Below are 144,179 nucleotides of genomic sequence, written 5' to 3'. Positions count from 1 at the left end.
TGGCCCAGGCCTATCCCGAGGGAAGCAAGTCCAGAGGAGGTGGAAAATAAGAAGTCTGTGTTCTGTGGATTGAGCACCGTAGCCTCCACCGACCCTAACATAGACGATTGCACGTCCATAGAGAGTGCACAACAAAGAACATTCCTGCGGTACCACCCGGAGTGCAAGTCCCCCGCTGATATGTCAGCAGCTAACTACGAGGAAGCAGAATTGCTTCTACTGCAGCGAGCCCAGAGAGACTCGTTCCCCGATGAATTGGCCTGTCTACAGGGAGGAAAGCCCGTCCCATCCGACAGCAGATTAATTCATCTGGCCCCCGAGAGCGACGCTCATACCCTCATCAGAGTGGGTGGTCGCCTACGCAGAGCCCCCAATCTACCGGATGACATTAAATACCCGATCGTATTGAACAGCCGACACAAGGTCACAGAGCTGATTATAAAGAAATACGATGAGGATGTACATCACGCAGGAGCAGAAAGAGTCTTCGCGGAAATCAGACGTCGTTACTGGATCCTACAAGGAAGAGAGGCGGTACGACGCTTCCAGCGAACATGTCTAGACTGCCGCAAGTGGCGCGCGCAGCCCAGCATACCAAGGATGGCTGACCTTCCTCCATGTCGCCTCCGAATCGGTGACAAGCCATTCCACTCAACGGGTATGGACTGCTTTGGCCCGCTGCACATAAAGAAAGGAAGAGGAACCGAGAAGCGGTGGGGTATTGTATTCAAATGCATGACCACCAGAGCGATACACATCGAGCTTCTCCCGACCATGAGCACAGACTCATTCCTTATGGCCTTCCGTAGATTCACATCACGGAAAGGAAGACCGTCTACACTATTGTCCGATCATGGGACAAACTTCAAAGGCGGCGAAAGAGAGCTGAGAGAGAGCTTCCAAGCTATGGGCCCAGAACTTAAGACCCACCTCGCTCCAGCACAGGTTGATTTCCAATTCAACCCCCCAAACGCACCCCACTTCGGTGGCACTTGGGAACGAGAAGTGCGCTCCATAAAGACAGCCCTGTACGCAGTACTTGGGGCCCAGACTGTGGCGGAAGAAGTCCTAATGACAGTCCTCACGGAGATTGAGGGAGTACTTAACTCGAAGCCCCTCGGATATGTCTCCAGTGATGTGGCGGATATCGACCCAGTTACCCCCAACACACTCCTGATGGGGCGGCTAGATCCTGCATTACCCCAGACAATGTACCGGCCTGAAGAAGCGAACGGCCGACGAATGTGGAGGTACAGCCAAGTATTAGCCGACAAGTTTTGGAGCAGTTTCCTACTGCACTACCTACCGTCTCTACAGACCCGCCAGAAGTGGGTAAAGGAGAGAGACAATTTGACAGAAGGAACAGTCGTCATGATTATTGATCAATCACTGCCCAGAGCTATGTGGCCGGCCGGCCGCGTAAGCAAAGTGATCACCGGTGCCGACGGCAAGGTCCGAGCAGCTGAAGTGCTCGTCCAGGGTCGCACTTACACCCGTCCCGTGGCGAGGCTCATAGAACTGCCCCGACTCCCAGACACAATCGATGATGACCATGACCCTATAACCCTATGACTTTGTGAAGTTGACTGACCCCTACAGCAAACCCTTATGTGTAAATAGACAACGCGATTAATCTGTCTCTGTTTAACTGATTAGGTCTGGGACCAATCAGGGGGTGGCTGTTGTGAAGGGCCAGATTAAACCGAATATATATATTTATTTATATATATATATTTAATTGTATTTGTATATTCTCTAATATTCCCTGATATCCCTTGTATATTCCTTGTACAATATGCATTGAATATCCATTCTAGCCTACTGAACATCCCATAATAGTCTCCATTCTACTATTGGTCGAGACCTTGGTGCCAGGCTGCCATACCCCTCAGACCCAGTTCAAACGTACCGCTCAACATGTACGAACAAGTCCTAGTTCCGCGTAGGAATCTGGCTACCGCACCACTAATGGGACTATTTGTTCATAGTGCGTATATATACTGCGCTACTAAAGTAGGACTTTCTTTTCAGTCCAGTTTCTTACCCTCCAATAGAGTCACAGACGTAAAGCCTCCCTGCGACGCCACGTGTGGGAGTAAGGCCAAGTTCGCCTACCATCGGTATTGAGACATCGTGTATATTAATATTTGAATAGTCATATTTGGCACTATATCGTCGAGTTGGACGTAGTCTATTAAGCTAATAATAGTCTGTTAATATATAGTGCTTCGTACGGTGAAAATACTACCGTAGTCAGTACCCCATCGTTTCAGGCAGAGAACTGGCTGCTTATCCAGGGTGGTTGACCCCACGTGAAGCTGCACCCGAGGAGCCCCAGAGCCGACGAGCGAGTGGACCTGTATACCGGATTATTCTACCGACGACAGCCCGCCTTCCCAGGCACGGATTATGCTTTGTATACGTTGATTATTCCATGGATAAAGACCCCCGACACTGCCGTGTGTTGGAACCCCCCCCCCTGGAGAGGACGCAAGGTGAGGAGACGCTCTGCAAGACGAGGTCGCTTCACGTCTCTCCTCCGTGGACCGGAGGACGCCGGCCCACAAAGAGTCCATCTGCTTTCATCTGTGGTCCAAGGATCGCCGGCGCATTGAACGGCACTACAGTGGGTTCACCTGGGATACCCTTGGCCGGATGAGGCAGCCGGATTCTACCCCCCCCCCCCTTCCTACTCTTGTCGGCTTACAAGCGACCGGATTAACCCCCCCTAGTGTATCCAGCCTATAATCATTAAAGTATCATTGCTGTTATTTCCTTAACTATTCCAGGTCGTATATGTACCGCCTGCGCCTTCAGAGATTGGACATTCTCTATTGATATACCGACGAATACTCTTGCCATAAAAGTGCATACTAATTCCCATTCATAAATGTGATTGATTTGATTAAGTGCTTGCTCTACACACCATCGCTGTGTAGAAATAAAGACCTATTTCTAATTCGTACATTTGTGTTGGATCCGTTTCATCTACGTGACAGTGTTCATCATAATATATTTATGCAGAGTACTGGGTGGCCGAATATTAAGTACAAAGGTAGTGGTAGTAAGTATCATATCTAGTAATACAGTCAGGGAATTGTACCCCTCAGTTACAGAGTCCATTCTCTTCGGTTCAAATAACAAACTCAGCAAGACCGACGGCTTCTCGGTTACAGTGGGTGACAATATTGTCACAAGGAAAGATGAAATTACCTACCTGGGTTCCATCCTAGAGGCTAATCTTTCCTGTGACAAAATGGCATCCAATGTAACAAAAAAAGTCGACCAACGAACTCGATTCTTGTACCGGATCTCCTCTCTGGTAAACAAGAATACCCTGAAGACTCTGGCAGGAGTACTCATTCAAGGGTACTACGACTATGCTTGCACCTCATGGTACCAAAGCACCTCAAAGGCACTAAAAAACAAATTACAAACATCTCAAAACAAGCTAGTCAGACTACTGCTTGACCTGACTCCTAGAACCCACCTCACCCCTGCCCACTTTGACAACTTAGGATGGCTTAGAGTAGACGACAGAGTACAGCAACTTGCAATGGGCCTGGTCTACAAGATACACTACGCGACCAAGGTACCCATGTACATGTCAAAATACTTCCCAAAGGTCAGTGAATACCACGATCACAACACCAGAGGGAGCTCCACAAATCATGTTAAACCCAGATTCGGCTCAAACAAGGGACTAAACACGTTTTGCAATTATGCCACATCAATGTGGAACGCCCTACCCAAAGCTGTAAAGGAATGTGAATCACTACCCACTTTCAAAAACACTCTCAAAGAACACCTACGGGAGACTGCAATTCGAAACTGGCCCCTACAAATGTCCTAACCCAGTTGTACAGTAAATGACCAAGTATGGCTTTGTCAGTATTCCAATGTACAGTGTACAGTGCCCCCCCCTACCCAAACCCCCCCACCTCCAATGTACAGCTCCCACCCACCCAACCCCACCCCACCCACCCAACCTCCTCCAATGTACAGTTTCTACGTCAAATGTATATACACTCTTTTTCTGGACACTTTTTGTATCACAAACAGTACTGTATCTGCAAATCTGATATGTCATAAATGTATAGATGTAGCAGTACTGTCTATCTGTATGTCATATATGTTATGATGAATTGAAAATGGGGGACCCTGATGTAAACAAGATGAAAGTCTTTCTCTGGTCTGCATCCCATACTGTACCCATTCTGCAATCTGTTAATAAACTTTTCAATCAATCAGTCAATCAATGCTCGCAGACTTTCGCAGGGGAGAATTTAGATAATTGGCCAATGGGAGGTTTATACCAGCATAAAACAAAGTGGGGCTCGCAACTCACTTGATGCTTCAAGGTGTTTTACTAAATTTTTTATAATACATTTAAAAACACACATTGTTATTTGTCTCAAGGGTTTATTATTATTGGTACGCTTTCAAGTCACATTATTGGTCAAATATTTTACCCTATGTTACCTGTACCTTTCACAGTAGTTGAAATATATAATTTTATGTTTCTTTGACCAGATCGGCCATTACCTCGTAAAACATTACGCCTGATGTTGCTGGGAAGAAGCGGAGTTGGGAAAACCTGTGCTGTCCACACCATCCTCACACACAAACCCTCTCTTGACCTATCAGAGGGTCTGAGGGGGAGCGTGAAATGGACTGGGGAAAGGAACTTCCAGTATGATTTTTACAACATCAGCATTGTGGACACTCCTGACTGGCTGAGCCCGGTGATGTCAGATGATGATGTCATAGCAGACATAGTGCGCTGCTGCTCTCTGTCTGACCCCGGCCCCCACGCCTTCCTCCTGGTTGTGCCTCTGACCGAGCCCTGCCAGGAAGACCACCGCTGGATAAAAGCCATCCAGGAGATCTTTGGGATGGGGGCCCTTAATTATATCATGATCCTCTTCACCCATATCGACAGGGTCAGCGATAGCGTAGAGCAGCTCATAGACAAAGACAACGAGGTCCTGAGAGACTTGGTAGTGACTTGTGGGAACAGGTACCAGAAGTTCAACAACAAAATCACAAACAGTGACGCACAAGTGAAAAGTATGCTACACAAGATTCAAAATATGGTGAGAGGAAATGGATCCATGTTCTATTGCGGACACAGTAGAGCAGGTAAGTTTTTGACCAAGATGGAGGAGGAAACCCAAGAGAAGAGAAGAGAAGCAGTGGAGACAATGAGAAGGGGACGAGGAGAGCGATGCATAAGTAGAGGTGGGCATTGTTTTCTACAGAAAGAGGATGCAGAATTGTCCTTGAATCAGTCCTATAACTTGGAATATACCTTCAAACAAATATCAGTAGTAATACTGTAACCAGGGCTTGAAATTACCACCAGCCAAATGCTAGGAAATGTTATCTGTGGCTAGTCTAAAGTAAATCTATTGTATTAGCCACTTTGTCAGGTAGCCAAACTGTGTTCAGTCAATCTTCTCACCTAAAAACTCCTTTTGGTGAAGTTCTGAATACACTACTAGCCACTGTGTGGTTGGCAAGTTATTTGTCATGCCCTGACTGTATCTATGCACCTTTGCACAGATTGGTTCTGTGAGTCGTGTGTTATTTGCTATAACATCATGAGTAGGGGTGTAAATATTTGACCCCACAACAATTCGATTCGATTACGATTCTGCAGGCAACGATTCAATGCATCATGAAATCTCTTCATTTGACCACGATTCGATGCGATTAGATACATTTTCAATCAGTTAATTCCCCAAACTAATTTAAATACACATGTGGCTGGGGGAACTGATTCACTCAGCATGAATGGACTATAGGTCAATAATAGGGGTGTACATATTTGACCCCACTTCAATTCGATTACGATTATTCAGGCAACGATTCAATGCATCATGAAATCTCTTGACCACGATTCAATTAGATGCGATTCGACCTTAGGATCGATGCAATGCATTGTTACACCCCTAATCATGAGTAAGAGTTGCTTAGCAACGCAGAGCTGAATTAAAACTTCATAAGACATGATCTCAGTGTTCTATTCACAAAATTAAATCACATTATGCATACAAATTTAAACAATATTACACTACGGTTGTGTTTTATAGTAAATAACATGATAATTTATGATGCACTCGACTGGCTCTTGTCTAGACTACGACCACGCATGTCATTTTATTTACTAGAACACACTCCCTCTTGTGTTCCCTCTTGATGGGAAAATCAGTTGCCTGCTCTGCTATATAGGCCTATACTGTATGTTCTCTCACATGGTCATCTGCTCATTTCAGTTGTTACCTGTACACATAACCTTTCCCAGGGGAGATGATGACATCTTGTCTTGTCTTGTGCAGGGTTGTTCTACGAAATGATGTTGGAGAGAGGGATAGGTCAACCTGGCCGAGAAACCGTAAAGAGAGAGGATACAGACCGAACCGATAGGAGCGAAGAGGCAAACCACTGCGAGAGAACCAATGTCAAAGAAGAAGCGGTGGAGGTGGAGCGGGCTCCGGACGAGGAGGTGGCGTGGGCTCCAGACGAGGAGGTGGAGCGAGCTCCGGACGAGGAGGTGGAGCGAGCTCCGGAGGTGGAGCGGGCTCCGGACGAGGAGGTGGAGCGAGCTCCGGAGGTGGAGCGGGCTCCGGACGAGGAGGTGGAGCGGACTCCGGAGGTGGCGTGGGCTCCAGACGAGGAGGTGGAGCGGGCTCCGGAGGTGGAGCGGGCTCCGGACGAGGATGTGGAGCGGGCTCCGGACGAGGAGGTGGAGCGGGCTCCGGACGAGGAGGTGGAGCGGGCTCCGGAGGTGGCGTGGGCTCCGGACGAGGAGGTGGAGCGGGCTCCGGACGAGGAGGTGGAGCGGGCTCCGGAGGTGGCGTGGGCTCCGGACGAGGAGGTGGAGCGGGCTCCGGACGAGGAGGTGGAGCGGGCTCCGGACGAGGAGGTGGAGCGGGCTCCGGACGAGGAGGTGGAGGACGACATGGAGAAAGGACACGTTGCACCGGAGGAGGAGGTGCAGAACAGGAGAGACGCTCGAGAGATGAGTAGGAAGAAAGAGAAGAAGAAATCTCTGGCAGAGGGAGTGGTAGCAGAAGAGGAGGAGAGGAGGTCCTCTCTACAAGGAGCAGATATCATGAGGAGGGAAATGGAAAAAAAAGTTACAGAAGAGGTGGGGGTGAAACGACAGAAAAAGAGGAAGAGGGAGAAGGTACAGAGAACTGCTTGTTTAAACATGGAGGAACAACCGGGCCCGTCCTGGTTCACCCCAGGCCAGAGAAAGAAGGTCCAGAAGCCGACACACGGTGAGTGCCCTGCAGGCTTCAATCTCAATGGAGGCTTAATATGATGGTGGGGTACTATTAAAGGTGGGGTACTATTAAAGGTGGGGTACTATTAAAGGTGGGGTAGGCAACTTCAGAGAAATAAGACATGTCCAGGAGAAATCAAAGCTGTGCTGCTCTTTTCATGCCCGACACTGTGTGTTATGCACATGCAACAAAGGTTTTACACAGGATTAAAACAATTACCGGTATATATAAATATACAGGGCTTGACATTAACACCCGCCAGAATTCGGCAGTGGCGTGTAACTCCATCACTCTTACCAGCCACGTTGTCGGTAGACCGCGCAGCGTCACCGTTTTAGAGTCGTAGTGAAGAGTCTCTCTCTCTCTCTCTCTCTCTCTCTCGGAACGCAGTGCTTGCTTACTTGTGTTGCGAGTAATGAGTCTCTTTCTCTCTCTCTCGGAACACAGTGCGCACTTACTTGCGTCGCGCGTAATGAGAGTATCTCTCTCGGAACGCAGAGCGTGCTTACTTTCACTCTTTCACTCTCTCAGAACGCAGTGTGCGCTTACTTGCGTCCCACGTAATGAGAGTCTCTCTCTCGGAACGCAGTGCACGCTTACTTGCATCCCGCGTAATGAGAGTATCTCTCTCTCGGAACGCAGTGCACGCTTACTTGCGTCCCGCGTAATGAGAGTCTCTCTCTCTCGGAACGCAGTGCACGCTTACTTGCGTCACACGTAATGAGAGTCTCTTTCTCAATTTATCTCGGAACACAGTGCGCGCTTAATTGCATCGTGCGTAATGGGAGTCTCTCTCTATGTCTCAAGTAGCCAAACTTTACACTATAAAAACAAACTGGATATTTGGATAGAGTGTGTGTGAGACTTTTGGCTGGTGAAAATGCTGAGTGGCTAGTGACTTTGGAAAACCACTAGCCACCGTGGCTGGTGAGCCAAAAAGTGAATGTCAAGCCCTCTATGTATGTATATATATATATATTAGTGCTGTCAATCGATTAAAATATTTAACTCGATTAATCGCATGATTGTCCATAGTTAACTCGTGATTAATCGCAAATTAATCTGCTTTTTTTTTCTACCTTAAACGGATCTCAAGTTCCAAGTTTTAATACTCTTATCAACATGCGAGTCAACAAATGCTTGCTTTATGCAGCCATTTAACACAAAAGGATGCATTGCAAATTTGCATCAAATTCAAAACAGAGTGATGCACAAAATAACTTAAAAGAAAATAATAATTTAAAACAATGAATAAAGTGCATGAAATAATAGGGGAAAGAAAACGTTAGGAACTTGTTACATTCACCCACACAAGGGCTGAGTAATCACACCCCCCCCCCTCTCTCTCACACACACACTCTCCCAGCTCTCTTTCTCTCTTGCCCCTTCCTCATCTCTCTCACCCCCCTCTCTCTCTCTATATCTCACACACTTTTTTTTTAAGTAAAAAAAGAAACTATATATATTTTTTTTTCTTAAACGTTAATCACGAGTTAAAAAAATTGTGGCGTTAATAGAATCGGGCAATAACGCGTTAATACCGCGTTAACTTTGACAGCCTTAATCAGCCTTAATTTCCCAGACTCTGTGGGGTGATTTGAGCCCGTTATGTGCTCCATCTTAACTCATTCTGCGCCATTCACACATATATATATACACGTGTTTGCTCGCCAACCGTTGAACGCCAATCACGTATATATATATCACGTTTTCCTTTTTTTAGATTTTAATAATCTATGCAGTCTCACGGACCTCTATGTTACAGTTGAAAGCCATACTGAGACCCAGAGAGTGCAATACCCGCCAGATCCTGCTAGGTGGCAGTATCGCTCACTATTTGAAACCCTGTTCCAGACTGTGTATCACATCTAATGTCGTCCGGGCGGAGAATTTTGGCCCAGGCAAGTCTAGCGGTTCATCCGAGCACATTGGAACGCGTCCAGGACACTTGATGCATGTGTTGTGCCAGATTATGTCGGGGACCCGATGGACATCAATACTGGAAATCACAATCAGACAATTGGAATATTCTTTTTGGAATAACCCCGATTAAAGGTAAGAACTATCTGACGTCAATTCCACCGTGATCCTACAATGATTTCATATCGATCCAGCCGATCAACGTATGTAGTATTCAAAACGAATGCCGTTGCTGACGAAAATAGTATAAAAAAACAACCCCCCCCCCCCCCCCCCCCCTTTGATGCATTCATGATGAAACATAATACCTATTGTATACCTTTTATTTGGAAATAGTAACGTGCCCAGGCGAGCAACGCGAACGCCTTTAGCAAAATTCACATATCGCTCCATAATGCAGTTTCCAGGAATTAGCCAGGATCACTCCGAAACTATTCAATATTCACCACCGGATAACACGCAAACGTATACATGAAAACATTTATTATTTTTTACATGTTGGATGAGGGATAGTTACTGTCAAATGAGCCATAGTATTGTCTCCATAGCTATACTGCCCTGTCAAGGCTAACCGCAGTAACTTCCAAACAGTGAAACTGAGAAAAATGGATTTGACGTTTTTTGACTTGCCATCCAAAATGTGTTATAGGTAGATAGATGATAGTACCCAGATTTAACATGTATTAGTAATCATGAACATGAGTCAACATGAAGTAATCTTTAGGCATACAAAAATATGACGTAATTATTTTAATTAACCCCAAAAAAGCAGATACTGCACTCTGCTGCACGATTTCCTTAAATAAGTATACAGGTAATGTACAGGCAAAGTGCAGTAACTTCAAATACAATGTTGTTTTCCATCCAGCTTTCATAACTTAACCTAGCCATTTTATTTGGATCATCATTCCAATATATTCAGGTGTTAAATTTCATTTTCAAAATGGCTAGGTTAAGTTATGAAAGCTGGAGGGATGGCAAGTCAAAAAACGTTAAAGCCATTTTTCTCAGTTTGGAAGTTACTGCAGTCTGCCTGGGTTTTGAGTGTGATTTTGTAGTTACTGCAGTTTTTAAAACCCCATATCTCCAAAACTGAGCGACATTAACATCTGAAACTTGGTCACAAGATAAAACATTTATTGACAAGTTCAATTTCGAGTTACTGCGGTTAGCCTTGACAGGGCAGTATAATATAGAATATAGATATAGCCCTGCAAACACCGCAACACACAGTGAAAATCCCTATCTTTTAAAGCGTGGCCCATTGAACAAGGATGGTTAAAATGGCTGGTGCTGAAAGTGAAAGATATTGCACAAATTATATACTAGCTCAAACATGCCCATAGGGTGTGCAATTTGCTCCTGATATCTGGTTGGCTCGCGGAGCAGTTAATTTCAGCTTTCTTAATTTGTATTTTCATGACACAATTGCATCCTTTGTTTTTGTCACTATCTTATGTCATTGCATTTGTTTGTCATGTGATCCCAAAATAAATTAGTTTGAGCAGACTTGTCCATGGTATTGAATCTTTCAGCTGAAGTTAGGCACTGTACCAGTGAAAATATTTTCTTATTTAGGAATATCTAAAAATTGTAAATAAAAAAAATCGTCATAATTTAGCAATGAGATTGCATAGGTCTATAAATCAACAACGCGATTTTTTTCTGATTAATCGTGCAGCCCTAGTGTGGGTTATATTCTCTTTATTGTCATTATTACCTAACCCACCAGATCACCAGAGACGCTGGCCATGACACCTCTTATAAATGCACTCTCTGACAACGTAAATAACTTCACTTTAACTGCGTGTGGCAATTAGCACCGATCTTTGTGAATTGGAGTGTTTTTGCAATGAGGCTCATTTGCATAGAAAGGGGCACATTTTCAACGCAGTTAGCACGGTCGTACACCCTTTGCGAGTGCTTTGTGAATAGCAAGGTTTGTTTTGGGGCTATTTGCACAGGCATAGGTAGCATCAGAAAAAGCCATGCAACCCCTTTGTGAATTCGCCCCTGTGTGTACTTTGTGATGAGGAATGTGATGGTGGTGTTAGTTTTATATTGTGTTTCTCCTTGAAAAGTACACAGCCTTCCACAGCCTGTGTAACCGCCTGGGTCCAAAGTTGCAATCCAGCTTTATAGATAAACAAATACCAATGTTTATTATGTCTCTCTGCCTGAGAAGACAAACCAGGGTTTAAGAGTTCCCAAACCTTTTATAATAAAACACAAGATACTTGTGCCCTAATGATAGGGATAAACGCTCAATGAAGATAGGCAGCGAGAGCCAGCATATCACCAGGGTTATCAAGTGAGCACCTCCCTTCACTGGTGTTTCGTCAAGAGACGATAGCATTAATATAAATGTAAAAAATTACAATAACCCCAAATGTATCCCGTTTATAGCCGATAGGTTCCCCATATCTGATTCCTACACAGCTGAAGTCAAACTCTTAACATTTGTCCCCATTGCTCAGGTTCTCCTCTGAAGAAGGGAGAGAATACAGATATCTGGACCTGGGACATCTATAAGGCCGAGGTGCCTGTCAGCTGTGGAGACAAGACCGGGACACTCGACATAGAAAAGCTGTCTAAAGGTGAGGAAAGGACAAGGGCGGATAATGTAACAATTTAAGAAGTAGAGCGGTCGTCGGTTACCGGTTTGATTCCAGCTCCTCTTGACTTCATAGCTATAGTTCATAGCTATAGTGGAATAGACTGTATTAATATTCCATATTTATATCGTCTTGCTACGCGCTCCTGGCCCCCTGTTCAGCGCACACACACGTGCGTAATGAATAAACAGTAGGCTTATATTATTCTAATGACTTGTGATGTGATTCTAATGACTCCCACACGTTACACCTCGCCAATGAGAGTCCGCGCTGGCAGGTGAAAAGATGTGACAGGCTGCCTCCTCGTGTACCGAAGGGGACACGTGATGCAAGGCTTCTATCCTCCCTACAACCGGCCAGTGGGGGGCATATGCGAGCAACATTCAAGACAGGGGAGGGGAGAATTGGCACAATGGAATTGGGATGGGAGAAAAATAGAAAAAGAGGAGAAAAAGTGGATCTCAGCACAATCTATGCTAGGGGTGAGGGAAAAAAATCGATATATGGCGATATATATTTTGCTTGCCGATATTATATTGATTCAGTGACGCCAAGTGTCGATATCTGAGGTAAACGGATTTTTTTTACAGGTTATATATATATTTCTTTTGCAGATGGTAACATCGTTTTCCGTTTTCCGACATAATTAATAGTTAACACTTTGATCGCCATGGGTTAAATTCATAATTTACCATCCCTCGCCATCTCTATTTGTCTATGGAGAAGTTCCCCTTCTTTGCAGGGCTATAACTTTTTAAATTCTATTGCTAAATTGCCATTATTATGGCCCATTCAATGTCCTATATGTATTGTTCAGGGTGTAGCAACGTTAAACTTTTTCATTCACATATTCATACTAAAATATGGTCTAAAGTATAAGTATGTTTTTATCGTTTTCTGCAGCTTTCTTCAGAACGTGATTTATAGCCCTAAATGCATTATATTGATGATCAAATACAGTTTGGTAGGAATCTGTGCGAGATAAAAAATTTCAACTGGACGTGGTTCTAGAAGTTTCTACATATCATCTGATGATGACCGGATGGGCGGGGGATCGTTTATAATTCCGTGGGCAGCGTTAGATGATTCATCCAGAGTGGGTCATATGTTCATCATAGCAGTTTATATGGAACACGTTAGAATATAACGCTGAATCTTACCGTGGCTTCCTCGCGCCGCTGGCAGATGAGCGTGGAACAGAATTTTTTCTATTATGGGATGGAGAAATGCCCGATCCATTTCCAGGTTGTATAATAGTATATACGTCCAAATCATGTTGTTTTTTCGAGTTATTTGCACCGATCGATGTTCACTGTGTCAAGACGGAGTCTCTCTAACGATAGCGAGTGCCCGGACCACATATGGATGAGCACTACCGGTTCAAAGGCTCATTTCCGGTTGGCGATCTGCCGATCGGCCACCAGATGGCGCTCTTGAACCGCTAGAGAGTTGAGTGGAGCTTTGCAGTGTGTCTCAGGGCTCCGTAGGGGAAATATGATTTTGCTCACAGATTTTTGAAATATTGACATCAAAGACGAGTTACGGCGTCTTCGGCAGAATGAGCATGGCTAGGAATGACGTCTTAACTCGTCCCCGGCGATCATAGTGTTAATAATAATAATAATAATAATAATAACTGGACTAATAATCACGTTGCAGTCAGTGTTAACTCATTCAGAGCTACGCCCATATGACCAAATTAGGGCTAGCGTGCCAGCCAGCGTTTCCGTTAGCCGATAATTACCGGTATTTTACCGGCAAAATCTGTTTAAGTCCGACATATTTTATCTCTCCGGTCTTAATGTCCGGTGAAAATAATTCCCTGAGTCTAAGCACAATTTGATTATTTGAATTGTATTAAAATAGGCAAAAATTAAATAGCCTATGCGATGAACGAAACGATCATTACATTTGTTTCCTCGTTGCTTCTAATAATGACAACGACGTTGTCGGCGAGAGCTTAGTGCTGGGTGTGCGGACTTTTCTGAAGCTGTAGAGCCGCAGTACCAGCAGTACAATGCAATATTCCAGCAGTACTCCAATTCAGCCATTTTCAGCCAATGTTGGGTGGGGGGCGCTGTTGTGCGGTTCCCAGAAAAGAGCCAATAACAGCTGAACAGCTGCCCTGCAGCGCCATACTCTTTGCAAATAAGTCGTTGCGAGGTGGAGAGAGTCGTCACGCAAACCACGATAATGTTGCCGTCTCTCTGCTTTCTCAGTTCTTCGCTTGATATAATTAATACAAATGTCCAATATAACGGAATTCGTTAGCTCATAAAAATGTGATTATAACAGACTGCTGTTTAGTGTCGGACCGACTGTCCACAGACACGGTCTATTTTATTTCAAGTCAGCAGCAGCATGGAGTATCGAGGGACTTATTTTATTTGGAATATATTAATGACTGTATACGCAAAAGTAGCCTAGTTTTAAGTAATAATATTATAAATCTACATGCCTTGAGGATGACATTCTTTATATAGCCTGCCTATCAATTGTTTTAAAGCTAAATAAACTATGACCGGAATTAATCTCATTTGTCCGGTAGATTGAAATCTTGCAGGTCACGGAGACCGGCAACAATTTTTTCTAACGGAAACCCTGGTGCCAGCACTGAAGTCAATGGTAGGACGGGGACATTTGCGAACGCTTAAACTATATCTTAAATTATGGCTATGGGTCTAATACACCCGTCGCTTATCAATGACTTGCTTGCAGTCAACAAGTACGAAACGAATAGTTTTATCGGTACATTTCCGTTTTATACCGTTTTGAATACGAGTATAGTTGTGGAGATTTCTAGTAATTCCAGAGAAATCCGCGATAATAGCCCTTTAGTGGAATACACAAAACACGTTGACATTTTTCGGCTGATTTATGAATCGTTTTCAAATAAATGCTAGATTATCGATAATATGTGTACTTATGCACGCTAGAGAAGCAGGCTGAAAAATCGCTTATTCGTGACTTGCTCAGCGCTAATGTCACACACACACACACACACACGCTCCGATGGCGGTGATAGGAACATCTGATTAACCCAAGATTCGTAACATAAATTCCTTACCTCACATCAGATGTTCTGCAAAAAGATTAATCCAATTCCTGATCGCCATTCCAAATATCGATTGCGTTTATTGATCCAACGTTATAGTCCAGAACACATAATCAACGCTGCTCTGAGTGTCCTCAGTCAATGTGGTAACACGATACTGCTTGCCCGAGAAGGGAAACCCGGACCGGAGTTATTTTTTCGGTGCACATTCCCAGCCAATCCAATCCAATGATGTGCAATACCATCCGGGACACGATAGGCGGCGGTATTTGCCCTTTTGCGAGCTCAGACCCATTCCCAATGATAACGTCAGGCTGGATGGATGAAAAATGTATGGATATCGCTAATATAAGAAATAACGATTAAAACCCGAGTATACTCGTGATTGGCATGGAACGCATGGCGAGTTAACCCGACTATCCTTGTGGTTGGCACTGAATGGGTTAAAGAAGCACTATGCAATTTGTTGTACATTGTTTCATGTACAATACTAAATAATCTGATAAGCTTTCATGTTAATTCTGTGAATAAATACATCATTCCTGCTTTTTGCCTTTTTGGCTTGTGCTGAGAAATACTCTTTCACAATGTTATAGATGAGAGGGGAATGGGGGTTAAGGCTCCAATATTCTGAACCTTCCCTTTAAACTTGTCATGTTCCAGGAAAGAAATGTATTATGGCTGATGACCAATGGTTCACTCCTGGTGGCTTTGAGAAATATGGAGGGAAAGAGAACTGCAAGAACTGGAAGACATCTATAAAATATCAGGGCACCGTTCTAGGAAGACTGATTAAGGTATGATGACTTTAAAAGATTATTAAAATGTATTATGATATTGAATATTATTATGAAAACTGGATCAGCGTTTACTTAACCCATAGATGCACAACCTGTTTTAACATGGATAAAAAATGACCTACATAATGCAAACGTGTAATTGCCATACTATACTGTAGGGCTGTCCCCGACTGAGGATTTGTATAGTCGACTTTGATTGGCCTAAATTTGCCGATAGGTTTTTCTTTTTTTATCATTCCATTTGGGCTGTGGGGGTGCTTAATGTCTGAAGGAGTCGACTGAAGGCTTCTTGTCCTCTGCGAAAGCATGCAATTGGTCCACTGATGGATACATCTTGATATTTGTCTAGACTCTAGTGTGTTCATTAGATGGGTGAAATCCTCTTTCAGTACCTCTGTGCCCGTTTCTTAGGCAGTTAGCCTCTCTGGCATGTCAGGGCTGTACGCTAAGCTTTTTCACTAGGGGCACACTTGCCCCTAAATTAGAAATTTAGGGGCAAAAAATATGTTTTAGGGGCAAATTTTTAAATAACAATTGTACCATTATAGTGCAAAAAAATATGTTCCTCCTGCCTCATTACTGTGGTCCTTTTATTTAACATTTAAGTGCTTTTGTTGTCAGGTTTGTATCTTTTATAATGAACCAACTAGGGCTGGGCGATATGGCCTAAATATGATATCACGATATTTTCTGACCTTTCGGGGATACACGATACACATCACGATGTTTTTCTTTTTTACCCCAAACAATTCATTATGAGGCTTACCAAGACAGTATGAGTTTGCAAGCTAACATTAAAGACAAAATAAAATACCCATGCATTTAGCATTTTTATATTATATATTAGATTTAGATTATTGGATTATTAGATTATATATTGCATATATTTAGCAATGAGATATTATATGATTTAGATATGAAATATGATGAATTGAAAATGGGGGACCCTGATGTAAACAAGACAAAAGTCTTTCTCTGGTCTGCATCCCCTTAACAATTGTATGTATTGAGCTGTACTGTACCCATTCTGCAATATGTTAATAAAGTTTTAAATCAATCAATCAATAGCATTTTAGCATTTTTATGAAACTACTGTATATTTGTATGTCTCTAAATGTTTTGATGAATTGAAAATAGAGGACCCTTATGTAAAAAAGCCGAAAGTCTTTCTCTGGTCTTCATCCTCCTGTACTGTATTGTACCCATTATGCAATCTGTAAAGTTCTCATTCATTCATTCTGACGGAAAACAGAATAATTTTGATTGACAGTAGAGTCTGCCAATTACGTCACAACGCTTGCACCCGCCCTGCTGTTCTTAGCACCAATCGGCAAGCGCATTAGTTTTTGACTTTCTGAATGCCCTGTGTGTTGACAACAACAAAGCTACTAACATTAGCTCCCCGCGGCCCACGAGTAGGAGACCAGTGCTCTGCAGGATGACTAAATGAGGCATAATGATTTTACCTCAACGAATGTTATAATAAAAGCCTTTCCATACATCTGTCTGATTGAAAACTTTATTAACAGACCGCGGAATGGGCATATCTCAGCACGGGCTGAGATATGAACGAGTAACGTGTGGACCAGATTGACGCGACACAAGGTTTACACAACAGCCCCCACCCCTTGTTTTATTGTATTTGTACCTGTACTACCTGCTGTCAGCTGTTTATCTCTCTCTGTGAGCTTGATTAGCTCACGTTAGCTAGCGTTAGCTCCGCGGCTAACCCTGAACTAAATCAATGACTAGGTTCTAAAGCATTTCGAGTAGTTTTCACTGCACATAGAAGCAGCCAAACAGCGGGAGAATTTCGGGAGCATATGGCCAAAACCCAGTTAGGAACCATCGATTCCCATCCCTACTACTAACTTTACTTTTCTTCATAGCTAAATCAGACAGTCAGCCAGTCTATCAGAGTGAGTGCTCAGTTGATTTTCCCCGCTGATCATACCTGAGTGCTCAGCGTCATCACACGCCTTGGATCATTTAGGAGTGAAATGCGAATGCAAGGCTTGAAATCCCTACTCGCAAGCCCGCCCCCAAATATTATTTACCAATCGCAACGGCCAATTAAAGGGGCAATTTGCGACGAGATCATCGCAGCGTACAGCCCTGCATGTGCACCATTAGCATTAGCCACGATTCTAGGCCTCTTTGCTTTTGGAAAGAATTATAAATAAAAAAATATATATAATAATTATATCATTTTTTTTGCATTCAACTAAGTCAAGAGGTTGGCAGTCGACTACGGCTCCTTTCGATCGATTATTCGACTAATCGGGGTCAGCCCTACTATACTGTATATGTATAGGTATATAGGTTTGTAAAGCACAGTAGGGTAGCTGTGTGCACATTCAACCTGTTTTACTCCAGGTGCAGGATAAAGGTATGTGTGAAGACTGAAGGAAAAGAATACCCGTACACTGAATTACACAAGATGCAATGTTTCAACCCAAGTTTAAGTTCAAGCTTTATTGTCAATACTACCATACAGGACATATAGAACTCTGGTTCAAGCTCCAGCTCCGTTCTGAACCCTCTGAACCCTCTGAACCTTGGTGCTCTCTGGCGAACCACCCCGCGTTTACACCCATTTAAGCAGAACCAACATTCCACCGTCTCCGTCATCAACAGGGCGTTACTCAGGCGGAGGTAAAAATAATGCGTGGAGAGCGAGTCTCAACGCGCGAGCGCACACACAAAAGCACACGCACACACACGCACTGTATACGTTTGAAATGAATCGTTCCAGCAAAGTAGGCTTCTATTATTCTAATTACTGTTTTAATGGGTATCACAGTAGTAAGTCCTACTGTAGAACATGACATATTAGCATGACATCTGATTTATTAATTCTGTGTGTGCGCTCGCGCGTTGAGGCTCGCTAAGCCTTTCTCCACGCATTTCTGGAGCATTTCTTTATCCGCTCTGGTTGGATGGTGTATTGTACTTGTGCTGTATCATAACAATACATTTAAATCTAATCTTGTTTTGAGAGCAGTCGCAAATCGCTTCCTGTTGAGTGCAATGCCGACTCGCTACTTTCCCCCGTTTACTCGTCTTGACAGCCTAGAATATGACACGCCCACTGTTGACGTCACGGTTTGCAAGGAAAAACCAACTATTTTCCGGTGCCAGCTGAGCACCGATTTGTCACGTTCTGAACTAATTAATCCCGGTCTGAATGCGCCAGCCGGTGCAAGATTACGTTCGGGAACTCGCTCCAGCACTGAGCCTGGCTGGTCTAAAAGGGGTAATAGAGAACCACAGTTTGGGTCTCTCAGACCTCCAGTGTACACAAAAAACAATTAAGATATATTCCATACAATCTAAGGCAATTGTCCAAAAGTGCTTAGTGCAGACTGTGATTTAGCAGCATTTAATTTTTTATTGCAAAGTGCGTAGTGCATTACAGTCCTGACTTTTGGGGGGCAGGGGGGAGAGAGTTCAGCATCCTGACAGCCTGATGGACAAAAAAAAAATTGCTTTTCATTTATCTATTTATTTAACTGTATTAAACAATATAAAACGAATTGGCCATAATTGACTGAGCAAACTAATGCTTACTGCTGTAACCTACTAATAACACTTAAGTAAATCTGAAGATTATTATATAGCAGATGCCTTGGAGGATAAGTCGTGGACAACTGTAGCGTGTGCTTGTTTATACATAACCCCTTTCATGACTGTGATGCTTGAATACAGGGGCAGGGCTTGCATCACAGTCATGAAAGGGGCTAGTTTATAAAGCTGGTGGTATGACTTGCTGGCTGAAATACGGACAGGGAACTAGGTAGCGGGGCTATATTACTTTTAATATGTGCTTAAACCCAGTGTTCTCGACAACGGAGTATGGTCGCAGATCTGCTGCTATAAAAACACATATGGCGCTTGTTATTGCGTTGGCCCGGTCTGAATTAATAGCGAGATGCTTCTTGAATGCAACGGGGAGCTGGGTTTGCACTAGCATCTGTTTCTTCCTTGTACCAGTGATATTCACATTCGGGTGATGCCGTTTCAAATGCGTGATAAAGTTTGCAATAAAGTTGAACAATGACATGGCTCTGGCTTGTCAGTTAGTATTGACTCGCCATACTAAAGCTAATATGCTATGCTGAATTACAGCTATCGTTCAGTGTAGCTGCACGCTGCGTGGAATGAACAAACAACATCCGGTTAGTTGTGTACGTTATATTAGGGCCGGGGGGATTTAAGTTCTGCAAAAAAAGGTTCCATACCGTTGCAATCGCTTGGTGCACGTAAGTGAGGGCCCTTTCTCACTCACGTTTGGGGATCGAATCACTGCTCCCGGGAACGGGGGAGAGTGTTCTCACTCACCCCTTTTGGGATGCGAAACGGCGCTGATTCGTTTTACCCCCCGCTGAACGGGATCAGTTGGATTAGGTGGTCTCGGAATCGGGCCGTGCGGGTGCGGGGGGCGTGACACACACAACGTCGTTACTGTCATGCTTGCTTGAATTTTGGGCAGATAACACCACACAACAACTGGAGAATACCCACAAAAACGATATTTATGGAAAATTTGAGAGTTCAGACCTCAACCAAAAACAAGTGGATGGAGACATGAAGCCACGTTACAAACGCACAGCACTTCCCTGGCTCGCATTAGGCCTGGCAATTTTTGTTTGCCATGCTATTTTCTATACATTAGTTTCTTGTTTGAATGCATTTATTTCTATTAGACCAGTGGTGCCCAACCAGTCGGCCGTAGTCGACCAGTAGATCAATGACATGTAATATAATTGCCACGAACGATGGGATAATGTTAGCTGCTGGACAGGCTAAGCTAACTAGCGTTAGCTGTTAGCTTAACGTTAACCCTGCAAAACGCTCAAAAGCGGACTCTACAACAGAGTTCCATTCGTGAGAAAAGAGGCAGAACACACAGTGAATGTATCCGTTTTGTTTATTGCACGTTCCTTGCTGAAAAGAAAAAGTGCTACAGGCTATACTAGACTAGGCTAAGCTAACTAGCGTTAACCGTTAGCTTAGCGTTAGCCCTGGGAAACGCTCAAAAGCGAACTCTACAACACCATCCATTCGTGATAAAATGGGGTGGGTTATATTGACATGGCTTGACAACAGAGGTTCAAATATAACTTCATATTTATTGCTTATTTATTCATTTTATATCAGCATCCAGTCACCAGCGCCATGTTAACACTTCCTGTGTTTACATTTTCGAACGTGACATCATCGCCTACGGCAAGCGTAAACGCTCAAAAGGCAAACCGTAAACAGAACCCGGAACGAAACAAGACTGCAGTGTGTACGCAAACTAGAGGGGGGAGAGGGGGGGGGGGGGGGGGAGTTCGCATCAGATCTCGGAACGGGCCAGAACGGAACGGAATAGAAACGAATAGGGTGAGTGAGAAAGGGCCCTGAGAAAGGGCCCAAAGACTCCGGTAAGAGCCTTGTCTAACAACAGCACTATTACAGACAGTCACTGTTCCCCCGACCTAGAGTTCATGTCAGTGAAATGTTGACCCTTTTTTCTGCCGAGAGAGCTAATGGTAGTGTTTACATACCACCAGATGCTAATGTTAGCATAGCTCTCTCCCTACTGCTAAACACAATAAACAAATAACAGCGTGCCCACCCCGATGCCGCTCACATTAGTGCTGGGAATTTTAATAAAGCCAACCTGAAGACTGTACTGCCGAAATTTTACCAATATGTAAAATGTCCAACTAGAGGGGGAAACACTCTTGACCATGTATATTCCAACATTAAACATGCATACAGGCCATCCCCCTCCCCCACCTAGGCCAGTCAGACCACCTCTCCTTGCTGCTCACCCTACACCCCCCTCAGAGCCTGAGGATGCACTCCCCCAGCTACAGGACTGCTTTGCACACACTGCCTGGGATGTTTTAAAAAACCAGGACCTGTCCACACACACAGTCGGTACTATCCTACATAAAGTATTGTATCGGCAATGTCACTGTGGAAAAAAGCATCCAGGTCTTCCCAAACCAGAAACCCTGGATGACAAGCCGGGTCTGGATGCTCCTCAAGGCCCACGACACCGCCTTCAGGTCAGGTGACAGTGCTCTGTACAGTGCTGCTCGAGCTGACCTGAAGAGAGGAATCAAGGAAGCTAAGATGGACTACAAAGAGAGGTTTGAAGACCACCTGTCAAGCAACTACCTGTGCCAGATGTGGCAGGGCATACATAACATCACCAATTACAGAGGCTGTGACGCAACAACCGGGGACTGGGATGTGTCGTTGGCAGAGGAGCTGAGCGGCTTCTTTGCTCGCTTCGAGACACCACAACCAGTCACAGCCGCCCCCCCTCGCCCCCCACCAGCCCCCAGCACTCCCACACTCACTCTGTCTAGACCACAGACAGCCTCAACGACTATCGCCCAGTAGCACTCACACCTGTCATCATGAAGTGCTTCGAGAGGCTGGTCCTACACCACACCAAGGCCTGCCTCCCCCTACCTTAGACCCACACCAGTTTGCCTACCGGGCAAACCGATCCACAGACGATGCCATAGCTATAGCTCTCCACACGCTGAGCCACCTGGAACACCTGGGGAGCTATGTCAGAATGCTCTTCAACTACAGCTCAGCTTTCAATACAATTATCCCAGACATCCTGGTCACCCAACTGCTGGATTTAGGCCTCCTCACACCCACCTGCTCCTGGATTAAGGACTTTCTGACCAACCGACCCCAGAAGGTGAAACTCTGCCCCCACCTCTCCTCCTCCCGCACACTCAACACCGGCTCTCCCCAGGGCTATGTGCTGAGTCAGCTCCTTCAAATTCCTCTGAACCAATCTCGTTGTACTGTATTGTGCAATGACAATAAAGCTTTCTACTAACCCTCATATCTGCTGACCTCTCCTTGACTGCAAATACAACTGCGGTCATCAAGAAGGCCCAGCAGAGACTTCACTTCCTGAGGGTGTTGAGGAAGAACAGACTGGAGGGAGCAGCTGATGGTGACCTTCTATCGCTCTGCTGTTGAGAGCCTGCTGACGGACGGCATAACAGTGTGGTACGCCAGCTGCACTGAAGCAGACAGAAAGGCGATTCAGAGGGTCACAAACTCGGCACAAAGAATCATCGGCTGCACCCTCCCCTCCCTGAAGGACTTGCACATCTCCCACTGCCTCAACAGAGCAAAAAACATTATTAAGGACAGCTCACACCCTGGCTTCCACCTGTTGCCATCGGGCAGGCGTTACAGGTGCATCAGAGCCAGAACAAACAGGCTCAGAGACAGTTTCTTCCCCAGAGCCATCACCACCCTGAACTCTAACATGCACTAATAATTCACCTTTCTCCCTCCTCCCACACTGTGCAACATCCTACCCTTCAAGTGTAATATCCACAAGTGCAATACTCACCCACTACCGTCTGACACTGTGATTGTTATTTTGTATATTGTACAGTATTGTAACATTGTTTTATTGTATAGTATTTTATGTTTCTCTTTTATTACTTGTGTGATTTTATATTTGCTTCCACTACTGCACCTTAAGTTTGAGTCCCAAATCTTGTTGTATGCAAATATAATGACAATAAAGTATATTCTTAATCTCTTAACACTTTGAGTGCCACGGACGCGTTTTGTCGTTAGTTCATGCCGACTGTTGAATGCCACCAACGCTATATAGCGTTTGTTTGTCGTATTTTTTTTATTAGCGATTTGAATTCATATTTCATCAATCGAGCCTCACGCTAGTGCTGCAGACTCTCTCTGAGCTCCATTGGGAAAATACCGCCCACTATTGTCTCTCCAGATGGTACTGCACCCCATTGGATTAGACTGATGGGGGGGGGGGGGTCCAGCCTCCTCATTTTACTTCTCCGGCGAGGCATCTGAAGAGACCGAAGTGATCGCCGAGCCGGAAAACGTGTGGAATACATATTTACAGTACCCAACGCTGAATCAATAAACGTGATCGATATTTGGAATGGCGATCAGGAATTGGAATAATCTTTTTGGAGAACATCTGATCTGAGGTAAGCAATTTATTTGACCAGTCTTGGGGTAATCGGATCTATTTTCACAGAGATCAGTGTGTGCCACATGTGTGTGTGTGTGTGCAATCAGGAAATGAGAGAATATATTTTTCAGATCGCTTCTCTAGCGTGCATAAGTACACATATACTATCGATAATCTAGCATTTATTTGAAAACGATTCATAAATAGGCCGAAAAATTACAACGTTTTTTGTGTATTCCAGAATATTCCAGTAAATGCCGTTTATCACAGAATCTATATATTTTCCTGAAAAACGAGGGCTTTTCAAAGTGCTATAAAACGAAAATGAACCGATTAAAAAAAACAATCCGTTTCGACAATGTTGACTGCAAACAAGTCATTGATAAGCGACGGGCAGATTAGACACATAGCCATAATTTAAAACAGAGATTATGCGTTCACAACACTATCATTGAAGTGGGTGGTGGCATTCAACCATGTTTTACCATGTTAACAAGTGGCAACCAAAGTGTCTTAGCTGTTGGCATTAGCGAGCAAGTCTAACAAGTTAGGTTATTGGCAGCTTGGACTCTGAAGCTCCAAGATTTATGATGTAGTTGTCTTCATTTAGGACAGATCACCCCCTTCCTATTTGACTCCACTACCCCATCTTGACACGCCCTACCCAAAGCTGTAAAGGAATGTGAAATACTGCGGCATGGTCATGCTAGACCTACAAAAGGCCTTCGACACTGTCAATCACACCATTCTGATTGACAAGCTAAAAGCAATTGGTTTTGATAGTTTATCAGTGAGCTGGATACAATCCTACCTGGAGGGGAGAGAACAGATGGTGGAGGTAAACGGTACCCTATCCCCCCCCCCTCACAGTGAACTGTGGTGTTCCACAAGGAAGCATACTAGGACCACTACTGTTCCTAATTTATGCAAATGACATGTCGTCAGCTTGTGACTGCAACTTGTTCCTGTTTGCGGACGACTCAGCCCTGCTGGTCTCTGACAAGAACAAGTTACAGGTTGAAAAAACCCTCAGCTCGGAACTAGGCAAAATCTGCATATGGCTCGCCGACAACAAACTATCATTACACATGGGCAAAACAGAGTCCATTCTCTTCGGTTCAAATAACAAACTCAGCAAAACAGACTGCTTCTCAGTTACAGTGGGTGACAATATTGTCACAAGGAAAGATGAAATTACCTACCTGGGTTCCATCCTAGAGGCTAATCTTTCCTGTGACAAAATGGCATCCAATGTAATAAAAAAAGTCAATCAACAAACTCGATTCTTGTACCGGATCTCCTCCCTGGTAAACAAGAATACCCTGAAGACTCTGGCAGGAGCACTCATTCAAGGGTACTACGACTATGCTTGCACCTCATGGTACCAAAGCACCTCAAAGGCACTAAAAACCAAATTACAAACATCTCAAAACAAACTAGTCAGACTACTGCTTGACCTGACTCCTAGAACCCACCTCACCCCTGCACACTTTGCCAACCTAGGATGGCTTAGAGTAGACAACAGAGTACAGCAACTTGCAATGGGCCTGGTCTACAAGATACACTACATGACCAAGGTACCCATGTACATGTCAAAATACTTCCCAAAGGTCAGTGAATACCACGATCACAACACCAGAGGGAGCTCCACAAATCATGTAAAACCCAGATTCGGCTCAAACAAGGGACTAAACACGTTTTGCAATTATGCCACAACAATGTGGAACGCCCTACCCAAAGCTGTAAAGGAATGTAAATCACTACCCACCTTCAAAAACACTCTCAAAGAACACCTATGGGAGACTGCAATTCAAAACTGGCCCCTACAAATGTCCTAACCCAGTTGTACAATAAAGACCAAGCATGGCTTTGTCAGTATTCCAATGTACAGCCCCACCCAACCCCACCCCACCTACCCAACCTCCTCCAATGTACAGTTTCCATGTCAAATGTATGTCAGTATTCCAATGTACAGTGTGTGCCCCCCCCCACCTCCAATGTACAGCCCCACCCCACCTACCCAACCTCCCCCAATGCACAGTTTCTATGTCAAATGTATATACTCTTCTTCTGGATTTTTTTAGTATCACAAACAGTACTGTATTTGAAAATCTGGTATGTCATAAATGTATAGATGTAGCAGTACTGTCTATCTGTATGTCATGTGTGTCATATGATGAATTGAAAATGGGGGACCCTGATGGAAACAAGACGAAAGTATTTCTCAGGTCTGCATCCTCTTAGCAATTGTATGTATTGAGCTGTACTGTACTGTACCCATTCTGCAATCTGTTAATAAACCTTTCAATCAATCAATCAATCAAATCACTACCCACCTTCAAAAACACTCTCAAAGAACACCTACGGGAGACTGCAATTCAAAACTGGCCCCTACAAATGTCCTAACCCAGTTGTACAATAAAGACCAAGCATGGCTTTGTCAGTATTCCAATGTACCCAACCCCCCCCCCCTCCAATGTACAGCCCCACCCAACCCCACCCCACCTACCCAACCTCCTCCAATGTACAGTTTCTATGTCAAATGTAGGTCAGTATTCCAATGTACAGTGTGTCCCCCCCTACCCAACCCCCCCCCACCTCCAATGTACAGCCCCACCCCACCTACCCAACCTCCCCCAAATTTCTATGTCAAATGTATATACACTCTTTTTCTGGATTTTTTTTAGTAGTATCACAAACAGTACTGTATTTGAAAATCTGGTATGTCATAAATGTATAGATGTAGCAGTACTGTCTATCTGTATGTCGTGTGTGTCATATGATGAATTGAAAATGGAGGACCCTGATGGAAACAAGACGAAAGTCTTTCTCAGGTCTGCATCCTCTTAACAATTGTATGTATTGAGCTGTACTGTACTGTACCCATTCTGCAATCTGTTAATAAACTTTTCAATCAATCAATCAATCAACGCTGTGTAACATTAGCGGCGAAGCTCCGACAATGCTACATTACAAGCTAGCAAATGGCATAAAATACACGATTTTATTTATAAATATGTTGTGGCACAAAATACAACCCTTGTAATTTTACAAAACCTAACCGTATACAAACAACAAAGAAAAAGAGTTGTGCATCATAGGGTTAAAATGAGTGAGTATGCATTAATTAATGTACGCTTTTTCAACCCAGGCTGGACACTTGTCAACTGCAGGGTATATCAAGAGGAAAACACAGACTACGGTACTGTATTTTCAAACTTCACCTCTCTGCGCTGCACTGCACCTCTCCAATACTGTAACAGTTATATTTTTTGTGATTGTATTCAATCATTTATTTTACGGTAGGAGAGGTAACTATAAGCCAATGATATTATTGATACTCTCATTGATACTATGTTTGTTTCTGACTCAAAGTGTGTGTGAGAGAGAGAGAGAGAGAGAGAGGGGGGTGAGAGATGAGGAAGGGGCAAGAGAGAAAGAGAGTTGGGAGAGTGTGTGTGAGAGAGAGAGTGTGAGTACTCAGCCCTTGTGTGGGTGAATGTAACAAGTTCCTAACATTTTCTTTCCCCTATTATTTCATGCACACTTTATTCATTATTTTATATTATTATTTTCTTTTAAGTTATTTTGTGCATCACTCTGTTTTGAATTTGATGCAAATTTGCAATGCATGAGGGTCATCCTTTTGTGTTAAATGGCTGCATAAAGAAAGCATTTGTTGACTCTCATGTTGATAAGAGTATTAAAACTTGGAACTTGAAAAAGATCTGTTTAAGGTAGATAAAAAAATGCGATTAATTTGCGATTAATCGCGAGTTAACTATGGACAATCATGCGATTAATCAGATTAAATATTTTAATCGATTGACCGCACTAATATATATATATATATAACACAACTACAGAAATACATTACATTCACAGAATGCGTAATGCTTAAATCAGCCAAATATAAATAAATACAACAAATGTATTTTATGAATGAATTTGGTTTAAGAGATATTGAGTGGGGTTGTGATGTAATTATGATGTCACAAAGTCCACAGTCCAGGAAGTACTGAGCTGTTGACAACAAACCTTTTAAGAAAAAACAACACGGGTTGCAATACAGGGATGTTATTAAACAGGACGAGAAGCTAACAAGCACTCTATTTTTATCTCTCTCTTCTTGACAGGCCAATATACTACCGTACACCAATGAATCAGAGACATCAGGTTTGTAAATAACAGAAAATACAAATGTATCTTTTCAATACAAAGATGCCCAAATATATATATATATATTGTATAAAGTGTCAGCTGCAATAGATAATGAGTTTTTGCTTTTACCAGCAACATCATGAGGTAATGATGTTTGAAGAAGCTTTCCGGTGATTAGGTTTATTTACAACTGTATTTAATCTAGACGATAAAGAGGAAGATGCTGAACAGGAACCAGACAGAAGCCATAATGACAACAATGATGAGAAGGTCTTCAAGGTCACATGTGGAGCAGTTACCGGGATGTTCCACAAACAGCGGTTTGCTTCAGGTACGTGAATACAGTGTATACGTATTTATACAACGGCATGCAAATTACTCGATTCTGATTGGCTGAAACATTCATTTTACACGTGTTTATTCTTCACAATTCCACGCTGCTGGCCCAGGACCCGCCCACAACCGAATCACATCACATCACTCCGCCGGATCACAAGATGCCGGACAATAATTTAACAAATGGATATGTTGATAACGACTAAACGACTAAATATCAAGCGATTCTGTCACAGCGAATGTCTTAGTCCTTTAAAAAATGTTGGATGATGTAATTGAATCATTGTGTAACAAAAGAAAAATCGCGGATTGATTGATTGATTAATTTTCAATTTTTTTTTCAATTTCTTTTTCCTTCTCTCTGACTGCAGCCCTCACTCTCACACTGTCCGACGCTGGCTCAGTCTCCACCCACCCCAAGCACACACACACACACACACACACACGCACACACGCACACACACACTCCTGTCTGCAACACGGGGGATAGTCAGACTGAGGCCCCGTTTAGACGGAAACGCTAGCAGGTGAATCCGCAAAAATATTTTTTCAGATGTGCCTTTCGTTTATACGGAAACGGCGTTTTTACGGGGTGAAACCGTAAAAAGGTGAGACCACCTTCCAGGGTTGAATTCCTAGAAACGGTAAACCTTTGCGCTCTCGTCTAAACTGTCAAACCGCATAAAACGATGACGAAAGGGTCATCAAGGCTCTCGTCGCGCCTACTGCTTACATCACAGGCATGCGCCAGTAGCCTAGAAGCGTAAACAAAGCATGTCTGATTCTATCCATGGCGATCACCTGAAGGCTACATTGGCAGTACTTTTAAATACACAAGAATCTGTCCCGCGGCTATCACAACTATTATGACTGGACCCACTGTTTGTGAGTGACTCTGCTTTGGTCCAATCACATTCCCCACCCACACTCTGCGAATCAGAGGCAGAGTAGGGCGGGTCTTCACAGCACGTCATGTGACATATGCGCCAATCGTGTGACAGCGGGGCTCCGTTGTCTCGAGTTGTTACAGCCTCGTCTGCACGGAGAATTCCACCCCAAAACGCTCGTCTAAACGCAAAATTAAAAGTGAAACCGCAAGACGACTTTTGCGGTTTCTGTTCAGACTTCCATCCCAAAACGCTCGTCTAAACGTAGCCTGAGAGAGAGCTGGGTGCTGCGCTGTTCTAAGTGAGCATGGCCTATTGAGTTGATTGATTGATTGCTAATTTTATTACTGTACGCTTGGTTTCCAACTGGTTAAGTTTAGGCCCTCTACAGTAGGTTTAAAAAAATAAATAAAAAAATAGGGCGAAGAAAACTTTTTTTTCCTATAGGGCAAAGAAAACTTTTTAATTTGTTTTACCTACTTTCTATAAAAGCATCTAAGAATGAAGTTCTATAGAAAGTAGGTCTGCATCCCCTTAACAATTGTGTGTATTGAGCCGTACTGTATTGTACCCATTCTGCATCTGGTAATAAAATGTTCAATCAATCATTCCAATAATACACAGTTGGATGTGTTAGTTGGTTGGATGCACTTCAAGCTGCTTCCACATGAGGCAACTTCTCTCAATCATTCCAATAATTCACAGTTGTATGTGTTAGTTGGTTGGATGCACTTCAAGCTGCTTCCACATGGAGGCAACTTGTCTTTTTTGTAGTTGTGGGAACTACTTTTTCTGGCGGATGGTTTTTTCAATAAATCTTCGATTAATGTGTGTTTATTATATAGCAATAAGGTTGGATGAATATGGCAGTTGTATAAAAGCATTACACCACTTGCAGTCGTGATTTGTGAACAATAAACCATGCCTAGGGGGGTCTAACGACCACCCCTAGGCATGGTTTATTGTTCACAAACCACTCCTGCGCGTGATGTAATGCTTAAATATCAGAGTGTCGGTTTTGCATGCGTGTTTGTGTACTTCTGTTTAAATTGTATATGCCATATAATTATTTGTATACCTCATCTCTCTCCAGCAAGAGTTGCCTCTGCCTCTATCTCCATTTTCACGGTCATGGTCTCTTTCCAATGCTAATGCCTCCTCTCTGTGCGCCACCAGGGACGAGTGGGAAGAGTGTCCGTACACAGAAGAGCTGGATGACTCCGGTGGAGTTTGTGAAGGAGGGTTCAGCTCAGCCAGACGCCTCCTGGAAGAGAGACATCCAGTGGGAGGGGAAGCCCCTCAATGTCCTCCTAGAGGTAAACAGATTGACACCTTTCTAGTGTGCAGGAAGAGGACGGCAATACTTATGATGGAAATAAGTGTTGTTTCATGCGCGAACAATGCACGAGACTTGCAATATTGAATAGGGAGGTGTAGTCTGACGTCATTTTAGTTTCTCGCGCAGTCCACCCGTAGGCTATAGGGATTTATCATTGGGAAAATGTTTATAATTCTGCCTCGTGAACATTGCCAAGCTTTCCATTTTTCCCTTCTATCACTAACATTATCACTAACTATCTTACTATTTCTTTCACAATTTGTACACAATTCCTGTGAGCCTATGGAACACATCTGTACGTTTTTTTTCTATTTTTTTTTCATTGTTTTGTATTTATAATCAAGTACAGTACTGTAGAGCAGCAGTTCTGCCCTTCAAGATTTCAAGCTTAGATGCCGAGAAGGCATTTGATAGAGTTGATTGGCTGTACCTTGAACTAACATTGAAAGGTATGGGATTCAATAACACATTTATAGATTGGATAAAATGTTTATATAAAAATCCTAAATCTAGAGTAAGGGTGAATGGTCACTGCTCTCACTTCTTTGAGATACAGAGAGGGACACGCCAAGGAGACGTTTTGTCTCTGTTACTATTTGCGATTGGCATAGAGCCACTAGCGGTGATGATTAGATCAAACCCTCAGATACAGGGAATAGATGACAAAATGGCATCCAATGTAATAAAAAAAGTCAACCAACGAACTCTATTCTTGTACCGGATCTCCTCTCTGGTAAACAAGAATACCCTGAAGACTCTGGCAGGAGCACTCATTCAGGGGTACTACGACTATTGTTGTGAAGGGCCAGATTAAACCGAATATATATATTTATTTATATATATATATTTAATTGTATTTGTATATTCTCTAATATTCCCTGATATCCCTTGTATATTCCTTGTACAATATGCATTGAATATCCATTCTAGCCTAATGAACATCCCATAATAGTCTCCATTCTACTATTGGTCGAGACCTTGGTGCCAGGCTGCCATACCCCTCAGACCCAGTTCAAACGTACCGCTCCACATGTATGAACAAGTCCTAGTTCCGCGTAGGAATCTGGCTACCGCACCACTAATGGGACTATTTGTTCATAGTGCGTATATATACTGCGCTACTAAAGTAGGACTTTCTTTTCAGTCCAGTTTCTTACCCTCCAATAGAGTCACAGACGTAAAGCCTCCCCGCGACGCCACGTGTGGGAGTAAGGCCAAGTTCGCCTACCATCGGTATTGAGACATCGTGTATATTAATATTTGAATAGTCATATTTGGCACTATATCGTCGAGTTGGACGTAGTCTATTAAGCTAATAATAGTCTGTTAATATATAGTGCTTCGTGCGGTGAGAATACTACCGTAGTCAGTACCCCATCGTTTCGGGCAGAGAACTGGCTGCTTACCCAGGGTGGTTGACCCCATGTGAAGCTGCACCCGAGGAGCCCCAGAGCCGACGAGCGAGTGGACCTGTATACCGGATTATTCTACCGACGACAGCCCGCCTTCCCAGGCACGGATTATGCTTTGTATACTTTGATTATTCCATGGATAAAGACCCCCGACACTGCCGTGTGTTGGAACCCCCCCCCCTGGAGAGGACGCAAGGTGAGGAGACGCTCTGCAAGACGAGGTCGCTTCACGTCTCTCCCCCGTGGACCGGAGAGAGCCGGCCCACAAAGAGTCCACCTGCTTTCATCTGTGGTCCAAGGATCGCCGGCGCATTGAACGGCACTACAGTGGGTTCACCTGGGATACCCTTGGCCGGACGAGGCAACCGGATTCTACCCCCCCCCCCCTCCTACTCCTGTCGGCTTACAAGCGACCGGATTAACCCCCTCTAGTGTATCTAGTATATAATCATTAAAGTATCGTTGCTGTTATTCCTTAACTATTCCAGGTCGTATATTTACCACCTGCGCCTTCAGAGATTGGACATTCTCTATTGATATACCGACGAATACTCTTTGCCATAAAAGTGCATACTATTTCAATTCATAAATGTAATTAAGTGATTAAGTGCTTGTTCTACACACCATCGCTGTGTAGAAATAAAGACCTGTTTCGACTTCGTACATTTGTGTTGGATCCGTTTCATCTACGTGAGAGTGTTTATGATAATATATTTATGCCGTGTACTGGGTGGCCGAATATTAAGTACAAAGGTAGTGGTAGTAAGTATCATATCTAGTAATACAGTCAGGGAATTGTACCCCTCAGTTACAATTGGTCCTTCGAGCCGGATGGTAATTAGTGTAATATTAATATAGTGTTATTAATATTGAAATGGCCTATGATGAACACTCCACGAAACGATCCTCCTAACCAACGCCCGCAGCGCGAACGACGGCTCCCTCAGTACTTAGAGGCTTACGCTGTCAGTCAACAACCTAGTCTTCTACTAACAGTAAACGCGGTAAAACTAGAAAGTAAAAGTATGTCTAACCCCAACGCCCAGACTACCCCGACCATAGAGGCCCCTACGGGCTCTAATGTAACTGACCAAGTTCACGGTGGGGACCAGTGGGAACCAGACATGACTTCACACCCCGCCAGTACTGAAGAAGTAGTCCCCGATGAGTCCCGGGAGGAATACAACGCTACAGAGAGAGAACTCGGCACGGAAGAAGACGGGGAGAGCACCGTGGAGATAGAACTCCAAGGCTCCGCAAGGAGTACCCCGAGGGAAGGCTCCCCTATACAACCGCCTTCTCCCAGCGAGGCAGAGAGGACCCTACAGCAGGCCTTCCTCATCAGCCTGAACGCCGCTGCTGAACGCGACCGACTGCAGATCCAGCAGCGAAGCGAACACGAGCAGATACGTCTAGAAATAAGACGCATTCAGATGGAAGAGAATGTGGCCCGAGAACGAGCCGGTGCTCAACGGGACGCAGCGCGCGACAGACAGCAGTCGCAACTAATAGAACAGCTGATCAGACGGACAACACCCTCTCCCTCCGCCAGAGGCTCCAGGAACTCGTCTAGACACACCTCCAGGGCGGCATCCCCTAGCCGAGTAAACAACCCTGAACTTGACCAACAGACGAGGTCTATACCCCCCACAGACCACCTCCCCCCACCGGTCCAAGCGAGACCTAGCAACCGGGAAGGAGCAGCATATCCTGTGGAGAGGCTAAACCAGAGACTACAAGCACTGGATAACCTAACTGAAGACGAAGAGGAGGAGAACCACGCCCGAAGACAGCACAGTACTCTACCGGACCAGGAGGCCCGGTACAGCCCAGGCTATACTCCCGCGGAGCTGCGCTACAGACCCCCGACTCTATACCCGGGTGAGCACGACGCACGACCCGCACCGAGGAACAGCACCTGGACAAGCGGGCCATGGTACACTGCCAGTACCAGCCCATACCAAGGAGCGGGAGGAGACTCGCCTAGGAGGCCTCTCCCCCAACGCTCGCCGATGTATCCACAGTCAGCGTCATACATTGGCACGCCTATGGTACCCGACTTCACCCAAGAGAACCGGGCCCAGTATACAGAACTCCGCATGTGTCTGGAGACCATGTTGGTGGATGTATTGGATGAACGCCACAAATACGCCATCCTACTGAAGCACTTAAAGGTACCCCGCGCACATAATATAGCACTCGCCTACGCGACTTCCACCACCCCATACACAGCAGCGCTGGTAGCATTGGACCAGAGGTATGGGCGCATATGGGATTACATGATCCAGGAGATCCGACACATCGACCGCTTACCCCCAGCAATAGACAATCGAGCACTGGACGACCTGTCCATCAGAGTGCAGTCCCTGGTAGGGATGTTGGGAGCGCAAAGAGAGAAGGGGAGGCATGAACTTTACGCCAACTCAAATGTGGAAAGGATCCTGGAGAAGCTGCCGCCCGCTCGTCAGGAGCGCTTTAGGCGGCAGAGGGACCACAGAGACCCGAATGGCCCCGAACCGAACCTCCTCGATCTAGCAGACTTCCTGGCGAGAGAAGTCAGCAGCCTACGGCTAGATACATTCGGACGGAGCACCCCTGGCTCCAGAGAAGGAACCAGACGACTAAATGATGGAAGAAGATCGGTGACTGTGATGCACCAATCGGAGTCAGTACCGAGCAGCAGGAGCCACAGTACCCCCTCCAGAACGGAGAAGTGGAAGATAGTGTGCCCCTACTGTGAGAAAGAACACTGGCTAGCGCAATGTGACTCCTTCCCCAAGCTGAACGCGGAGGAAGCAGGTCAATGGATAAAGTCCAACAAGCGCTGTTTTCGCTGTGCGCGCTCACACATGGCAGCCGAATGCCGCTTAAAGAAAAGGTGCACCAAGTGCGATGGAGCCCATCTGGACATACTTCACGACAGTAACAGACGGCGCCCTTCACCTGCACCATCCAGCCGCAAAGCGAGCGTCATGTACATCGATCCCGCCAGCAGCAGTGGAGCCCGAGTACTCCTAAAAGTAGTGCGTGTGACACTAAGCTACCAGAATAAAGTCCTGGACACTTACGCCGTCCTCGATGACGGGTCAGAGAAGACCCTGCTGCTCGCCTCCGCTGCGGCCCAGCTAGGGCTGCGGGGAAGCGAAACCCAAATGACAATTCGGACAATAAGACGAGATTTGAAGACGATAAAGGGCGAGAATGTCTCATTCTCTATCGCAGCAAGCGGCCAGCCTGAGCGACGGTACCAGATTGCAGACGCTTTCACCAGCCAAGAAATAGGACTTTCGCGGTACACATACCCCGTCGCCAAGCTGATGGAGAAATATGCACATCTGCGCAAGTTACCGATCCCGCTCATAGACAATGCTATGCCGACCCTGTTGATAGGCTCCGACCATGCAGACCTCATTGTCCCGATAGACCGGGTTCATACCGGACCCCGAGGCTGTCCTGCAGCAGTCGAGACCCGTTTGGGATGGACTCTCCAAGGCCCGCTCGCCAAATCTCTCAACCGAAGTACAGCCACTAGATGTCTCCACTCCCGAGTCACAGAGGGAGAAACCGCACTCCTGCAACACGTAGAGCGGCTATGGACCTTGGAACAAATGCCCTTTAAGAACGGAAAGAAGACATTCGCTCTAAAGATGACATTTACGCAATTCACCTCCTCGAGACAGGGACCAAGAGAGTCCCGGTCAACGGCGTGTTGAGATACGCCACGCCACTCCTGCGGCGAGAAGGAATGCCTACTTTCCACGCCAAGACAGACGCCACAGAACGGTACCTGCTGAACACGGAGCGGCGCTTAGCCAAGAACCCCGCCCAAGAGAGTGTATACCGCGCTGAGATTGAGAAGCTCATCACAGCGGGACACGTCACAAAGATGGACATTAAAGAGGCTGACCAGACCACTGAATCGTGGTACGTGCCCCACCACAAGGTCCATCACAACGGTAAAGACCGCAAAGTATTTAACTGCAGCTACCAGATCGGATCCCAAAATCTGAATAAAGAGTTACTGCCCGGTCCCACACTCGGCCCCTCCCTACTCGGCGTTCTACTCCGCTTCCGCCAGGAAAAGGTGGCCATCAGCGGGGACATTAAAGGAATGTTCCTGCAGGTGAGATTAGTAGAGGCGGACAAGCCCCTGTTACGGTTCCTATGGAGAGAGAAGCCAGGAGATGAGCACCCAGCCATCTACCAATGGGAAGTCCTCCCCTTCGGAACGACGTCGAGACCTTGGTGCCAGGCTGCCATACCCCTCAGTCCCAGTTCAAACGTACCGCTCCACATGTACGAACAAGTCCTAGTTCCGCGTAGGAATCTGGCTACCGCACCACTAATGGGACTATTTGTTCATAGTGCGTATATATACTGCGCTACTAAAGTAGGACTTTCTTTTCAGTCCAGTTTCTTACCCTCCAATAGAGTCACAGACGTAAAGCCTCCCCGCGACGCCACGTGTGGGAGTAAGGCCAAGTTCGCCTACCATCGGTATTGAGACATCGTGTATATTAATATTTGAATAGTCATATTTGGCACTATATCGTCGAGTTGGACGTAGTCTATTAAGCTAATAATAGTCTGTTAATATATAGTGCTTCGTGCGGTGAGAATACTACCGTAGTCAGTACCCCATCGTTTCGGGCAGAGAACTGGCTGCTTACCCAGGGTGGTTGACCCCATGTGAAGCTGCACCCGAGGAGCCCCAGAGCCGACGAGCGAGTGGACCTGTATACCGGATTATTCTACCGACGACAGCCCGCCTTCCCAGGCACGGATTATGCTTTGTATACTTTGATTATTCCATGGATAAAGACCCCCGACACTGCCGTGTGTTGGAACCCCCCCCCCTGGAGAGGACGCAAGGTGAGGAGACGCTCTGCAAGACGAGGTCGCTTCACGTCTCTCCCCCGTGGACCGGAGAGAGCCGGCCCACAAAGAGTCCACCTGCTTTCATCTGTGGTCCAAGGATCGCCGGCGCATTGAACGGCACTACAGTGGGTTCACCTGGGATACCCTTGGCCGGACGAGGCAGCCGGATTCTACCCCCCCCCCCCCTCCTACTCCTGTCGGCTTACAAGCGACCGGATTAACCCCCTCTAGTGTATCTAGTATATAATCATTAAAGTATCGTTGCTGTTATTCCTTAACTATTCCAGGTCGTATATTTACCACCTGCGCCTTCAGAGATTGGACATTCTCTATTGATATACCGACGAATACTCTTTGCCATAAAAGTGCATACTATTTCAATTCATAAATGTAATTAAGTGATTAAGTGCTTGTTCTACACACCATCGCTGTGTAGAAATAAAGACCTGTTTCGACTTCGTACATTTGTGTTGGATCCGTTTCATCTACGTGAGAGTGTTTATGATAATATATTTATGCCGTGTACTGGGTGGCCGAATATTAAGTACAAAGGTAGTGGTAGTAAGTATCATATCTAGTAATACAGTCAGGGAATTGTACCCCTCAGTTACAACTATGCTTGCACCTCATGGTACCAAAGCACCTCAAAGGCGCTAAAAACAAAATTACAAACATCTCAAAACAAACTGGTCAGACTACTGCTTGACCTTACCTTGACCTGCCCACTTTGACAACCTAGGATGGCTTAGAGTAGACGACAGAGTACAGCAACTTGCAATGGGCCTGGTCTACAAGATACACTACACGACCAAGGTACCCATGTACATGTCAAAATACTTCCCAAAAGTCAGTGAATACCACGATCACAACACCAGAGGGAGCTCCACTAATCATGTTAAACCCAGATACGGCTCAAATAAGGGACTAAACACATTTTGCAATTATGCCACATCAATGTGGAACGCCCTACCCAAAGCTGTAAAGGAATGTGGATCACTACCCACTTTCAAAACCTCTCTCAAGGGACACCTACGGGAGACTGCAATTCAAAACTGGCCCCTGTAAATATCCTAACCCAACCCCCTCCAATGTACAGTCATTTACCTAGTATGGTTTTGTCAATAGTCCAATGTACAATTTTGCTTGTTTGTACAGTGTCTCCCCCCCCCCCTCAATTGTACAGTTTTGCTTGTTTATACAGTGTTTCTCTCCCCCCCCCCCCCCCACCACCTCCAATGTAAATTACCCAGTATGGTTGTCAATATCCCAATGTCCCCCCCCACCCAACCTCCTCCAATGTACAGTTTCTACGTCAAATGTATATACTCCCTTTTCTTGACTCCTTCTGTATCACAAACAGTACTGTATTTGCAAATCTGGTATGTCATAAATGTATAGATGTAGCAGTACTGACTATCTGTATATCATATATGTCCTGATGAATTGAAAATGGGGGACCCTGATGTAAACAAGACGAAAGTCTTTCTCTGGTCTGCATCCCCTTAACAATTGTGTGTATTGAGCTGTACTGTATTGTACCCATTCTGCAATCTGTTAATAAAGTTTTCAATCAATCAATCAATCAACCAAAAAGGCATTACACACAAGATCTCGTTATTTGCTGATGACATTTTACTTTATATCAAAAATCCCTTAGAATCAATTCCAAACATAATGATGGATTTAAGAAATTACGGCGAACTGTCGGGTTATAAGATAAATGAGACCAAATCAGAAGCCATGATGATAGTGGGAACATGGCCAACACATCTGAATAGTATAGCACCCTTCCATTGGGCTAGAGACGGATTCAGGTATTTAGGAATCATTCTGACTCCCAACAGCAATCAGTTATATCAAGCAAACTACGAAATGTTGATTGTACAAATCAAATCAGACATGGCCAGATGGGACATTTTACCTCTCTCCCTAGTGGGAAGAATAGAATCAATTCGAATTAATGTGCTACCTAGACTTATTTTCCTCTTCCAGTCTCTACCTATACCAATACCTGCCACTACCTTTAAAAGGTTAGATAAACTCCTATCCAAATTTATCTGGCAGAGGAAAAGACCTAGAGTAAGGCTCAAAACACTATGTTTGCCAAAGAACAAGGGTGGTCTTGGTCTGCCAAACCTAAGAAACTACTACTGGGCAGCTCAATTACGCATACTTGTGCATTGGATACAAAAGGACCTAGATTCCGGATGGGTACAGATTGAGCAAAACTCAATTCCAAAGACTCCTCTTAGATCCATAATATTCCTGGGGAAAGCATACTGGAAAAAAAATTAAGATTGGTAACAAATGGATTACAAATACATTAAAGGTGTGGGAAAGTGTAAGGGAAAATGGGGGAGGTCCACGATCAATATCTAGGGCCATGCCAATAGCAGACAATACAGAGTTCCGGCCAGCTATGGAGGATGGGGGTTTTAAAAAGTGGGGGGATTTTGGCCTGGTTACTATCAATCAATTAATGGACGGAGATCGTTTGCACAGCTACAGCAATGTTTTGATCTACCTTCGAAAGACATGTTTAGATACTTTCAAATAAGACACTATGTAATGACTCACAGTGAGTGGGAAGCAATTAACCCTTTAATCGCCAAGGACGAGTTAACACGTCAATCTCCGCCATGCGTAATCTGCCAATGACGCCGTAACACGTCATTGAGATCAATATTTCAAAAATCTGTGATGGCAATCATATTTCACCCGCGGAGTCTTGAGATCCCCTGTTGATCTCCTCTCAACTCTCCAACGGTTCAAGAGCGCCATCTGGTGGCCGATCGGCGGATCGCCCAAACAGGAAATGAGCAGCAGGAACTGGTGCTCATCCATATTCGGTCCGGCTACTCGCTATCGCTCGCGGGACTCGAGCTTGACACAATGGATAGCGATCCGTTGCCAATAACTCGATAAACAACATGATTTGGGCGTATATACTATTATACAACCTGGAAATGGATCGCATATTTCAACATCCCATAATAGCAATCTTTTTGCTCCACGCTCAGTTTATTATTACCGTGTTCGAGACAAACTGCTCTGATGATCATATCACCCACACTTCATGAATCATCTAACGTTGGCCACGGAATTATAAACGACCCCCCCCCCCCCCCATCCGGTCAACATCAGATGATGAGTAGTAACTTCCAGAAGCACGTACATTTGAAATTTTTTATCTGGCGCCGATCGCTATCAAACTGTATTTGATCAGTTTGATTGATTTGTGTTCCTGCTGAGTAAATTGCTGTCCTGGAGTGCTGACCGGAGTGTCGGACGTCCCGTGATGAAGGCCGGGAGAATGCGACCCCCTCTGCGTGCCCCCCTGTCTCCGGAGGAGAGTGCCGGACGTCCCGCGATGATGTCGGGGAGTTCGCGACCCTCTCTGCGCCGCCCCCTATCTCCCTGTCTCCGGCTGTCCCTGAGCAATGACCGGAGTGTTGAATGTCCCGTGACTAAGACGGGGAGGACGTGACTCTATTTGCGCCGCCCCTGTGCCTCAAATAGATCCATTTGCTATCAGCTCTATCTTCAATCTTTCAAAATGTTCAGTTGCTATCGCTATCAGCTCTATCTTTAATCTTTCAAAATGTTCAGTTGCTATTGCATGCACTCATCTGTGTTTCACTTCACACTTGAGTGCATGCTTACCAACTGTAAGTCTGCAACACTACTATCACCGACATCTAAGAAGGGAGATCCCCCCTTGAATGGCCCTTCTAAGGTTTCTCTCCTCCACACTGCCTGTGGAGCATTTTTCCCTATTGTTAGGTTTTAGTGAGTTTTTCCTTACCTTCGCGTGGGGTATGTCTGGGAGTGCTTGCATTCTTTCATTTATTTGCATTTATCTTACATTTTTTGGACCTTATGGTGTTCTTGTTCTGTTCTTGACTTATTGTTATGTTTTCTTCTTGACTTGTTTAAAGAAGACCTGTACGGCCCATGGGGACATTAACGTGTGTTGTCGGGCCTTATAAATAAATTTGATTTGATTTGATCATCAATATAATGCATTTAGGGCTATAAATCACGTTCTGCAGAATGCTGCAGAAAACGATAAAAACATATTTATACTTTAGACCGTATTTTAGTATGAATATGTGAATGAAAAAGTAGAACGTTGCTACATCCTAAACGATAGATAATTGACGTTGAATGGGCCATAGTAATGTCAATTTAGCAATACAATTTAAAAAGTTATAGCCCTGCAAAGAAGGGGAACTTCTCCATAGACAAATAGAGCTGGCAGAGGATGGTATAAGGATGTACATAAGCGTGGCAGAGAAAGGGTTAAGAGACCGCCAACAAACGTTGAGCGGTACTTTATTAACACAATAGAAAAAAACTTGATGGAAAGAAAGCAGATATCCAATATTTACAACATGTTACAACTAGATGATCCAGGAGACACCGCCTATATTAAAGAAAAATGGGAGTTGGAAGCTAATGTGATCATAGAAAATGAAGAATGGGAGGACAGCCATTCAAGCAATCATAAAATCACAAATAGCCCAATGTGGAAGGAGTTTAACTGGAAGGTCAAGGTCAGGTACTTTAGGACTCCTCAAGTTCTCTCCGGATTTGTTGGTGGGTCCTCACCACTATGTTGGAGAGGATGTGGAATGATCGGAGATCATACACATATTTTCTGGGACTGTCCAAGGGTGCAGACATTTTGGGTGAATATCAAAAATGAGATTAAAACCATTCTAGATCTTGACTTACCTCTGAATCCATCGTACTATATCTTGGGATGTATACCGAAAGGCACATACTATGGAGATACGTTATACATCTTGAGAGTGATACTGTTAATAGCAAGGAAAATGATAACTATGGCATGGTTACAAAATCAACCACCGACAATCAAACAATGGACCAAGAGATTGAGACAGATGTATACAATGGAAGAAATGACTGCACAATTGCAACTGAAAAAAGATATGTTTATGCAGAGATGGTCACTTGTAACCTTGTACCTGGATACACACTAGCATGAGTCTGACCCTCCTCCCTCCCTCTTTTTGTTTTTGTTTTGTTAAATAATTTCTTTTCCTTTTGTTAAATTTATCTTTCTATTTATTTTTTCGTTTCTTGGCCTACTGTATGTCCTTAAAAAAAAGAAAAACATTTTAATAATTCCCCCCTCCCTGGGTTGTGTATGAGGCATACTCGGATTATACTGCTTATTTTGATTAGGCTGAATACTTTGAAAACAAATTGAATAAGATGGAAGAGCCTGAGTAACAAATGTCATTGACTATATGAATCAAATATATACTGTATGATCAATGCAATGTGATGTTCATTATGACACAAAATAAAAGAAAGTTCAAAAAGATTTCAAGCTGTTTTTGGCTGGGCTCCGCCCATACTCGCAATGCGATTTGAGTGACAGTCACCCACCTGCACTATAGCAAATAGCTCCGCCCATACTACTCTATGGCCAAACTAACGTCAAAGTGAACCTAATACACAAACGATATGGCTCAACCATACATTTTCGATCCGGAGAGTGACCCCGACTACGAGGAGGAAGAAGAGATCAATATTCCACAGCGAGGGCTTCAAGTTGTTTCCAAGTGGTAAGTGTATACTGTCTAACAACAGTAACGTTAGTTAGTAGTAATTTAGGACTCGATAGCGAGCTATAACGTTAGTTTCTTTGGGTAAATTAGGTAGCATGTCCAACGAAAAGAGAAGCATAACGTTATATTGCATGCACGTCTTATACGCTAGCATGGAGGAAACCGCAAAACCGCTACAATAAAATAGTAACGTTAATTGATTGATTGATTCATAACTTTATCAGAATCGGTACAATACAGTATGGCTCAATACAATCAACTGCTATGAGGATGCAGACCAGAAAAATACTTTCATCTTGTTTACATCAGGGTCCTCCTTTTTCAATTCATCAAGAAACTTTTTTACATACATGACATAGATACAGTACTGTTTCTCACAGTGTTTGTACTAACGTTAGTTTTTCTTGGCGTAATGGCTAACGTTAGCTGGCTAATTACGACATTTGTACTTACTGATTCGATATATACTCGGTACAGCTCCCTTCTTTAGTAACATCCTGGAAATCATCCCAGCATTATAAAGTCCTTGATTCTCAATGTCCTCCTTGCAAAAATGTGCGGTACACACATTCGGCGCAGCATTCGGCGGGTCTCCAAAAACAAACTTGGCCCATTGCTGGCGGATCACGACATCATCAGGAAATTAACGTATTCGCTGCTTGGCAGTCAGGAACAGCACAACATATCTTGCCGTTTTTCTCATAACGTTTTTAAATGCTAACCCAATGCTAACTCACTGTTAAACTTCAATTCCATGCATTTGCTTGCGTACTGCAATAAATAATGGTTGAGTGTGGGCGGTGGCTACAACCATAGAGGGGGCATTAGTATGCAGATGAGAATTCTTACACGTCAGAATTCAGAATGGCTTAGTTCAGTGGGGGAGGATCTCGTGACATCTGAACTGGAGGAATGTGCCAATATGAGAATTAGAGACATAGACAGTGTTGGTACAACCCCACATTGCTAGAAAACAATGCAAACCCCTGGAAAGGCCATTTATAAGATAGTTCCCCTTTAAGCATTTTTGGTTGAAATAAAGTTAGTTATAAGGTTTTTTCATTTGTTGTTAAAAAGAACTAAACTTACCAGTAGAATGCCTGTCGTTCAGTGCCGTCACCTAATACAGCCAGGAGTCTATGCTGTGGTGACATCAGTCGGCAACGCCAGAGTGAAGTGTAGTTTCTCAGTGAACGAAAACATAAACGTTATTTTGCTACTTTTGCGATCATTTTGAGCTATATATTGTGGATGAATACACACAGAAAGGTACACCATGCCAATGTTCATGCTTTATTTGTTTTAAACGAGACAATTTAGAAATTTGTCCATTGGAAATACATTGCGATTTCAAGAGGGGTGGACCGTGCGGGAAACGGCAATAACGTAACCACTACACCTCCCTATATGGGAAAGGCTGAAATACCTCCTGCGCACCCCAAGTCTACATGCATTCTACTGTACATGATTATGAACATGACTTTATGCATCTCCCTTACAGAAATGTGTCTTGAGGATCCATTCACTCCTATGTGGGTGCCCAATTTGCAGTTCAGAAAGCCTGGTAAGATACAATTGTACATTTATTAACCAGAAAACACCATTCCATGACATAATGCAACTGCAACAGATACACCGTCACTACAGCCACAGCATTTCTATCAAAGAGGGTTAAAGGTAGAATCTGTAATGCTGTCAAAAGAGCCCCGTTTTGGGTACCACACTTTGTTGACCTTTTTTTGTTTTAGTTTGATTGTAACTTATTATACTGTGAATTTCTCTAGACCTCTCTCTAGGCCAGAGGCCAGCAGTAGCAGCTCCTCCCCTATACCCACTGATTTATTGATTGATTGAAAATGTTATGAACAGATTGCAGCATGGGTACAATACAGTACGGCTCAATACACACAATTGTTAAGGGGATGCAGACCAGCGAAAGACTTTGGTCTTGTTTACATCAGGGTCCCCAATTTTCAATTCATAACATTTATGACATACATGACATACAGATAGATATACAGTACTGTTACATCCACTGAAATCCAACTCAAACATTAGATAATAATTAGATTAATAGATACCTAACATCTAGCTATTGAAAAAGATTACACTGTTTGTTTCACAACAACAAAATATGTAAAGGGCGGGGGGAGGGTGACAATGGCTCAGGAGGTAGACCGGTCGTCTAGCAATCAGAACGTTCTGGTTCAATTCCTGCTCCTCCCGGCAGCGTGTCACAGTGTCCTTGAGCAATACACTTAACCCCTAACTGCTCCCAGTGAGTAGGTTGGCACCTTGCATGGTTGTCTCCGCCGCCAATGCAATGTGTGAGTGAATGGGTGAATGTGAGGCATAAGTTGTAAATAATTTGGATAAAAACGCTATATAAATGCAGTCCATTTAAAGAAAGCGCAATACTAAAAGGGGATATTTTGCCTAGAGGTTGCTGTTTGACAACATTCTACCTTTAAGTAAAGGAAGAGGGCAATATCTTGAACAATTTATGGGAGGCCATGTCCCCAATATAAAATCAACACCACGTCATTCATGCCATTGATAAAACATTATATCTTCACACCTTCAATTGTCTGTGGAATAGCAATCAACTGCTTAAATATCAGGAATGTCAACTTCAATATTCTAAATAAAATATGTTCTCATTTCAATTACTATTATTGATTAATACATCATCAATATGCACCCAAAATATAACAAAAATCCCTTCAAAAGAAATATCCACTGAATGACATTCTAAGTTTAGAATGTTTGTTTAAGACCCTCAACATTGCAAAGCTGTTGCTTCAACCAAATAAGCCGTAATGTACTTTTACCGGTATGAGCAATGTTCTTATTCTCTCACTCCATTAATTTCAAAGTAGCAACGTCTTGCTTCTATCTGTTTTTCTTTTTCTTTTTGTGTTTAGCAAATACAGCATTTTTGCCATATTCTATCTTCTCAGGAGGATGATAGCAACGATGACGAGTGTTTCGTCTGTATAACAGAAGTCGAGCAGGACCTGGTGGTGTGTGACCAGTGTCCTCGCTCCTTCCACCAGCGATGTCACCTGCCCAGCGTGGAGGACGCCATTCTGGGGTGAGCTTTGGGGAAGGAGAGAGAGGAAGAGGAAGATGGGGGTTAAAGTCACACACAATTTGTCAATCAAATCAACTCATCAAGTCATTATGACTATTAGTCGACTGAGGATTTGTTTAGTCGTGGAGACAGTCCTAGTCACCATGATGGAGGACAGTCCTAGTCACCATGATGGAGGACAACTTCTTACCTCATGTGTAGCTATGTTAAAATGTTGCATGTGACTGTGAGTAAGGACTGTACCTCTATCATACAGATTATTGTTGACTTAACTGTGTGTGTGTGTGTGTGTGTGTGTGTGTGTGTCTCTTTGAACAGGGACACGGACCCGTGGATATGTACATTCTGTATATGGGAGGCCAGTAAACGGTACCCACAGCAGTTGACAGAGGAAAAGGCCATGTCCCTGAAGATCTCTGGTCATCTGCTGGTGAGGACAATACCTATGGTTTGATTAACACAGCGGAAAATAAAATCAGATTTAACCTGGACTGATGGTTTTTCCATTGTTTAGACACGATTTAAAGACAATGCTAAGCACTCGCCTACCACCGCAGAGACCCGGGTTCAATTACTCCTGGCTTGGTCAGTCGTCCCTATGAACGGTAGTGGGAAGTCGGTGGAGTATGAGTCCTAGTCGTTGTGATAGCGACTCCTACTGGCAAGGAGGGGATCTGGGAGAGATGGCGTGAACCTCTGCGTGCCATCACGCTTGAAACCCACCAGGCGCGGGCACAGGCCCGTGGGTTTCGTGCGAGAACAGCACGCGTGGCTGTACACACAGAGTCCGAGTTCAGAGCGGGCGGAAGCGCATGGAGGAAGGCACATTTACATTGGAACAGCTGTAAATTCCTACTCTATATGTGAAGTCAGTTTAAGATTTCCAGTTCCAGTGTTCTATTGTCCATATTGCATGTATAACCAGTTATTATCTAATTAATTAGAATGTTAGAATTCATTTTAGAATGATGAAATCAGTGTGACTGTACTCCTGAAAAAGTATAGTATGGTTTATTTGTATTGGGAAAGATACAGACACATTAGCTGGTTGAACAACATCTATGTATGTGGTAATAATGCAGATATTGAGTGTATTTTTGTAAAAATGCACGTGGTGCACGCCTCTGAATCCAACCAAAGCGATTAAATTCGCTTCCCGCCCGCGCGTGGCCGGTGTGAACAATATATTAAAAAAAAAGAGGGTTAAGTTGTTGTTTCTACAGACATTATGTCTGTCTAGTTAGCCCTGTGGTGTAATATACAGTATCTATCATGGAAGAGGTTTTTTTGCTTCCATCCGTCAATCTTTTCTTCTCTCTGACAGGAGTGCCAGTATCTTCTCCTGTTTCTGTTCAGTGGAGTCAAAGATCAAATCACTGCTACAAACCCAGGTCTCAATGTAAGTGTGTTTTAGTGTAATAATAATAATAATAATAATAATAATAATAATAATAATAATAATAATAATAATAATCATTCGATTTATAATGCACTCTATATCTGGAAACCAAGTCTCAGAGTGCTAAAAACAGACTAAAACAGACTTTAAAAACATTAGGGAATTAAAGAAACAAGACATAAAGCATAAAAAAGGGGTAAAACACACAAGGCATGTATAAAAAGGTTAAAACTAAGGGAAGGCTTTTGTGAAGAGGTATGTTTTAAGTTCTCTTTTAAAGGAAGCAGTGGTCTGTGGTGCTCTGAGGTAGTCAGGGAGGGCATTCCACAGGTGAGGAGCAGCCGAGCAGAAGGCTCAACATGTCGCCGTCACCATATTATATTAAATGCTAGTGAAATCATCCTGCCTAGTAATGTAATGATTTCTGGCTGGTAGTTACCATATGAGAATTTTTGCGAGAATTCAGTAAAATCATATTAGTTGATGTTCCTCTCTTTAAAAGGGGCACTTCATCAAAAGATGATGCTGATTTATTTTGCACATAATCTCACACACATCCAAAAACAGTTTTGCACACATTCATTTAGTTTTAGTTATTGAGAGTAAATGAGTTTGAATATGGCGACCAGTGATGTCATCACGGACATTGAATCCTTGTGTTGTTAATGAAATTATGTAGATGACAAAATAGCAATACCTTGTCACTTACAGTATATGGACTGCTACCTTATCATTTAATTGAGCTGTAATTAACAAAACACAAGTATTCAGTGTCCCCAATGATTTACTGGTGGCCATATTCACCAGTATACTTTACTTTTAATAACTGTGATACAGAGTTTGTGGATGTGTGTGAGATTATATTCAATAAACCAGTATTGTTTTTTGGTCCTTTAACCTGTTTGTTTTACATGGCTGGAACTGGACATATCCCACAGTTGGAATTACACTCTGTTTCATTCTTAGAGCTCACAGTAAATGGAAATAAATGGTGGTTTAGTCAACTTTAGTGCAAAAATAAGCAAGGGAATGAGTACATATTGTTCATAAGAGAATAGAGATCCAGAGATTCTGTGTTCTTCTTGCAGAAATGTGAATGTTTCCAACCATATACCAAGAAACTTACATATTTTACTAAAATTACAGATAAAATATGTTATTTTAGATGTTTATTATGAATTCATATATCATTATTAATAATAATAAACATCTGACAGGGCTTTCTATGGCCATGTGTCCAGAAATATTGCTGTGACACAATTTTAGGTTGCAAGTGCAACCCACTGGTTGAGAAACAAGGTTTTAGTGTGTGTATAGTCCCCTATAGTCAGTGGTTCTGAAACTTTTCCATATCAAGGACCCCCAAGTTGATATGTAATTGATATGTAATTGACCAAGAACCCCCATTTGATAATATATTTGTTGTTAGTTACTTGTTATATGTGATTTAATCCAGAGTTCCACAACTGTCTATACTGTAGGTGGAGAGATAACAGAGGAGAGAGCAGAATAGTCATTCGTATACACTCACTGTACTAACCTCTAGTGAAGAATATATTAGTGAAATTGGGGATTTTTTTTTTTTTTTTTTTATCTTTTTCCTCCTCCTTTTTTCCGATTTTTCTCCCATCCCACTGTTAGTCGTTATGCCAATTCCCAACCCCCTTCCTGGTTGTTGCGCACTTTCCCCTATTGTTGGTCCGAGAGGCCGGAGACTGTCACATGCTTTCCTCCGACGCATGTGCAGCCAGCCGGCAGCCAGCCTGGCAGCGCAGATTCTCACTGGGAGAGTGTAACGTGTGGGAGGCCGCACTACCTCTCTCCAGATCCTACCCTCGCTGAGCAGGCGCCCCGACCGAACTGTAGGGGTCGCTGTCCACAACGCCCAGGACCCACCCGCCAGCTTTCCCCACCCCCTAATACTGCCAATTGTATTAGTGTGAACGGCCAGCCAAGCTGGTGACAACGCCCGGAGCTGGATTCGAACACGCGAACCCAGCGTCTCCAGCGTTGGTGACGAATGCAATCTCCGCTATGCCACCTGACCGCCCTGGGGACTCTTTTGAGAACCACGCTCTGCCCCCGACATCACCAGGTTAAGGGCTACACAGCACTGACCTAGACCCCACGCTCTGCCCCTGACATCACCAGGTTAAGGGCTACACAGCACTGACCTAGACCCCACGCTCTGCCCCTGACATCACCAGGTTAAGGGCTACACAGCACTGACCTAGACCCCACGCTCTGCCCCCGACATCACCAGGTTAAGGGCTACACAGCACTGACCTAGACCCCACGCTCTGCCCCCGACATCACCAGGTTAAGGGCTACACAGCACAGCACTGATCAAGACCCCACGCTCTGCCCCTGACATCACCAGGTTAAGGGCTACACAGCACTGATCAAGACCCCACGCTCTGTCCCCGACATCACCAGGTTAAGGGCTACACAGCACTGATCAAGACCCCACGCTCTGCCCCCGACATCACCAAGTTAAGGGCTACACAGCACTGATCAAGACCCCACGCTCTGTCCCCGACATCACCAGGTTAAGGGCTACACAGCAGGTCTGGGCAAGGTAACAAAGGAGCTCCAGCAGAAGCTCTTCCAAACTGTCGGACAGTTCGCGACTGCCACGCTGCTCGTCTTTACTACGAAGTTCAAGGTAAGAGACTGCGGGAAAACTACTGGAGGCTGGAGTGCTGCCTTAGCCCTTTCACTACCACACTGCAGAAGGTTAACCCTTTCACTACCACACTACAGACGGTTAACCCTTTCACTACCACACTACAGACGGTTAACCCTTTCACTACCACACTACAGACGGTTAACCTTATGTAGTGTGGTAGTGAAAGGGTTAACCTTGTGTGTTAGTGAAAGGGTTAACCCTTTGTCGTGTGGCAGTGAAAGGGTGACACATTTTGCTGCACTAGTGGTTGATATTTTCACCCTGCCGCACACTCTGCCCCACCCCAATCTTTGATGTCAGAGTACGTCTTTGGAGGTACTATCTAATGGTGCATTGGGTCGGTCCTCGCCAACTTGCATACATGTGACCACGTCATATTTACGAGGTGATTGCGTTGGCGCACCTTGGTTACTGTAGGTCACAAAGTCAGGACCAATCAGATCCAAGGCAGCAGATTGAGCTAGATTATTCAACCTTTCTTTTTGGAGGCAGGTGGTTTGATCAACTTTTACGAATCCCAGTGTATCAATATCATATTTCTGATGATGGAGTAGGTTTGCACCACAAAAGGTGAAAGGTCATGTCACAACTCACAAGCTCGGTTATAATGGAACATGCCGAGTTTACCACTGGTATTAGTTATTAGTAATCATACCACCTCATACTATCAAGTTTCAAGTTTCTTTAATAGTTGTAATACAGAAGTACAGAATACTTTTATACAAAATGCTTCTATAGTCTTATACTTATACGCCTGCATATAACCCATAAATCTGTATGATAGCATGTACAATAATGTTGTACCGTATATACTGTATATATGTATTCTCACTGTATGTATATATATATATATATTAGTGCTGTCAGGCGACTCCCACGCTGCTCGTCTTTACTCCGAAGTGCAACAAGGTAAGAGACTGCGGGAAAACTACTGGAGGCTGGAGTGCTGCCTTAGCCCTTTCACTACCACACTGCAGAAGGTTAACCCTTTCACTACCACACTACAGACGGTTAACCCTTTCACTACCACACTACAGACGGTTAACCCTTTCACTACCACACTACAGACGGTTAACATTATGTAGTGTGGTAGTGAAAGGGTTAACCTTGTGTGTTAGTGAAAGGGTTAACCCTTTGTCGTGTGGCAGTGAAAGGGTGACACATTTTGCTGCACTAGTGGTTGATATTTTCACCCTGCCGCACACTCTGCCCCACCCCAATCTGTGATGTCAGAGTACGTCTTTGGAGGTACTATCTAATGGTGCATTGGGTCGGTCCTCGCCAACTTGCATACATGTGACCACGTCATATTTACGAGGTGATTGCGTTGGCGCACCTTGGTTACTGTAGGTCACAAAGTCGGGACCAATCAGATCCAAGGCAGTAGATTGAGCTAGATTATTCAACCTTTCTTTTTGGAGGCAGGTGGTTTGATCAACTTTTACGAATCCCAGTGTATCAATATCATATTTCTGATGATGGAGTAGGTTTGCACCACAAAAGGTGAAAGGTCAGTGATATGTCACAACTCACAAGCTCGGTTATAATGGAACATGCCGAGTTTACCACTGGTATTAGTTATTAGTAATTATACCACCTCATACTATCAAGTTTCAAGTTTCTTTAATAGTTGTAATACAGAAGTACAGAATACTTTTATACAAAATGCTTCTATAGTCTTATACTTATACGCCTGCATATAACCCATAAATCTGTATGATAGCATGTACAATAATGTTGTACCGTATATACTGTATATATATATATATATATATATTAGTGCTGTCAGGCGATAAAAAAAATTATCGAATTAATTACAGGATTTGTAATTTATTAATCGAATTAATCACATAACCATTTTAGGCCTGATATTTTATATTCTATAATCATATTTCAAATTGCATGTGTCCGGATGGCAGAATTCAGTACTGTATCTACAAAACCTTCTGTTTAATCATCTTCCCTTTATTCATTTGCTTAGATTTTTCAGGTCTGGTAAATTTTAGCATGGTGTTATTCAGTCAAAAAAAAAAAAAAAAAAAAATCATTTGGTTCATTACAATTTACTCAAGCCTAGTAACAGACACAGTATTTCTGACACTGGGAATACATTCGCTGAGATCCATAGATGTCCCTAGAATCAGATACCAAGAACATGCAAATGGACCATTTAAAAAAATTATCTGTAAATGTTTATTCGACGTTTTAATGGAATGAATGAGATAAAAAAAAAATTAAAGAGTTTATAAAATTATTATTTTTGTTACTTTTGAATACATTTTCATAACGCGATAATTTGCTGTGTAATTAATTAATCTAATTAACGCAATAAACTGACAGCCCTAATATATATATATATATCCACACCTGTCTGTACATACAGGTGTATGCAGATAGATCTATATCTGTACATATCCCTTACCTACTCTTACTAGTAGACTAGTCTACATACTAGCACTACACTCATTTACATATTTATATCCAGTTTAATCACCTGTACATTGTATATTACTATTGCACTTTACTGTTAAATTTGCCAAACTTCTTTTTGTTGTGCTGTACTTGTGCTGTATAATGACAATACATTTTAATCGAATCAAATCTAATATAACATATTCACGACTTGGTCGGCCGTTTGAGTGAAACTTCCTGGTGGTGAACTCTGAAATGTCTGACTTTATGAGTCAATGAGGACCGGCCGAACCCACCACAAGTCTGTCTAGGACTAATTGGGTACTCTGACATCACGGTGCGGCCGGGCTGTGTGCTGCAGGGTGAACATATCAACCACTAGGGGCAGCAAAATTACCACATGTTTAGTTACTCTTTTAAGTTGAAAGGTTAACATTGAGATTAAGAAGGTGCTCGTTGGAAGGCTCACTGAATCAGAAACAGTCCCATGGCGCATCACAATGCTTGCCATACTCTACTGCCTGCTGTACCTACCGTCTGCCGTACCTACCGTCTGCCGTACCGTCTGCCGTACCGTCTGCTGTACCGTCTGCCGTACCATCTGCTGTACCTACTGTCTGCTGTACCTACCGTCTGTCTGCTGTACCGTCTGCCGTACCGTCTGCCGTACCTACTGCTGTACCGTCTGCCGTACCGTCTGCTGTACCGTCTGCCGTACCGTCTGCTGTACCGTCTGCCGTACCGTCTGCTGTACCGTCTGCTGTACCTACCGTCTGCCGTACCATCTGCTGTACCTACTGTCTGCTGTACCTACCGTCTGTCTGCTGTACCGTCTGCCGTACCGTCTGCTGTACCGTCTGCTGTACCTACCGTCTGCCGTACCGTCTGCTGTACCTACTGTCTGCTGTACCTACCGTCTGCCGTACCGTCTGCTGTACCGTCTGCCGTACCGTCTGCTGTACCTACTGTCTGCTGTACCTACCGTCTGCTGTACCGTCTGCTGTACCGTCTGCTGTACCGTCTGCCGTACCTACTGTCTGCTGTACAATGCTTCTTGACAATACATTTTATACCGTTGGAAAGCCTGTTTATTTACCTTTTTAAATGGTGCCCCATTTGTAAGGAACATGGATTTGTGGGATGAGCAGCACAGCCGAGTATGTGGGTTGCGCCCATGAAAAATGACAATCTTATTCAAACAGCTTATTCTGCAGTTGCTATTGTTTGGTGGATTGGATGATCGAAGTCTATCGGTAACGAGGAATCAGAAGCCTCAGTAGCGTGTGGAAGAACCATACACAGCCACAACAACCTGGCACCTCCTCAGATATGGACCTTGATTGGACCTTCCTACGCTGTGGTATGGTCACTTTTCCACACCTACCAGTGGCAGAGCGAGCAGGGTTGAGCCACTGCCACTGACTGCAAAACAGAGCTGGGTTTATCAGAGACTACCTCCAGAATTTGGGAGTAGAGAGAATGGAATGGCCTGCCAACAGTCCTGACCTCAACCCAAAGGTATATATGTATATATTTTCTCCCACCCACCCGCCCCCTCCTAATGTACAGTCTCCTCCCCATCATAATCATATGTATTATTATCTGTTAGGATTCTGGGTAACAGTACTGTATATTTGCATATCGTATATGTCACAAATGTAACGGTACAATATACCTGTATGTCATATATGTCCCTATGTCATAAATGTTATGATGTCATGTATATGTTGTGTATGTCATAAATGTCATTATGAAATGAAAATGGGGGACCCTGATGTAAACAAGACAAACGTCTTTCTTTGGTCTGCATCCCCTTACCAATTGTGTGTATTGAGCCGTACTGTATTGTACCCATTCTGCAATCTGTTAAATAAAGTTTTCATTCATTCATTCAAGGTCAGTAAATGCCACGACCACAACACCAATGTACAGTTTCTACGTCAAATGTATATACTCTCTTTTCTGGACTCTTTTTGTATCACAAACAGTACTGTATTTGCAAATCTGGTATGTCATAAATGTATAGATGTAGCAGTACTGTCTATCTGTATGTCGTGTATGTCATATATGTTATGATGAATTGAAAATGGGGGACCCTGATGTAAACAAGACGAAAGTTTTTCTCTGGTCTGCATCCCCTTAACAATTGTATGTATTGAGCTGTACTGTACTGTACCCATTCTGCAATCTGTTAATAAACTTTTAAATCAATCAATTTTCAATCAATACTCAGCTGTGCTGCTCATCCCACAAATGCATGTTCCTTACAAATGGGGCACCATTTAAAAGGTAAATAAACAGGCTTTCCAACGGTATAAAATGTATTGCCAAGAAGTATTGTTACAGAGAAATAATCTACCAAACACAAATTTCCAAGCTTTGTTTTATGTTTATTTGCAGTTGGCAAGTCAACGGACACCATACATACCTCAAAAGATTTACTGTCTAAAACTATGAATTAACAACTTGCCATCTTTAGAGAATTACTAGGGATGTCCGATATTATCGGCCTACCGATATTATCGGCCGATATCGGCATTAAAATGTGATATCGGAAAATATCGCTATCTGTTTTCAATTTTTTTTTTTTTTTTTTTTATTTCTATAACCTTTATTTACCCAGGCAAGCAAGTAAGAACAAATTATGATTTTATTTATTGTCAAAAGTATGCATAATGTTGTGTTAATTCCACAACAAGAGATATGTAATGTTAATTACCTGAAATTATTCCATTTTTGGGGGGGGGAAACCCTGCATATATCGGTATCGGTTGATATCGGTTTATATCGGTATCGGAAATTAAGAGTTGGACAATATCGGTATATCGGTATCGGTAAAAAAGCCAATATCGAGCATCCCTAAGAATTACATTTTGAAAACATTATTCATCTGATAACTAGCGGACTATTGCTCTTTGTCTGAAGGATTCAGTTTTGAAATTAAACTACTTTTCAGAGATCACTGGCACCTACATTATAGGTAATATATATAATGTTACACAACATTATAAACCACTGCAGTGGCTCAACGCTGCTTACAGTGTGACAACAGCACCATCAGCTCGCAGACTGACGTTACTCTCATCTTTCTTTTTTGCAGGACGACACAGGAGTAAAATTAAAGGACTTATTTCAAAGCGAGTTCCGCAAAGTCTTCAACATTCAACAATAGAGTTTGAAATAATTCAATTACTTCACCACAGGGAAAATATTGGATTTGCACTAAGGAAGTTCAAGCGGATGAAACGCACTATGAAAGACAGAATGAATGCAAAATGTAATTTCCCGAAAATTCTTTTTTGAAACATTCCCGAGCATTCAAGTCTTTTTTTTTTTTTTTATATCTTTTATAGCATTGAAATTGTGTTGATTGTTTTCATAGCCTTTGCTTTATTTATCAAATTATATAAAACAATCAAAAAGTATTGTTGTATGTATTCTACCATAAGTGTCTGTCCATCAAATCTGCTCTAAAGAAAAATTTATTATATAAAAAATATCTACAAAGTCCTACTCCCTTTAAAGTATGCTTCATACAAGACACACAGGAATAAACATAACCATCTTCTTAGAAATGCCAAACAGGATTATTATAGTGACCAATTTATGCATTCATGATGAAACATAATACCTATTATATAGTTTTGATTTGGGAATAGTAGCGTGTCCAGGCAAGAAACGGCAACGCTTATAGTAGGATTCACGTATGAGGCTATAACACAGCCTTTCGGGAATTACCCCAGACCACTCTAAAACCATACTTATATTCACCACGGTATAACACGGGAACGTATGGATTAAAAAAAATTAATTTTTCACATACTGAACGATAGATAGTTGATGTCAAATGGGCCATAGTATTGTATCCATGGCTATAATATAGAATATAGTTATAGCTCTACAAACAAGGTGACGGACTCCTATTTTTTAAAGTGTGGTATTGCTACAACGGGCCCCATCTAGTAGCTGGCGCTGAATGAGTTAAAGCTGATGACCCCTCTGTATTCTCAAACTATCATCCTATATCGATATTACCTTGTTTTTAAAGAATTCTTGAAAAGCTGGTATATAGTAGAATGATGAAACATCTAGATGACCACACTATCTTCTTGTTCGAACATCAGTACAGCTTTAGAAAGAAATACTCTACATAATATATGGCTCTTTTGCAGCTTAGAGAAAAATTAATATACCTTAGACATTTTCTTAGATTTATCAAAGGCTTTTGACACAGTAAATCTTGAAATTTTATTATCAAAAATGTCATGTTATGGTCTTAAAAAACAGGTTATACAATGGGTTGAGAATTACTTAAACAACAGAGAACAATTTGTAGTTTTCAATGGTAATCGATCACAGCTGGCTGTACTAAATGTGGTGTGGTGTTTTTATTTATGTGAATGATCTTGCAAATGCATCCAGTTTATTGTCACCTATATTATTCACTGATGACACAAATCTCTGTCACTGACAAGAATTTTGATTCCCTTATTGATCAAGCAAATTCTGGACTCATTAATTTTCCCTATTGGTTTCAGTTAAACAAGTTATCACTCAATGTCAAAAAATCGAACTTCATTATTTTTAGAAATGATAACAAAAACATTTCAGACGGAACCAAGATTTGTATCAATAATCTGTGAAATTCTTAGGTGTCAATATCGATGAGAAACTGCTTTAAGAATCATTGTGAAATTGTTTGCAAGAAGCTTTCAAAATCGTTGGGCATTATAAAAAGGGTTAAAAACCAATTAGAAAAGAGCACATTACTAACTTTGTATTACAGTTTAATTTATCCTCACATCTCTTACTGCAATATAATTTGGGCCAACACTTACCCTTCTTACTTACAAGCAACAATTAACAATTGTATGTATTGAGCTGTACTGTACCCATTCTGCAATCTGTTAATAAAGTTGTCAATCAATCAATCAAGCAATCCATAGAGCTCAGAAATCCTTTGTAAGAAGAATTGCAACCAACTCTTCTTATTTAGCCCCAACCAAACCATTATTTAAACAACTGCAACTTCTCACAATTTACGAGGTCAACAAGTACCAAAAAGGGGTTCTTATGTATAAAGTAATTGGTCTTCCTTCATCTTTACCTAACTTCTTTCAATGTTATTTTGAGTTTAATTCTCATTATCATGCACATCTCACAAGAAGAAATAATGACTTACGCATTCCTTTCTGTAAGACCTCTGTTGCCAAATTCTCATTTGTTTATCAAGGTGCAGTGATGTGGAATGATATACAAAATCTAACAGAAACATGTTCCACTTTAAATACATTTAAAAGCAAGCTTAAAAAAGAACTACAGATTCTGTAGTATCCATGTGTATTTGTGAGTAGTCTTTTTTCCCAACATTATAATTGTTGTATAATGCTGTAATGTATGTATCCGTGTGTATGAGAAAAGGATATGCGCATGTGTTTGTGCATAATGTGTTGGGGGGGGGGGGGGGGGGGGTGCGATTTTCTGTGTAGTTATGCTATATAGGTTTAAGAGGGGAGGTCGCTAACAGTATAAGCCCTTGGGCTTTTTGACCATTCCTGCACATTTGAACTGTTCTTCTTTTACTTATTGTATGTTTGTAAGTGCAAATAACAATAAACAATGTTGCACAAAAAATAACCAAATCAAATTCCTTGTATGTGAAAACTACTTGGCAATAAAGACCTTTCTGATTCTGTTATTTTCTTTGACTGTGCATGTTATTGCTAAAGTGCTGATCCATCTGTGTTGATGCTGGTGTATTGGAGACCACTTGGCTTTTTGCATTCTGCAAGACAATCCATCAGGCATGACAGCATGCTCCATATTGTTACTAAAATTCATTGTTAATTCATTCATTTCATTTGTAACATGTTCACAGAGATCTTCAGACAGAGGCCATCGTGAAAGGTTGAGAGGACCGTAGAATACATCCTTTAAAGGAAGACTTGAGTTTTGGAGTCGTTGGAAGTTTTATTTCTTCACTTTTGACAGAACTAGGCCGGCTGCTTCCAGTCTAATCGACTCAGCCTGGCTAACAGGCACCTGGACCTCTCTGAGATTAACTCATCGTCTGACTCTGGGGAAAATGGCAAATAAGTGTGTTTCCCAAATGGTTGTACTTAAGTGTTTTCAGGACTGCTTGCAAGTGTCTCACTGGAGCCAAGGGTTGAGTCCAGAGGATCCCCTGCTTCCATCTGAAACCATTATCAACAGCAAATTAATGGGGCCAGGACGGGAGAGAGCATCCTAGCAGAGAGACCAGCAGATCAGACTTAACATAATCCAGAACTATTTTATTGCACTGTAAAAATCTTTTTATAGTATGTCTGCACTTTATGTGCTCATTTCATCATTCATGTCTTTTCTATTCTACTAGAACTGAATCAAACCATAAACAAGGTGGCCTGTTGGGATGTTAAATCCTAATGTGAAAAACTGTGATTTTATGTCTGCTCATTTTACAGATTACAGAAATTCAAGAAGCCTATTGGAACGTGAGGTTCTGATATGATTTACACTGATTTTATGTCTTATTTCTTACTGATGTAAAGCACTTTGAACTGCAATCCCCTGTATGAAAGGTGCTATACAAATATAGTTATTATTAAAGTGAAGGAGCTCCACGAGCAGCACCGGTGGGGGGGGAGAAGGAGGAGCTGTGGAGAAGAAGGATGGAGAGACGTGTTAAATTCAGCACGATTCTTGCGCAAGTAATTCCTGTGAACGGTTCGCTGTTCTAGGATCAGAGATATAAGGGTTGTCTAGCAGATGGGGATGATGGTTCGCTGTTCTAGGATCAGAGATATAGGGGTTGTCTAGCAGATGGGGATGATGGTTCGCTGTTCTAGGATCAGAGATATAGGGGTTGTCTAGTCTATAATGTTTTATTATAAAACAATGGTAATAGGTGTGATTTTATGTTGAGAGAACCTCATGTCATTTTTAGTACAAAGGATATTTAAGGCTAGTTATAGCTTAATGTAGAACATTTGTCTGGCAGAGGCTATTTCCTAAGTATTATGTCCGATTGTCATGTGTCTTCCTCACAGCGTAACAATTGGATTCAGTATAAAAATCTGCTAAATGTCCCTTTAAGAAACGGTGCATTCGGTTATTTTACGTTTCATCGCCTCCTATCTGCGGATCTGATGAAAACCTATCCCTACCCTTATGTGGTAACCCACAGGTAGGGTTTTTATAGGTACCTCTATTGTCACTGCGCTCTCTGGGTTGGTTGGTTGGTTAGTCGGTTGATTATCTCATGCGTGTGTAAACATAATGTGTGTACATGCATTCGCTCCACCGCTTCCTTGGTCACACACAACTTTATCCAAGCTGTAACACCGGATTCAACATCCACACACTGTGCAGCCCTTCCAAGCCTCTGGAAAGTGCAGTCTGTCAGGGTGTTCTTCCCCCCCAAGTCACTTCTTGTCAGCCAGCCTCTGCAGCAGAGCGATGACCGTGTCCTGTTTGGAGGAGAGGAGCTCCAGGGCTGTGGCTATCCTGCCCAGGGAGTCCGCCATGCGCACCTCCCTCCTCTCGCGCCTCCTCTCGCGGGCATCTGCCCTGCGGCGAGCCCCCTGCTCCGTGTAGGCCTGCTCCTCCTGCCTCCTCAGGACCTCCTGCAGCATGTAGGCACTGCTCTGCTCCTCGCCTGCCGCCTGCTGGCCCTCCACTCCTGAGGAGGTGAAGCACGGGGGGATGATGCCGCAGGCGGGAAAGGGGGAGCAGAGGCCCTGGAGATTGGGTTCGAGCTCTGGACCGCCGAGGCGGGAGTGGACGACGGCTGGTGGGAGACTGGGAGCTTTTAGCCTCAAGTAGGGGTGGGTTTTAAGAAGGGGGTCCATGCTATTGGTCAGCCCGAGTGACACAAAGGGGGACGGCGTCTCTGTCGGATAGGGGGACGAGAGGAGGGATGTAGACGGAGTGAGGGTGGCTGGCTGAGCGCTCGCAGTGACAATGTTGCTGTTGAGGATGATGAGGGGCTTCATGTCTGAAACCTTGGTTTGCGGCGTCGCCATGGGAACGGTGGTTATGGAGGCTGTGCTGATGTTGTTATTGCTGCTGGTGTTGTTGATCTGAGTGTTGGTGTTGACAAGAGCCATTGATTTCATGGTACAGGTGGCACCAAAGTCACCATAAGAGCGGATATAAGGTGTGGATTCTGAAACATGAGGTTTTGCTGCGATCTTCTTCAGAGCAGTGGTGATGGGAGTGTTGCTTGTTCTGTTTTTGTTGTTGACGATCTGCGCACCTACTGTGTCACCAAGTGTGGCATTCATGAGCTAGCGAGCGGAGAGAGAGAAAGAGAGAGAGTAAGAGGAAAGTCAATATGTTACTCATTACAAAGGTTATGTTAAAATCAACCCTAAAACCTGTTAAAATCCTAAACAAATCAAGTAGGGTCCTCTCAGTCAATTCATTCATTGGTTTGGACTTAGTTAATTAAGACATTGCGAGTCGATTAGTCAGTCATCAAAGATTACAACCACATACTGTATCTGGTGAGCACTATAATAAGAGATAGAAACACAATTTCACAGATATTGTCGATAAAATCAATGTGTCGGTTAGTCGACAAAGCCCTACTACGACTATTAGTTGAATTTATTTTCTTTTATACTTTCTGTATTTTATTTTTTTATTATTTTTTAAACAAACACATAAACAAACATGACAACACACGATAAGATATACAAGCATTAGTTGACAGTGCACATCCAATGAAATCACATTTTTGTTAATTGTCTTATACAGGATATACCCTTAATACCTGTTATCTAAAAACCTACACACATATGCTCTAGCTCGTACCCCCCCCGGACCCCCCATTGGATAATCCATCCATTATCCCTCGCTCCTAACCAGACACTACCATTATATGCTAGCTTTTATTTTCTCCACCACTTCTAACCACAATGTCATTTTGGATTCATTGAGACCCAAAATTCTTGCTGTAGATATTTCTTGATAGATCACATCGAGATATGTAATAATCCAGACCTTTCGGCAAATTTTTTCCGGTTGGAACCATCGTGATGCTATCAGCTTTTTAGCCACTGTGATACCCGATAAAACCAATCTCTTTAGCTGTGGATGTACTGCACACTCAAAAACATCATTCAGCAGTAATACAGAGGGGTGTACAGGTATATTCCAAGTTAAGAGATTTGATTTTCTTTTATACTTGTAGTTTAAATCCAACCCAAAAAAATAAAAAAACGTTCCCAGAACATACGTCAAAGAACTCCCAGGAGGTCTTGGCGTGGCCCGTCTCGCGGCTCCGGTCCTTGACCCTCTTGTAGGTGACGATCAGGTTGTTCCACTTGCGGCGGATCTTTTCGACTGGAAGGATGTGTCCCTTGGCAGCCAGCTCCTCCTGTACGCTCTGGAACAGCTGCGAGCGCTCCCGCGTCTCGTACAGGCCCCAGCGGCGCCCCACCGCCTCGATCAGACACATGACGGCTTTAGAGGAGAAGTCCGAATTGGGAGCGGACCACTTCTCCGGGGGAGGGGCCGGCACTGCAGAGGCTGCTGGGGATAGAGGGGAGGTGGGTTTCTGAGAAGTTAAAAGGCACTACGAGGAGGATTTTGACATCAAGTTTGTTTATCATTGTGAATTCAATGGGCCTCATTTAACAATATTCTCTTATTATTTTTCTTATATTCTTGCTTACCTGTCTGTTAAGAGAACAATAAGAAAAGCCACCGCCACATTCATCAAGCCGTTCTTAAAGTCCAAATCTGTTCTTACCCAGGTTTTTTGAATGGTGAATCCCACTCATTCTAAACTGGATGCGCGTTCACGCGCAAGTCATTTGCATACAGAGACACGCCTCGCGGGCTCATTATAATACGAGAGCCGTGGGTCTGCATCGGATCCCCCGGCCGTATTCAAGCGCTGGAGCGCTTTGCGATGGATCAAAATTAGATAGGAATCATTGGTAGGCGGGTGGGGGTAACTGTACATTGGATTATCGACTAAACCTACTTGGTCCAAGAAGAGGGTCTCGTGTATTACTGGGTTTAAGTCAGTCGTTTATTTATTTATGTTTTACTGTTTGCATACGAGGTGGTCCGCAAATGTTCTTGATAACAATCTAGTGGTCCGCATAAAACAGAAGTTTGGGAACCACTGATATAGACGATCTCTAAATATGCGTTCTATGCTACGTATACAGTACTGCATATGTATGTTATGTCATAAATGTCACGATATATATCTGTATATCTGTATGTTGTGTATGTCATAAATGTCATTATGAATTAAAAATGGGGGACCCTGATGTAAACAAGACGAAAGTCTTTCTCTGGTCTGCATCCCCTTAACAATTGTGTGTATTGATACTGTATTGTACCCATTCTGCAATCTGTTAATAAAATCTTCAATCAATCAATGGCCTGGGCGGCCAGAGCATAACTGTTCTAACAGCAATATATAATCCATTTCAGACAGAACGTACGCAATAAGTTATAATAATTATTATTATTGCGGCTAGGTGGTGTAGTGGGCAAGGCGCTCGCCACCAATGCAGGAGACGCTGGGTTCGAGCCCAGCTCTCCGCATTGCTATCAGCTTGGCTGGTCGTTCATACTAACACAATTGGCAGTGTTAGGGGTGGGAAAGCTGATGGGTGGGGATCGGACGTTGTGGACAGCGACTCCTACAGGTCGGTTGGTGTGCCTGTGCAGCGGAATCAGGAAGCGACGGGGGCGGCATGTCCCTCCCACGCAGACCCCCGCCGCTGAGAGATTGCGCTGTGCAGGTGAAAAGATGCCACGGCTGCTTCCTCGAGTACCGGAGGGGACACGTGATGTAAGGCTTCGTCCACATTGCAGCCGGCTTGTGGGAGGCATGGCCTAACAGCGTTCGAGACAGGGGAGGGTAGAATTGGACGATACAAAATTGGGATGGGAGAAAAAAGTAGATAAAAAAAAAAAATTATTATTGAAAAGTTCTGTATTTTTAAAGTCGTATTTGGGGGCAATGGTAGGCTTTTTTTTATTTCATTTTTTTGGGGTAAGAATTTCTTATTTCGGTAAGAGTGCTCTCGACCACTCTTATAATTTGTTCTTGCTGAGAAAAAAGCAACAATAAGAAAACTTTGCTGAATCCCAGGTAAGAACAAAGTAAGAGGAAATGCTAGTTAAGAACGAAATCTGTTCTTATATCGCTTCATGCATGAGGCCCATTGTCCATACTGTAGTGACTACAGTATTGGTTCGTGTTCATCTTCTGACTATGTTGTGTAGTGGGAGGGAACTAATGATCTGGCACCGGGGCCAGAGGGGACATCTATTTAGGTTGCACTGGTTGTTATTCATTCATTGCTGTGCTGGGATTCATGTGCTGGTGTTCTTGTTTACTGACGTGGCTTTGTACATTAAACAAGCATTACGTTACCTCCGTTTATTCCTCTTTCCTCCGGGCACTACACTGGTGACCCTGACGTGGATTTTTGTTACGGCGGATTGTGTACAATAATCAGCGAACGAACATTCTTTCAAAATGTCCGGACGAGGAAGACGTTCTGGCCATCGGCAGCCATCACCATCCCCCGTCAGGGAAGCGCAGGGTGCGCGCGCGCCCACGATCAAACTACCTGAGTTCTGGGAGGCGGCTCCGGCTGCATGGTTTGCTATTGTGGAGGCAAACTTCAACAAGAGCAACGTGGATGACGACGACGACCGGTACAACCACACGGTGGCAGTGTTGGGCAGCTCCACCGCAGCTCGAGTGGTAGGTTTTTTGTCTGATCCCCCGGCGACGAACAAATATGAGCGCCTCAAGACCCTACTGCTAGATACATTTGAACTGTCCGCTGCAGAGAGGGTGCGCCGCTTATTTTCTATGTCGGAATTGGGAGACGAGAGACCTTCTGCCCGCATGGAGAGGATGCTGAATCTGCTGGGGAGAGAAGACCCCATGATCCTCTTTACGGAGCTGTTCATGCGCACGCTGCCGGCACAAGTGAGGATGGCACTGGCCAACACCGACATCGTGGGCCCCCGCGCCCTGGCCAGGGAGGCGGACCGTTTCGTTTTGGCCATGCCTCAGCGGTCCACCGACCTGCTCGCTCCCGCGACCGCCCCGCCACCGGACCGTCGCAGGAGAGCGAGGGATGACGCCAGGCCTTCTGGTCAGCACGGTAACGCAGCGGGCCATTGCTTCTTCCATGCCACGTTTGGCGCCAAGGCCAGGCGGTGCCGCTCACCCTGCACCTTCGGACCTACGGGAAACGGCGGGGCCGGCGCTCAGTAGTGGCCCTGAGCGCTGGCGTAACCAACAGGCTGCTCTTCATCCGAGACACCGCCTCTGGTCGCAGTTTCCTTTGCGACACGGGTGCCCAGTGGAGCATCATTCCGGCAGAGAGGTCGGATGTGGCAAAAGAAGAGCGCGGTCCGCAGTTGGCGGGTGCGGACGGCACGCCCATCCGCTCTTACGGCACAAGGGCGGTGGACGTATGCTTCGGAGGACAATGTTTTTCGTGGGATTTTGTCGTTGCGGCTGTCACGTTCCCCCTCCTTGGCGCGGATTTTCTGTGCGCCCACAACCTGCTGGTGGACGTGGGGAACAAGCGCCTGGTCAACTCGCAGACTTTCGCTTCCTTTGCATGTACGCAGGGGGAGGCCATCTACGGCGGGTGGTCCAATACACTCGCCGAAAGTGACCAGTACCTTCGGCTGCTCGCTGAGTTCCCCGACCTGGGCAAGCCCACTTTTTCCTCGCCCACGGTGAAACACGGGGTGGAGCACCACATTGAGACCAGTGGGCCGCCCCTCTACGCCAGGGCCAGACGCCTCAACCCGGAGAAGCTGGCCGTCGCCAGGGCGGAGTTTGCGCACATGGAGCAGGTGGGCATCGTTCGGCGCTCGAACAGCCCTTGGGCGTCTCCCCTGCACATCGTTCCTAAGTCAGACGGTGGGTGGCGCCCATGTGGGGACTACCGCCGCCTCAACGACGCGTCCAAGCCTGACCGCTACCCGGTCCCGCATGCCCAGGACTTTGCGGCGAACCTGGCAGGCAATCGCTTCTTCTCGAAAGTGGACCTGGTACGGGGGTACCATCAAGTGCCGGTGCACCCCGAGGACGTCCCCAAGACGGCCGTCGTCACGCCCTTTGGGCTTTTCGAGTTCTTGCGAATGCCGTTCGGCCTGAAGAACGCGGCGCAGACCTTCCAACGCCTCATGCACTCGGTGCTCCGGGACCTGCCATTCCTCTTCGTCTACTTGGACGACATCCTCGTAGCGAGCGCCACTGAGGAGGAGCACCTGTCCCACCTCCGAACCCTGTTCTCACGGCTCAGCCAGCATGGGCTGATCATCAACCCGGCGAAGTGTGAGTTCGGGCGGGGCGCCATCGACTTCCTCGGGCACCGGGTCTCCGCAGAGGAGGTGACCCCCCTCCCCTCGAAGGTGGAAGCTGTCGCCGCATTTCCGCGCCCCCGCACAGTCAGCGAGCTCAAGGGGTTCATCGGGATGGTGACTTTTTATTATCGTTTCCTCCGCCACATCGCTCACATCCTGCGGCCTCTGTACGACGCCCAGAAGGGCAAGACGATGAAGCAGCCGGTGGACTGGACGGCGGAGCGGGTCAAGGCTTTTCAAGACACCAAGGAGGCCCTGGCCCGTGCGGCCATGTTGGCCCACCCCTCGCCCTCGGCGCCCACCGCTCTCACCACGGACGCCTCTGATTTTGCTGTGGGAGCGGTGTACGAGCAGTGGGTTGGGGACGCCTGGCAGCCGCTTGCCTTCTTCAGCCGCCAGCTGTCGCCCAGGGAACAGAGGTACAGCACGTTCGACAGGGAGCTCCTCGGGCTGTGGCTTGCTGTCAGGCACTTCCGTTTCTTGCTGGAGGGACGCGAGTTTACGGCCTACGTGGACCATAAGCCGCTCACGCACGCCATGTCCAAGGCGGCGGAGCCGTGGTCCGACCGCCAGCAGCGCCAGCTCGCCTACGTGTCCGAGTTCACCACGGACATCCAGCACGTTGCTGGGAAGTCCAACCAGGTGGCAGATTGTCTCTCCAGAGCGGTGGTCGGTGCGGTGCAGCTGGGTTTGGACTACGTCAGCATGGCTGCGGACCAGGCCGCCGATCCTGCCGTCCAAGCTCTCAAGTCGTCGGACACTGGACTGCGCCTGGAGGAGGTGGTGTTCGGTGACGCGGGGGCTACGCTCTTGTGCGACGTCTCCATGGGTCAGCCACGGCCGGTGGTCCCCGCCAACTGGAGGCGCCCTGTCTTCGAGGCCATACACAGCTTGTCTCACCCTGGCAGGAAGCCGTCCTCGCGACTGGTGTCGGAGAAATTTGTGTGGCAGGGGCTCAAGAGGGATGTGAGAGCCTGGGTCGACACGTGCACCGCCTGCCAGCGCGCCAAGGTGCATCGGCACATCAAGGCCCCCCTGGAACAGTTCTCTGTGCCCGAGCGGAGGTTCGACCATGTCAACGTGGACCTGGTGGGACCGCTGCCCCCCTCGCACGGATACAACTACCTTTTCACCATGGTGGACAGGACGACTCGCTGGCCGGAGGCGGTCCCGCTCTCCTCAACGACGGCCCCCGACCTGGCCCGGGCATTCATCTCGGTGTGGGTCTCCCGCTACGGCACCCCGGCTGATCTCTCCTCTGACCGTGGCTCACAGTTCACTTCGGAACTGTGGGCGGCGGTGGCGGAGAGTCTGGGGGTCAAGCTCCACCGTACGACCGCCTACCATCCGCAGGCAAATGGGCTCTGCGAGCGTTTTCATCGCTCCATGAAGGCCGCCCTTCGAGCCAGCCTCACGGACGGCGACTGGCTGGACAAGCTCCCGTGGGTCATGCTGGGGCTCAGGACGGCGCCGAAGGAGGACCTCCAGTCGTCGTCGGCCGAGCTGGTTTTTGGACAACCGCTACGGGTCCCCGGTGACTTTATTCCCAGGTCGACAGACTTTATTTCCAGCGCCTCGCTGCTGGACAGCGCCAGGACTTTCGTCCCGGTCCCGACTACGCAGCATGGGGTCCCTACGTCGAGGATGCCCCCGGAGCTGCACTCGGCGAGGTTCGTGTTCATCCGTCACGATGGCCACAGGACTCCGCTACGCCCTCCTTACGACGGACCCTTCCGCGTCATCGAGGCCAGGGCCAAGAACTTTGTGGTCGACGTGGGGGGTAGGCCTGAGTGTGTTTCCGTGGATCGCCTCAAGCCGGCACACTTGGACCTTGAACTGCCCCTGGACTTGGCCCTGCCGCCGCGCAGGGGCCGGCCCCCGGTCCTGCCTCCCCTGCCACGCCGGGGCCATTCCCCCCTGCGACCCCTCGGACCCCCCGCCGCTCGTGAGCGTCTGGTCACTGACCCCCATCCTGCTCGGCAGGAGGATGTGACGGACGCTGTCACACCCCCTCCCGCACCTCCTGACTTTACCTACAGTCGTAGGGGCCGGGCCATACGCCCTCCTCACCGTGAGGATTTCGTATATTGAGGTGAACACTGGGGGGGCTGGTGTAGTGACTACAGTATTGGTTCGTGTTCATCTTCTGACTATGTTGTGTAGTGGGAGGGAACTAATGATCTGGCACCGGGGCCAGAGGGGACATCTATTTAGGTTGCACTGGTTGTTATTCATTCATTGCTGTGCTGGGATTCATGTGCTGGTGTTCTTGTTTACTGACGTGGCTTTGTACATTAAACAAGCATTACGTTACCTCCGTTTATTCCTCTTTCCTCCGGGCACTACAATACCATAGATTAGGGGTGGACGGTATAAACGGTATAAACGGTATAAACAGTATGAATTTGCGCTACGGTATGGATTTTGACTATACCTTGTGACCAGTAGACTAGAGCAGCTCTAAAGTAGCAATGACGTTAACGTTACTTGATGATTCACTCGACGTTTGCAGTGGTCGTTGCATAGTATTTAATTGTACAGAGATTTTCTCCACTTGCTCACGGACTTTGGCATTTCAATTTGGCTAAGGAGGCTGAGAGGAGACTTGCTTTAGCGCAGCAACGGGCTAAGGTTAGCCGCTAACTAATGTTCTAACGTGACTCCGCGGCACCAGTTCCATTAGTGAGGAAAGAGGGGGGGGGGGTATATTGACGAGGCTTGACAACAGAGGTTCAAAGATAACTTCACATTTATTGGCTATTCGTTTCTTTATATCGCTTTATCCATCGGGCTGCTCCCGTTTCCAACGCTGTGTTGACAATGACATCCTGGTGTGACTTCATCAACTACGGCAACTTAGGACACTCAAACTCAAACCTATTACACCACACTCTCTCGCTCTCTATGTTGTCAAACATGTACACTAAAGTTAAGTTATGTTGGAGTTTTATTGTGTTTGAGGGAAAGAAACCTCCTGTCCTGCTCCTGCTGTAGTTTTTATTTTCACTTTGTGCTGCTTGATTTTATTGTATTTCATGAAAAAAGTGTTTTTCAGAGATGGAAGTAACTTGAGAAAAGGTTTTACATTTTTCTATTGCAGTTTTGCACAATAAATGTTCTTAAAATACCTCTGTACTATGTGAAATATGTCCTAGTAATACAAGAGTACAGTAATAGCTGCCATACCAGTGTTTTACCCCTTCAGAAGCATTTATATAGACATTTTAAGATAAATTAATATACCATGATATATACCGTTACCGTCTATGCTTCAAATTATACCGTGATATAAATTTAGACCATACCGTCCAGCCCTACCATAGATATATATAACTAGATGGTGCAAGGCATGGAGTCGCCATGTGGCAATGTCAGAAATAACTCCACGTTCACGGTAAGCAAGGTTGTACACCCTCTCCTCTCATCATCAAAACAAATCCCCTGCCAGGGGGCGGGAACAAATAGTTTGTTGGATGTAAATTATCCTTGTAGTAGCTTTAACGGATCAACATTAACACTTTCTGCGCCAATCTCGTAATATTACACGTTTGCTTGCAAGCGGTTGAGCGCTAAACACGTAATATAACATTTTTAGATCCTTTGATCTTTTTCCTCTGATCCACGTTCTAAATCATCATCCGGGTCATTCTAGCCGTCCCTGTGTCGTTTGTATAAATTGGAATTGCAATGCCGACCGAATATCACTAGGTGGCAGTATCGTCTGTGTCTGAACTGGAATTGGTAGGGGCTCCTCCTGCTTGAACAGATTCACGTTGATCGCCTCGAAATTCCGTTGCCTAAGCGTATTTTACCATCGAAACGTGTATAGACATATACACTGGTAATCGCGATGCGATCACTTGGAATTATTCTTTTTGAAATACCTTCTGGCTAAGGTAAGGTATATTCTATGTCTATTTTACCAAACCTGAAACGTGTTGCACTGAAAAACGGCCAAAGCTAATTCCTTGTATGTGAAAACTACTTAGCAATAAATACCTTTCTGATTCTGACTTGTTCCCCACAATGGTAGGAAAACAAGAGACACACACACACACTCTCCTTGTGAGAGCTTACCTGGAGATATCTTAAGGAAAGTCTTCTCATCCCCAGATGGAAGGAGGAACCTGTCTGTGCTCACAGGATCTGGTGACAAGACAGATACAACAGATGACCATGACAGATTGATAAAAGGGTTTTAATTAACCCTTTCACGACTACCACACTACAGAAGGTTAACCTTTCACTACCACACTACAGACGGTTAACCCTTTGTCATGTGGCAGTGAAACATTTTGTATTGTCGCAATGAAAGGGTTAACCCTTTGGTAGTATGGTAGTGAAAGGGCCTAGAAGTATTAATAAACAGAGTGACTGCTATGGAAAGGCCTGTGTCATCATAGGTATGATGACGTGATCATCGCCATAAACAAAGGCTCACTTTACAAGTAGGCTACAACTATTATGGACCTGTAGGCTACAATTTTTATAGTCTAAATATTCAAAACTTGCATCCAGTTCCCCTAGTTATTAGAATTACTTATTTTCGTTTCACTTCAAAAAAAATAGCACAGCGAAGGTTCCCAACCTTTTTATTTTTCCACACAGGAGACCCCATATTGAGGTCAGATTGTTCCTGAGACCAGACCATTTAAAAACACATGAAAACTGTGTGTATAACACACACAATGGTCGTTCAGTCGTCATGGAGATGGTGATAGAGCTGTGATTCTCAAACTTTTTCATGTCATGGACCCGAAAAATTGATTATGCGTTTGGTCCAATTAGATAAGATTTTGTCCCAGGGACCCCATCTGAGGAAATAATTATTGTTACATATATAATCCAGAATTCCCTAACTGTCTTAATACTGTAGGTGGAGAGTGGTTAATAAACAACACATGACTAGAAATACATGATCTCATTTACATTTAGTAATTTACTTGACGCTTTTATCCAAAGCGACTTACAGGTTCTGTACAAGTCAACAGGAAAGGTACAACTCTGGCCGCTAACTTCTAGTTACGAAAATATTAGTGAAATTAAAACGATTCCCCATTTTGTTGAGGACCCCCACTCAAGGACCACTGGTATCTTGGGACAGACTGAGCAAGCTGCATGGCTTCCACAGTGTAGCTGAGGACTGGGAGTAGCTTGTAAATGTCAATAAGATATTATAACAGTATAGTTTCAATTTGATGGGGAAGTCATTCGTGGATTAGGTAGAATTGACATAGCGGCTAAGACTGTCCACAGTGCAGTCTGCTTTAGCGCTTTATAGACCACCACAACACTTCCGGTATTTTGAGCTCATGGGATATTGATTGATTGAAAACTTTATGAACAGATTGCAGAATGGGTACAATACAGTACAGCTCAATACACACAATTGTTAAGGGGATGCAGACCAGAGAAAGACTTTCGTCTTGTTTACATCAGGGTCCCCCATTTTCAATTCATCATAACATACATGACATAGAGATAGACAGTTTTATACAGTTTATACAGTGTGCCCCCCCCCCCACCCCAAACAACCTCCAATGTAAATTACCCAGTATGGTTGTCATTATCCCAATGTACCCAACCCCCCCCCCCCACCCAACCTCCTCCAATGTACAGTTTCTATGTCAAATGTATATACTCCCCTTTCTTGACTCCTTCTGTATCACAAACAGTACTGTATTTGCAAATCTGGTATGTCATAAATGTATAGATGTAGCAGTACTGACTATCTGTATGTCATGTATGTCATATATGTCCTGATGAATTGAAAATGGGGGACCCTGATGTAAACAAGACGAAAGTCTTTCTCTGGTCTGCATCCCCTTAACAATTGTGTGTATTGAGCTGTACTGTATTGTACCCATTCTGCAATCTGTTAATAAAGTTTTCAATCAATCAATCAATCAATCAGTACTGCTATACATTTATGACATACCAGATTTACAAATACAGTAGTTTGTGATACAAAAAGTTAAAAAAAAATAAAAAATAAAAATAGTAGCCTACATTTGACGAATAAACTGTACATAACGGATGCTCATAGGGGAAGGGAAACGCGTGAATGAAATTAATGTTGATTAGAGCCTTACTCAAGGCTCTAATCAACATTCATTCATGCGCTCCCTTTCCCCCCTCGCACGACCGCCATGTAACGCGGAAGTGCAGTGGTATGGATCTCGTGCCACTCACACGGTAGTATGGCTATGGGTGTTGGTTGCAGCTACGACCATAGATATGTTACGACGACCTCCATGTAACACGGAAGTGTGCAGTGGTCTCTATGGATCTCGTGCCACTCACACAGTAGTAGTATTATGGGTGTTGGTTGCAGCTACGACCTCCATGTAACGCGGAAGTGCAGTGGCGCTATGGATCTCTCGTGCCACACTCACACAGTAGTATATGGGTGTTGGTTGCAGCTGCCTGCTCCTCAGTGGACAACGGGTCCAGAGCGCCTCCCGTGGTGTCGTCGCTGCATGGCGCAGACGACTCCTGGCTGCCCAGATCATCGAGCGCAGATGCATCATCATCATCGACTGATTCAATTTTCACGTGCATTGTTGTTGCAACGTCGCCTCTGCGTTTAGCGTTTAGATGTTGGTCCATGGTGGTCGACAGAAGACTAAATTAAAAAGACACAAAAAATGTACACCACTTAACTAAGGCTGCGCAGTCGGTGCACTGGGGGAGGGGGGAGTTTGAGGCGCTGAAATGAATTGCTTCTCCTCGCTCTTTCAAAAATGTAACTACCGGTATTTAATCCAAGCAGCTCGCCCGATATTTCATTTGTTTATGCGTTTAAACGCACGAGGATAGTTGTTTGAATTTCATGCAGGGTAGAAATGGCTGCACTCTCTATCGAGAAGCCTTTGTATGCGCAACGCTGCTGCGCAGCTCTGGGCAAGGATTTGCTGCTGGCATCTGGGACGATGACGTCACTGGACGCCCATACAGCATGCTCACGACGAGGCTGCAGAGAGTGAATGAATGAATGAAAACTTTATTTAACAGATTGCAGAATGGGTACAATACAGTACGGCTCAATATACACAAGAGCGCTCTATAGTAGTTTAGCGGTATTTGAATCAAATGCATAACAATAGCATATTGGGTGGTAGAACGGCCTAGAGAGTTGCTGGCTTGATCCTGCCAGGAAAATGTATTCCAGTTGCTGGAAGATGGCTGGTATTTCTTATGCTGCTCACCTTCTCTGCCTTCGTTCCCTTGAGTTAGGCACTGAAACCCAAGACTGCTCCTGGGGCACTACTCTGCAGGCAACCATTCCCTCTGATGAAAAGCATATGGGGGATAGTGTCTCAGTGTAATTTGGAGTATATTGTATTTGTATTGGGTAGGGCAAGACTGATTGATTGATTGAAAACTTTATTAACAGATTGCAGAATGGGTACAATACAGTACAGCTCAATACACACAATTGTTAAGGGGATGCAGACCAGAGAAATACTTTCGTCTTGTTTACATCAGGGTCCCCCATTTTCAATTCATCAGGACATACATGACATACAGATAGACAGTACTGCTACATCTATACATTTATGACATACCAGATTTGCAAATACAGTACTGTTTGTGATACAAAAAGAGTCAAGAAAAGGGAGTATATACATTTGACATAGAAACTGTACATTGGAGGAGGTTGGGTGGGGTTGTGTGGGGGGGGTTGGGTACATTGGAATATTGACAACCATACTGGGTAATTTACATTGGAGGTGGTTGGGGGGGGGGAGAAACACTGTACAAACAAGCTAAATTGTACATTGGAATATTGACAAAACCATACTAGGTAAATTACTGTACATTGGAGGGGGTTGGGTTAGGACATTTACAGGGGCCAGTTTCAAATTGCAGTCTCCTGTAGGTGTCCCTTGAGAGTGGTTTTAAAAGTGGGTAGTGATTCACATTCCTTTACAGCTTTGGGTAGGGCGTTCCACATTGTTGTGGCATAATTGCTAAACGTGTTTAGTCCCTTGTTTGAGCCGAATCTGGGTTTAACATGATTTGTGGAGCTCCCTCTGGTGTTGTGATCGTGGTATTCACCGACCTTTGGGAAGTATTTTGACATGTACATGGGTACCTTGGTCGTAGAGCGGCTACGTGGCGTAGTGGGCAAGGCGCTCGCCACGAATGCTGGAGACGCTGGGCTCGCCTGTTCGAGCCCAGCGCTCCACATTGCTTTCAGTTTAGCTGGTCGTCCGTACTAATACACATTGGCCGTATTAGGGGGTGGGAAACTGATGGGTGGGGATCGGGCATTGTGGACAGCGACTCCTACAGGTCGGTTGGTGCGCCTGCGCAGTAGAATCAGGAAGTGTCAGGGGCAGCGTGAGCCTCCCACGCGTTACTTCTCGCCACTGAGAGATCGAGCTGCACAGGTGAAAAGATGCGACTGCTGTTACCTCAAGTACCGGAGGGGACTTGTGCTATGTATGACTTAGTCCACATTGCAGCCGGCTTGTGGGAGGCAAGAAACAGTGTTCGTGACAGGGAGAAAATATAGAAAATGGGAGAAAAAGTGGATAAAAAAAAAATGGGTACCTTGGTCGTGTAGTGTATCTTGTAGACCAGGCCCATTGCAAGTTGCTGTACTCTGTTGTCTACTCTAAGCCATCCTAGGTTGTCAAAGTGGGCAGGGGTGAGGTGGGTTCTAGGAGTAAGGTCAAGCAATTGCCTTGTACAAACCGACACATGAATAATGTTATATTGTTGTTGTATTGTATAACATATTCAATATTCGAATTATTACAGCATGAAAAGATTAAATGTCTTGTGTGAGAATTATATATTTTTTAATTTGTGTGCACAACTCCAATTGGCAAGCATAAAACGCATCACCTGTGTGAACTTGGCATGTACAAATAAAACAGAACCTTTTATTATTATTCTTTTCAAACCAGACATGAATGAATAGTTTATTTCTATCTTTGTTTACAACAAATCAAAAACACCCTTGTGTGGACTTACAAAAAGAAAAAGAAAAATCACAAATGTACATATTCAAAGTAAGCTCACACACAAAATCCCAACTCAAGGAATAGGCTGAAGCACATGCTTATTTTTTGCCTTTACAATTCTTAAGAACAAACATTTTTTATATAAAAAAAAAACTTCAAATATGCTGCAAGATAAGAAAAAAAATGTTTTACTCAAAACTGTACTCCTGAATTATTTTACTTTTTAAGGCATTTTTCTCCCCTGAGAAGTACACAACTTCAACCTGTCACTAAGGCTATTCCATAGTTTAACTCCCAACATTGAAACACATCTAGCTTTTACATTAGTTCTTACATGTATACATAACCCTCTTAAATTATACTTCCCTTCTCTTGGTTTAAAGAGACATTGAATACAAACTGTTAGTGCTCTTAGCACGGAAAATTCTTTCCAAAGTTTTTATGTATATCTACAAATTGTTATGTGCAGGACTTTATGAATAATGGATTTGTCGATTCAAGGTAACTAGCTTTGTTTATTATTCTAATAGCTCTTTTTTGTAGTTTCATATACTCTTTCAATTTCAGTTCCATTTAAATTCAGTTTAATTTCGGTCGGTAGGAACACCACCAAATACCATACATTTAGTTTTGTTTTCATTAAGAGGCAACTTATCAAACCATTTCATTAACTTTATCAATGCCCTATACTGTTTTCAATTTTTATTTCATGTCCTCCCCTGCTTAAGTTGATTTAAGACATTTTGAAGTAAATTAGTATCATCAGCGAACATAACAAGTTTCAAAATATTCTATACTGTAAAAATGTCATTTAAATAAAGTAAATAACTTGGGTCCACAAGTTACTCTTCTAAGATGTGATTCTGTACTATTAATGTTTACAGACATAATAAACTTTATTTGTATAGCACTTTTCATACAGAAATTGTCTCTCTCACACACACTCACTCTGTAATGCAGAATACTATCAATTATAGAATTATAGGACAATACCAAGACAATTCTTAAGTTGATTTAAGACAGCGTTGCCAGATGAGAAATGTTAGTGTCATACCATAATCACTCCACCAGACAGTAACACAAGGTCACATGGTCGTCCCTGTACCTCTTGTGCCGTGCAGAGGACAGTTTTCTATAGAAATGCCACTCTATGGAATAAATGACAATAATGAGTCTGTTAAAAAGTGCATCTAATTAAAAAACAACTAAAGGGATGGATCAACACTTCTTCTTATTTTCTATTGTTTGATTATTGACTTCTTTCTTGAAATTATTGAAAAAAGAAAGAAAAAGATTATTCTTATTTCAATGTGTCAACTATTTGTGTGTGTATGTGTCTGTATATTTCTTAACATCACTTTTTATTTTGAAATGTTAAAACTACAATAAAAAGACCACTATATAAAAAAAACACCAACTACATTAAAACTACAGTACTTAAAGCATGATATATTAAAAACCATGTGGAGCAGTTCTGTATGTATATAAATAATAAATAATAGTAGTACAGGTACATAGTATGTGTCCATCAGGTGGAAGGGGGAGTCTATTTTAAGTAGTCCAAAGTCCTTGGGGGGGGGGGGGGGCAGTCCGGCCTCCACCAGACCTAGGTGTTCAGCAGTCTGATGGAGGTTGGCACGAAGCTACCTAAGCCCCTTTTGTTCAGTGATGAAGCTCTGTATCGACGGCCTGAGCGCATTAGTTTGTGAAGGGTGTGTGTGTTATCTACAACTTAACAACTTAATTTGTTCTCTTTTTTTGTAAAATCTTAGGAAATATAGGTGTATGTATGTATGTATTTTGTTTTGTTCTATGTGGACCCCAGGAAGAATAGCTGTTGCCTAGGTGACAGCTAATGGGCATCCAAATAAACAATACCAGAGGCTTAAAATTATCGTATTTTGAGGAACATCATCGTGCGAGTCAATAATACATCTGGCAATGCTGATGTAAGTCTTTGGACTTAAATACTAGTGTAGCAGGGTGGATTATCCCTGCTTCGTGGGAACGGGTGTGCACAGCCACTGGGTAGCGAGACACAGTAGATCTCTGTCTGACTGCACCTCCGTCTTTGGGTCTGGAGCATCAACTGGAGGCTGGCAGTGGGGGTGGATGGGGCCCGGGATTTACCAACCTGGTCTGGTACTCTGGTCTTCCTCTCCCTTCCAGGGCGGTCAGCAGTACTCCCCAACTCGCTCTCACTTCCCCCAATTACTCCTTTAACCCTCCCACACCCAGTGACTGAATGGTAAATAAATAACTTGGTTCCCCCCGCAAGCAGTACCCTCCCTCAGTGACACTAGGAACCTTACAGTAAGAAATGAAAGGTTGAATAGCCCTACCTTAACTGAAGCTACTCTTTGGGTCCCAAACAGCCCTCCTGCTAGCCGCAATATATAATGACGCAGGGTGTCTCTAAACACCGGTCCTCTTCAAGCCACGCTGGCGGGGCACCTCACTAGAGGGAATATCGTTAACATAAGCCACACTTGGCTATACCGCATTTCTTCTAGGATAACTTGTTGTATCACTAGGGTTATTCAGTGGGGAAACATGCAACACGCTACTACGTTTACCTTTCTAGGATAACCCGTAATATACTCAAGTTCAATACGTTCACCCGTGTGGTCCACTACGGGGCTCTGTCTAGACACGACCGATCACATCCAAGTCCAATGTCGAAGAGGCTGGTTCCTCCCACTTCCGTCTCAGTTGACTTGCTTCCGTCCCCATCTCTCTCGTACGCTCCGCCTGCCACCGCCAACTAGCCCCACAGAAGAAGCACTGGGTGGAAGAATATGATCCAGTGTTACTGTTTATAATCCATATTCCAGCCGGTAGGAGAAGGAGAAACCCGCGTCATTGTTCGAGGGAATATCAATGGAAACTAGTTAATATGTCTTGGTGCACCAAGGGGAGATAAAAGGCAAGTCAGCACTTCTGAATAATAGCCATATATTCAGGGTGCTACACTAGTATAGTATAATAGTGTGTTAGTATTTTTTTTTACATTTAGAAACCTCACTTTTCAGACATGGGAGTGACATATATGCAGGGCTGTACACTAAGCTTTTTCACTAGGGGCACACTTGCCCCTAAATGAGAAATTTAGGGGCAAAAAATATTTTTTAGGGGCACATTTTTTAATAACAATTTTACCATTATTAAAAAAATATGTTCCTCCTGCCTCATTACTGTGGTCCTTTTATTTAACATTTAAGTGCGTTTGTTTTCAGGTTTGTATCTTTTATAATGAACCAACTGAGAGTGTGTAAATCACTAATAGAACAAAAACAACAAACTGTGTGTGTGTGTGCGCGCGCTTGTGTAGTGCTCCTTGAATGAGATCATCACAACACACACACACCATTAATCAGGAGGAGAAGAAACTCTGCATACATTTGTTTCACAATGAAAAGTGCTTTAGAAATCAAATGAATTATTATTATTGTAAATAACCTCATGAAAGGTTTATTATTTGTATGGGTAATTACCTGCTTCATATTTGTGATGTTACTGGTTTCAGTGTGTGCCTAAAGTGATCAATGTGTTGGGCCGTTTATAGAGATCTATGCCAATTAATGTTTATGTATATCCGGGACTTTTTTTATATAAGAATTGAGAGGTATTTGTATATATGACCTTTATTTTGAAAACTGTTGCAACGCAACCTTATTTACATTTGCGCTTTTGACAGTGAAATGTTCAGTCCAACTTAGCTCGAAGGAAAGACTAATAAAAAAGGTTTAATTGACTCGTATGAGGCTCTTACGGTAGGACTTTGATTGTTTATAGAAGTGGAATGTAATACTATGCAAAACGAGAAATAAACAGTGATTTTACCAGCAGTCATTTCATTTCATATACGGGGAACCGACAATTATTAGTATTATATTATTTGCATATCGTCTCATTATTAGATAGATAGGTTGATACTTTATTGATCCGCGGTGTCAATTTAAGTAGACAGTATTTCACGTCCTAATAGTGGGGTACTCACGTAATGCATGGCTGATCCTGAACGTTAGAAGTTTCCGTGTCCCCGTCAATCAATCATCACATCATCACGTCAATCATCATCATCTTATCATCTCTCCACATCGGACGTGGTTGTCATAAAATTGACTGATATCCATTATCCACTCCGTTGTTCTTGCGGAGCAAGAGCCATATTATTATTTAAAGGAAGCGGCTACATTCAGTTTCGTTTCGCTAGGAATTATGGGATTTGGTGTTGGATGTATAGACTACGCAGATAGGGACATGGTCTTTAATCGCACGATAGACTACAAGTTCCAAGTATATAGCGTGACCTAGATTCACTCCGCGCAAATCTTTTTTTTCACTCAGGCTATCGGTGATCGCAGTAAGTTCATTCATTGCCGACAGATTCTTTCATAGCACCACGACATTGTGTCGCACTGACAGCTCGCGTGAGTGGCGTCATCACACGCCTTGGATAATTTAGGAGTGTAATGCGAATGCAAGGCTTGAAAGCACTACTCGCAAGCCCGCCCCCAAATAATATTTACCAATCGCAACGGCCAATTAAAGGGGCAATTCGCGATCATATCATCGCAGTGTACAGGCCTGAGAAATGCCCCATTTGGTATTCATGGCTATGGAGAGGATAAAGTGGTATTACTCTTAAAGTGAAATCCAAAGCCATAGTTTCTGCAGTGAAAAACAGCATGTGAGCTGCACATTGTTCATATTCCAAATGTTCATGTGAAGGAAGATAGAGGACGGGCTGTCACTCATAGCAAGGTCTCCTGTTGTTGAACGCTGAACACGTTCTTGAACTCCCTGTCAAATAAGTCCTTCAGCTTGATGCCCACGTCCCGAAATTCTGCATTGTCCTGCAACAGACAGAAACGTTGTTTCTTCAGAATCATTTTAGACGTGAAGTACCTCATAGACCCACAACGTATCACTCACCCACTCTAGGCTAAAACATGCTTCGACCCCTTGCGCTGTCGTGAGGACACGGTGGCGTCCGACAGCAGGAACCAAGCACAGGCGATTTGACGTGCGTCAGAAAACCACATATCTCCAGGTTTTGAGAGGCACCTGCTAGGCCCATGTGTCCAATCAAGACAGTAATTTCCACCACAATCATGTCATAACGACAGCATGTTTGTTCATTTCTAAGGTAAGCTACCTCCTTATACTACATCATTATTGGAATGGAATCTTGGAGCCTATGGAACCCGTTCTAGTGACTGGCTGCCCCTAAGGTCCCTGGAGTTTGCTCGGAACAGGGTAAATCTGCATTTTGCTATGATGCCCCCTAGCTCTTGGAATGAACTCCAACAGTCCTTAAAGCTTGAGATTCTCCCATATTTTGCAGAGTTTAAAACCTTGATCTCCAACCTTTGTCAATCAAGTTGTACGTGTTTTAATTGATTTGTTATCCTTACTTTTTGCCTCGCCTTGTTGTCTTATTGTTATGGTTTTATATGCTGTCTGATTTTATATGATGTTTCTTTTGCTTATTTCTGTATGTACACTCGACGTGACTGTAAACGAGGGAAACCTCAGTTGCCTTTCGCGTTTTCACAGTTCATTCAGTTAACCACTCTGCCCCTAGTGGCGGTTCACAGGCTCATGCAAAGAGAATCTTCGCATCTATGACCTTGTTATTATACCACTCTGTCACCGATAAACCTATAAATAAAGTAGCGTAGATGTTTAGAGAGGATTTAGTCTGGATCACAGGACTGTAGGGCTGTCCCCGACTAAGGATTTGGATGGTCGACTATGATTGGCAAAAATTTGCCGTTAGTCGACTATTGGTTGACTAAAAGAAAAGAAAAAAAATGTATAATATTTGTAATATTTCAAATCTTTTTTTTGTTTTTTTTTTAAATTTGTATCATTCCATTTGGGCTGTGGGGGGTGCTTAATGTCTGAAGGAGTCGACTGAAGGCTTCTTGTCCTCTGCAAAAGCATGCAATTGGTCCACTGATGGATACATCTTGATATTTGTCTAATATCTATCTAATTACCCTATCTAATATCTATCTAATTACCCTCTAATACTGGCAATTGTATTAGTGTGAACGGCCAGCCAAGCTGGTGACAACCCCGGAGCTGTGAGCTGGATTCGAACAGGCGAATCCTAGCGTCTCCGGGGTTGGTGACGAACGCAATCTCCGCTACGCCACCTGACCGCCCCGTATTCTTTGTATTTTTTTGCATTGCTCATTGCTCTTACATTGATATTTTTGATATTTTCTTTATAATTTTTTTCTATTCTATTCTGTTTGATTTCTTTTTTTTATTATTATCTTTTTCCTCCTTCTTTTTCCGATTTTTCTCTCCTCCCAATGTTAGTCGTTATGCCAATTCCCACTCCTCCCTTCCTGGTCGTTGCGCACTCTACCCCCTACCGTCGGTCTGGGAGGGCGGAGACTATCACATGCTTCCTCCAACACATGTCCAGCCAGCCCACCGCTTTTTTTCACCTGGCAGCACGGACTCTCACTGAGAGAGTGTAACGTGTGGAAGGTCACACTACCTCTCTTAGATCCTTCCCTCGCTGTGCAGGCGCCCCGACCGAACTGTAGGAGTCGCTGTCCACAACGACCCAGACCCACCCACCGGCTTCCCTCCCTCTGGCTCTGCCAATCAAGCCAGTATGACGGCCGGCCAAGCCGGAAGCAACGCTGACAGCTGGATTCGATACCAGTGTCTGTAGCGTTGGTGAAGAGCGCCTTGTCCGCTGCGCCACCCAGCCGCCCTCTATGTTTGATTTGACTAATTTCCTTATGTTGATTCAATACTTTGAGTGTGTATATATATACATATATAATGTATTCATCTTTTATTTTATATATATTTAATATTATTGTATATTCCTTCACAGTGACATATTTTTTGACATAGCCTACCATTAAGTGGATTGTATCTTTGCTGACCCTTTCTAACTATGTCATGTTATGTATATGCTGTGCCTCCATTCATTTAGCACCAGCTGTCTCTCATTGTAATTAGACTCTCCCAGAGTTCTGGATTCTCTATATTAGTCAGTTTTGTTTGGTCTTGGTTATCTATACCCTGATGAAGGCCCTATGTAGGCCGAAACATGTTGGTTTCTTTTAAATGATCTAAATAATGTGAGCCATTAAATAAAGGCTTTTTAAAATGTGTAGAGCTGCCTTGGACTTCAACTTTCTTTATAACTATAACGGATCCTACCCCGGATTGAATCCAAAGAGCACCTACTGAAACACAAAACCAAGAACGCTGTAGCCCTCTCCATATCCTCTTTTTTATACAAATCCTTAGTCAGGGACAGGCCTAGTGCTAACATAGTGTGGAGAGAGGTATGGCTACGCAAGGCTAGAGAGGATTCAACTTTAAGCTTCTTTCACTGCCAGATATATCTGTCTGTATGTCTTTGAATCAGACCACATGTTTCTTACCTTGTTGAAAGTGGCACAGTTGGTAAAGATAAGCAGCACGTCAGAGACAAACTGTCTGACGGTCTGGAAGAGGCTCTGCTGGAGCTTCTCTGCTACCTTGTCCAGCCACATCGGAGCGCTGATCAGGTCTGTGTAGCCTCTAACCTGGCGATGGAAATGGAGGGTAAATTCTTAAATGGAACTCCATATAATGTAAATGATTATTAATATGAATTATATTGTCACCAGTGAATCCATTCTACATGTAGCTACATTTCTACATCAAATAGACAACAGATCAGTAAATTCTTGCCATAATGACTGTCGTGCAAGAAAAAGATGGGACAGAATGAAAGAGACCATTACCATTACCGACCCTGTTACCTCTGCTTACCACTTTCCTTGTATTGTGATTTTTTTCAGCTTGTATTACTTTACCAATTATGTACCAACGATCTTACCAATCATCAGTTTCCCACGTCAACACCTAATGCACGCCTGACCATCCTTATTGGATGGGGGGGGGGGGTCTCTTGTTGAATTGCCAATTTGTTTTGTATGGTTTTTCCACCACAAATGTTCAATAAACTAGGGATGCACGATAATTATCGGGCCGATATCAGCAATTATGACGTCATCCCGCTAAACCCGATAACGTTATTAATAGCTCCGATAATATAATATATTTTTTGGTAAAAAAAATGCGGTGTGGGTGAATTTGGATGAAGTGCGTTTGTTTTGACTGTCGGCTCCTCCCGTTTTGCCAGTACTGTGGTACGACTGGTAGCGTGTGGTTTAGGAACAGGGCGTTTTACACAAATCCAGCGCTCCCTTTCTTGGCTGTGACGTAGCCACGTACGTTTCTTGAAAGCAGCGCAGATATAAACAAAGATGGCGACGCTAGTGGGGATTGTTTCAGAGGGGAAAAGTTCACTTGCTATTTGTAATAAATGCAATACAGAAGTTCCACGAGGAGGGAAAAGTGCAGCGGCTTGTGATACATCCAACCTAGCAGGTCACCTGCGGCATCACCACCGCTGCGATGGTGTGTTATTGTGTTAACTTAAAAGCCTGCGACGACGCGGGGAGCTAAGCAAAGATAGCCCCTTTCATGGCTGATGCAACCCTTGGTTGAATACGCAGTCACTTATTGCTCTGTAGTAGCCAGGTTAATTTGCACCACCAAGGACTGCTTAAAAGCTAGCGGCTTGAGCCCTTGGGTCATTTCTGTCAAACTTCTTTAATTTAGCAAACGACTCGTCAATAGGTACAAGCGTGCTCGCGCCGTCGGTCGTAGGCTTCTAACACCATCGCAGCGGTGGTGATGCCGCAGGCGACCTGCTAGGCTATGTGTCCACTCAAAGCCTTTCTTTCAAGGCGGACAGCTTTGAAAAAAGAAGAAAAAAAAGCTTCGAGCGTCTTAGGTTGGATGTATTATAAGTTGTTGACGGATTGTAAATATATGGTCACTTTATCAGTCAAAACTGTTGTCTTGGCTTTTGTTTCTGTTGTCTGGTTAGGTCAAAACTACAGGAATATACATTTAAGTTGGTGTTAAGTTATTGTCCTGGGGAGTATTTTTATGTATTATTATTGTATTGTGATATGTTTTGTTTCATGTTGGAAAAAAAAAGAAAAAAAAATTGAAAAAAGAAATATATACATAATTTTTTTTTTAATACAATAAATATCAGTTATCGATATCGGTTATCGGCTTGAGGAGCACAAAGTTATCGGTGTCAAAAAATCAATATCGTGCATCCCTGAATAAACCACTGAAAATGGCTTAGCAGCATCTCTACACCTTTACCCTCGTCAGAATGCAAGAATCTATGAACACCTTACCCCCCCCCCCCCATTATGTTTCCCCCCAATCGAAACGGTTCACTAACATTAGTTTCACCGTTGCTACCAGCTTGGCTGGTCGCTCATACTAACACAATTGGCAGTGTTAGGGGTGGGAAAGCTGGTGGGTGGGTTCTGGGCGTTGTAAACAGAAAAAACTCCTACAGTTCGGTCGGGGCGCCTGCTCAGCGAAGGAAGGATCTGGAGGGAGGTAGTGTGACCTTCCACACGTTACACTCTCCCAGTGAGAATCTGCGCTGCCAGGCTGGCTGCCGGCTGGCTGCACATGTGTCGGAGGATAGCATGTGACAGTCTCCGGCCTCCCGGACCAACCAGGGTTCCCACGCCAGGGTTCCCACGCTTGCCTTGAAATTTTTTTCCATACTACCTCCTGATTTTCCAGGTACCATATTAAGTGATGATCTATAGGCCCCTGAAGTTTTCCGCCCCCATCCGCGCCCCCCTCCCCTCACACACACAACCCCCTAGCAGGGTGCAAACCATGGGGCAGCTCGGTGAGCCATTGGCTCCCCTAGATCAGACACCAGCTCCCCTGAAAACATGATTTGTGAATTTTTGGGGGGTCTCTAAATTACTGAAAATAAATGCTATTTTTGCCATGCATTTCTCATTTTTCTGTAATCTTTTGTATCATCATTGTGTATAATAATAAAATTAGGCTATTTTGATGTATGATTAATGATTTGCGCACTAATTCACACCGTAATATGGCAACATGCATGCTATTCTTGCAATTACCATTCGGAGCGTGGCGGCGCTGCAGCCTGTAGGTGTAACGGATGGTACCGCGAAGCCCAGTCACGAAGCACTTCGGTCGTGAGTTGAGAAGTGGCTGAGGCGCGGTAGCGGTACCAGGAAGTAAAACTCACTCCCCTGAGGCATCCAGACTGAGCGCTTAGAGAGGAATTCCTTTCTTGGCACAGTGGTCTGTGATGTTGCCCGCAGTGCGGACGCCCGGGGTTCGACTCCCACTCAAGGCATGGTCGAAGTAGTGGCAGGTTCAGTGTTGAACCGGCTACAGTGGTGGCGTGACCCGGATGCCTGAGTGGTGTGAGTTTAGGGGGGGTGAATGTAACGGATGGTACCGCGAAGCCCAGTCACGAAGCACTTCGGTCGAGAGTTGAGAAGTGGCTGAGGTGCGGTAGCGGTACCAGGAAGTAAAACTCACTCCCCTGAGGCATCCAGACTGAGCGCTTAGAGAGGAATTCCTTTCTTGGCACAGTGGTCTGTGATGTCGCCCGCGGTGCGGACGCCCGGGGTTCGACTCCCACTCAAGGCATGGTCGAAGTAGTGGCAGGTTCAGTGTTGAACCGGCTACACAGGCACGCACAAATCAAACTTGACCCACGTTGTAACCTGTGAGTGACAGTGATAGTTTGACAGGTAAATAAGGTAATCACTCAGGATAATGTCAAAACGAAAAATCCAACAAGTAAGCCTTTTAACCAATTTTGGTTTCACGAAGAAGGCGAAGCAGCCAATCGACTTGACAGAGCAGGAGGCGGGATCATCTACGTCTTCGATAGCAGACAAATTGACAGCTGGCGACGACGCTGTTACACCTGCTGCTGCGGCGCCGGTGGGGACTATTCCTCGAGAAAATAATGCTTGGGACCAGGAGTATTTCATATGGAGTTAGCTTAGCTAGGCTATACTAAGTCAGGAGTCTGAGAGATAATCACGAGATACTGTAGACAGTGTTGGATCTATCCAATCTAACTAAATGGATACTTTTTTTTATCATGAAATGAAAGAAAAATAATGAGCTCCCGGCTCCTCCGAAGACCATGCTATGGTTTGCACACTGAGGACACCTGACTACTTACTTGATTTAAAAGATGTGCCAGTCAAGACTACATTGTAAATGCTTAGAGATTATGTCTTATTGATAATATCAATGCATGAAATAATGCAACAAGCTGTAGATGAACAACAATTTATTGAACTGGAACACATGAGCACTGGGATTGATATATGTTCTCTCTTCCACTCCTCTCCTATCTCATCCTGTCCTCTTCTCTCCACACCTCCCCTCGTGTCCGCTCCTGTCTTCTCTTCCTACTCTTCTCAACTCCTCTCCACTGTTCTCCCTTTTCCTCTGTCATCCTCCTCTTCCATCTTCGCGGCCTCTTCTCTTCCTGGCTAACTGGCTCGTTATGAGAGCTAACGTTGGCTAGCTACTGTACCCGGCGCTGGCTAACTGGCTATCATTATGAGAGCTAACGTTGGTAGCTACTGTACCTGGCGCTGGCTAACTGGCTCGTTATGAGAGCTAACGTTGGCTAGCTACTGTACCTGGCGCTGGCTAACTGGCTCGTTATGAGAGCTAACGTTGGTAGCTACTGTACCTGGCGCTGGCTAACTGCCTCGTTATAAGAGCTAACGTTGGTAGCTACTGTACCTGGCGCTGGCTAACTGGCTCGTTATGAGAGCTAACGTTGGCTAGCTACTGTACCTGGCACTGGCTAACTGGCTCGTTATGAGAGCTAACGTTGGCTAGCTACTGTACCTGGCGCTGGCTAACTGGCTCGTTATGAGAGCTAACGTTGGCTAGCTAGTTAGCAAGATTGCACTGCTTACTAACTAATGTTGATAAACCCAGGTTTACCACACAGTTAAAACACAGCTACTTACATTTGAGGATAAACTTGCATAAGAAGTTTCACTCAAGTTTCACTGTAGATGCCAAGGCTCCCTTGGCTCACCAAGTTGCCTGCATCAAATTCCAACATCCAATATACCATATAGGATGCCAAGAGCATGCTCTACAACATGGGATCATCCATTTCTATCTACAGTAAAAGCTGTTCACATGTAAAGGGTTTTTATAAACTCATGTTAATTCTGTGCTCAATAGTTAAATTTTATTACACATCATCCAATAAAATTGTCCAGGACAACTGTTTCTATTTCCATGTAATTGGTCACTTTTGCTCAGTTTCCATGCCTTTCCATACCTGGAAAATGAAAAAATGTATCCCATGTTTTCAATGTTTTCCAGGTACCGTGGGAACCCTGCCAACAGTAGGGGGGGTGCGCAACAACCAGCTAGGGGGTTGGGAATTGGCATAACGACTAACAGTGGGATGGGAGAAAAATCGGAAAAAAGGAGGGGGGAAAAGATAAAAAAAATTATATATATATATATATTTGTTTCACAATGCATCTTAGCTTTCACAATGTTGTTATAAATGAAGAGATTTGGTGGGGGAAAAAATAGTTTTCGTGCATAGATGACTAGATGTATCAACTTGTAATATAAATGTCACGTCAGCATTTCATGTTGGCAGTTAGCATTTCCTGGATGACAGTGTGGCCAGCTGGGCAATAGCGAGTCTTAGCGACGTAGGATTAGTTTCTCAGATTTTGAGGAAGTACAGAGACCCCGCCCCCCCCTTCAGTGGAAGAATGTGAAAAGGGCGCTCTGGTGTCAAGTTCTGCAAAAATAAACATCTGTATTAGCAAAGCCATGCCTCCAAGAGGAGTTAACTGTAGAGAATTAGTGGAGGGGGCCTTGGCGCCCCCAAAAGTGGCAATTGTTTTTACTTGAACTTGAGGACTGCATACTTTTTTTGCAAACCAGAATACTATACTTTATATTTACCGTACTTTTCGGACTATAAGCCACGGCTTTTTTCCCCATTTTTCGACCCTGCGGCTTATATAACGGTGCGGCTTATATGTGACTCGACGTGACCAAACCCAAAAATGTTAAAATCGAAATATTGCTTTTTTGACTGCAATGAAATGTTATTTATCTGTTCCCTTATTTGCTAAACTTAATACAACTTGTAAATGAGTTAATTCTTGAAATTTGTCCGACAGTATTGTGTCCCAATGCTAATTACATATGGTAATTAAACATTAAAACACCTGCGGCTTATAGTCCAGTGCGGCTTATATATGTACACATCATGCAATTTAGCTGCTGCGGCTTATATTCAGGTGCGGCTTATAGTGCGAAAAGTACATAGCACATGCATGAGACTGGTCTCTTTTGAAAGAGGACATTCAAGTGTCTGTGATACAATAAAGAAAATTCCCTTTTAGTGCTAATGAAATAGAGTAACATAGGTCTGAACTTGAGTTGTAGAAAAACGTTTTCTATAGTAGTTAGTAGTCCAGAAGTAGTATGGCTGAATAAACACCCTGGGTCCATAGCCTGAAGTCTTGTGTAGTACATGTCCACATTTCATAAAAATCCGTTAAGAAATGAGTGATTAGGAGCGATTTTGGTAAAAAGTGAGAGAGAAAAAAGGCTGCAGAAAACGATTTCCTCATTGACTCCAATGCATTCTGCGGAAATGTCTCTTCCTGTTTGCGCTCGTGACTTTTCCCCTAGATCGCTGATTCGCTCATTCCCACGTGGGGTATCATTGGAAAGCCAGACTCATTGGTTCCAACCCTGTCTAATAACTTACGAGATCGCCAGATGATTGACGGATGTAGAGTCTCGGGAGTCGGGAGTGGTATTTGAAAAAATAAAAAGTCTGCCATGTACTTCGGGGCACGCCTCACATATCGGCATGTAACTCGAAAGCCAAAGTGGCGTGTCCCGCCGGTGGTCAAATCATCCTCGTCGGTGCCAGTTAAGAGGTTTTGTAATGTGGGCCTGCGAAGCCTATTGCATTCAATGTATTTGTGATAGTGGGCTATATAATTACATTTGACTTGAGAGAGAGAGACTTACATGGTCACTTGGGTTTGTGGCAAAGATTTGACCCTCATCCAAGTTGTACAGAAATAGGAGGAGATACTGGCACTCCTATTAAAGGAAGAACAGAGGCATGGTTGGATGGATAAATCAATCAATAAACCAATAAATAGATACAGACAGACAGAAATACAGAGATAGTCCTCACCAGTAACTGGTCAGATATTACAATAGGAGTGTAAGAGAGAACCAGAAAGACAGACATATAATGAAAATTAACAAGAGAGACAGAAAGGTTGAAAGATCAATAGAAAATACTTGATAAGATAGATGGAAAAATATATAGATATACAGTATAGACAGATATAGATACAGATAGACAGATAGACGTCATCCTCACCAGTAGGTGTTCAGATATTTGGTGGGACAAGGCTCTGTCATAGGTCGGCTGTGTGGGGTAACGGCAATCCTGACTGTCTTTTAATACACAGAACGTACACACCCATGGGATATCATCCCTGTTCAAACACACACACACACACACACACACACAATTTTACAATGACAGGTAAAACAGACTTCTATTAAACAGAATACACATCAACCGACTATTGTCTCTTAACAGAATACACACCTATAGACAGTGTTTTGGTAGATAACTTCACCGTAGTGCACCCAGGCACATGATGTAACACGACAAAAAGTAATGTTTCACTTCCTGTTGACTTAATAATAATAATAATAATAATAATAATAAATTTAATTTATATAGCACACTCAGTGAGATCTCAAGGTGCTTCACAGACAAAGGACAATACAAATTAAATTAAATAAAATGTTTTAAAACATAAAAACATTAAAATGAATAAAATACAAACATAAGAATAAAAAGGTTTAAAACATAAAAAACATTAAAACGAATAAAATAAAATAAAAACATAGGAGCAGTAACAAACAGGCCCTAGTGGAAGGCAGAGTAAAATAAATGGGTTTTAAGGCTGGCCTTGAAGGCAGCAAGGGAGTCTTTCTTTTTGGCCCGAGTGTGGAAAAAGCATGGTGCCCCATGGTGGACAGCCTAGTGCGTTGGAGGTTTTGGCTGCCACTGCCTGCCAGACCTGGATGCAGGTTGAGGGGAGGGGAGGTCCTGGAGGTAGGTCGGGCCGGAGTGATGTATGGCCTTGTAGACCAGCAGGAGAACCTTGAAGTTGATCCACTGGTTTATTGGCAGCCAGAGAAGGGAGTGGAGGATTTGGGTTGATGGGGGGTGCCGATGAGGATGGCTTCGGTCTTACTGCCATTGAGCTGCAGGGAGTTACAACTCATCCAATGACGGATGTCGTCAAGGCAACTGGAGTGAGAGCCAGGTGTGAGTCAGGGGAGGTTTGGAGGTACATTTGGGTGTCATTGGCATACGAGTGGAACTCGATGTTGTGGCTTCTGAGGTAACACATCTTGTGCTGGAGGGTGGACTTTAAAGGTAAAGTCCACCCTAAAACAGAATTTGTGTTGTGCTATTCCAATGATGAACTGTCTCGCTAAGCTGGAAATCAGAGCATCAACACTGCAACCTATGATGTCATCAGGCAATACATTTTAGTAGGTCAATGACGATGTATTAGCGACCGACGTTGTGGCTCATAAGAGTTTTTATTTGAGATATATCATCTAAAGGATGTTTCATTTAAATGTAGGGATTGCCCCTTTCACAACCACACTACAGAAGGTTAACCTTTCACTACCACACTACAGATGGTTAACCGTCTGTAGTGTGGTAGTGAAAGGTTAACAGTCTGTATTGTGGGGGTGAAAGAGTTAACCTTCTGTAGTGCAGTTGTGAAAGGGTTAACCCTTTGCCGTGTGGTAGTGAAAGGGTTACAGCTCTGAATCATAACATTTACCCATATCCTGGTAAAATCACTATGGTATTGGGGGTCATTCCATTATTCACCGTCTATGGAGCGACTCCAGGGTTTGTCTCTCGATGACATCATTCAGATTCAGATTATTTTATTGTCACAGTTTTTTTTAAATGTACATACATTCAGAAAAAACGTAGACAACAATATACAATGATCTATACAATACAAGGTAAAAAAGTATATATATAAAAAATTAATTATTCTACAGTGTAAGTAGCAGCAGTGTGTGTGCGACTGTGCGTGTAATAAGTGTGCTTGTGTGGTGTCCAAGTCACTTAACACTTTGAGTGCCAGCGACGAGATTTCTCGTTAGTTCATACCGACCGTTGAGTGCCAGCGACGAGATATCTCGCATTTTTTTTATTAGCGATTTGAATTCATATTTCATCAATCTAGTCTCACGTTAGTGCTGCAAACTCTCTGAGAATTGCTGTTGTGTGTACAGTGTGTTGTGTGTACAGTGTGTTGTGTACAGTGTGTTGTGTGTACAGTGTGTTGTGTGTACATTGTTGTATGTGTACAGTGTGTTGTGTGTACAGTGTTGTGTGTACAGTTTGTTGTGTACAGTGTGTTGTGTGTACAGTGTGTTGTGTGTGTACAGTGTGTTGTGTGTAGTGTTGTGTGTACAGTGTGTTGTGTGTACAGTGTGTTGTGTGTACAGTGTGTTGTGTGTACAGTGTGTTGTGTGTACAGTGTGTTGTGTGTACAGTGTGTTGTGTGTGTACAGTGTGTTGTGTGTACAGTGTGTTGTGTGTGTACAGTTTAAGTTTAAGTTTAAGTTTAAGTTTATTTGGATCCCCATTAGCCACAGCAGTGCTGGGGCTATTCTTCCTGGGGTCCATAACACATAAAATACAGTTACAGACTTATACACTCACAACATTTACATGTCATACAGACAATTAAAACAACAATAAAAACCCTAATCAAATTCATAATACAATATAACAATATATACGCCTTATGAATTCATAATACAATACAATAATACCTACTCATAATTAATTCATAATACAATACAGCATAATATACTATTTAGCTTTTACATACATTATCTATGTTCATATCAGCCAATTATACAATATTTTAATAATATATCCCTATCAGACACATGCCTTTTCATCCATATATACCTATCTCTTTATCAGACACATACATTTTCATTTACGTACACACTATCTATTAGGGAATGTCAATTTCTTTGGTTGAAAATGTTGTTTTACCACGATTTTGAAACGACATTTCGTGGTAAAACAACATTTTCAACCAAAGAAATTGACATTCCCTGTTGTGTGTGTACAGTGTTTACACCAAAATACTAGACAGCGCTGTTGCCTGTTGGTGTGCAGTGGTCTATATAATATATATATATCCCCTTGAACTCCCCTCTGCCCTTCCTCTCCTCTCTCCCCCTCCCTCCTCAAAGCTCACCCCAACATAACGTCCTCCACGCTGGGCAGGTGACACAGCTGGTGGAAGGAGCGAGGACACTGTTCACACACCACCAGGGCTCCCTCACTTCTACAGATGAAACACCTGTCGTCGTTCTTCTCGTCCTCCTGCCAGGACAGACAACAGGAGCTATTATAGCGACGTGATTGTTTACACAAACAAACGACAACAAACAAATACCACAGAGAAAGTGACTTTATTGACGAGCACGTTCACTCGGCCTTATGCCCCAACCGGGACGAAGAGGATAAGTAAGTAACGTTCACTGGGAGGCGACTTGTTTACCTCTCGATGACTGACACACACACACACACACACACACACACACACACACACACACACACACACACACACACACACACACACACACACACACACACACACACACACACACACACACACACACACACACACACACACACACACACACACACACACACACACACACACACACACACACACACACACACACACACACACACACACACACACACACACACACACACACACACACACACACACACACACACACACACACACACACACACACACACACACACACACACACACACACACACACACACACACACACACACACACACACACACACACACACACACACACACACACACACACACACACACACACACACACACACACACACACACACACACACACACACACACACACACACACAGATAGCTAAACATGATAGGATAGGGTGTGGGAGTCCACTTTTCTACTTTACTAGACTTGCCTGGTCTTCAGGGTCTGCTTCACACAGTCTGCATTTACACAGCAGCGAGTGGATGTCCAAGATATTTGCCTGAAAAGGACAGACAGTTCTCAGTTATCGTCATATGATGTTCTCAAATCAATGAGTAATTGTGTTTAATAAACATGATTTCAATATCAATTAAAATAATCATGATCATGATTTTTAAGATAAGATAAGAATATCCTTTATTGATCCCCTTGGGGAAATTCACCATAATCAAGCTGCCCTAAGTCATATTTATTCATGCTTAAAGCTGCACTGTGTAAGGTTGGTACCCTGTCGATGAGAAGAAACTGTGTAAACGTGGAGATTTTGGGGGTCCTTAATCCCTGTATGAAAATCCGAATTGGTTTATCAGCTAGATGTGTCCAAAGATATGCACGAGGAAACATTTCATTTAAATGTTAGCTTGCGAAAAACGATGACCACAAATCAGCTCCCAACTAAATGTTTTTGACTTAACATGATAACTAGATATCACATACAAATAAGAATTGTGTCCTCTATCGACGCAGATCAATCAAGTTCACTTTACATGCATTCGGCCAGCCATCTATCTCTCTCTCTTTCATAAACACACAACCCCCCTCACCAGCCCTCCCTCTTTACCTCTAGGAGGACATTGAGGGGCTTCCCCTCCCACTGGATGTCTCTCTTCCAGGAGGCGTCTGGCTGAGCTGAACCCTCCTTCACAAACTCCACCGGAGTCATCCAGCTCTTCTGTGTACGGACACTCTTCCCACTCGTCCCTGGTGGCGCGCAGAGAGGACAGAGCGCGCCACAATGAGCATATTGTTCATTTATATTGCATTAGCAGTTAGCACCGGTGGTGATACGCAGGCGTTCCCACACTTGTTTTACCAGTAGATTCCAAAACCTTTTCACAACTGTTACAGAACTTTGTACCAAATGTCCACGACTGTACAACATTGTACACTTGTTTATTGGACGTTGAAGCTATTTTTCTGTCTGTTTTGGATTATGGAGATTGGTAGTTTATAGACTTGCTGCTGCTTCCACTCTAAAGCCCCTGGACAGCTATGGTACCCATCATTGTATCCTGTATGATAAGGTTGGGTGGTCCTCTCTGGCAGAGAGACGTAACTTGCATTGGTATCTGTTTCTGTATGAAGCCATTATGGATGATCTCCCTACATCACTTCATTAGTGCACTGGAACTCTGGACCCTATCAGAGAGAGGATACTGCTTCAATCAAACGCCCCTTTTTTGACAGGTGGACACGCCCCTTTTCTGGTGCTCCCATGCTCGGATACACCACTGCACTTCCGCGTTACATTGAGCTCATGGAGGAGATTGCAGGGGAAGCAAATTAATGAATGTGGATGAGAGCCTTGATGTAAGTGGTTGCAGCTACGGCTGTGTGGGTGCTAGAGACATGATCTAATAGAATTGCATGCGCCTGAGTCTCCCGAACACGACGCAACCAATTCTAAATCGATCGGAACTTAATCGGCCGAGCTAAAGTCCCCTTTTCAGCACCTACTCCCCATACACATGCGCAGATTGACAAAGGATTCGGAAGGCGCGCGAAGCCACGTTGGAATGTTCCATCAGAGGGGGGAGCTTGTGGTGGTAATGTGAGCGGCTATAGACCACTGCACTTAAATATAAACATTAGTCTACCTGGAGACTCAATGAGGTAATTGTAGATGTCGCCATAAGACACGTCTGGCCATTGAGTGGGATCATTTTTCCATTATCCTGTTCGGCTGAAAGGACACTGGCCACCGAAGCAGGCACAAGCTTCCCCCCTTGATGGAACATTCCAGCGCGGCTTCGTGCACCTTTGCATATTCATAGAAATATATACAGTATATGGAGAACCCCTTTTCCCCCCTACCTGCCCTGCCCACTCCTGTGAACCCCCACCCACCCCCCACCCCCTATATCACAGGATTGATAGCAAAAATTACTCCCATCCCATAAGGCTGAGCCCGAACGTTCGAACGTTCGTTCGTTACGCTGACATTCGGACTTTAATTAATAGGTTCGAACGTTCGGTGAAAAAAAAATAAAGGATGCGCACGGGGTTGAGGTGATGTGAATGCGAGGCGCTCGGCTCAACCAGTATGGTCTGCCGGGCTGCAGCGGGATACTATTTCTCAACCAGAGCTCTATTTTGATTGACAGGCGATTCTGCCAATTACGTCACACCGCTTGCACCCGCCTCTGCTGTTACCACCAATCGGCAAGCCTCAACAGACTTACCGTAGCTACCGGGGAGCCGTAGTTAGCTCCCCGCCGAGGAAGTAATCGGTAACAAGGTTTCCGTAGGTGAACCTGCAGAAGGATCATTAATGAATACCATCCTTTTTCGGCCACGGAGCGCGAGCTTCATGGCGGGAGGTGGTTGCGTTGGAAACAACAGCAGGCGCACGGTCCACCGTCTACCTCGGAACGGTGGTAGGGCGGACGGGCGGCAGGCGTGTTGGGAGCCCGGCCGTTCCGAGGTAGACGGTGGACGGGTCTGTTGAGCCGAGGCGTGCGCCTCTCCTCCCGGCTCCCCTCCCCGTCGACCAAGAGTGAATACCTGTTATTGAACGTGTAACACTAACTATATAACGTTAATGCCACAAAACTAATGCATTTGTTTATCTAGCCCCTTACGTGACTGCAAGGGCTATTGTTTATCATACTTTGATTCAGTAGCTTGTTTATTTTCTTCTGAGTGCTTTGTTTAATTACATGTTTACATGAACAGCCACCACTGTAAACAACATGTTTTTCACCAATAGACTATGCAATGCCGCCCTCCGTAGGATCTATAATAATACAATAAAAAAAAAAAATATTATTAAAAAAATGAAAAAAAAAATATTAAAAAAAAATTTATTAAAAATTTTTAAAAAACGAACGTTCGAACGTTCGTTCGATAAACCCTGGCGAACGTTCGAACCCTAAAAACAGGGTTCGGGCTCAGCCTTACCATCCCATGGGAATCCAGACCAAATGTCAGGCTCTAGTTAGAATCACGCAAATAATATCGTAGCCACTCTGATAAATTGTTGCCTTAAAACTCAACATGTTTCTTTTTCATTTCCATTACTTTTCTACGGGGATTTCATCATTTACCAAAACATTTTCAGGCCTGGAAAACATTATTTTCAAATGTCATCATTTTCCTTTTTGATTCTAGTGACCGTGGCAACCGTGGTAATGTACGCGCAAACCACAGACCAGGGTTCCCACAGACATTGCTAAATGAAATTCAATGATTTTCAAGTACTTTTCCAAGCACTGTTTTTCATTTAAAAAGGGCATTTAAAAGGATACAATTCACTTTTAAATGCAGCTTTTTATAGAAAAAATAAGCAAATCCAATATTTATGGCTTAAAACCAATTAAACACTTTAAATTAAAAAAAATAAAAAATCTTGATTCAGAACAATTTGATCATGGATGAACAAAACTTTCAATGCAAATGGTTGATTTGAATTTCAAGGACTTTTTAAGCACCTTCTTAAAAAATGGGCTGTTTTCAAGGAATTCCAGGCCTTGACCTTTTTTTTGTCGAAAATCAAGCACTTTAAGCACTTCAAGGACCTTGTGAAAACCCTGACAGGCGGCGACTCCCGGCCTCGTCTCGGTATCTTCTCGCCTTCTAAACCAAGAACTGCTGCGGCAAGAGGCAGCTTAGACTCAGCTTCAGCCTCTGCCACCGCTAAGAGGCAGCTTAGACTCAGCTTCAGCCTCTGCCACCGCTAAGAGGCAGCTTAGACTCAGCTTCAGCCTCTGCCACCGCTAAGAGGCAGCTTAGACTCAGCTTCAGCCTCTGCCACCGCTAAGAGGCAGCTTAGACTCAGCTTCAGCCTCTGCCACCGCTAAGAGGCAGCTTAGACTCAGCTTCAGCCTCTGCCACCGCTAAGAGGCAGCTTAGACTCAGCTTCAGCCTCTGCCACCGCTAAGAGGCAGCTTAGACTCAGCTTCAGCCTCTGCCACCGCTAAGAGGCAGCTTAGACTCAGCTTCAGCCTCTGCCACCGCTAAGAGGCAGCTTAGACTCAGCTTCAGCCTCTGCCACCGCTAAGAGGGTAGGAGGTTAAATCGCTGTTGTGCATACACTGAAAATATTAGACAGCGCTGCCGCTTGGTGTGCAGCGGTCTATATATAGTGGTCTATATAATATAGTCTATATCAGCGGTTCTCAAACTATGGGTCACGACCCAAAGTGGGGTCATGGGTAGGTGACAGTGGCAAGTATTTTTTCTTTTTTTGCTGTGAATATGCCTTGTTTTATAAATGTGTATTGATAACATAGTGCTGTAATAAAAATGTCTAATAAATATGCATGATCAAGTTCAACAACGTGTGCTTTTATTTTGATATTCCTTAATTCCACGTTGAAATTATGCGATACATTAACACTTTGAGCCTACTTTGAGCCTACTGGCTCCATTATGCTGGCGATGGATCTGATAAACATGGAAGTGATCGCGAGTTGGAAAGCAGCGTGGAATATATATTTACAGCAGCCAATAATCAATCAATAAACGCGATCGATATTTGGAATGGCGATCAGGAATTGGAATAATCTTTTTGGAGAACATCTGATCTAAGGTAAGGAGTCTATGTTACCAGTTTTAGGATAATCAGTGAGATATCAGCATGTGCCGTGTGCCGGAAATGAGAAAATAGATTTTTCAGCCCGCTTCTATAGTGTGCATAAGTACACATATACTATCGATAATCTAGCATTTATTTGAAAACGATTCATAAATAGGCCGACAAATGACAACGTGTCTAGTGTATTTTCGAGAGAACGATTTTCGAAATGCTATAAAAAGGATATGAACCGATTAAAAAACAATCCGTTTTGACAATGTTGACTGCAAACTGATAAGCGACGGGAAGATTAGACACATAGCCATAATTTAAAACATAGATTATGCGTTTTTAACGCTAACATTGAAGTTGATGATGGCATTCAAGGGGGTAAAAAGGAAAACAAGGCCGGCACTGGTAGTGTTAAGTGTGGGGTCGCCAAAAAAGATCCTAAATAAAATGGGGTCTTGGTATAAAAAAAAATAGAGAACCCCTGGTCTATATAATAGTGTTGTTTCTACATGGGTTTCTTCCTTACCAACACAGACAGGAGGGAATAAACACTATTGGTGAGTCACAGCTAATACAGGATTGTGATCATTGGGAGTATTTCCTTTGCAAATGAAGAGGAATCATTCATGTAAATGTAAATGTAATGTAGCAAACCTGATGCAAATCGTTCCTTGTGTAACGTCCCAGCGATAGCCCCGCATGTCACATTGAAGACTTTATCACTGCAGCCTTGGCTGCCGTCCGGCCACCCAGCTGGCGCCCCCTCCTCGTCTTCCTCGTCTTCCTCGTCTTCCTCGTCTTCAACTAGAATGAACACGGGCAGCCAGATTTCTTTAAAACATAATCACAAGAAACATTCTTTAACCCCTTTAGACCTAAAACGCCTGCTAATAATGCATTATATAGCCTGTATATACACTATAATGTGTTTCCCGGTTTCAATGGGTTTTAAAGGGCCAGTTCACCCAGCATCTGTATGATTTGCCTACCGGTACTTTTGGAGATATCTGCCGTAGAGCGTAAAGATGTGTGCTTTCACTCCACTGCGAAGGTGCTGAATGACACTTCAAAAGCAATGTCTCTTTGCAGAAATCAGGACCCGGTTACTCAAGATAATCCGCAGACCTTGTTGTGAGCAGTTTCTTGTAGGAACCATTTTCTACCGAAGTACACCCCCATAATAATTGATAGTGGGTGAGGTTAGATCGAAAATAGTTCCAATATGAAACTGCTCACAACAAGGTCTGTGGATTATCTTGACTAACTGGGTCATGAATCATGATCTATGGAAAGAGACATTGCTTGAGTTTTTACAATGTCTTTTTTTTATGCCTTGAGCACCACAAATGAGTGCCATCCAGCTCCATTGCATTGGGTATCTTCAAAACTAAGCGAATCACACTGAAACTATCTGGAAGGATAGATAGCACATTTAAAAATGTCGAGTGAACTGCCCCTTTCAGGATTATCACCATACCACAATAAAAACATTAGCAATGACTTCTACAGTTAAAAGTAAAAAACAGAAACATGTAAAAATAAATATACGAGGCACAATTCATATCCAGATGACTTTAATCAATTATATTCTTTTAGAGTAAAACTGATTCATTTGAACTTAAAATGTGTATTATTTTCCTTTGTGTCTTATTACTGTTTACAAACCTGCGTCAGAGCTCTCAGTGGTGCCCTCCTGATCCTCTTCCTCTTGGTCATCTTCCTCCTCTTCCTCGACGTCCGACACTAGAATAGAGTTGTGTAGTGGTTGTTTGCGGGTGTAAGTCCCATGTCATGCATCTAACCCCAGTGGGCCTGCCCTCCTTACATCCCCCCCTCCTTTTTTACTTGCCAATGCGCAACCCCACTGTCACAGACCCATAGTTTGAGAACCACTGTTCTACTATCACATGTACCCCCCCCCCCCCTCCCCCATACTTCTATGATGCCTGAATTTCCCCAAGGGGATCTTATCTTATGTTAAATGCCATGTGTGGAGGAATCCCTTTTGGTTCCCCCAAACAATAGCTTGCCTTAACTCATGCCTAGAGGAGAGCCAGGGGGCCCCCACCCCTCTCTACACCCATTGTCCCCTTGTCTCCCTCATCAGTGTTCTCCCAGCTGGCCACTTGAGAGCATTTACATTTAGTCATTTAGCTGACGCTTTTATCCAAAGCGACTTACAAGTTCTGTAGAACAAGCCATCAGGAAGGGCACAACTCTCAGAGAGAGCACTCCTCTTAGACGGAACCCCTTTCTGCCTTCACGTCACTTTAAGCTCCCTACCATCAACCTGTTGGATACCATCGCTGCAGAGCTCCCTACCATCAACCTGTTGGATACCATCTGAAAGCCTGATCACTCTTTGTGGCCTTCTGAAAGCCTGATCACTCTTTGTGGCCTTCTGAAAGCCTGATCACTCTTTGTGGCCTTCTGAAAGCCCGAAAAAGAAAAACTACATTTCAATGTTGCAAACCATTTCTCTTTGGGGCAGAGCATTAGCAAGGCAATTACGTACAGGACAAGCCACACAAAGTGGAGCTGTAATAGCTACCTCTACAATAAAATACATACATTGTATACTGTAACTCCTACCCTCTCAGCATACATGGGTCTCGCCACACACATTCATAATAGTGCTATGGTGCTGGCCTTTGCCACTTTTAGCCAAATACTGATTCTGAATTCTAAACCTCAAGTACATGGTACTATTGGTACATGGAGATACAGAGTGCCGATCCCATCCATTAATTTTGCAGTATAGACAGTATAGACATCACTGGACAAAGACAGGCATAGCCGTTTTTCTCTAGTAGAGAGATCTAATTGATTGATTGATTGAAAACTTTATTAACAGATTGCAGAATGGGTACAATACAGTACAGCTCAATACACACAATTGTTAAGGGGATGCAGACCAGAGAAAGACTTTCGTCTTGTTTACATCAGGGTCCCCCATTTTCATTTCATCAGGACATATATGACATACATGACATACAGATAGTCAGTACTGCTACATCTATACATTTATGACATACCAGATTTGCAAATACAGTACTGTTTGTGATACAGAAGGAGTCAGGAAAAGGGAGTATATACATTTGACGTAGAAACTGTACATTGGAGGAGGTTGGGTGGGGGGGGTTGGGTACACTGGGATATTGACAACCATACTGGGTAATCTACATTGGAGGTGGTTGGGGGGGGGGCACACTGTATATACAAGCAAAACTGTACATTGAGGGGGGGGGGAGACACTGTACAAACAAACAAAATTGTACATTGGACTATTGACAAAACCATACTAGGTAAATGACTGTACATTGGAGGGGGTTGGGTTAGGATATTTACAGGGGCCAGTGTTGAATTGCAGTCTCCCGTAGGTGTCCCTTGAGAGAGGTTTTGAAAGTGGGTAGTGATCCACATTCCTTTACAGCTTTGGGTAGGGCGTTCCACATTGATGTGGCATAATTGCGAAACGTGTTTAGTCCCTTATTTGAGCCGAATCTGGGTTTAACATGATTTGTGGAGCTCCCTCTGGTGTTGTGATTGTGGTATTCACTGACCTTTGGGAAGTATTTTGACATGTACATGGGTACCTTGGTCGTGTAGTGTATCTTGTAGACCAGGCCCATTGCAAGTTGCTGTACTCTGTCGTCTACTCTAAGCCATCCTAGGTTGTCAAAGTGGGCAGGGGTGAGGTGGGTTCTAGGAGTGTTTCAATGTGTCGAAAAGGCAGAACATCAAGTCACTTAGCTTTAACCCTTTCACTACCACACTACAGACGGTTAACTGTCTGTAGTGTGGTGGTGAAAGGGTTAACCTTCTGCAGTGTGGTTGTGAAAGGGTAAACCATTTGTCGTGTGGAAGTGAAAGGGTTAACCTTCTGTATTGTTGCAGTGAAAGGGTTAACCCTTTGGTAGTGTGGTAGTGAAAGGGTTCATATCTGACAGGTTTGACATGGCTCTTGGTATCTGATTATTATTATTATTATTTTTTTTTTTAAATCAGTGAAATTACTGATACCTATTTTATCCTGGTAACGGCCTGATATGCTATGCCAGTAGACTAGTGTAGGTGTCGTTGCATCACTAGCCGTTATGGTGGAAACATTTAGAGTTTTTTTTTTTTTTTTTCTTTTCTTTTCTTTTCTTTTTTATGTTTAAAATAGTACACTCATTTGAGTAGTGGAAAAGGGGTAGGATTAAATAAGTGTATACTTCTTCCTACTCCTTTTCGAACATGCAGATTGAGTTGTTTTTCTTTTTTGTTATTGTTTGTTGTATTCATTGCATGTTCGAAATAAAGACTTCAAATCAAAAATCAAACCTGTGATTAGGCCCTTTGAAGGAAACAGTGACTTCTTACCCTAGTGAGGGACAGAGAGAGGAGTCAGATGATCAATCGATAAGAAAGCAGAAATAAATCAAGAGATATACATTCTTACACACATACATACAGTGGTGTAGTCGTGATACGCAGGAGTTCCATCTTCAGAACAACAGTCTTGTAAATGGAAACTCAGCCAGATCCTATGATAGCTTATTTTTGGCATAAGAGGAGGAACATAATGATAATCTCTCTGGAACAAAACTCTATAGTAGATAACAAAATGTGTTACACTGCTACTGTAGCACAGAGACTGATCCTCCTTCACTGGAGGTTTCCTCATCCACCAACACAGTGGACTAAGAGAGGTTATGCAGCATCTTAAACTAGCTGGACTCAGAGAGGTTATGCAGCATCTTAAACTAGCTGGACTCAGAGAGGCGATGTAGCATCTTAAACTAGCTGGACTCAGAGAGGTGATGCAGCATCTTAAACTAGCTGGACTCAGAGAGAGGTGATGCAGCATCTTAAACTAGCTGGACTCAGAGAGATGATGCAGCATCTTAAACTAGCTGGACTCAGAGAGGTGATGCAGCATCTTAAACTAGCTGGACTCAGAGAGAGGTGATGCAGCATCTTAAACTAGCTGGACTCAGTGGCTAAGAGGTGAATCTTAAACTTGAGAAACTATATACATACAGTACATACACATACATACATACATACACACATACATACATACATACATACATACATACATACATACATACATACATACATACATACATACATACATACATACATACATACATACATACATACATACATACATATATACATATATACATATATACATATATACATATATACATATATACATACATACATACATACATACATACATACATACTGTACACATATAGATATTCTTCTTTTACCTTTGTCCTCCCTTTTTTGTAGCCTCGACAGTTCAAGTGTCCGTCCTACAGTGGGTTTCAGGAATGACAAAAAATAAACATATCAATCAATATATAATGTGATGAGTTTGGGGCTTGCGCGATATTACAGAAATGGATATACAGATGAAGCCATGAATAGTCATTGGACCACTGTTTGGGGACCGTTTGGGCACCGTATTAACGGTAACAATGACCAGCGGGGGTGCTCGAATACAGCTGGTGACAACGTGCCGACGTGCCTGCTCTCTGTTCATTCAGGAGCTCCGTCCTCGACAAAGGGAGAGAGAGGCAGAGAGAGAATGAGAGAGAATGGACTAAATGCACTGCAATGTTGTGTTCTGACCACATGTTTTGGCTAAAATACATAGTATTATATTGTATGCCTCGTTTTATAAAATGTCCTTTGAGCGCAAGCGATTGATAACTGTCAACGTTGAAACGGCACATTTATTTATTTTTTAAGCGGCCGCTTTTATTATGAAATTCGTATTATGAAACAGGAAACACCACCACCAATGTCTTCAACTCAGCTCACTACCTCAGGAAAAGCTCCGCACTCGACAAAGGGAGAGAGAGGCAGAGAGAGAATGGACTAAATGCACTGCAATGTTGTGTTCTGACCATGTGTTTTGGCTAAAATACATAGTATTGTATTGTACCGGTATGTACAGTATGTAATTTGGGCGCAAGCGTGTTTTTTATTTTATGAAATTCGTGGCCACTTCCACCTCTGTGCTTGCTTCACTTGTTCAAGTGTTTAACTTGACCGACCACTGCAATTCCGCATTACCAGCTCAGGAACGAGGAAGTAAATCACGGGAGATTTCACATCATTTTAATATCTCGCTATTGAACTTAAAGCCCAGCTGTCCCTGCTTATAATTACAGTATACAGACCACCAAAGTATTCATCACTATTTATTCAGGAATTCTCATAACTGATCTCAGCCGTATCACTGGGAGCCTGGGGCTGCAGATGTCCTTGAGGCAAAATCTGCATATGGCTCGCTGATAACAAACTACATTACACATGGACAAAACAGAGTCCATTCTCTTCGGTTCAAATAACAAACTCAGCAAGACCGACGGCTTCTCAGTTACCCCCCCCCACCCCACCTACCCAACCTCCTCCAATGTACAGTTTCTACGTCAAATGATACTCTCTTTTCTAGACTCTTTTTGTATCACAAACAGTACTGTATTTGCAAATCTGGTATGTCATAAATGTATAGATGTAGCAGTACTGTCTATCTGTATGTCGTGTATGTCATATATGTTATGATGAATTGAAAATGGGGGACCCTGATGTAAACAAGACGAAAGTCTTTCTCTGGTCTGCATCCCCTTAACAATTGTATGTATTGAGCTGTACTGTACTGTACCCATTCTGCAATCTGTTAATAACGTTTTCAATCACATGCTGAGGCTACAAGAAGAGAAATTTGAAGAAAGATGGGGAAAGTGGGAGGATTATAAGGGGAACGGAAATGACATCACAGAGGAAGAACCGAATGCAACACAAGAGGGCGAAGGGTAAAGGAGGAAAGAGGTTCAAGGAGGGTCTCTGAACCCATGTCACACACTTAATATTTTCTTTTTTCTTTTTGTTTAGGGTATTACAATTGTTTTATGTTTTTCCACTTCACCATTTATGTATGTGAAATTTTGCTTAAGATAGTATTTTTTATTTTCGTTTTTGGGTATTAAATTTTTTCTTTATTGTCTATGTCTGTTTAATAATGTTGTTGATGTTATTTTATATGTTGTGTTGTATGTCTATAATTGTTTAATAAAAATGTAAGTTAAAAAAAAAAAAAAAAAACGTTTTCAATCAATAAATCAAACTCCTTTTCAACCTCCCTCTTCTAACACCCCTGGTGGGTAGACATAACCCCCCACACACACCATTTAAATGCTAAATACTGTAGGTTAAACACCTCTATGATAAAAACAGCTTTGGCCAGCAATAGCAACCCCTCCCCCTATACCCACTCAACGCCAACAAAGTGCAATACCAACCAGGGCTCTTCTGCCTAAGGCTGCGGTTACACACAGGGTTATTTTTGTTTCGTTTTCAAGGTCAGTTTCGCTTTCCAGAACGCAACGTAATGGCAGGCATGTTAGACATTGGTTTTGCCTCCTGAGCACAGTGATGTAGTACAATGCCAAAGCAGTAGGTGGCGAACATGAAGGCAATTTTCAACCAATCAGAAAAATTTAATGTGCCAATACACTTCCTGCAAAAAAGCAACAAACCACCATCTTTAAATGCTTCGCGTTAGCCATTTAGCCAATGTAGCATTTATTTTTCAGCAAAGAAAGTGCAATAAAAGTGCAATAAACAAAACGGATACATTCACTGTGTGTTCTGCCTCCATTTGTTGATGAAACAAAACTAACATCAACACAATTTACCACCAAGAGCGGATAGTTTAGTCTCACAAAAAGATCTCCGATGTTGTTAGCTACATGCTAACGTGAATGGAATATGCCAGTACAACAGTATAGCATTGTGGCTAGCAGCTAACGTTAGCTCACGTTAGCCAGCCAGCACCAAACTGATGATATCAGGAGCTATCAGTAGCTAGATAACATTAGACAACGCCTCATGTATTAAACAAAGGTGAATAGATGACTGGGCCATTTTGTTTAATGCTTGTTAAGATTGAAAGAGGAGCTCTGAGCTAACAGGGTCTGGTAGCTACGGCAGGTAGCTAACGTTAGCTCACGTTAGCCAGCTGCTCATGCAATCGTTAATGCTAGCAGAATGAATGGATGTAAACTTTATTTAACAGATTGCAGAATGGGTACAATACAATACGGCTCAATACAAACAATTGTTAAGGGAATGCAGACTGTTGTAGCTTGGACTGGGCTCCTTATAACAATAACTTGACAACACATGGTAGCTGCAGCTATTTGGGACAGTCTATCGTCACCGGACGTTGGTGAGGGCACGCAGATGTCAGTATCTACTGCGCATGGGCGTTGAGCAACAACGGCTCCGTATCCGGCTCGCGCTGATTACATGACACGTTGTCGGCGAGTTTTGGCGAGTATCCAAAACGGAAACACAATTTCAGCGTCGTCAGTAGGGCAAAGCGTTATCCTGCCAAAACGGCATTTCTATTTAACTAGGACAGCAAACGTAATCATTCAGCAACAAAACAAAAAACCCCAGTGTAACCATGGCCTAAATGTCACTGTTTGACAGCATTAGGGATTCAACCTTTAAGCGTTTGGCTGTATTGTATGAAGTTATTTCATCATGTTTTTCAGCCCTACCATGTTGTATTGTTACACCAGACAAAACAGGGTAATTTATTATCAAAACTGGGTAATTAGTTATAAAAAAAAAACAGGGTAATTTATTGTTTGAATGTGATAGCGGCCGCTCAGTGGCGTGTTTCAAGCGTTCCATTCCATGTCACTTGTGTGTGACGGTGACTTCTAAGGTTGTATACAAAATTATGTTGGTAATCAGGGCGCTGTTTTTATTTTGCTGTTAGAGTGTGAAGCCTTATATGGCAAAGAGTCTATTTATTTTGTTGAAAATAAGTCAGTGTTTGATACGTTTGTGATCTTGCTCAAATAAATGCTGTGCATTTTGACATTTGAAAAGTCAAGGTTCTTTTCTGCTCAGTACAAATTGTATTCATGTATGTAGAGACCTATGAGGAAATATCATGTGTAATATAAATCTTAATAGTCCAAATAGTAATCTCAATTACCGGTAGTCCAAAAAGACAAAGTTGCGGGATATTGACATTTATATTCTCCCACAGTGACAGGTAAAAGAGAACATAGGAGGAATAATTAGTTTGAGAAATAGTTTTGAAGATATGCTTCCCCACCCACCTTTGCCCCGTTACTGAACCGAGGGATTCAGAGCTCCGTCCTCCAGCTCTGAGCCATTCACAATATGATGAGGGCTGAGAGTTAAGGGCCGTCATAATTACAGGGCTGACAGAAGAGGAAGAAAGGAAGCAGAGAAAGCAGAGTGACAGCACTGAGGGATGCGGGGTAATGGCACCTTCCATGGATGTTCCCACTCATCCTTCTCATCACCACCACGACCACCAACACCACCACCACTACTACTACCATCACCACCACCAATATTACCACCACCTCCACTACTACCACCACCACCACCACTACTACCACCAGCACTGTGCAATATTACACCTACTGTAGACCTCAGTATATTTTTACTGTATTTATTTACTGTATATTTTATTCCATTTTTATTCTACTCTTATCTTAGGCAATTTGATTTGTTTTGTTATTCTTATTTGTGACCTGTCAAATTTTCCTCGGGATAATAAAAGTATTTCTATTCTATAAAATGTTATACAGTATGTCAAGCATTGTGCCTGTACCCAAAAGTAACCTCTTTACTTGTTTTTTTAAAGCTTTCTTTGCTTGTTGCTTGAGTAATTGCATAATTACTATTACTATTATGGCAACCTATTCCACTGTGAGATGGCCCTATACATAGCAGTTATTTTCATTGCATGATACTTCCACCTCCAAACTTCACTGTTGGTAGTGTTATTCGGGTAATGTGCACTGCCATTTCTCCTCCAAACATGGTGTGTTGTGTGACAGCCAGAAAGTGACATTTTGGTCTCATCTGACCAGAGTACATGCTCCCAGTAATTCACTGGCTTGTCCAAATGTTATTAGGCAAACTTTAAACAAGCTTCAACATGTCTTTTTTTCAGTAGAAATATGTCTTTAGCCAATTCTATTTTCATGATTTGCAACAATCTGTGAAGGTATTGAGAGCCCTTTGCTTTTACCTATCAGTTGATGTTTCTTGTGTGGCACCTTGGTAACAAAAAAAACATTTTATAGCCCATCAATATATTCTAACCCAGTTGACATTATTAGCACAGATAGGAGGTAGAGTTGCCTCCTAATTAGTTTTGGTTTTCAGCTAGCCTTTCCTTGCTGTGGTGTACTGCTTTTTCTTAGTGTGTCCAATACTTTTTTCCTGTTTCATTCCACTTTATTACACATAACTTTATCACTGATAGCCTGTTGTACTCCATTTTATAGTCTGACATTGATTGATTGGTCGGATAGATCTAATGTTAATATCACGTTAACAATCTAATGTCTAGCAAGCTCACCTGTGACACAGTGCAAAATACAAGAGTGCAATCTTAGTAGACTTTTATGAAAACAATACACAAGTTGGAACAGTTTTGAACGTTTTATTAGTTAGTTTATTTACTGTCTTTCGAGTTTCAATGCATAATCCAGACATAGTTACATTCCAGATCCACCATGTTGTTGACATGTCCTTAATTCTTTGAAAACATAACGTTACTGAAATGAATAAGGAATGCAAATATGTTCGCTAGCTTAGCAACGTATTTTCATTCAACTGTAGCTGAGTACTGAGGCGGAAGTGACAATTTTTCAAAGTAAAAGAAAACAGCTTTTTGCGCGACGGATAAATGCAATTTCACAGAGAGAATATGTCTGGTGGTGGCCATATTATATACTGTATTATAGCTTACTTGAATGAACAAGTCTCCCTCCCCACTTTACCGGCGTATTTTCAATTCACAATAAACAAGTCTCTCTCAGTCTTGCGCCGTCCCAACGTTGCTCGCCTGTTATCAACACAAAGGCACAGTGATGAATGAGGAAGTCAACAGACCGCCGCCCGTCGACTTTGCGCCTCCTGGCGGCATAAAACAGAACAGCAGCCTGGTTTCCTCATGAATTCCAATGACGTGAGATCACTGCGCTCTCGTCGCGACAAAATGGTTAGGAAAACTAAAGGCTTCATCTGTAACAGTATATACAGTATATCACAACATCTGCATACTAGGGGTGGGACGATACATCGATCCAGATCGATCTATTATCAATGATCCAATAGGATCGATGCAACGTAAAAAGATTGGTTCATATTGCGATACTCTTATTTAGAAAATCCCCTGGTGAGCATTTCCGCCCAACATCAACAGTAGCTCCGCGTGTGTAGACGTTACAGCATAGCTCCAGAGTCTGCCTATTTTGCGACTCGAAATAAGTGCCTGCTGTTTTTTTCCACAACGGGTCAAATGCATCTAACATCCTTTGCATCCTCACCATTCCTTTATGCCCACGTCGCGTTAATGACCGAAATTAACGTTACGTTAGCATAAGTTAACTAAGCTAAGCTAACCCAGCCATAGAGAGAACGGGGACTAGGGAAGGGGGGAGGGACATTCTCCCTTTATGTGTGTGTGTGCGTTTGGAAAGACCAGATGAAGTCAGGAGTATATTATATTTATAGTCAATTTACTGAGGATGGACAGATAATGTTGATATTTAAACATAAAAAATATAATGCATAATAAATGTATTCATGATCATCATGCAACATAAAACAATTGTAGGAACGGTTTGGGAGAGGAAGGGGTTTTAGGTTGCGTGTTGTGAGTTCCAAAATGTTTTACTTAAAGTTTAAAGCTCAATGTATCAAAACGTGGCACTTTACAGTGAACAGGAGGTCTATTTGTATTAAAAACAATGAATTGTTTTTAATTTAAATGTCTGGAAGAGCTCAAAAATAAAAATGTCAAATGATATTTCCGTTGCCTTTTTTGAGTTGATCTAAATGTTACTGATTGTGTTAAATGGGCATATAATATCCTCTCATATCAATCGCAGGCACCTGAATAGAGATTCGTGGCAAACTATGTGATATCGGCAAATATCGTATCGTTATCCAAAGAATCGATATCGTATCGTGATGAAACTGGTGATTCATACATGTGCAAAATCACATATTTAATCGGTGGTTCGCAAACTGGGGCACGCCCTCCACTTGTGGGGCCCCGGATGAACTGCATTGGGGGATGCGAGGAGATGGGACACAGGGAGAAAAAAACGAGTGTAATGCAGTGCTGGCACAGCGCTACCACAGTGTGGAGAGAGAGGTCTGGCACAGTGCTACCACAGTATGGAGAGAGAGGTCTGGCACAGCGCTACCACAGTATGGAGAGAGGGATCTGGCACAGTGATACCACAGTGTGGAGAGAGAGAGGTCTGGCACAGTGCTACCACAGTATGGAGAGAGAGAGAGGTCTGGCACAGTGCTACCAGTGTGGAGAGAGAGGTCTGTCACAGTGCTACCACAGTATGGAGAGAGGTCTGGCACAGTGCTACCAGTGTGGAGAGAGAGAGAGAGGTCTGGCACAGTGCTACCACAGTGTGGAGAGAGAGAGAGAGGACTGTCACAGTGCTACCACAGTGTGGAGAGAGAGAGAGAGAGGACTGTCACAGTGCTACCACAGTGTGGAGAGAGAGAGAGAGAGGACTGTCACAGTGCTACCACAGTGTGGAGAGAGAGAGAGAGGACTGTCACAGTGCTACCACAGTGTGGAGAGAGAGAGAGAGAGGACTGTCACAGTGCTACCACAGTGTGGAGAGAGAGAGAGAGAGGTCTGGCACAGTGCTACCACAGTGTGGAGAGAGAGAGAGAGGACTGTCACAGTGCTACCACAGTGTGGAGAGAGAGAGAGAGAGGACTGTCACAGTGCTACCACAGTGTGGAGAGAGAGAGAGAGAGGACTGGCACAGTGCTACCACAGTGTGGAGAGAGAGAGAGAGAGGACTGTCACAGTGCTACCACAGTGTGGAGAGAGAGAGAGAGGACTGTCACAGTGCTACCACAGTGTGGAGAGAGAGAGAGAGAGGACTGTCACAGTGCTACCACAGTGTGGAGAGAGAGAGAGAGAGGACTGTCACAGTGCTACCACAGTGTGGAGAGAGAGAGAGAGAGGACTGTCACAGTGCTACCACAGTGTGGAGAGAGAGAGAGAGAGGTCTGGCACAGTGCTACCACAGTGTGGAGAGAGAGAGAGAGAGGACTGTCACAGTGCTACCACAGTGTGGAGAGAGAGAGAGAGAGGACTGTCACAGTGCTACCACAGTGTGGAGAGAGAGAGAGAGAGGACTGGCACAGTGCTACCACAGTGTGGAGAGAGAGAGAGAGAGGACTGTCACAGTGCTACCACAGTGTGGAGAGAGAGAGAGAGAGGACTGTCACAGTGCTACCACAGTGTGGAGAGAGAGAGAGAGAGGTCTGGCACAGTGCTACCACAGTATGGAGAGAGAGAGAGAGAGGACTGTCACAGTGCTACCACAGTGTGGAGAGAGAGAGAGGTCTGTCACAGTGCTACCACAGTATGGAGAGAGAGGTCTGGCACAGTGCTACCACAGTATGGAGAGAGAGAGAGGTCTGTCACAGTGCTACCACAGTGTGGAGAGAGAGAGGTCTGGCACAGTGCTACCACAGTATGGAGAGAGAGAGAGAGGACTGTCACAGTGCTACCACAGTATGGAGAGAGAGAGAGAGGACTGTCACAGTGCTACCACAGTATGGAGAGAGAGGTCTGTCACAGCGCTACCACAGTGTGGAGAGAGAGAGAGGTCTGTCACAGTGCTACCACGGTGTGGAGAGAGAGAGGTCTGTCACAGTGCTACCACAGTATGGAGAGAGAGAGAACTGTCACAGCGCTACCACAGTGTGGAGAGAGAGAGAGAGGTCTGTCACAGTGCTACCACAGTATGGAGAGAGAGAGAGGTCTGTCACAGTGCTACCACAGTATGGAGAGAGAGAGAGGTCTGTCACAGTGCTACCACAGTATGGAGAGAGAGAGGTCTGTCACAGTGCTACCACAGTATGGAGAGAGAGGTCTGTCACAGTGCTACCACAGTGTGGAGAGAGAGAGAGGTCTGTCACAGTGCTACCACAGTATGGAGAGAGAGAGGTCTGTCACAGTGCTACCACAGTATGGAGAGAGAGAGGACTGTCACAGTGCTACCACAGTATGGAGAGAGAGAGGACTGTCACAGTGCTACCACAGTATGGAGAGAGAGAGGACTGTCACAGTGCTACCACAGTATGGAGAGAGAGAAGTCTGTCACAGTGCTACCACAGTATGGAGAGAGAGAGAGGTCTGTCACAGTGCTACCACAGTGTGGAGAGAGAGGTCTGGCCCTGCAAGACTCGCAGTGGAACAAAAACAAATCAGCTGAATGAAATGTATTCGGATTTAAATACAATATGTTGCACATGAGAGCTGTGTTAATGTTAACATTGTTCACGTTGCATCTACTGAGGGTCGGTGCGATTTTGATAATGTTTTCTTTTATTATTTTTGATGTAAATCGATAAATGCACATCGGAATTGGCCATTTTCAAAGCTCTATAAAAATTATTATAAATTAAGTGCTGCCACTCAAACAGAGTAGATATATATATTTCATGGGAAATAATATGTGAGATATATAACGGTGTGGAATTACCCAAAGGAGAGGCCTGACTGAAAAGGTTTGGGAACCACTGTGTTAACCTCTTAACAGGCGGGCAGAAAAGTGGCAATTTTTTTTACTTGAACTTGAGGACTGCATACTTTTTTTGCAAAGCTTAGCTTTATACTTTATACTTATAGCACATGCATGAGCCTGGTCTCTTTTGAAAGATAACATTCTGAAGTTACTGGCGTGGAATATATTATCATGTCATTAGACAGCTTGACTGGTGCACTCTGACCAGCCATATAATGTGCTCAGATATGGCAGACACTACTGTCCCTTTAAATCTTTTTCTCTCTTAGCAAGGATTGTGTTTCTTCAGAGCCATAACCCAAGGTTATGGGAATTGTTAGACGAAGCTGTTTTCCTTCCAGGCTATAGCCATAATATAGTCGTGCTATTAATTTCTCTAACCAGCCATTTTGTTTCTTCTACGTCATTTCATGTATTTAATTGTATGTCTGACCAGGGCTCTTTATCATTTTATGGTCAGACGCTTGTGTGTGAACATTGTTGTCTCTGATTGTAAACTGATCTTTCATTTGTGGCCACGGATGAAATAAACGTTCCTATTATTATTAATAATGACTCAGAATCATTAATGTAAACGGCTCATCGTTTTGTCCCTTTAATATTTCCCATTACATTACTAATGCAAAAAAGGATAATCACTTTTAGTCCTAATGAAATAGAGCAACTTGAGTTGAACTTGTGTACTCACATTTCTCTTTAGTGGTTGCCAGATTCCATTATTCCAGCATAGAGGTATGAGTTGGAAAACACAGTGGTTCCATAGCCTGAAGTATTATGTAGTACAGGTCCAAGTTTGATAAAAAAATCTGTTCAGAAATTAGTGCTTGAGAGGTTTTAGTAAACCGTGTCCCAAAAGAAAAAAGTTCCAATATCCTATGTGGCCATTCCCCTCTGTGCGTTCTGAAGCTTGAGTCACAACTAATTTTCGCTCGTCAACTTTCACCTACTCCCTATATTCGCACCCCCCCCCCCCCCCCCCAGCGTGAGGTATCGTTGGAAGCGGACACTTGTCATTTTCGCCATCAGCAGTGATTGGTCAGTTCTTGAGCGTATACTGTACGACGTGGTCATTTCCCGTGCGGCCTGTAAAAAGACGCTCGCCTGACATATCGTCATATACCGAGGCATGGAATTGGTCGAGTGAGGTGGCGTTCGAACGGCGGCAAATTCAAGTTTCGAACTGTATATTACATGATCAGTGAAAAATGTAGCCCCAAGCCGGGCATGACGGCCCGAATTCGGGCCGTTGCGTGGTAAGAGGTTAAATGATTAAATTGCTGTTCACCGCATTGAACTACACAGTAATATAAAGTATGATATCACACCAAAACACTCAAATGATAATCGTCGGTTCTCAATTTGCGGAGATCTTTGTAAATTTTCAACACAATCAGTACCTTTATGAGGCTTTCCAGGGTGGTGTCCATACATCGGATACTTTTCTTCCAGTTCCTACAAAGCCTTTTCCCTGCAAATTCCTCAAAGTCAGACGGGGTAAACCACTGGTCCTCAACTACGATGCACTTCTCTCCTGAAACACAGAAAACGAAAAAGGAGAATTGCTATTATTCCAATAGACATGAAAATCTATACTGATACAGGCATACTGTGAAACAGTGAAACATTTACACACTGTGATGCATTTTGTGTATCAATAAATTACGTGACACTTGAGATGTATGAGCCTATTCATCTGTAGGGGTTGGGGGTAAAACATTTATATAGCAATATATTGAGATATTTTGCGTGACAAGATAAGATAAGATATTCCTTTATTGATCCCTTTGGGGAAATTCAGGCATCATAGCAGCATGGGGGAAGGATGGTACAGGTATGCGCATGGTAATAGTAGAAGACATAAATACAGGCAATACGATTATAGTAATAATAATAATAATTAATAATAATAATTCATTGTATTTGTAAAGCGCTTCTCAGGAACCCGAAGTCGCTGACATTAGGTGGGGAAAACAAAAAAACAAAAGGAACATAAGACCACGGGGAAAACAGCATGATACACAGAAAACATGAGGCCACAATAACAAAGATCAAAACAGGTTGGAGGGGGGGGTTAAGGTTGGGGAAGGTTGAAGGCTAGGGCGAACAGGTGGGTTTTGAGGCGGGATTTGAAGGTGGAGAGTGTGGTGGAGTCTCTGATGGTCTGAGGGAGGGAGTTCCAGAGTCGAGGTGCAGTGCGTGAGAAGGCCCGATCACCGAAGTTTATGAGCTTGGATGACGGGACAGTGAGGGAAGCAGTGGAGGAGGACCGGAGGGAACGGGTGGGGCGGTAAGGAAGAAGGAGATCAGTCAGGTAGGGGGGGGGGGGGCAGGCTATGGAGGGCTTTGAAGGTGAGGAGTAGTGTTTTGAAGTTGATGCGTTCCTTGATTGGGAGCCAGTGGAGAGAGTGGAGGACAGGAGTGATGTGTTCACGGGACGGGGTGTTAAGGTCGCTTTCACACTAGAGCTGTTTGGTCCGGACTATCGGACCAGAATTCGATAGTCCGCTTTTTTGGGTTTGTGTGAATGCGCGTCGAACTCGGTCCGCGGACCAAACACGCAAACTCTGGTCCGCCAAAAAACATAGGTAGGAAGTCACCTGATAAACTATGCATCTTGGGGAGAAGGAAGAAAAAAACATTGCAGCTTATTATTATTATTATTACCGCGGCGCACTACATCTATCTATCTATCTATCTATCTATCTATCTATCTATCTATCTATCTATCTATCTATCTAACTGTGCATCTTGGGTAGAAGGAAGAAAAAAACACAGCAGCTTATTATTATTATTATTACCGCGGCGCGCGGCACACTGCATCTATCTATCTATCTATCTATCTATCTATCTATATATCTAACTGTGCATCTTGGGTAGAAGGAAGAAAAAAACACTGCAGCTTATTATTATTATTATTATTATTATTACCGCGGCGCGCGGCACACTGCATCTATCTATCTATCTATCTATCTATCTATCTATCTATCTATCTATCTATCTATCTATCTATCTATCTATCTATCTATCTATCTATCTATCTATCTATCTATATATCTAACTGTGCATCTTGGGTAGAAGGAAGAAAAAAACACTGCAGCTTATTATTATTATTACCGCGGCGCGCAGCATTCACTGCAAAACAAGCACACTGTGTAAACATGTCTCGTGGACAGACTTGGGCAAAGTGAAAGCCCTGATCGACATATGGGCAGAAGACCAAATAAAACAGCTGCTTGTGGGCACTCACAAAAACAACGAGGTGTACAAGTTGTTTAGCGAGAGGATGGCGGTAATGGGTTATAATCGAACGATGGATCAATGCCACGCCTCTGCTACTATCACGCTTCACGCAGTTTGTTTTCGCGCATTTCACTTCCTGAAGGGGAGGGATTTCCACTCTCCATTGTGTCTAGGGCTGCAATGATTAGTCGACATAATCGACAACGGCGATTAAAAAAATCGTCGACGAGGAATTGTTGCGTCGATTAGTGATTAAAAAAAAATATATATATATTATTATAATTTTTTATTTTATTTTGCACTACCTATCTTTGTGAAAGTGGCTTCTCAGCTCTGGTCCAGCCAGCTGAAGACTTCTTAGCTTAACATAACAGACCGACAGTAAGTTTGGGGGAACTAATGGGATAACTGGGGATGTTGTTTGGTCCTGACAAGAGTCTCAAAGCAACTCTGAGGTCATGCTCAATGTCCAATCTGTTCCTCTGCTCTGTCTTCAGCTGGACCAGAGCTGAGAAGCCACTTTCACAAAGATAGGTAGCGCAAAAAAAAAATATATATATATATATATATATATTTTTTTTTCCTTTTTTTTATATAATTGTTTTTCTGATTAGTCGACTAATCGAAAAATAATCGACAGATTAGTCGACTACCAAAATAGTAATTAGTTGCAGCCCTAATTGTGTCCAATAGACGAGCGCCCTTTTCGACCGCGTGACATTGTTCAGGAAGTTTGGTGCGCCTGACAAATTTCTGTGTGAATGCAGACGAACCAAATGATGAATGCAACAATGTTGCAACTTCACCACCAGACCCACACCGAGTCCACCAAAACTATCAACGGAGATCACCTGAAGGCTACATTGGCAGTACTTTTAACCCTTTCACTGCCACACGACAGAAGGTTAACCCTTTACTATCACACAACCGGCTGTCGTGTGGCAGTGAAAGGGTTAAATACACAAGAATCTGTCCCGCGGCGTGAGTGGACCCACTGTCTGTGAGTGACTCTGCTTTGGTGCAATCACATTCCCCATCCACAGTCTGCGAATCAGAGGCAGAGTAGGGCGGGTCTTCACAGCACGTCATGTGACATATGCGCCAATCGTGTGAAAGTGGGGCTCCGTCGTCTCGAGTCGTTACAGCGTCGTCTGCACGCAGAATTCCATCCCAAAACGCTCGTCTAAACGTAAAATTAAAAGTGAAACCGCAAGATGACTTTTGCGGTTTCTGTTCACAAAACGCTTGTCTAAACGGGGCCTTAGTTAGGAGGCGGGTGGCTGAGTTTTGGACCATCTGCAGTTTATGGAGGGAGCGGGAGGTGATGCCAGTGAGGAGGGAGTTGCAATAGTCGAGGCAGGAGGAGATGAAAGCACGTATGAGGGATTCAGAGGCAGTGACGGATTTTGGCAATGTTGCGGAGGTGGAAGTAAGAGGTTTTAACAATGGAGTGGACATGGGGATCAAATGAGAGGGTTGGTTCAAGGATGACACCAAGGTTGCAGACTAGGGGGGAGGGGTGATGGTAGAATCATTGATGGAGAGTGTGATGGGTCCGGATCTACTGAGGGTGGTTTGGGTGCCGATGATGAAGAGTTCTGTCTTGTCACTGTTTAATTTGAGGAGGTTATGAGTCATCCAGGTTTGAAGTTCGGTGATGCAGGACTCAATGTGACTGAGGGGTGGGTTGTGAGGGGATTGTGTACTGATGTATATTTGGGTGTCGTCAGCGTAGCAGTGGAAGTTGAGGTTGTATTTGTGGATGATGTGACCGAGGGGGAGAATGTAGCAGATGAAGAGCAGGGGGCCGAGGACTGAGCCTTGGGGGACCCCCTGTGTGACTGAGGAGTGGGAAGAAGTGTGGCCGGAGAGGGAGATGAATTGATGTCTGTCAGTGAGATAGGAGGAAAACCAGTCGAGTGCTGTGCCCTCAACACCCAGTTGGTGCAGCCTTTGGAGGAGGATGGAATGACACACTGTGTCAAAGGCTGCACTAAGATCGAGTAGGATCAGGATGTTGAGGGCACCAGAGTCAGCGGAGATGAGGAGGTCGTTGATTACTTTTACCAGTGCAGTTTCAGTACTGTGAGCTGGACGGAAGCCAAACTGAAGGGGTTCATAGAGGGTGTTGGACTGGAGATGGGAGAGGAGTTGGGAGGCAGCAATGCGCTCAGGTTTTAGAGAAGAAAGGGAGATTTGAGATAGGTTGGATGGGACTAGGGTAGGTTAGTACAGTAGAAAAGTAAAACAAAAAAGATATGCATATGAGAAAGTACAGTGTGATCAAAGGTGCAGATGAGAGTCTGTATGCCCTATCAGTTATATTATACATTATAACAAATATGGTTGCAATAAACACTAAATATACTAAATACACTAAAGATATAGTGACGATATTGTATTGCTGAAGTGATGGCAAGTATCAATATAAAAAAATATATTTTGCTTGACAATCCCATTTTACTGCAATAATTGGAATGAGGTGAACAAACGTAAACGTTATCTTAGTGGATAAAACAGATGATGTTTATATATTTGTATTAATATATTTTTTTTAATCTTATTAGATTAAACAGATGATGTATATATATTTGTATTAATCTTAATTTTGTATCTTATTAGATAAAACGGATGATGTATATATATATTTGTATTCATTTTTTTTTTATCTTATTAGATAAAACAGATGTTTATATATTTGTATATATATATATATTTTTTTTTTATCTTATTAGATAAAACAGATGTTATATTTGTATTAATATATTTTGTATGTTATTAGATAAAACAGATGTATATATTTGTATTCATATACCGTATATTTTTAAAAAGGGTTTCCGTTAGAAAAAATTGTTGCCGGTCTCCGTGACCTGCAAGATTTCAATCTACCGGACAAATGAGATTAATTCCGGTCATAGTTTATTGAGCTTTAAAACAATTGATAGGCAGGCTATATAAAGAATGTCATCCTCAAGGCATGTAGATTTATAATAGTATTACTTAAAACTAGGCTACTTTTGCGTATACAGTCATTAATATATTCCAAATAAAATAAGTCCCTCGATACTCCCTGCTGCTGCTGACTTGAAATAAAATAGACCGCGTATGTGGGCAGTCGGTCCGACACTAAACAGCAGTCTGTTATAATCACATTTTTATGAGCTAACGAATTCCGTTATATTGGACATTTGTATTAATTATATCAAGCGAAGAACTGAGAAAGCAGAGAGACGGCAACATTATCGTGGTTTGCGTGACGACTCTCTCCACCTCGCAACGACTTATTTGCAAAGAGTATGGCGCTGCAGAGCAGCTGATTCAGTGTTATTGGCTCTTTTCTGGGAACCGCACAGCAGCGCCCCCCACCCAACATTGGCTGAAAATGGCTGAATTGGAGTACTGCTGGAATACTGCATTGTGCTGATAGTGCTCTGGCTCTGCAGCTTCACAAAAGTTCGCACACCCAGCACTAAGCTCTCGCTGACGACGTCGTTGTCATTATTAGAAGCAACGAGGAAACAAATGTAATGATCGTTTCGTTCATCGCATAGGCTATTTAATTTTAGCCTATTTTAATACAATTCAAATAATCAAATTGTGCTTAGACTCAGGGAATTATTTTCACCGGACATTAAGACCGGAGAGAGTAAATATGTCGGACTTCAACAGATTTTGCCGGTCAAATACCGGTAATTACCGGCTAACGGAAACGCGGGTATATATATTTGTATTCATATTTTTTTTATATCTCATTAGATAAAACAGATGATTGCAAATCATCCATTGGGGACATCATTTGTAGTTCAAGAAAGGTAAAAAATCACAATATATCACAATATCGTGACTCTAGTATCGTGATACTGTCATATCATGGGGACTGTGTTGACTCCCGCCCATATTAATCTGTACTCATTGTTGTCTATATTATTATAATACAACATGATCCTAGTGAAAGATGATAAATGGTCAAATTGTATTATTGCCCACCCCTACTCTCCTGTCTGATACTCAACATGGATTTGCATTCCATTTTTACTTCATTATTCAGTCTGAAAGTAATTCCAGTCTGGCGGATTCATGTTTTATTTTTCTGGCCATACAGACCTGTACACGTCTAGTCTAGTCTGCCTAGTAACAGACGCTGATTGGTCCAGTTGGAATTAGGGTTGGGCATCGTTTGGATTTGAACGATTCCGGTTCCGGTTCCGATTCTCCATATCGATTCCTGTTCTAAACGATTCTCGGTTCCGATTCTTTGAGGTGCAGGTCAAAACAGGTCACAGCTTATTTCACAGGAAAACATTTTTGAATTTTTTTTTAATTTTTTTCATACTATTCACATTTCCAGTTGACTTGATACAGTTTAATTTGGTTGCTGTACTGTAACTAGGGTATTAATTAACAAAGTACATTTTTTTTTTTTTATCGAAATTAAGAATCGAAATGCAAGTATGTTACATCCGGTTCCAGAACCGGAAGTTAGGAACCGGTTCCTATTAGAACCGTCTTTCGGTGCCCAACCCTAGTTGGAATTCCAACCAGAGGAAGCAGCAGGACCAGACCCTAAAAAAAGTAATCAGGAATAGAATCTAGTGATTCAGATGCTGAATCCAGCCGAACTCTCCTGTATGGAAATGCCACACTCCATCCCCCAACTTCTTCGTTGGTTCAGGGATTTGAACCGGTGTTCTGCGAAATTCTACTACTTCCTTGAAAACTGCTGCCGTAGCGCGACTCGATAGACGCGTCTGCAAAATTCTACTACTTCTCCATTGCTATACAGACCAGGGTCGGGATAAGTATTATTAACACACAAGTGATTTTTGATGCATAAAAAGTGATTTTAAAACAAGATAACGCTAAACTCAGGCCTATATCTTTTGACAGCTGGGTGTCGTCACGTTCACTCTCCGAACTACAACAGGTGTACGACATTGTATCATCTACTTTATACATACTTTATACATTCTGCTGCAAAGCCAATTGCATGCAAATATTTACATGCTTATACAGTAATAAGTTATGTATGTACAAATATGTTTAAGATATTGCTCACCATCAATAAGACTCAACAAGACGTTCTGCAGTAGAATATTGTTGAGTTAAAACGCGTGAAAAGCGATTGTGGGTCATGCGCAAGCGTTCCTCTCTCACCTTTCGACAGCTTGTCTCTGTTCAGCATCCCCTTCTTGTCTCCACAGGTGACGGGCAGCTGCGTCTTATATAAGGCCCAGTTCCAGATGTCCCTTTTCTCTCCCTTCTTCAGAGGAGACGCTGGGGATCAAAACATGACGGGGTGACTCATTTGGGCTCCCGCGCTTCTCTTGGGGTCAAAACCTTTTTAAACAAAGAGGCCTATTAGGATGTTAGATCCTAATATGAAAAACTGTGTGATTTGGTGTTCTGTGCCTTCCTTGCCTTTGTTTATTTGGCTGCTATCTATTTTATGCTTATTTTATGTCTGCACGTTATGCATTGCTCTTGATCAGCCACTTTTGTGCTCATTTTATGCCTGTCTTTTGTTGCTGCAATTCTTGTATGAAAGGTGCTATATACAAATACATGTATTATTATTATTATTATTATTATTATTATTATTATTATTATTATTATTATTATTATTATTATTATTATTATTATTATTATTATTATTATTATTATTATTATTATTATTATTATTATTATTATTATTTCTTTAACATTTCTCTAACACCTTTCTTTGGGTTCTACAACTAATAATTAAGTACCTTGGAACTAGGGATGTTGGGATTAACCGGTTTTGCCATAACTGTGGTTAAATAATGTCACGGTTTCATAACCATAAGGTTTGTAAAAGCTATGATATCTAGCTATGGTGTCCTGCATCTCATGTCATTCTGTCAGTAAACTCTATCCTTAATCAAAGACACTGTTGTCCGCCTCCGTGAATAATATCTAGTAAAATTATTTAATTTATTAATCAGCTATATTAGAAATATTCTAAAATCATTAAGTCTGCTATAGGTGTCTCTCTCTCTCTCTCTGACATGGATTAAGCTAATTTATTTTTATTCACTTTTAGTCAAAAATGATTTCTTATCCTCTGAAGAGTCCTTTACCAAGTCAATGAAATATCCTCCCTCATCAAATATGTGGTGGCATATTTCATCGTCAAGGACATGATGCCATTTCAGATTGTGGAAAAGAAAATACCATAATCGTGGAAACTGTGAAACTGATATTTTCTCTGACAATAATCATGCCACCTGAATCCCATATTGTGACATCCATACTTGGAACTAATGAGGAATGATGTTAACTCTTTCAGTGCCACTCACGAGATTTCTCGTGTTTTTTTATAGGTGGTTTCTAGCCACTCACGAGATTTCTCGGATTTTTATTTTTTTTTTTTTATTTTGCGATCTGAAAAATTATTGCATCACCCGAGCCTACCCGAGTATAGCCGAGGGGCGCCAACGATCACTGTGGAAAAAAGCGCCCCCTGTCGTCTCCCAGATGACATAAGTGATTTTGGAATGGACTCAATGAAAATGAATGGGGAAAAAAATCCGGTACTCCACATTTTCCAGTTCACTGATCCAGCCGGGGTTACCACAGTTCATTCTGGAGCCTCAAATCCCCGCGGATTATAGAGATCTACTGTGTCGCGTTGGATCCATACACTTATCGATTTTTTCGAATGGTGATCAGGAATTGGAATATACCAGTTGGATACCATCTGATGTCAGGTAAGGACTCTGTGGCTGCGTTTACATGGACAGTTTATTCCCCTTTTCATTCGGAATTAACGTTAAATCCTATTTAAAGTTATCATGTAAACATCTGAAAATACTTAATTCCGAATGAAAATGGCCATTCCGAAATAAAATCCATTCCGATGTAAGTGGCCGGTTTATTCCGTTTATCATTCCGAATTAAAGCTTTTCCTGTCCATGTAAACGCTTTTTCGGAATTAGTTCCCCCCGGTCTTTCTGCACATGATCGCGCATAGGCTACAGTACACATAGATGATCGCGAACAGGGGCACATATTGTTCCATAGCATACGCCTTCAGTTGATCATGACAAATCCTCTCTTACCTTGACGATTAAAAAGCCCCCATAATTTAGTAAATAAAGCTGTAGCCAGCCAGCTAGTATTGATGCTATACAAAATGCTATCCACAAAATAGCTACATAGCTAACCAACTAAATACAATGGTATCCTGAGGTAACGTTAGATACAACGTTTGCTAGTCAAAATGACTGGACACACACAGGGACAAGTTAAACATCAATCAATTAATTTATTCCAACAGGTAGTTTGAGCTGCATGTGAGCCGCGGTCTTTCTCTCCTCTCCTTTGGAAACGAATGATGATACGTTAGCTAGAAAAAGCACAGAACCGGCCGGCAAAAGTGAAGCTGCTAGCAACAGACACTATAATACTTCCGTCACGGGATTTCAAAATAAAAGAGCGACGTCTAAAAGCACCGTAAATAGGTTTATTTTGTACATTATCTAACGTTAACACAAACCTAAACTAACTTTAGATTAGTTTAGGTTCGTGTATAGATATATATATTAGATATTGTAAAGAATAAACGTATTTACGGTGCTTTTAGACGTCGCTCTTTTATTTTGAAACCCCCCGCCCGGAAGTAAAAATTATGCTTATTTGTCTGCTTGTATCAATGGGTTGCTACATACGGGGTACAATGTTACATAGGCTGTGCGTCGATGTTGCAGAAGCATAAAGGCCTGCAACACCTTTGCTTTGTCGATGTTGTGGTGCAGTTGCTTTGAAGTTGCTGTAGCATTTAGAGGCCTTTAACGTTAGCAGAATAGACACACCGAGAGTCTGGTTAATGTTGTTTGGTACGCTAGCACAGTAGCTGAGAATACCGGTCGCAGCTGTTTGTTTACTTCTGGTAAACGTAATGACGTTAACATCCTGTTTACGTTTACCCAATCAGAAGCCTTCCCAGCCCCAAACCTTACGATGACTCGAAAACTCCCGATTAGACAGTGACTTTCATGTAAACACCTTGTCGGAATTAAGATTTGACATGTAAACTCGCATGATTTTTTTTTACATCCGAATGATTTGATTCCGAAGTTATAATTCGGAATTAAAAGTCACCATGTAACCGCAGCCACTGTTATCAGTGGTAGGATAATCGGAGTAAGTTTGATGAAGTTATAAGCTGTTTTGTGAAATGTCTTCTTTCGGTTTCATTGTAAAAGTCCGAGAGGAAATCAACGGGGCGATTATCAGTACGCGGCCGTAATGTGCGTGCGTGCACGTATAATATTGATCATCTAGCGTTTATTTGAAAACGATTCATAAAAAGGCCGACAAATATCAACGTTGTGGAATATTCCACTAAAAGACGATTTTCATAGAATGCTCCAGAATGAGCTGTTTTTTATATCAAAACGGGGGCTTTTCTAACTGCTCTGAAACGGAAACGACGCGATAAAAAAAGAATCTGCCTTCACAGCACTGACTGGAAAATAGTATTTGATAATGCGATGGGCAGATTAGACACATAGCCATAATTTAAAACATAGATTAGGCGATATTAACGTTAACATTGGCGCGGATGGTGGCATTCAAGCGGTAAAACGGAAAACCAGGCATGGCATTGAAAGAGTTAACATAGTGTAGGGACAAATATTATTGAAATTATATTGTCATTCAACTTTTTTTAATTGATGATTAACAGGTAGACTATTGACCATATTCACATGGTGGTCATTTTAAGATGGGGAGAGGGTGGAAATTAACCCAATACAATGGAAAGGTGATTAAAATGGATATAACATATATAAATTAGTACTACTGGGTGTAGTGCTAATCAGATGTATGTACAGAGTTGTAATACCAATATGTATTGACAGTATGGTAAGAGTAGGTAAGAGATGTGTACAGATATAGTATCTACAGATATGTAAAAGGAGTATGTGCAGGTATGTGACAGGTGGACCGTGGATATACATATATATGGTAAGAATAAATATATATATACACTGTTACGGACGGTGTCCTTATGTATGTATATAGAGGGAGTAATGTATGTTATCTGTTGTATGTGTGTATATAGGCATGTTTTGGTTGTTCTGTTTTCATCTCCCTCCTGTGTAACATATCCCATTCTCAGGTGTCTCCCAGTTGCAGCACCAGCAGCCAGCTGGTCAATCAGCAACTCACCCCAGTGCAACGGCAGGTGAAGCTGATTCTGCAATCAACATCTACTCTCCCTTCATATACCCATTTTGTGTGCAGTGTTGGTTAGCTCTTTTGGCTCAGTGTGGTGGTGGGTGTCTCTCTGTCTTTGGTGATAATTCTGTGTGTGCCTGCGTGGACCAAACCCTGTGTGGGGTATATATACTGTTGGCCCTGTTTTGCCATTTGCCACTGTATGTGGGGTATGTATATTGTTGGCCATTTTAGATTCATCCTACACTGTGAGCTATAGTTAGAGTGGTGATTCATCCTACACTCTAAGCTTTGGAGTTAAAGTGGTGTTCATCCTACACTATGAGCTACATGGTTAGAGTAGTGTTTCTTTATATAAACGGTACATTTGGTAGAGCTGGTGAAAGCTCTGGTTCACTTCAGTGTGTTTTGGTGTTCTTTAGTTTGTTGTACATTTCTGTAGTAACCCTTTGTATATTTGTTTCCCTTGTGTCACCCAGCCTATGGTGATTGCTTTTCTTTGTATTAATCTTTTGTTTCGCACACAGGGACATTGAGGACAGGAAGATACCCTGGGTCTACATTTTGCATCACGTAGGTGACCTACTGTTAAAGACACCAGCCTTAGAAGTGAGCACCACCACCTGTACTTTTGGGCGTCCGCGCCTGTAAGGGGGGGTGGGCTTTAATTTGCTTTTGATATTTCATTTGGTGCTCACTGGTAAGTCCTCCTTGCTCTCTGTGTTGCTGATTTGTGTTTTTGTCAAATAAATATTATTATTTTGCAAATTGTCTTCTGAGTTTTGTGTCACTGCACCCTCACCTACCCTGTCTGTGGCCTTGTGTTGCCTCTCCCTACGGGGGTGCGTAACAACACTTATATACAGCATTATTGTACATGCTATACAGTTTTTTTTGGGTTATATGCAGGTGTAAATTGTAATAGTAGGTATATAAGATGATTATATGCAGGTAAATACAGACAGATGGATATGGATATATATATATGTGGTAAATATAAATATATTCACTCATTATCTCCTATAGGTACATTGTTATTGTGCACCCTAAAGAAAAGTGCTACCTACGTTTATTTTTATAATTTTGTATTAAGAAAAATTGGGACCCAAATGAGAAATGCATAATTTCTCAAGCAAGATGCTGAACCCCTGCCTTCCCTAACATTACATTACAACATTACCTAACAGGGTGCCATGGATGTTAACCTTGGACTCTAACCTCCATGGTGGAGTGTGTAATAGTTTCCTGGGAGGAATAGGGGAGAACGGGGATGGTTGTCACACGGGTAGGTTGTCGCATTCATTATATTTCACCACCAGAGGGTCCTGTCTCCCATATTTTGGTATTTAAATGTCCAGAATTGGGGTCAGAGTTCACCTACATTGTCATCTTTGGAGTGAAACAGCTGAACTTGAGGTGAGAGGACTTTTTGTGTTTTTCATGTCCATTTGTAAATATTCCACTACTCAGTATTTTTCTTCTAGGCTTTTACACAATTGGTTTATAATGAAACAATTATTACCCTTAAAAAGTGTGAAGGGATAGCTATAGTTTAGATTGTTGTTAGCTAGCTAACTAGTTGTTAGATGGCTGTTAGCCTTGATATCAGGACATTCCAGTTGGGGTTGGTTGTCACATTTTCTTTGGGGTTGGTTGTCACATGTGTGTAGGCTATTATTGTTAGGCCGATTTATTGTGTTATTTTGTTATATAGGATGGCCTAAAGATGTGTTTCCTGGTTATGTTCATGTTAAGATGCATTAAGTTATGTATTTGTCAACTTGTCAATGCAATTAAACCTTCAAATTTAGTGCTGCCTTCTTGTCTTCTTTTTAAGATTTTCCCCCATTAAAACACATGGTGACAACCAACCCCATAGTGTGTGACAACCATCCCCATGATGGGGTTGGTTGTCACAATGTGACAGAGTGTCTTTGATAGGTACTCTTTGTTACAGTACGTTGGAAAATTAGAGGGATACACATTTCAAGCCAACATCTTAAAGCGGAGATGAAGCAGTGCGATAAATACATATTCATAGCATCACATTAGTATTTAGATAAGCCACAGAAGAAGTCACGTTATAAAAATAAGCAGTTTCTAAGAAAAAACGATTTGTTGTGTACATTTCTGAAGCATTTAGCATTATGGGCGCGGCCATTTTGTTGCTGACGTCATACCGTGGCTTGGGTGTATACACTCTGGTTAGCTGCCTATATTGAATGGGTCAGTCAGCAAATAAAATGTTGCCTACAAAACAACGGGACCGCGGTGGTTCTGTTTGTATTGCTCCTGGCTGTTCAAACTAATTTTACCATGTGAGAGAGAGGAAAGTTGGTTAATTTCCACAAACTACCAGTGAAAAAAACAGTGTTGTTGACATGTTGGCTCGGGCTGCCTGCACCCAGACGGCGCGACCAGCCTGTTGGACAGGGAAGGAGGATCTGCAGCGAACACTTCATTGCCTCGGATTATGTTGTTGGGGTGGGATGTTTGTCCAGAAGACCACTAATCAGCTGAAGCCGGACGCGGTTCCCTCGGTCTTCGACAGACAGACCGGCGTTAGCTCTCGGGGCACGGCGTTAGCTCTCGCTAGCTAGCGTTAGCAACCGGAGCGTCGCGGAGCATTCAGCCTGCTGGCTACACAGCTTGTGTAGCCAGCAGGCTGAATGCTCCGCGACGCTGGTTGAAGTGGGTCTAGGTAGCCAGCAGGCTGAATGCTCCGCGACGCTGGTTGAAGTGGGTCTAGGTAGCCAGCAGGCTGAATGCTGGCAATGCGGTTGTTCATTCACCGGCTTCAGTGCGCCGCCCGCGGCTTGACTCGGTTCAGCGTTCACCCTGATGTAAAGTAGCGATTTTTATTGTTTTGTCATGACAACCCAATTACATAATCCAACATATGTGTAAAGAAACAACATATTCCAGTTAACGGAATATTTTTTAATGATTCATTACGGTATAAATTAGGTTAACTGGAGCCAGCGGGGCAATGCGGTTGTTCATTCACCGGCTTCAGTACGCCGCCCGCGGCTTGACTCGGTTCAGCGTTCACCCTGATGTAAAGTAGCGATTTTTATTGTTTTGTCATGACAACCCAATTACATAATCCAACATATGTGTAAAGAAACAACATATTCCAGTTAACGGAATATTTTTTAATGATTCATTACGGTATAAATTAGGTTAACTGGAGCCAGTTTTTGTCATGACAACCCAATTGCTAACGCTAGCTAGCGAGAGCTAACGCCTGGCCCCGGCTGGTGCCAACTAGCTAGCGATCGCTCCCGAGAGCTAACGCCGGTCTGTCTGTCGAAGACCGAGGGAACCGCGTCCGGCTTCAGCTGATTAGTGGTCTTCTGGACAAACATCCCACCCCAACAACATAATCCGAGGCAATGAAGTGTTCGCTGCAGATCCTCCTTCCCTGTCCAACAGGCTGGTCGCGCCGTCTGGGTGCAGGCAGCCCGAGCCAACATGTCAACAACACTGTTTTTTTCACTGGTAGTTTGTGGAAATTAACCAACTTTCCTCTCTCTCACATGGTAAAATTAGTTTGAACAGCCAGGAGCAATACAAACAGAACCACCGCGGTCCCGTTGTTTTGTAGGCAACATTTTATTTGCTGACTGACCCATTCAATATAGGCAGCTAACCAGAGTGTATACACCCAAGCCACGGTATGACGTCAGCCATGACGTCAGCAACAAAATGGCGGCGCCCATGTTGAAAACAGGGATATTATATTATATTTTTCAGACAAATAAGATAGATTTCACATTTGATTATAGAACCCTGTCTTACACAAGGTACACAACAAACAAACTAGGATCACATTGCTCACTGCTTCATCTCCACTTTAAAGCTTCAATTTAATGTAGGAATGACTATTGAAAGATGTTTTGATGATGAACAATTCACACTAGAGTAAAAAGTGTGACAACTATCCCCGTTCTCCCCTACTGTATGGGGGAAAAGTCTATTCCTGATTACACGGTGTGTATTGAGTGAGTGAGTGATTCAAATCCATATACTGTATATGCCTGTGACCCATTTAAGATTCCGACCCATGGTTCAAGAAACCAAACATTATGTGATTCAAAACCATCCTTAGTGTCACGGCAACAATAGCTGGTGAGGGAGGAGGAGAGATTTCTTCACTTCCCCCACTCAGATTTTTCCAAGACACCCCAGGGTTTTCAGCTCCTTATGAAGACTTTTTTCCATCTCGCCTGAGTCCTATGTGGTCAATATCAATATTTGAACAAGATAAAAACCAAGGAGTGACTGTAAGCCTATAGAGGTAAAAGACTGACTCCAGCTTAACAAGCTCATCACTGTGATCTGAGATGAGGATGTGCAGCCTATTTGGCAGGAAATGGTATAATGGGATACTAGGGCTGGGCAATTAATCAGATTTAATTTAATTTTAGCTTTTATTTTGGCTTTTAAAACAAGATAGGTGAGAAGATATTTGTTGATTTAGTTGAAAATTCCATAGCTATTTGTGATTGTGTAGATAGCAGAGGAGAGTGAAACATAATTTATACAGCCTACATTCTTTCAATGTGCTAACTTCTACTGAATACATTATTTGTAGACTTTTGCTCCACAAATTCTACCCTAGACATTCTACCCTAACAGAGGCATTCTACCCTAACAGAGACATTCTACCCTAACAGAGACATTCTACCTTAACAGAGGCATGCTACCCTAACAGACATTCTACCCTAGCAGAGACATACTACCTTAACAGAGACATTCTACCCTAACAGACATTCTACCCTAGCAGAGACATGCTACCCTAACAGAGACATGCTACCCTAACAGAGACATACATTCTACCCTAACAGAGACAGAGAGACTTCGGCTCAGCTTCTTCCCCCAGGCCATCAGAGCCTTGAACACTGAACTATCCACGCACAAGCACACGCTCACACACTAGCAGCCACTTTAACATGAGCACACACACACTCATGCTGCACACACTCACACTTATGGACACTTTACAGAAGGAAAGGTCACTTTAAGAATAGTATAGTAGAGCTTGAGATTGTATAATATAGCATTGTATAGCAGTGTACATAAAGACCCAGTGCCTCATCCGTAGCTAACAGTGTACTGCACTACCACAGGACCTAGCATGTCCTACCATGCTCTGTAAATAACTCATGTACAGATACCGATATGCCCTACTTTGTCTACTTGTTTATTGCACAATGTCGCTCTTGGTTGGATTCTTATTATATATTATTACTATTGTATTATGCACATCGTTGCGGGCAAGACCCCCCGCATTTCACTGTATACCTGTATGCCGTGACAAATAAAACTCTTGTATCTTGTATCTTGTACCCTAACAGAGAAAGTCAACCCTAACAGACATTCTACCCTAACAGAGGCATGCTACCCTAACAGAGACATGCTACCCTAGCAGAGAAAGTCAACCCTAACAGAGACATTCTACCCTAACAGAGACATTCTACCCTAACAGAGACATGCTACCCTAACAGAGTCATGCTACCCTAATAGAGACATTCTACCTGGCAACCCTAACAGAGCCATACTACCTGGCAACCCTCATAGAGACGTTTTATCCTAAAAGAGACATTCTACTCTAACAGAGGCAGTCTACCCTAACAGAGAAAGTCAACCCTAACAGAGACATTCAACTCTAACAGATACATTCTACCCTAACAGCGACATGCTACCAGGCAACCATAACAGAGACATTCTACCCTAACAGAGAAAGTCAACCCTAACAGAGAAAGTCAACCCTAACAGAGACATTCTACCCTAACACTAAACAGATACATTCTACAGACGTTCTCAGTTGAGGCCTGTTCTCTCCCACAGTGAGAGTGAAGCCTGGGACTCACAGTAATTTGGCTTCTCTGGTTTCTTCCTCTTGCGCGGAGTGAGCTTGGATGACGGGCCTGGCTGTTCCTCTTCATCAACCACGTTTTCTTGATTCAATCTTCGTTTTTTCTCCCTCTTTTCAGTCTGCTCTTCCTTCTCCTCTTCTGGAGGCCTATTCCTCTTCTTCTCCTCTTGCTCTTTCTTTTCCACCTTCTCAGGTAGCTTCTCAGAAAACTGGAAGGATCCTGTGTTTAAATAGTAGATATGAAATGTTGCCATTATGTTTCAGTGACAAGTGTGTAATCCATCTGTTTCATAATCATCCTTCTCATCCTCATGAATTTACTACAATCCTTCTCATCACAACTAATACCATAATCATCATCATCATTTGTGAATCATATTCCTCGTCCTCCTCCTCATCATCTGCAAATCATTTCCCTCCCAATCAGCCTCATCATTACCTTCATCATTTTTTATGACTTATACTTTATTGCATATTTTTTCTTTTTGCACACAGTACTTCAGGACAATACAATGAATGACATATTTTGCATCAGCATGGGTCAGTCCTGAAGGACAACATAGACACCTGGACCCCTAACGTCTAGGTTACACTGATACCCCCCATATGGGGGGGAAGACAGAAAAAAAATAAAAATAAAAAATAAAGACATTAGAATAAGTAAACCTAAACAAACGAAAAATTCTACCATAACAAAAAATAAATAAAAAATAGAAAGATAAATTAGACTAAGCCGAGAATATAATGGGAAGTACCAAAACAGAAATAAAACACCAAACAAAAAAATTAGTGCTGTCAGGCGATTAAAAAAATTAATCTAATTAATTACAGGATTTGTAATTAATTAATCTAATTAATCGCATTTTAATCGCATAACCATTTTATGCCTGATATTCTATATTCTATAATCATATTTCAAATTGCATGTGTCCGGATGGCAGAATTCAGTACTGTATCTACAAAATCATCTTCCATCTATTAATTTGCTTAGATTTTTCAGGTCTGGTCAATTTGAGCATGGTGTTATTCACAGTCAAAGATAAAAAAAAAAATTATTGATATTCTCATTTGGTTCATTACAATTTACTCAAAATAAAATTGTCATTCAATCAATCACCGCGCAGATTGATTGATTGAATGAAAATGTTATTAACAGATTGCAGAATGGGTACAATACAGTACGGCACACAATTGTTAAGGTGTGCAGACCAGAGAAAGACTTTCGTCTTGTTTACATCAGGGTCCCCCATTTTTTATTCATAATGAATTGTAAGTAAGGGTGCCACTTGCTCCGTACAATCCATTCTTTGTGGATCTAGCCCACAGTATTTCTGACACTGGGAATACATTCCCTGAGATTCATAGATGTCACTAGAATCAGATACCAAGAACATGCAAATGGACCATATTAAAAAAAAAAAAACGTCTGTAAATGTGTATTCTACATTCTTATGGAATGAATGATAAAAAAAAAGAAAAAAAAAAAAAAAACTTTTTTTTGTAATTAATTTTGAGTTAATTTTCATAACGCGATAATTTGCTGTGTAATTAATTAATCTAATTAACGCGATAAATTGACAGCCCTAAAAAAAAAAAATCTACATTAAAACATAGAGCTATGTTGTCTACATAAACATGGTGCATTTGTCAGGTATTATATACTCATGTGCATCGTCGCTGTCTTAGACAAGTGTGCCCCTCCTCCTTTTATAGTGAATGAAATTGCAAATATTTCCCCCATTTGCTAATATATTTGTCTCCTTTCTCTCCTAAACTAAAAGATATTTTCTCATAGGCAGCTACCCTACCCAGTTCTCCACTCCACTCTCGGAATGACGGGCCTTCTGGTGCCTTCCAGCCTCTCATTATGATCTGTTTGCCTATCATAATACTAGTCTGTATCCAATCAGCTAGGGGCTTTGCGATATGGCTAAGACTGCAGGGATCCCCCAGGATATATAAACCAGAACAGAAATCATACTCCGTCCCTGTGACCTCTGTGATGTAGTCATGTATGTTACTCCAGAAGTCTCTGGTTTTCGGACATGACCAGAGTGCATGGACTAGGTCCCCCTCCCCTGTGTGACATTTCCAGCAATCTGGGTTCTCTTTCAGGCCCAGTCTATACATTTTAGAGGGGGTCCAATAAATGCGGTGGAAGATCTTGAATTGTATTAGCCTTGTTCTAATATCCCTGGACACCTGTTTGGGGATCCCCGAGATTATATCCCAGTCCTCTTGCTCAAATGTGACCCCTAGATCCTTTTCCCAGACTATTTTGAGAGCAGAGGATATCCCACTGCCCTCCCTGTCGATAAACATGGAATAGTAGACCGAGGCCTCATGTCCCAACCCAGAAATAGCCTAAATCTTTTTCAGCAGGTCTGTACCCTGGGGGAGGGTCTGTGGTAGAGCTGCCGCGATAACCGCATTACCGCGGTATCGCTGTTGCATCACGCTCACCGCAGAGTTAGGCTGAATACCGCGTCACCGCTGTTTTTTATCATAATAATAAAGTTGGCTTGCGGCTCTGCAGATATACCCTACTCGGTTCCAAGCGACCCTATTGGTCCAGCCTGGCTCTGCGGCTCTGCAGATACCCCCTACTCGACGCCTCTGAACGAAAACAGAACGCCGCCATCTTTACTGCCTCGCTAAGGATGCATTTCATTCAGGATTTGTTTGCGACAGAACCAAGTGCAATAAACAAAAAAGAATGGATTCACTGTGTATTCTGCCTTATTTATTGATGAAACAAAACCGACATCAACCCAATTTACCACCGAGCGGAGAGTTTAGTGTCACAACAAGATCGCTGATGTGTTAAGTTTGTTGTTGTTATCCGATATACACGAGAGGTAACGTTAAACCCGGGTTTGCTTGGTAGAATACACAATGAGAGGTAACGTTAGCTTTGGCAGAATAGACGCAACGAGAGTCTGGTTAATGTTGTTATTGATTGATTGATTGAAACTGTGTTAAACTCTGGCTTGCTGCAAGCCCTCGGACATCTATGCCCATGGAGCTTTCAGTGTACACAAGCGAGCGGCGGCGGCCCCGCCTGCATCCCCATTCCCCAAACGGAGTAGTACCTGGCTGCAGTGGAAAAGGAACGAAGTACCAGGTGCCTAAAGCGGGTCGAGTCGAGTAGGTAATATGCACTGGAAAAGCGCCATTAGACTAGAGGCAGGCTATAAGAGTAGACTACTAAAAAAAAAAAAATGCATTCAAACTTTTTTTTTTTTTTTTGTGCGCACTGTGCGGTAATTACCGCGGCGGTAGGAAATATTGCGCAAATTCGTGCGGTAAGGAAAATATCAATACCGCGGCAGCTCTAGTCTGTGGCGAGCCAAATGTGCCTATGAGAAGATGCCTCAATTGTAAATATCTCCAAAATTGATTGTTGGCCAGCTGATATTGTTGAATCAGTTTTTCAAAAGATTTGAATGCATCGTCTTCATAGAGGTCCCCCAGGGTGAGGATGCCTTTGTCTATCCATTCCTTCCACATAAAGGGGGATCTGCATATACACAATTTTGGGTTGGCCCATAAGCCTGCTGACAGGCTTAAATGTGGGTTGATATGAAAGATGCGAGACACCTTCTTCCATACGGCCTGTATGTGAGAGATGATAGGGTGAGTTCGGGCAGTTGGTGGTAATTTAGCTGTAATATACGACAGTGGGGGCAGCCGTGTGTATACCGACTGCTCCATTATGTACCATGGAGGCGCTCTCTCAGGGGGCAGGGCCCACTGTGTCATATGTCTGAAACTGTAAGCATAATGATATAGTAATAATTTGGGGAGACCCAGGCCACCTCTGTCCACAGGCTGTTGTAGTTTACCAATACGCATCCTGGGTCTTTTACCGTTCCACAGGAATGTGTTGCATATTCTATCAAATTGTTTAAAATACTTGCTAAGTATTGCTATCGGCAGTGACTGGAGAAGGTAGTTTACTCTGGGAATACAGTTCATCTTAAGAACATTAACCTTTCCCCATAGTGACAAGAAAAGGGGAGCCCATCTCTCCACATCCGCTGAGATTTTGCCTAGTAGTGGGTCAAAGTTGACACTAACAATGTCATTTACTTGCTTGGGGAAAAGAATCCCTAGATACCGAATACCCTTTTCAGGCCACTGAAAGGAGCCACCTTTAAATAGTGATTTGGGGCAGTAGGACGTTAGGGGAAGAGCCTCCGACTTCGACCAATTAACCTTATACCCTGAAAATCTTGAGAATGTATCTATTGTCTTGAGTAGTGCGGGTACAGCATTGCCTGGGTCTGTAACAAAAAGCAAAATGTCATCTGCATAAAGCATACGTTTTTGGGCCGTGCCCCCCACTGTAACTCCAGGGAAACTTGGGTCCTTACGTATAGCTGCTGCCAGGGGCTCAAGCGCTAAACAGAAGAGCAAAGGAGAAAGGGGTGGCGTGTCCCGCGGCCTAGTTTGAAATATGAGGAAATTATCCCATTTGTTTGCACCGCTGCCTCCGGTTGGTTATACAACAACAACTTCACCCATTTTATAAAGGTCTGACCAAAACCAAACGCCTCCAGGGTTGAAAATAAGTACTCCCATTCTACGCTGTCAAACGCCTTTTCCGCGTCCAGTGAGATGGCGGCCGTTGGTTCATTATCGCTACTGACTGCCCACATTACATTGATAAGGCGTCTGACGTTATCAGACGAATTTCTTTTGCGAATAAACCCAACTTGGTCAGGATGCACCAGGGAGGATATTACTCCATCCAAACGGTTTGCCAGTATTTTGGAAAGCACTTTTACATCCTGGGAAATCAGGGAAATTGGACGATAATTCTTGCACTCGGAGGGTTCCTTATCTTTTTTCAATATTAAAGATATCAAGGCCTGTGATAGGGTGGGGGGTAAATAGCCTCTATCCAAAGCTTCAATATACATACTCTGCAGTAGAGGTGTCAACTCTGTTGAGAAGCATTTAAAGAACTCAGCTGTAAGACCATCAGGCCCCGGCGCTTTACCGGACGGCAATTACCTTCATCATTGATTGATTGATCGATTGATTGAAAAGTTTATTAACAGATTGCAGAATGGGTACAGTACAGTACAGCTCAATACATACAATTGTTAAGGGGATGCAGACCAGAGAAAGACTTTCGTCTTGTTTACATCAGGGTCCCCCATTTTCAATTCATCATAACATATATGACATACATGACATACAGATAGACAGTACTGCTACATCTATACATTTATGACATATCAGATTTGCAAATACAGTACTGTTTGTGATACAAAAAGTGTCCAGAAAAAGAGTGTATATACATTTGACGTAGAAACTGTACATTGGAGGAGGTTGGGTGGGTGGGGTGGGGTTGGTGGGTGGGGGCTGTACATTGGAGGGGGGGGGGGGGGGGGTTGGGGTAGGGGGGGACACACTGTACACTGTACATTGGAATACTGACAAAGCCATACTTGGTAATTTACTGTACAACTGGGTTAAGACATTTGTAGGGGCCAGTTTCGAATTGCAGTCTCCCGTAGGTGTTCTTTGAGAGTGTTTTTGAAGGTGGGTAGTAGTGATTCACATTGATGTGGCATAATTGCGAAACGTGTTTAGTCCCTTGTTTGAGCCGAATCTGGGTTTAACATGATTTGTGGAGCTCCCTCTGGTGTTGTGATCGTGGTATTCACTGACCTTTGGGAAGTATTTTGACATGAACATGGGTACCTTGGTCGCGTAGTGTATCTTGTAGACCAGGCCCATTGCAAGTTGCTGTACTCTGTCGTCTACTCTAAGCCATCCTAGGTTGTCAAAGTGGGCCGGGGTGAGGTGGGTTCTAGGAGTCAGGTCAAGCAGTAGTCTGACTAGCTTGTTTTGAGATGTTTGTAATTTGTTTTTTAGTGCCTTTGAGGTGCTTTGGTACCATGAAGTGCAAGCATAGTCGTAGTACCCTTGAATGAGTGCTCCTGCCAGAGTCTTCAGGGTATTCTTGTTTACCAGAGAGGAGATCCGGTACAAGAATCGAGTTTGTTGGTTGACTTTTTTTATTACATTGGATGCCATTTTGTCACAGGAAAGATTAGCCTCTAGGATGGAACCTAGGTAGGTAATTTCATCTTTCCTTGTGACAATATTGTCACCCACTGTAACCGAGAAGCCGTCGGTCTTGCTGAGTTTGTTATTTGAACCGAAGAGTATGGACTCTGTTTTGCCCATGTGTAATGATAGTTTGTTGTCGGCGAGCCATATGCAGATTTTGCCTAGTTCCGAGCTGAGGGCTTTTTCAACCTGTAACTTGTTCTTGTCAGAGACCAGCAGGGCTGAGTCGTCTGCAAACAGGAACAAGTTGCAGTCACAAGCTGACGACATGTCATTTGCATAAATTAGGAATAGTAGCGGTCCTAGTATGCTTCCTTGTGGAACACCACAGCTCACTGTGAGGGGGGGGGATAGGGTACCGTTTACCTCCACCATCTGTTCTCTCCCCTCCAGGTAGGATTGTATCCAGCTCACTGATAAACTATCAAAACCTATTGCTTTTAGCTTGTCAATCAGAATGGTGTGACCTCTTGTTTGATGTGGTCGTTCAAATAGAGAAGGCATGTGTCAGTGGAGTGGGATGTTCTGAAGCCAGATTGGAATTCGTAGATTAGATTTTTTTCCGCGAGGTACTTTTCGATCTGTTCGTATACTATTTTTTCCATGACTTTCGAGATGGATGTAAGGATAGAAACAGGGCGGTAGTTGCCTGGGTCTAGTTTGCTGCCCTTTTTGTGCAGGGGTGTTACTCTCGCAATTTTGAAGTCCTTGGGGACGTGTCCCTGTTTTATGGAGAGGTTTATTATAGGGCTGGGCGATATGGCCAAAAACGTTATCGCGATAAAATTATAAAATTATTTTCATATAACTCGATATCGATAATTATCGTCGATATAATGTCTGTCAAGTTTAATTAACTTCTTATGCCCGGCGGCGATGGACGGGCTATTAATAGCATAGATATATATAATAGACTTGTTTTGCTGCTGCGAATGTCTCGAGTCGAGTTGATGTCGTCATCAGTCCGCGCACGTTAGCAGTTAGCCGACAAGCGGAGTATCTCATGACAATGTAATAAATATGACCCTAAAATACTCTCTTCCGCCCCAATATATTGAAACAACGTCCACTGTATACCCCACACTACTATAAACGTGGCCTCAGAATTCACGCCACACACCCACTCGGCACGTAAATATATAAAATAGCGCCGTGCAAGCTAATTAGCCTAGCAAGCCTTGTTGTTGAGTCCTACCTCTGGGTCTCCTTCCGGGTCTCCTTCGCTCTCGGCCATCTCCTTCACTGATTGGTTGTTAGTGCGTGTGCTCATATCCAAGCTTGGAAAATCGATATATCGAAACTTTGCGACCACGTTTCATGTTTATTTCGAGGAAATAATTTATCACGATAGTTATCGTTATCGTTTTATCGCCCAGCCCTAGTTTATTATGTGTGTGATGACTGGGGTGATGGCGGCTGCTGAGTCTCTGAGGAATTTGGAGGGGATGTTGTCATGGCCAGTGGCCTTGTTCGGTTGGAGGGCGCTCAGTTTTTTGAGTACCTCATCTGTAGTTACCATTTCCAGTTTGAAGTCGTCTTTGTGGACGCCTAGGTTCTTGTAGTATGCTACTATGTGTTCTACCCCATACTGCCCTGAGTGGGAGGGTAGTTTGTTTACCAGTGTGGTGGCTATGTTTGTGAAGAAAGTGTTTAAGTAATTGGCTACATCCAGTTTGTCTGTGTTGACCGTCTTTATGTTTATGTTTGAGAACCTTTTTTACTGCAGCCTAGTTGATTGTTGAGTAATTTCCAAAGTTCACATGGTTTATTTTTGTTTCCCTCAGTTTTGTCATTGATGAATTTTTTTTTAGCAGTTTTGATCATGGAGTTTACGTCATTTCTTAGTCTGTTTCTTTCTAGTTTGAGTTCAGTCACGTGGTCTTGGAGTTCACTGCTCGTGCTTTTGGCAAGCTTTGACTGACTTTTACGAAACTCAGAGCATTTTTTGTCTCTGGCTTTCATAGCGGTCAGTATTTCAGTGTGCATCCATGGCTCAGCGCGATTTTTTACCCTGGTGGTTCTTAGGGGGGCCATGTTGTTTAGTATTGATGAAAATTTGGTTTTGAAGCCAAGCCAGGTTTCTTCAACCAGTGTACCATTGAGTTCATCTGACCAGTCCAGACTCTCCAGTTCAAGGTTAAAGGCCTCGCTAGTGAGAGAAAACGGTGCTTTTTCAATGTATGTGATGTATAGATTGGGGGGAGGTGACCACAGCTAAAACGGTGATTGAAATGTGCATGGAAGACGGTGATATTGACGGTGGTGGAACCAGTGGTTTCACAGGCACAGGCCGCGTCAGCGAGGGTTTTGTTATGAATTCCTTGGAAGAACATCTGAGATTAGAGTGTACTGTCTCCCAGGGCAGGAGGGAGAGAGGTTCATCTTAATGAAACGTGAGTTTATTAGTGTTAAAGGTTATGCAGTTGTCATGACAACACGTCGCATGACAACCAGAAGGCGGGGCCGTCGTTGCGACGACGAACATCTATGAGTCGAACGGTGTTTCCGGGTGTAAGGCAGACTAGAATCAGACCAAGAGCGAGTAGGACTGAGATCACACAGACGACACTCTCTCCTCTCATTGAGAGGGGGGGGGAGGGGGGAGAATGCCACATCACCAGTAGCTTCGGCTACCACGAGGATGGTTAGGCTAACGAACAGGCCTGAACACTATTGGACTGAATCACAAAAGGACGATAGACGAACACACCGAAAGATCATTAGAATAGACTCTTCAAGGACGATACAATTTGATAACATCTGATAACATCTGATTATGAGGTTCTGTTTATAGCAATAAACCAACGCTTTTCCTCATAAGGTATCTCACGGTGTCGAAGTGTCGAATTCTTACGGAAGTGGAGAATTAGGAGGGTTTATGGATTGCACTAACGGGGGAGATAAGGATCTTATCTACCAGTATCGGAGACGTCAGGACCATTAAAAGTACACAACGCAGAGGAATTGGATGGAGGGCCAAACAGACGAAGACGTGATACTGGCCAGTTTGATCAGAATCTTACAGTTGGTGCCGATGACAGCCGGATTTGCAAGAGATTAAAACAACGGGAACAGTTGGTGCTGATGACAGCCGGATTTGCAAGAGATTAAAACAACGGGAACAGTTGGTTGTTGATGACAGCCGGATTTGCAAGAGATAAGAACAACGGATAAAGACTTTTTCAATAATGGGGCGACAGTGGACAACAGTCATCAATGTGTGGGAGAATCATGATCGAAGCAAGGCCGGCCAGCCCTGGGAGAGAGCGGCGAGTCGAGCGGTCATGAGGCGGACCAGCGCTGTAGGAGAAACAGCGCTCCGGAGAAAGATGTGAGTTCACTGTGCACACATGGTTGTTTTGATCTTTTAAGCCAAATAAAAACGAACGAAGATAGTGCATCCGTAAATAAGTAGCGACAGAGAAGCCAGCTGTGATAATATGAGCAGAGAGCCATGGTGAAAATCGAGGGTGTTATCTACAGAGAATGAAAAGCAAACGAGGCAGGCTGCACAGTTTTGGTTTAAGGAGGGTAAATGCGAGATGAGGAAAGGGGGGGGGGGGGCGCTTGAATCAGATCTAAAAATTGTTGATGGCGGGACTGTTTTCATAACAGAAGGAAAGTCGAAAGGAGATTGTACCAGTGTGTATTATGTCCGATCAGGCAAGAGTATTAGTCTGAGAAAGCGTCCCCTGATAATGGATAGGAAAGAGAGGAAAAACAGCTGTGTTTTTAGGCCTTGGAAGGAAGGGCAGCGTTCGTTTGTTGAGAGAGTAGCCATTTGCACCGAGTCAAAATGGCTGCAGAGCCACGAGGGGTTTAGAATCAGGAAGTGACACGTCAACTAAACCACCATAGAGGAGGAGTAGGTCGCCACCTAGTGGTGGAGGGGGGGTAGTGCTGGGGAGTTTTCATTACCCATAGGGGAATATTTAGCACAGAGAGTGGATTATTATTATAATAATAATATTAGATATAGAGTTTAATCATACAATGGATTAAATAAGAATTGCACAGACAGAGGAGGTGCAGTTATTTGAATGGGTTAATTATGGAATAAAGAGGGAAGTCCAGTGGGGCCTTCTCACACCTAATAAATAGGCAGAGTCTTGAGGGGACACGTCACCAGAAAGAACTGGCGCGCGCTGGGGGTCACCCGTGGGACAAACGTAGAGCGCCGAGTGGGTATCGTTTAGCTGCTGGTGTCACGCCGGAAGACAACAAAACAGGGAACAGCCCTGTAGGTTTAGATATGGGTGTGGAGAAGGTGGTAGACTAATAGCAAAACAAGGGAAGTCGAATGGACAGACAACTGCCGGTGTTGTGTTTCTGCTTTCAAGGGGGGAATGACACCGACAGCGATGACCAGGAGACAGACTGGAGGAGGAGGAAGCCGCAGGGGCCAGGCACCGCAGCCTGGTACACAGATCATCCGCAACGAGAGAGAGGAGACGGCGGCGGTGGAGGAGCAGATGTGGAGAGGACAGCCAGAGACACTGAGCAGTAGCAGACCAGGGGAGACATTTTTGCCTAGGGGACCGCGCCCTGGGAGGGGGACCAGCTCAGGAAAGGAGCCGTCACTGAAAGGGGCCCTTGCCCTAGAAGATGGGACCGGCCCAAGATGGGAGGTGTACTGTAAGAGGGAAGGGAGCGCTCTGATTTGGACGTGGGGTACCTAATAGGGGGGCCGAAGGGTTTAGGGTGTGTCGTCTGAAAAGTTGCAATCTGTGTTTTTCTCTGTCTCTCTCTCTCTCTCTCCTCCCTGACCGTTGTTTATCCTTTCTGGTTTGGGTGTGATGCGGGTAATGGAAAACAACAAGGCAAAACAGCAGACGGCGGGGCCCTAATTGTTATGAGTCCATTTTTGGGGTATAATTCATTGAAAAACCAAGTAGTCTGTTGATTCTGAAAGTTGATTGAGAATCAAAGGGGGGAATGAGAGAAAACAGTGCTTTTTCAATGTATGTGATGTATAGATTGGGGGGAGGTGACCACAGCTAAAACGGTGATTGAAATGTGCATGGAAGACGGTGATATTGACGGTGGTGGAACCAGTGGTTTCACAGGCACAGGCCGCGTCAGCGAGGGTTTTGTTATGAATTCCTTGGAAGAACATCTGAGATTAGAGTGTACTGTCTCCCAGGGCAGGAGGGAGAGAGGTTCATCTTAATGAAACGTGAGTTTATTAGTGTTAAATGTTATGCAGTTGTCATGACAACACGTCGCATGACAACCAGAAGGCGGGGCCGTCGTTGCGACGACGAACATCTATGAGTCGAACGGTGTTTCCGGGTGTAAGGCAGACTAGAATCAGACCAAGAGCGAGTAGGACTGAGATCACACAGACGACACTCTCTCCTCTCATTGAGAGGGGGGGGGGGAGAATGCCACATCACCAGTAGCTTCGGCTACCACGAGGATGGTTAGGCTAACGAACAGGCCTGAACACTATTGGACTGAATCACAAAAGGATGATAGACGAACACACCGAAAGATCATTAGAATAGACTCTTCAAGGACGATACAATTTGATAACATCTGATAACATCTGATTATGAGGTTCTGTTTATAGCAATAAAACAACGCTTTTCCTCATAAGGTATCTCACGGTGTCGAAGTGTCGAATTCTTACGGAAGTGGAGAATTAGGAGGGTTTATGGATTGCACTAACGGGGGAGATAAGGATCTTATCTACCAGTATCGGAGACGTCAGGACCATTAAAAGTACACAACGCAGAGGAATTGGATGGAGGGCCAAACAGACGAAGACGTGATACTGGCCAGTTTGATCAGAATCTTACACTAGAGTAGGTTTTGAGGTCTCTAGATGTGACTGTTTTGTGACAGCCAGCCTTTTGTTTTAGCTTTTTGCGGGTACAGAATATCATATAATGATCACTTAACCCGCATGCTATAACCCCTTTATTAGAGATCTTGGACTTGTCAGAGGTCAGGATGAGGTCAATGGTAGTCTGAGTTGATTCACATACCCTTGTGGGTTGTGTGATTAGCTGGCTGAGGCCGTGCAGATCACAAAACCTATTGAAGGATTTGAAGGCGGATGCATCTTTTTGTTGCATATCCGTGTTCCAATCCCCAATAAGAATCTTTTCAGCATCCTCAGCTCCAGCTAAGCACACATCCAGAGTATCATAAAAGCCAGTTTGATCTGGTGGTCTGTAGATTGTGCCGACTATAACAGATTTAGCCCTTTCAAATAGAATCTCCACCTATACGGAGTGGAGATGATGATCACCCTCATCATCATCACCACCGGCCATGAGGCTCTAATGATGAGGTGACAGGAAGCTGTACTGACCGTCCATGAGACTGTTGCGCAGCAGTCGTAGAACAGGATACTGGTTGAGGATGTTATCCTTAAAGACACAGGTCCAGAACAGCTTGATGTGCTGCGGTCTCTCCCTCTCTAGCCAGTCCAGCACGTCATACAGAGCGTTCTTCATGTTGTCTTTACTCTTCATGCGAATCACCTTCTGCACACATATACGTAGGGGAGAACGATGCGGTAAGCCTCAGGTGTAGTAGGCCTAGTAGTAGTAGTAGATTTTACAGTCACTGAAAAGGTACAGACTGAAGCATAATGCTTATATATGCCTGTCCTATATTCTTAACAAAATGAAGACTCCAAAACAGTATTCTAAAAGAAAATAGCAAAAAAATAAAACAGTATTATTCACCCTTGTAGTTTTCAAAAATAACTTTACACACCATTTTCTTAAAAACCAAAAGCGTATTACTCATTCTTAACTGTATATCAGCATTGTTCCACAAGTTAACGCCAATAATAGAAATACACCTACTTTTAATCCCTTTCTTAGCTTTTTGAACAGTAAATTTACAAATATCTCAAATCATATTTTCTTTCATGTATTGAAAAAAACGTTTGCACCCCGTCTGGGAGTAACTTTGCTTTAGCTCTGTACATTATTTGCATAGTTTTATAATAAACCAAATCATTAAATTTCATAATATGAGACTTTATAAACAATGGATTTGTGTGTTCATAGTAACCAGCCTTGAAAAGGTTCCGAATGGCCCGCTTTTGCAGTAAGACTATTGGATGTACTGTCTTTTTAAATGTCGACCCCCAAAATGGGGGACCCTGATGTAAACAAGACGAAAGTCTTTCTCTGGTCTGCATCCCCTTAACAATTGTATGTATTGAGCTGTACTGTACTGTACCCATTCTGCTAATAAAGTTTTCAATCAATCAATCAATCAATCAATCAATCATACTTCCACACAGTGAGATATGTAAGAGGAAGTATAAGTGACCCAGGAGCGGCTGGTTTGACCACGCAAAAGTGAAAGACGGCTGGCTTAGTGGCTTGACCGCAGTGTTTTACTAGTCGTGGCTACATAGCAGTTTCTCCTGCTAATGATATAAGTTAACCTACGTGTTTATTACAATACAGTACGTCAGACTCAGTGTGGTCATCACCAGAGCAGAAATTAACGTAATCCTGGTCAGAACAACGGGGCAGACTACAGTATATTTGCATTTGTTAGCCAAGCGAGCGTTCTAAACAATCAATCCATGTCAATCCATTGCCTTCGTGTAGTGATCCTGAATATGAAACGTTACTCAATGTACCCCGGTCTCCCCTAGACTAGCCTAATTTAGAACAAAATTCTGACATGGATGAGTTCATTAATGCGTAATATCAGTAATATTTCAGTGGGAAATCAGTCATATTTCATACACCATCTAACCTTGTAACTGTCCTCCGGAATCAGGTTGTGATCTCTGAGCTGGTTCAGAAAAGTGTGCGGTTTCTCCATACACGACATTTCTGTCCTGTTGCAATGGAAAAAATGCAGTAGTTGTTGTTCTTCGAGAAAGTCAAGCGGGTTCATTCTACAATAATCCGACACAGCGTGATCTCATCAAACAGCTGAAAATGCCGACCAGCGACCAGACCCAATAAAATCACTGACCGAATACATATATTATTAATTTGCTATTGTTGCCCGTCTGACGCCTAGACTTGTGGAAAACACCAGCAAACAAATACAGTTGAGTTGAGTCCCGCCAGATTCGAGCAAAGTGAAACCAACGAGGAGAGTAGGGTCCAGCTGCAGCTTCGGAGCGATCCTCTCACGGGGCAAGCTTGGAAGAGAATGGACGGTTGAAACTTATGTCAGAGACATAAGATAAGATAAGATATTCCTTTATTGATCCCATTGGGGAAATTCAGGCTCATAGCAGCATGGGGAACCCGGGGAAGG

General features: G+C 43.3%; 2 protein-coding genes across 4 annotated transcripts; both read right to left on the bottom strand.

Moving 5' to 3' along the window:
• Positions 1-59,303: 59,303 nt before the first annotated feature.
• On the bottom strand, positions 59,304-72,065 carry LOC311240591 (uncharacterized protein; the record flags this gene model as incomplete). The annotated part of the gene is made up of 4 exons (XM_084329165.1): positions 71,646-72,065; positions 69,328-69,396; positions 61,121-61,416; positions 59,304-60,167 (listed from the first exon to the last, which is right to left on the bottom strand). The coding sequence occupies exons 1-4, from the start codon at positions 71,857-71,859 to the stop codon at positions 59,304-59,306; spliced, it is 1,443 nt and encodes a 480-aa protein (XP_084185291.1). The 5' UTR covers positions 71,860-72,065.
• Positions 72,066-76,578: 4,513 nt separating this feature from the next.
• Positions 76,579-143,937, bottom strand: LOC311240150 (uncharacterized protein). 3 transcript variants are annotated; one of them, XM_084328692.1, is made up of 16 exons: positions 143,664-143,937; positions 142,249-142,423; positions 129,838-130,062; positions 119,915-120,034; positions 112,918-113,051; positions 102,140-102,184; positions 101,202-101,241; positions 98,541-98,618; positions 97,530-97,706; positions 92,910-93,049; positions 92,280-92,348; positions 91,502-91,629; positions 88,552-88,669; positions 88,188-88,262; positions 81,653-81,796; positions 76,579-79,084 (listed from the first exon to the last, which is right to left on the bottom strand). In XM_084328692.1, exons 1-16 carry the CDS (start codon positions 143,805-143,807, stop codon positions 78,983-78,985), a joined length of 1,914 nt encoding a protein of 637 aa, XP_084184818.1. In that variant the 5' UTR covers positions 143,808-143,937; the 3' UTR covers positions 76,579-78,982. The 3 variants fall into 3 exon arrangements, with proteins under 3 accessions (XP_084184818.1, XP_084184820.1, XP_084184819.1); XM_084328694.1 differs by having other exon boundaries at positions 97,530-97,679; XM_084328693.1 differs by having other exon boundaries at positions 142,249-142,420.
• Between the last annotated feature and the right edge of the window lie 242 nt (positions 143,938-144,179).

The sequence above is a fragment of the Notolepis coatsorum genome, assembly GCF_963971535.1.
Source record: "Notolepis coatsorum genome assembly, chromosome: 14".
Classification (NCBI taxonomy): domain Eukaryota; kingdom Metazoa; phylum Chordata; class Actinopteri; order Aulopiformes; family Paralepididae; genus Notolepis; species Notolepis coatsorum.
This window is presented reverse-complemented; position numbering and strand designations above follow the sequence as displayed.

Bases quoted from the DNA above. Each gene is read 5' to 3' on its own strand.
- LOC311240150 (XM_084328692.1), bottom strand. From the start codon at position 143,807: ATGAACCCGCTTGACTTTCTCGAAGAACAACAACTACTGCATTTTTTC. The intron at 98,619-101,201 runs GTTTGATTTTTG...ACTCTATTCTAG, and splicing joins TTCAAAGGGCCTAATCACAG to TGTCGGACGTCGAGGAAGAG. The intron at 92,349-92,909 runs GTAAAGAGGGAG...TGTCCTTTTCAG, and splicing joins CCCTCAATGTCCTCCTAGAG to GCAAATATCTTGGACATCCA.